Source organism: Colius striatus, chromosome Z (assembly GCF_028858725.1).
Source record: "Colius striatus isolate bColStr4 chromosome Z, bColStr4.1.hap1, whole genome shotgun sequence".
In the NCBI taxonomy this organism is placed as follows: domain Eukaryota; kingdom Metazoa; phylum Chordata; class Aves; order Coliiformes; family Coliidae; genus Colius; species Colius striatus.
In genome coordinates this window covers 11,382,395-11,526,573 of record NC_084790.1, presented here as the reverse complement: position 1 = coordinate 11,526,573, position 144,179 = coordinate 11,382,395, and the positions used below count along the sequence as shown (strand labels likewise).

The window sequence follows — 144,179 nt, the reverse complement described above, 5'->3', positions numbered from 1 at the left end:
GGTAGCAGGATGCTGGCTTACTTGGCTATGCTGGGAAAGTCATCTAGGATCTCCTCTTCCCATGCTCACATCAATCCCAATGTCTTAAATAAACCAGAAGGAAAAGTAGAACACGACTGAAGACCAGGTACTATCCAGCTTCTCTGGATAAGTAACATTGCAACTTATGAGCCAGGTGTTTAGTATAATTATTCCTAAGTACCCTTAGCAATATAGTGAGATAACTCTTGGATATAGCTTAGTCTTAATGTTCTTTTAAACTACTACACTTTAGTGTCACAGTGAGGTCATTTGTGAATATACACATCAATGTCTATTATTAGAATTGCATCTAAGTTAGCAAAAATATCCTGTTCTCAAAGTACAAGATGTTGCTTTCTCAAGAAATATGTTTATTTATTACTGATTTATTTAGGTTACGCCTTGAAGTGGTTTATTTGTTTTATTAAAATGTATGCAGAAAAGAAATATTTTAAGCAAAGTCGTATGCCTTGTCTCAAAGTAGGGCATCTCAGATAACCATAACAATAAATGTTGTTTTTTAACTCAATGATATAAGCATGTTACACTTGCACATCATAAAACAAATCAGTATGTAAAGTTTTAAAATATACTATAAAATCTTAACAGTTTGCTGACATAACTATTTACATTTTTGTGCTGTACTTAATTTCTAGAGAAACCAAACACATATGTAAAGAACATTAGACACTGACAAGCTTTTGAAGATGCTGTAAAATTTGGTCATGCCTCTGTGGTCACACTAGGATGAATAATTCTGTGGAAACCAATCAAAATATGTCAGTTTAATTCCATTTGAAGTGAGAGCAGAATGATGTTTCAAACAGCTCTAGCTCAACTTCTTCAAGGACAGGACAGAGAATATGTGAAATAAGTAACTCGCCCCCTAAAACGAAAATTACGTGCACTACATGACGAGAACAGTATTTTGGGGATTTCTACAGCAAATCACGTCAATTCTTCTTCAATCGAGAGCTTCTATTCCTATTTCATCAGGGTATAAACACGGAAAACCCAGATATAATTGAATGCTGAGAATTAAATCACATCAGCTCTACTTAGATGATGGGCCTCTAGCTTCATATCATCAGGATATAAACAAGGAAATCCTACATATAGCTGAATGCTGAGAAATCATGGACAAGTGGCCTATTGTCCTCATGCAGCTGCTCTAATGGGTCTGTCACTTAGAGGAGGCTCAGGGCTTTTGCTCTGTTAGTTCTGCTCCAAATATAGAAATACTGCAGAAGTTCCCTGAGGATAGTACTAAAAACTGTCTAGCCTAATTTGCTGTGTTTGAAAAACAAATACACTTACTTCTGGGCACAGGTGGTGAGTTCTTCAGGCTGATGTTCACATCTTAATAAAGATCATGCAGTACGTTACATTCTTTAATACAAAGTCTGCATCAGAGCTTATGATCATAAAGTATGAAGATTGAAAGAATGACTACTGCAGCAAAAAATGTTAATATTTTACTTAAAATGTCCCAGTTGCTAATTTAAATACATTTCTGTTACAAGTAACTGAGTCTCAATGTGTCTTTCTAGATAATCAGCAAACAGGCACCCAAAGACTTCCATTACATAGTATTACGAGTCTTCCATCATTTTTTAGCTAAAATAAGGCAAGGGAAAATGAGAAGGGAAAGGTATGAGATAAACATATTGATAGCAAATTTGTTAACATCTGTAGGCTGACATTTAAAACAGATTTTATTTAAAAACACTGTTCTTGGATGTAACAGCTGATGAAATCTTTGCAGGAAAAAAAGAATTCAAAAACTCAGGGTTACAGTTTACAAGCATGTTGGTCTGATTTTCATCCGATATGCTTCATGTGTTACTCATGACCTTGAGAAAAGGCATTGGAGAGAAAAAATAAGCCAGAAATCTTCACCTTGCAATTTACCTTTCCACGTCTCTATATGAGCATTCTCAGTGACGCTGAGATCTAAGCAGTAAAAAATCCAGGGAAGAAAACTTGCCTTATTAAAAAGAGAGATAATCTGGAACTTATAGGTTTTATCAGTTCCATCCTCTTTGAAGTTGCCTGCAAAAAGACATACAAATGTGGTTAAGCTTTTAAATATTTTTTTTGCTGAGCCACAGAAAATTGAAAAATTTGCTACAGACTATCTGCAGATAAAGCACATATTTTCCATTAGGTTGGGAAATGGAGACAGAGATTGAATCAAGAAGTAAAGAAATTAACAGTACTTTCCAACGTTTGTTCATTTCTTTTCAACACTTAACAAGTGGCATTTCAACAAAGCCATTAATAAATATTCTCTCTTCTCCAGTGTTTCATTCTTATCTACCCATTCCCAGCAAAAGATCATGGTAATCAAGATCTCTTGAAGCTCTTCTGGCAGTGTATGGAGGATAATCTAGGATAATCTTACAAACTCTAGTATCTAGTAACCTAGAGTTTGTAAGGATTTTGTGCTTTGCTGTGAGGTGTAAGAGAACAGCAAATGAGCTTATTACTGCATCCCAGAAGCAGCATAGTCACAGAAATTTGGAATGTTACCCAGACTAATTAGAAGAGCTAAAGCTATGGCTTGATTATGGCTCAGTTTTGATCTAGTACTAAATGAGCAACTACAAAACAGAAATATTAATGCTGGTAAATGCAATGAACAGATACACTTATTTCAGCAGGTTTAGAATTCTGCCCTTTTATCCTGCATGATAGCTTGGTCATCTGGGGAATTAGATGCTCACATACCATTATAATACTGAGTGCAATTTATAACATAAAGGGTTCAGACTTTCTAAACTTTCATATCCAGAGGTAAGTAGCTCAACTTCTAGTCAAAACAGTAATCAGTAGTCTGATTTGATTCAAAATACTCAGCATTTGTAAAGTTAATGTAAACACTCATATTTTTCAAAAGTACAGAGATAAATACACACATTTACTATTTGCAGTGTGGTGTCATGGTTTGACGTGACAGACTTTTCTGGTAAGAGGGAAGGGGCTGTAAAGATGACTTCTCTAAGAAGTTGCTTGCAACTCTCCCCAGCTCTGAGCCAGACCCACTTCTGGGGCTGAGCCCATTAGATACCTCCATGATCACTTTTTAAGAAGAAGCCAGAAGAAGAGGCTACTTCCTGTTTCTTCTTCCTTCTGTCCCTTCTTCTTCTCCAGCTGGTGGTGGTGCAAGGAGAGGGAAGCGTGAGGGAAACAACCATGTGGACTCAATAAGGGAAGAGACGAGGAGGTGTGCTGGAGCAGAGACTTCCCTGCATTCTACAGAGAGAAATGGTGAAGCAGAAATTTGTTTGCATTTTGTTAAAGACACCACCTCAGCAGTAGAAACTTATTTTTATAATGACACCATATTAGGGGCAGAGACTCATTTTGCTAAGAACCTTGAATCAGGGGTTCGGTAACTATGGTCCAAAACATGACATGTGGGAAAAATTGAGTTTAGAAAACTTTTGTGAAAGCTACATGTAAATACAGCTCACAACATCGCTACATAGCTGGCAGCAAGCTTCAGCTTTGTCCCTACTCCTAAACCACATTACTTTTAACTTTTTAATTTAAAAAAAAAAAAGGTGTATATTAACTCTGGTAAACATTCTTTTCAAGCTGTTATGTTTACGTGACTTTTTCCCACTATAGCTGCTTCCTTTTATTCTTTTTATTTTTAACTTCCTGCTGAGCTACATGATAACAGTCATGAAGAGCATGGAGGAGAATTTAAATGAGCCTGCTAGATATAATGCATTAAAGAGAAACTTTCTGTACCATGCGTATGAGACTGTTTAATAATTGCATGCTGTGTGCTGTCTTTTTCTTCTTTTATTATACTGTTCTGGTTTACAAGTATTGACCTATTGACTGGAAAAATGGAGGTAAGCATATAAAGACAGAACAGAGAAAGAAAAAGCTCTTATTACAGTAACACTGAGAAATCCTTTCAAATAGAATAAGATTAAAAGACACATTTCTATCTGTTTTTTACAGAAAAGGATTCAAGAGACCTTGAAGGAAGGGGCTTTTATAGATCATCTAGTTCAACTCCCCTGCAGAAGTAGGTTCACCTAGATCAGGTGGCACAGGAACAGGCAGGTCTTGAAGACCTCCAAGGAAGGAGACTCCACAACCCCTCTGGGCAGCCTGCTCCACTGCTCCGTCACCCTCATAGTGAAGTAGTTTTTTCTTATACTTAAGTGGAACTTTTTGCGTTCCAGCTTCATTCCATTACCCCTTGTCCTGTTGCTAGCTACTGCAGGTTGTGCTTGGAATAGCTCTTTCTAAGTTTCAGCAGTGACAGTGATTTAGTAACTTGGTTAATCAGTGGTTCTGACCTACAAAGCCATCATGAATGGGAAAGCCATTCATGGCTATGTGGTACATCTCAGCTAAAACCATGGATACCATTCTATGTCCCAGTCTCCCTGGATCTTTGGCAACATTACTTCAGCAATGCTTTCTGAGCAGGAATTCAGTCCTGATAGAGAAGAATCCAGTAATGATGACTTAAAAAATGTAACCTGAACTCTGTTCAGTTTCTGAAATAAATTCTCCTAGGCTAGATGGATGACTCTTTTCCATCCTTCCTTACTTCTTTTCACTCTGTCTTTTCTCACGGATAATGAGATTATGTGTATATTTTCACTAAGTCCCCTTCACAAAGAGAATATTACAGTTGGATACAGTCCTTCCGCACCACATGCCTTGTGTGACAAGAAGTGCAGAAGGACTACTGTGAGCAGAAAGGGAAAATTGTATCTTGCCTACTATCCAGAACAGTATTCAAAGACACGGTGCAGCAGTGCACTTATGTTGATGAAAACATCAACCCATAGGGCATGCAGATGGTTTCAGATGTGTGAAACTGCTTCTATTGAGACATAAGGGAGGGTGAAAGGCTGCATGGTAACACAAGATCTGAAAAAATAAACTAGACTCTCTTTAATTAAGACTTTTACATAGCCTAAAAAAACCCCTATGATAGGTTATGAGCAACCAGCTTCAGCCAGAGCACTCTGTGCCTGTGAGGATCTCACGTATCATTTGCTGGTATTGCTCCATGAAAGGTTAACACACTTGTACAGGAGCTGTATACAAATGTAGAAATAAAACATATGCACATTTTCCAAAGAAAAAGAAACAGTACAGAGATCACACAGATGCATACACACAGGGGAGAAAGCAAAGATGGACTACACTAGGAAAGACAGGAGAATATCAGCCTGGAGACACATTTTTAGCTAACTATTGGGCAAGAACAGCTTGGGACCATGAGCAAGGGGATTAGTTGCTGTCATTTTTCCTAATTCAGAGAAAGAAGATTCAGTATATTCCTTGTCAATAAACATCACTGAATCACAGATGCCTCACTCCACCGTCTATTTATGAGAAGACTTCAAGATCTGGAAACAAGACAATGAATTCAATATTTGACTGCAACCTCTCTGGGGTTTTGTGTTTAATTCTGACTTCTTTTTTATTTGTTTTGATATTCCTTGCCCTCCTGCAGTTCATTGGGCTTGGAAGAGTAGGAAGTTCAGATCAATGGGCAGTTTTCTCAGATATCTTTCCAGGATTGAGAGCCAGCACAGCATCTTGTTTTGTACTTTATTTGCCTGTGATAGAGCATAAAGTGAGGGAGGCTAGTAGGATTTTAGAAATGGGTTGAGAAATGTTGATAAAAGGTTTTTTAAAATCTTATTGGTCTCAATCTGTTGCAAGGAAACCAGATTTTCAGAAGGGCTTGAGACTCATTTAGACACTAAAATGCAGCTGTTTTCAGAAACAGTTTCAACAAGGTTCAACAAGGTTCAAAAAGGTTCAACAAGGGAACAACCCCATGTACCAGTACAGGCTGGGGACTGACCTGCTGGAGAGCAGCTCTGCAGAGAGAGACCTGGGAGTCCTGGTTGATAATAAACTAAATATGAGCCAGCACTGTGACCTCGTGGCCAAGAAGGTCAATGATATCCTGGGATGCATCAAGACAAGTGTGGGCAACAGGTCGAGAGAGGTTCTCCTCCCCCTCTACTCTGCCCTGGTGAGGCCTCATCTGGAGTCCTGTGTCCAGTTCTCGGCCCCTCAGCTCAAGAGGAACAGGAAGTCCAGTGCAGGGCCATCAAGATGATCAGGGGACTGGAACATCTTCTTTATGAGGAAACGCTACAGGAGCTGGGGCTGTTTAGTCTAGAAAAGAGGAGACTGTGGAAGGATCTCATTATTATTTACAAGTATATAAATGGCAGATGTCAGAAGGTTGAGGCATCATATTTTTGTGTTGTACCCAGGACAGGACAAGGGGTAATGGAAAGAAGCTGGAACACAAAGAGTTCCATTTAAACACAAGGAAAAACTATTTCACCATGAGGGTAACGGAAACCTGGCACAGGCTGCCAAGGGAGGATGTGGAGTCTCCTTCTCTGTAGGTTTTCAGAACCCACCTGGACATGTTCCTGTGTGACCTGATCTAGGTGGACCTGCTTTATCAGGGGGGTTGGACTAGATGATCTTTAGAGATTTCTTCCAATGTCTACCATTCTGTGATTCTGCGACTGTGAAAGTGTAATGGGTCTGTGTGCTCAGCAGATCTCTGCAATTTACAAAGCTAACACAGTGATCCTCTGTGCAAAATGTCTCAAAAAATTGTACTATTGCTCTCAGATTTTCTAAAGATGAAGAAGGGTAGGTAAAAAACACATTGAAAAACTAATCTTGATTGGAAGCCTACAGCAAACAGGTATTACGACTGAATTCTGGAACAGAAAAAAGTGATATTTTTAAGCCATTTCATTCTTTCGAAGGAGGAAATTTATCAGCCTCCCTGCAAGCTCAAGCAGTGGTTTTCAACATCTTTTCATCACCATCCTCTAGTGACAGATGTGAGGTGTAATGGTTTCAGTTTGACCAGGTCAGGCAGTTCTCAGAAGTGCTATTTCACTGCAACATTACTGTGAATTAAGGTTTCTTTTAAGGTTATAGACTTTACTGGACTAAGTTGAACCTGACCAGTCAGAATAGTAACAGTGGCTACAAACTGCAATCATTAATACAGAGAAGCTGTGACCCATTCAAATGACAAAAAAGCTATGACAAAACTACTGGGAAATAATGTGGATATTATGGATAACTCAATGCAAAGGCAGGTGAAGTGTAATACAGAAAATCAGACAAGTAGTTTAAGGAGTACACAAGTAAGTGTTGTTAATGAAAAAGGTTTTGATTTCTAAAATGAAATCCATTCAAACAATAAAGAAATCAGAAAAAAACTAGTGAGAAATTTCATCTTACCTTCTGTACCAAGGTTAAAGGGTTTTTACTTGGAGGAGAAACGTGACCACATTCATTGTGATGGCAAAGAGTGATTTTTGCTTTCAAGGCTTTCAAATCTTGACTCATTTGGCTATTGCAACCTCATTTGAGAATGGAGGCTCATTCTGTGTGCATCGGTGTAGATTTTCTGAATCAGAATTTCTGGGAGATTTATTATCAAAGAAGTGATAGTTTCCTTTGTCCTTTCAGACTCTTTAGTATTTGGTACTTAAGAGAATCTATGGACCTAGTTCTCAATGGACAAAAATCAACTAATTTACTTAAAATCCCTTTTTCCATAATGTTACTATTGTTATGCTACTCTCTACACATAATTTCTTTTGCCAGAATTGCACAGATTCTGACCCAGTCCAAACCGACCAGTATGTGCTGTGGAGACACAATTAAATACATTTCTTTAGAAGGTAATCAAGAAAAAGATGCTGTCAGAGCTCATTTCTGTCTAAACAAAGTAACACACCATTGGCAACTTTATACAAAACCTATTGACTAGTTGAATTATTTTCCTGATAAAAGATAAAAGAATGATAAAATAAAAGAAATACTAACATGGTAAAACGGGCTCTTTTCCTAAATCTAGAAGCAGAATCAAAGGAACTGCAACTGAAGAGAGTTCCAATTACTGTACTACGCTACTATAAATTTTAGTTCTCAGATACAAGTTGCAATATTTCAGCCTGTCCCTCAGGTAATCTACAGACTTCCTGAAGTAACAAGATGTGTAGGAAAGCTGAAGTTTAGGAATCGTTGTCAGGGTTTCAGCCACAGTGACTGAGACACAATCACAGAAAGATAAGGGATTTCATGGAGGAATATTAAAAATTAACAGAACAAGTGTCATCCACTTCTGAGATCAGTGAGATCCAGACTTAATTAACTTTGGAGGTCTCCTGCTACTTCCTTTTGACCCTATGACCACAGCTGTTTGCAAGCACAATGAGAACAATAGGACAATTTGTTACAAATTTTCAGCAAAATTGCACAAATTAAGAACTACTACAGTTAATTTTAAAAAGAAGATTAAAATGTTGATCAGAAACTAAAACAGTCTCAAATGTTTGGTTTTCCTTCTTGCCCCAGAAAAGCTACCAGTCTAAGGGTTTTATTCTGTCAATTGTCAATGGTTTGGAGAAAGATGTTAGCTCTGTTCGGTTAGGAAATAGGAATGATAATCACTTTCCCTCCCTTTAATGAAAATCGTTCTTAGGGAAAATTATAATTACAGATAAAAAACCACAGGATTTCTGATGATGTTTTTGTATGAAAGAGTTTTTTTGATAATGAGGAAAGGACAGATTGAAGCTCACTGGCTCCAAGTCGGATTTGGCCAAGGCCAAATCAATCAGGAACCTCTGCAATTATGTGTTTAAGAAGGAAAAATCTGCAGTGAAAAAGGGAAGTAATGAGATGAAGTCATGAAGAGCAACTGGAATAAAAGGAAAATATCTGTGAGATTGCATGTGTGAGACAGGCGCTAGGCAGTGAGAGCCAAGAAGAAACACACATAGAAGAAGGGAGCAGATTCAGGATACTTTTTTTTAAATTCATAGTGATGATCCAACATCTCCAAACGTCTTGCTGTAATGAGAAAATGTTAGATATTTGTGGGATGAATTGCTGGACTGCCAACTTTTCATTTCCCTCCCTAACACTTGTAATTACTCCTTTGCCTACACTTTCACCAAAAAAGCACTAGTTGAAGTTATACCATATTAGTTTTAATCCCATGACTTTATAGTTTGTGGTACATATCTGGTCATTTTCTTTAACACAATCAAATTTTGTTTTCCTTTGTCTCCCTACATAGGAACTTTTTTCATTGCCAAAAGTTGAAAGATTATACCATCTTCTCCATAACAAAAGATGACAGACATCTCTGATACTTTCAGGTAAATACGACCTTAAATGGACAAGCATCTTAATCCACTGAGTTAAGGACCTTTAGAAACTGCTCTCAACCATCTAATGCTGAACCTATCAGTGAATACTACAAGTCTGCTTCAGAAGGAATTCTTTCTTGCATCCCTCAAGAACAATGGTGTCCAACTGCCACTCAGATTTTGTTTCCCTCAAGTCTGGATTTATTTGAACAGTTTATCTAGGCAAAAGAAAGACAAACTGTCCTGAATGAGAAGTGTACATTATCCAATATACCACTACTTCATATGCAGTAAGACAGATTTTTTTTTTATATCTATTTTCTCAAGTAAAAATCATGTAGGACTGAGAAAAATGAGATAGGAGCATTACCTGAAATAAAATACACCAGAAAAGACAGGCAGTTTTCTTCATGCATTTGCATGTAGCATATTTGAAACAAAGGCAACATCACTGCTGTTACAATCAAAAAGTAGAGTGAGGATATGGGTGACCTTCAAAGTCAAAAGTGAAAAATTGTTAGCTTTAAATTTGTTTAATTCTTGCATGCAGCAAAAGACAAATACTGTCATACAGAGGGAAAAAAAATAAAAAAGGGGAGAGAAATAGAAGATTTCACTGTCTTGATTGCTGTAGGCAGTAAAACACCACCAGTTACAAGATTTGTCCCTATATGAAAGAGGTAGTAAGGCATGAAATGCCAAGGGAGTTACTGAAGAGCTTTTTAAATCTGGTTCTCTGCTGTGCAATTATACAGCCAATGTGACCCTCAGGAATGTCCTAAAGGTCAACTAATAAATGTCACAATATTATAGAAATAAAGATGAGGAAAAGAAAAAAATAGGCACAAACCAATCATGAATATATGAATAACAAGAAAAAAACAAATTTTAGTGTCCTGCAGTCTTATGGAATTAAGTAACAATGTGATCAAAAAAATATCATTGTCATGGTACTGTAGTTCCTCATAGTACATATTATTAGAAAATGTCCTACTAATAAGAATTTGGGCAACTGAACCCACAGGAGCAGTCTGGAATCCCCCTCACACCTGATGACTACGAAGTTCTTTCTGACTTCCAATTTTATGCCCTTTAAGCTTAGTTATACCCACATGTTCTTGCAACAGCAGTTTCATATGGTTTAAATAGACTTGCTTTCTTCTATGGTGTTGATCACCCAAAAATATTTATAGACAGAAAAATATATCCTATTACCTTTCATTCTGCCAGGCCAAACAAACAAAGCTGGTTTTATCCTCTCTGGCATGCTGGCAATGTGTCAAGGCAGTAGTGACTTTTCTTGTTGAGCAAGACCAAGATCTTTTTCCAAACATCCCAAAACAGATACTCATCTGTTTTAAGGGGTTCTGGGCAGCCTGTTCCAATTCATCAAACCATTTTGGTGAAAAAAAAAAAATCCTAATATCCAGCCTAATTCTCCTCTGATGTAACTTGAGGCCATTTCTTCTTATCTTACATTTTACTTGCAAAAAGATGTTGACTCCACCTCGCTGCAAAGTCACTTCAGGTAGTTGTAGAGAGTGATCATGTCTCCTCTGACCCTTCTGTTGTCCAAGCTGAACATCCCCAGATCCTTCAACCACTCATCCTTAGACTTGTGCTCTATACACTTCCTGAGTTCCACTGTCCATCTCTGAACACGCTCCAGCACCTCAAGGTCCCTCTTGTAGTGAGAAGCCCAACACTGAACACAACACTTAAGATGCGGCCTCACCAACACTGAGTACAAGCAGATGATGACTGCCCTGGTCCTACTAGCCACACTAGTACAAGTCAGGATGCCACTAATGACCTGGGCACACTGCAGTCTCATGTTCAGGTAGCCATCAAACAATACCCCCAGTTCTCATGGGGCAGCTTTCCAGTCAGTCAAAACCATCAAAGTCCAAACCTTTATTCAAAAAAAAGGAGACCAAAGACAGGAATCAAACTCTTCATATGGTCAAATAAATGGAAAAAGAGAGAGCATGTTTGATTTAGGCATTCCTACCTATTCTTGCTCAATTGCTCAATGTATAACAGTTCTTGTAATACGTTGAAGATCTTGGATATCTTTGCATCTGCTTAGCTGAATAAACTTCTGAAGATTCATTTGTTAAGTACTATTTTATATAGTTGTAAAATGCACAACAAAATGCAGGTATTATAAAGAATATACTTCACAAAGCTTCTTAATTTTTCTATTATATGGAAAAGAAAATTGAGAGATCAGAAACTCCTTAACAAAGCTTAGCTTTCTGTGTTGATGCATTCATACCACACAGAACAAAAAGTACATTATCATACTGACTTCATAGTATCCTGCTTGTAGACATGAAGCCCTCTACTACCTAAACCAATATGGTAAAATGGGAATTCTTAAATACTCTTAGGAAAATACACACTTATGCAACTTCAGGAACTATGGATTTCAAAACATGAGTGTATTTTCTATCATTTTTTTTTATATGAAAGCACACAAAGAGTCAAAGGCTCACTGGATATTGTTATACAATACTTTGACAAAAGCAGGAGTAGGAAATATTCTGAGTTTACAAAGCTGTCAGAATCAAATTGCTTTAAGATTCAAGTAAAAAAATTTATTATCTGTTGAATGCTGTTCATTTACTATAATGGTACTTTGTTTTGTCATTTGAGGAAGTAACCTTTTAGAGCATGGAATTCCCTTTCTTAGTAGCTGGTAACTTTTAAAATTATTCTCATAAGCAAAAAATTCACAAGATTCTCCAAATGCTCTGCAGAGAAGATACAAAAGTTTATGCATCTCGGTTTAAAAATACTATATAGCCATAAAGGTAAAACCTTGTGTTTTAGTTCATGCCAAGAGGTATTCTAAAATTACTTGACTGGGTTCTACATAAATTTCAAAGCTGAACTGCTAAATCTTAGGTGATTTATTAATGAGTTAGAGAAATATATTTTTTTAGGGCTATAAACAGTTTCAGAGATAACTGTTCAGGAAATTTTATTAGCATAGTTCTTAAGATCTTAGGCTTTTTATGCTACTTAAACACCAGCATGAACTACATCAGAGTGACTAACATTTAGTCAAGTATAGTCATGTAGTCCTATGAGTTTTCTGTTATTTTAAACAGTTATTGTTAGGCCTAATAAAACACAAAAATTCATCATGTATGTGTTGCTATCAACTATATAGTGAACCAAGAGAAAAAGCCGTATACTTATACAGCATTCAGTCCATTTCTTAGAATAAGCACTCAGTGAGGAATAGCATCCTGTCATTTATCATGGCTTTTAAAAAATAGTATAATTATAACTGTTAATAATTCTCATGACATAAGTAAGATTGAACTAAATTCTGGAACAGCAAGCTGCTTGCAGCTTTAATATTTTCAATACAAGAAAAAAAAAAAAATGAGAACAATTTGCCTTTGATATAGAAGTCCTTTAGCTTTTTTTTAATTTTCTTTTTAAATTGTCTAAGGTGGTAAGGAAGGACCATAATTTATTGTTGTTTTGGATGTGATTATGCAATGAGAGTGCTTTGCTGTCAGGTAATACATATCTTTTCTTAGAAAACGTATAAAGTTAAGTTGTTTTGAAACTCAGAATGTCAATTATAGCACTTACCACAGTGATCATAGTCGTGGTGCACATATGAAAATGATGTAAACAGAATTAATAATGTATGAGCAGTGGAATAAGGAATCTTGAAAGTATTCTTGAGCTAGTTTCAGTCTGGTATTAATGTATGAAGTAGCTAGCACTGGAAAACTGCACATTTATAAGACTTTTCCAAAATATTGCTCATCTTCTGTCAAGTCAAAGTGACTGGAAGCGTGAAAGGACTATTAAGATTCTAGAGAAGGCGTCATCATCCCACTATTTCTTTTATAGTCTCTCCTCCTTAACTAGTCAGAATCTATCACCTCTGTCTAATCCAGTAGTCAATACTCTGGTTGTTCAAGAAGCTTTTTAAGGTCCAAGCTTCATGGGATTTGACTGTTTTGCCAAGGTCAATGGGAAAGACACAGACATGAACAAAGATTAGTTTTATTTTACTGTCTGCTTAAAATGTTACAGAAAATGAGATATACATTCAATTACAACAGTAAGCCTATTACACTCTAAGCAGCTAAGAGCATGAGAAAGGTAATGCCCCTAAACATTACTACACAAGGATAGCAATAGTGATTAACAAAGATATATCACCAAGTACCCCAATACATTATCATCACCCAGATCCACAGTCATTGAGGATCCCTTGTTGCAGCGAGGATGGGGAGAACCTGCCCTGGCTACTAGGAGGTCCTACGTATTGCGTTCACTCATAGGTGAGGTCTCCAAAGTAGGGTCCAGCTTTTATAGAGTTGAATGAACCTATTTTGATGTTTCAAATGTGGAAACATCTGGATTCAATTTCCATTTTATAATCCGTTGTCCAAAGAACCGTTATCGTGAACATTGACATTTTACCTTGATGTGAAGCTAGATAACATTAGTGATTGCAACAACAAAATTGTGGCAAGCAGCCTACAAAAAGAAGTTAGCATTTGAACTTTCATCCTGGTGCCATGAAGGCATATGGATATTACTAGATCAGAAGCAATGAGAAACCAGTAAACCATTTCACCTAAACAAATAAACAAAAAAAGACAGAAGAAGGTAGAATGCCGCGAAGTTTTCAGCTCTTGGGCTGAAAAACCAGACTCGAAGTCTGCAACCCAGACTCTAAGTCTGAAAAACCCAGGCTCGAAGCCTGAAACCAGGCTCAAAGCCTGAAACCAGGCTCGAAGCCTGAAACCAGACTCTAAGTCTGAAACCAGACTCTTAAGTCTGAAACACCCAGGCTCAAAGCCTGAAAAACCCAGGCTCGAAGCCTGAACAACCAGCTCCAAGCCTTCTTCAAGCGGCGATCAACCCAGGGTCCGATTCTCAGCTGGGTGGGAAGAAATCAGTCCTACTCAATGTGAGTGATAGCAGAAATCTTCGCTTTATTGAGAGCAGGCTCTAACTTATATCCAGCAGCTTCAAAGCTAGCTCAGCAACAGCAGCTAATAGATTACATTCTTGTGTTCATCCTACTTGCGGTTTCTGTGATAAGCAAGCTCCCTCACATTTTCCCATCTTGTTTCTCTCCAAAGTTATTTTCCACCTTGAGCTGTTAGCTGTTAGCTGAAAACAGCCCGACCTTGAAGGAGCAGAAAGCGGCCTGCTGTCTGCACTGACTACGTGACAGCAACTGTTTTAACCATGGCTCTGACTCTGGTCTTGATTGTGCATTAAATTCATATAACTAGAACTCAGATTGCCTTGCCCCATCAGGCCTAACATTATACCCTGGGGTCCATGTCCATTCTCCCTTAACCACTCCTCAACAGTAGAAGAGTACTTGTGACTATGTGTTATCTTCTTAATACCATCTGTAACCTTGTTAATGCAACAGCAGTGACCACAGAAGCTAAAAGGAGGCCATTGAATTGCTTCAGATAGGATGCAGCCAAACAAGTCCTATTTGTTTTTCTTGTCTAGTAATAAGTGAATTTAATCCTGGCATTCATTAGAAAATAATACCATTTTTGATTGTAGACAGATCTATACAGATCCATGTGTTGGTGGGCAAACCTTGGCTGAGTGATAGATACCCACCAAGGCACTCTCATCCTTCTCAATATGATGGGGGAGAAAAGAGGAAGAAAAAACTCCTGGGCTGTCATAAGAATACGGAAATTGCTTAGCAATTACTATCACAGACGAAACAGAGACTACTTGGGGATGATTAATTTAATTTCTTGCCAATTAATAATAGTGTAGGATCAGGAGAAAAAGAGACAAAATAAAAATTAATTTCTCCCTCTCTCAGCTTCTTTCCAGTCTCAACATCACTCCTCATTTATCTATCTCATTCTCCCGAAGAGAGGATAGGGAATGAGTGTTGCCATTAGTTTATAACACTTCATCTCTCCCCCTCCTTTCTTCTCAAACTCTTCTGCTGCTCCAGCAGGAGGTCTCACCAAAGGAGACAGTCCATCAGCCTCTCCAACATGAATCCTTCCCACAAGCCAGAGTTCTTCACAAATTACTCAAGTGTAGGTCCTTTCCATGGAGTCACAGCTCATGCCAGGAGCCTGCAGGAATGTTTCTTTCACATTTTTCTCATCCCTCTCTCTCACAGCTGCTGAGCAACGTCCTTACCCTGGGGACAGTCCTTGGTCTCTTCTTGCAGAAACCACCACTACAGCCTTCCTCCACTACTAGAACCTTGCCACATAAATCCAAAACACATGTACATCTTTCTATGTATTTTGGTTAAATATTCAGACATTAAAAGTGCAGGTGTTGAATTTAACACTGTCGTTCAAGTACAAAAAAAATAACAGAGTGTGAAATCACTGTAATTTCATTTAAAATATAGACAAAAATAGTTTTCAACACCTCTACAAAGCCCAAAGCAGCAAGTCAGCCAACACATATCCTGGTCTTCTTAGGGAGTGTCAGTCTCCAAATCAACATCCTTTTGCCTGTGCATGGTCATAAAGTCATTATTTTCTTCATATTTTGGAGCAGTTGCTTAAATATCAGACTGCATAATCACTTTGCACAGTAACTTAAGCATCTGTTAAAAGGAAAGACATTTATTTGCAGACCTGGAGAGGGTTCAGACACAGAGTTTCATTATGAAACTACAGTTTCTGTCAGAAAACAGCATTGTTATGTCTTAGTGGTTTCCTGCCACCTCATCTGGAAGGCTGTCTTCCTGGATTCAAGCCCCAACATCTGCATTACTTCAGGTCAAAAATCTTGGACCTCTCACGTGACCTTTTCTAGTTCCATGAGCCCAAAGGCCTTAGAAGGCCTAGTTCTTGATGTTCCAATTGCTGTGGTCTTCATCAGAGCTCTGAGGCAGATCCTTCCTGATCCTGATGCTTCTAACCTGATGCTTCTGACTAACCAAGGAGATTTTGAGGTCATTCTCAAGCATCAGGACAGCAAGAGAAATGACTGGGGACTAGGACAGAAAATCCAACAGGTTTTGGTCCCATTCCTTTCTAACATTACCTTTAAAATTTGTTCTGAAGCTCTGAAGTAAAAGTCATAAGCTAGGAACAAAAAAGTGTTATGACGAACTTGTCTCAGATGTTGGCCATTAAGGAGAACACTCCCTGAATGCCTTCCCTATTTTTTCTGTAGCTTATTATTCTTTTGAATGTATATTTAGCATTGTAAGGAAATCTCTATAAGGAAAGATAAGGTTGGCCTATCAGATTTGCATGTAAAATACTAATATCCTTGCAATTCAGTGGAGAACAGTGCAGTGATCCTCAGGTAGATCTGGTATGGTTGCATGGACAGTGCCACTGTGCAAAGGTACTGGCTGGTATTTCTGACAGTTATATAAACTCCCAGTTCCAAAGACAACACAAGCATCTTGGCTCAAACGTCTCTTTCTTGTTCTCCTTCAGTAGTCTGGTATGCCATCAGATGATGACATTCCTAAGGAAGACCTAGCTCTAATTGAGCTAGTTCCCGTATTTGTGTCCTAAAAGAGAAGAAATTCAGAATCTTTTCAAGACTTGTTCTCCTCCCTTGAGCACTTGTAGATCATGTAATTTTATCTTTGCTGCTATGAAGGTTACCTAAACCAGTTGGAATAATGTTAGATCAGGTATAATCTACTATAATCAGTTGTCCTGACTGATGTGTGACTGCAGCATCCAATTTATACAAGAACATCTAGGTAGAAGAGGCAAAGCCAGTCTTTCAAATAGTGTGTTGAAATAGCACTATCTACCAATTCATTTTCACATTTGGCTTGTAGTAATGAAAATATGTTATTTTCATTAATCAATAAAAATTTACAATTTCTTAGCCCATGAACTTGCATGTAATAACCAATGTTTTCAGTATCCTTTAATACAGAAAATCTCCATTGATTTCCAGAGAAATTTGGGATGCAAAAGAAATAGAGAATGTGGGTAATACAGATTTCACAGAAAGATATCTTGAAGCAGTTTTATGATTACCTTCTGTCATTTACGCTTTGCATTGCATATTAAAATATTTATAAGGATTGGGAATTAATTTTATTGCAAATTATGAAGTCTTGTATCTGAAAAGTGTCATTGTGTACTCATTTTTTGTAATCTCTGGTTACTTGTGTTCTCAACAGAAAATGGCTAACATGTGTTGAAGAAAACGTTTTAGTTATGCCCTCACACTCAGGAGGGGCAGACCTACCTCTACATATCACAACATGATTCTCTGCATGGGATGTCATTGACTCACTGCAATAGGAACAGTTTTTGTTTACTTATCTCAGTAATTCACATCAAATGGTCTGAATTATCACTTCCCTTGAAAACCTCTGAAATCCAGTATACCATAAAGACTGCATCTTTCAGTTAAACTTGTCTTTCAAATTCATTTTGATTGCAGGCTTTCTCACAAATAAGCATCAATGTGTCACAGGGTTAAGGAAAAGCCTCATTCTTTCCTTTTTAGAAATAAAACTATTTTTAATCATATCCTACCTTCCAACGTTACTTTAGAAGTCAGATTACAGTAAAATAGAGAGGAGTCATTCTTAAAATAATAAAATAGCCCTGGGAAAGCTTTCCTTTGCCTGGTATGTCCTGGCAAGAAGATGCTGGCTGCACCACTGTGCTGTGCTCTACAGACATCTAAAGTACCGTTGGAAAACGTATCTTTTCTGACCTTCCTCCCAGCATATCTCTCCACTGACACATTGACTAGGCTGTGATTCAGGAACTCCCATGGGCCCCTGTTATCGAGTTTGAATATCTCACCTTGCCCTCAAGATTAATGAATAAAAGGTGATGTGTGAGTTCAAGACCTCAGATTTAGCACTACAAATTTAGAATCAAGCCTTTCATCCCGACATGCAAAAAGCCCAGACAGGCAGCACACAGTGTCTAAGAACGAAACTCCCTTCCTTTATCCTCACAGACAAATATCGATAAGTCTTTCTCAGGCTCTTTTAAAATCAGACGAGTTCAAGTATATTCAACATATACAAAGATCTTGAAGGTGTACTGCAAGCCCATTTTAGTTACAAGCACTTCCACCGTTATTCTTTGACAAACAGCAAGACAGACTTTGCTTTTGAGTTCTTCCATGGGAAAACAACACAGTCAGGGGATATTCGCACCTGGAACTCAAAGTCCTGACTGCTTTCTCCTCCCTCATATGATGATGCTTAGTTGCCAGCACTTGAGTGTTTCGTGTGTTGACTCATAACTTCTTTAGCTCAAGCACTGACACAAGTTTTAACAAAACCATTAGTGGACATAAAATAGTTCAAGGCACTCTGAGGCCTTGGAGAGTGTGTGAAATTACCCTTTACCTGTAGCAGATCTAGGACTGTGAGGTTGGTATAGCTCTTAGAAACAGAAGACATGGCAGATCTTAAGAGAGAAATACAAAAATGTTTCTTCTTCAGTGATTTACTAAACACAGGAAAAAAAGGCTCATGGTAAGGAAAAAAGGCTTGAATAGCTACGAATTCATTCCTGAGTAGGAAGTGTTTTTCTAAAACTCAAAGATCCACATCAAAAGACTGTAGTAAAATATTGCCAATATTTGCATTAGTATTACCCTTGCATCTCTGTTTGCTAAACGGGTAATAGAAATAATGCAAAAGATGAATAAATAAGGCGGGTTTTTAGGGCAAGAAAACCACCAAAAATTCCATCTCTGCACAAAAAAAGGTGAAAGTACTAATGATCAGTTTAATGCTTGCAGTGTTAGTGAATCTTTTTCTTCTCAAAAGAGCAAAAGAATATAAATGAAATTAAAGGTTCATTAACATGACTAATTAATTCTGTCTCTTATTCTACATTTCACAATTGTAACCTATCAACATTCATAATTAGGTTGAGGGTGCTTCACTTTTTAATGGAATGGAAAAATATGAGGAAGAACTCATTCTGATTAGACATAGTCATTATTTTTAATATGCCATGTATCAGCTTTTCAACTAATTATACTATGGGAATTATCATGCTTCTTGCTATTGAAATTAAGAAATAATTTGATAACTCCTCTTTCCACAGCTTATTGAGGTTTCAGGACATTTGTTTCTCTTAATTAGGCTATTTAAGTCTTGGATAAGATTTGCTAGGTGAATACAGAAATTTTTTTGTCTCTAAAAGAATTAATGGTACTTTAACCAATATTTTAACTTTTCTAAAGTTTTAAGGTCCAAAGACATAACAATTATGTGCCAATTATTCCCTTCATCTGAGTTGCCTTCAATATTGCCTTAAGGAGATTTTATTCCAAAAAATTATCTCCTCAAATCTTATTAGCATGGCTATAATTCTGCCCTAATTAACAGTGGTGTTTCAGTGGATTGACTTTTATCCATCAAGTCAGTTTATGGTGTTGCATTGTCAATTGCTAGGTTACTCTTCTGTTACTCTTCTCTTCTGTGAAACCAGAACTGAACAGTGAAGTCACAACATAGCAGTTCCTGCAGATAACATGAACAGAAATTTTTAATCTGAGCTCAGTTTAAGTAAAGGAGCTTTCTAAATTCAGCTGGATGATGGTAACTGGCCACTTTTGAGCACAAATGTGCTGATGGCAGCTGCTGGATTCCTTCATAGCAAGATGAATTATAACCAACCATTATCACCAACCATTATCACCAACTAACAGTCATTGTAAAACATTTTATTATACCAAAATGAAAGTATGTGTTACAAGTACACATGTACTATACATAGCTCTCTGTTTATGCAAATGTCTATTAATATTTTGAAACTGTTGGTGCATTTTTATGCAGAGTTTGACTCTTTTGTGACATAAGCTGACATAAGTTGGTATAGTTTTTCCAGTTTCAGTCCCAGAAGTCCCAGAAGTAACAGAGCAGCATCATGCAGGAAAACGGAGATAAGCTGAGGGAGACTATCAACAGAAAGTACACTGATAAAAACAAGAAAGGACAAAGCTGGAAGTTACCATAAATGGAGAAGAAAATAACAGCAAACTTGTTTCCTTCCTTTCTCATGTTTTCCTGTGATAATTTATGGGCAATAAGAAGATCTTGTTGTGTTTCTCTTGGATCTTTTGCTGCCTTGCACTTTCTTTTCAAAGATACCTTATTCTTTCTTCAGTATATATGTGTAGTTTTCACAATAGCTGCAGACTTCAGTAGCCCTCACCTACATCTGCTCTACACAAAATTATGAGATGTTTTTCCTGTTTCAGTCAACACTATAATTTTGGCCTGGTAGCAGGAAAGGAAAATGTACATTTTAATAAACAGTTCCATTTATAAAAACATGTTTATCTGTGAGCTTAACTGGATTAGCAGTTCCAAGCTGTACCTCATACTAAGCACAAGCTTGTCAGGAAAATCTTGTGACTCCTGAGTATTAAATAATTCTGCCCATTCTAGGAGACTGAGCTGAAACACAGAGAGCTTTCAGAGTATGATTATTTAAGATGCATGTTTGGCTTTAATGTTCTTACATGCATCCTGTGTTGGCTTGCTCCTGAAACCAGACTGAAATAATTTCACATGCTACAATTTACCAAAATGGTACTGAGTGCTCACTCTTCATGGTCTCTTTGTCTTCACAATGTTCTCCTCTCACTTATGTTCTCCAGCGTTTGCATGAGCATCAGCATTCAGTGCTGCTGAATGGGCCAATGCCTGCAGAGCCTCCGTGTGACAGGCACTGTCAGGACACTGTAAGGTTATTTCAAGCACTAAGATTTCCAATTTTCTGTTGCCTCACAATGATTCCTTCTGAAAAATGCTCTCTGCTGTGAGAAAAACCCTTCCTGTGAGTCAGACTGATGTTTGGAAATATGGCATTTGCTGTGTTCATAGAAAAATGGATCTTTGTCTTGTTACTGAGAAATGATTTGCGTGTGCATACATTTGTCTTTTTTTTTTTAGTGAGTAGTCTGATAATTATCTCTACCTGCAAAAAACAAACAAACAAACAAACAACCCAACCTCATTCTCATAAGCATCTAAAATGATATCAATCTGTTAACACAGTGGGGGAAAAAAAATTTACACAAGGGTAAACGGCTACTCCATCTTTAAAGTCCCGTCGGTTTCTTCGGAGCGAGTGGTCATGGAGCCGGTGGGCGCTGCGAGGCCCGAGCTACCGGCTCCTTATTCCTTGTCGCACAGCGGCACCGAGTGGCGAGCGGCAGCAAGCATCGGCAGCGAGTGCCGGGATAGGGGACAGCATCCCCCTCTTCGACCAAGGTCCCCTAACTGCACCTGGTCTAGAAAAACAAGGTTCAATCTCCCTGCTGTTTATCCTGAGAACACATTGACTTGGTGCCTCACTTCGGCTCTTTATTAAAAATTCATCCAGGATTGGAAAAATAGAGAGAATAAAGAAATGTTAATTATTGTATGATCATTTTTTCTTGCTGTTATTTTTTACTGCTGTTGGTTAATCTTACTCTTGGTAGTGGTTTTGCCGGTTCTGTTGTTATAATTTTTTCTTGTTGTTATGATTTTTGTTGTTATAACTTTTTTCTTTTTGATACGATTTTTGCTGTTATTGTCATCATCGTTGTTATCATTACCATTATTCATGGATTTGTATTCAGTAGTTTTAATTAACTATTACCACAGATAAGTACTACAGCTAAACTTACAAATAGATGTAAAATAGTTACCTTTCTTGATAAATTTTACTGTTAATAACCACAGTTTTACTATGACAGATCACTCCCATTCAGCAATTCACCTTTGACAAAAAAGGTTATTTAAAAAAGGTCTCAGAGTACAAAATAAAGTGAACCCACAGTGAACTTTTTTGCAACATTCCCTTCCAACAATTAACAGGTCATGAACTTCCTGAGCTTGTGTTGTGTGGAGCAAGAGGGATTTATCCAGCACACAATTTCCAATCGCTTTTTCAACCAAAGGATTGTAATACTCATAGATATTTCAGCATATTCATATCGTATTGCAATATATTACAGCTTATGTTCACCATGTGAAATAAAGTCTCCTTTGTCTCCATTTCTGTGAAATAGCATATAAATATACATGTATATACATCCATGTATGTATGCATAATCAAATTACCAACTTCACGTTGAACATAAATCTTGCTTGCTTATTCACTTATCTCTCTGGAACTTGCCACTTTATTTGACACTTACTTAGACTGCAAAGTTTGGCTTTATGTTTTGGTGAGGGAAAACCTTTTCCTGCATTTCTTTGCTTCTATTGTCTCATTTGAAATTTAATGCATGTGTACAAATTGTACATGATAGCATTTAATTGCTCTCATTTTCTTCCCTTATTTTTCTGCTACCTTCAATGATACTTAAATGTACTCTGGCAGGAAAATTACTTCTGTCTCACTTTCTTGAGATCCTAAGTAATATTCCCATGATGGACATAATTGCTCTGTCCAATGACTGCACTTCTAAGATACCTGCAACAAATAATTCTTGAATTAACTTGATAACAAGTATCAGAGTATCAAAAATATTATGATCATCTAAATCTGGAAATATATAGGAATATTATGAAGCATGAAACTGTACTATCACAGTCAAGAGAACATTGAAAGTGACTAATACTCCTAAAACAAACACACAAAGCTAAACCTAAATGGTGAATAGAGAGTCTCTCATAAAAGAGCAGTACTTGTCTTAAATAAATAAATGCATGAGCTCCTAAACAAATGAAAAATAATTTATTCTGAGGTACAGGGAAACAATACTACATAAAAAATGCAACTAAGGACTGTGTTTCAAGCTATCTAGTTCCTAATATTTCTAAGCAGACATTTTCAGACACGATCTTTATTTCCCTTTGATTCAGATACCCTTTGAAACCAGATGAGTATGCCAGGTGTAAATTCTTGATCCAATGTGACTTCAGATTTCTTTTTTCTCCAAGTAAATTAGCAATTCTTTCTTTTAGTCAGAAGTAAATTTTTCTCTCGGGCAGAAATCATCCTTCAAGTGAACTCTGCCTGTGATAGCCTTGATGAAATAGTTAAAAACAAAATTAAGTTAATTTTACTTTCTATCTTCAGTCCCTTTGTGACCTTAGAAAGTAACAATCTCTAGAAGGCTTTGTTTGAGGAAAGATTGTGGTTGATACAAGTCTGCAGCCACAAACCTGTTCACAAAAGTAAAGAAAGAAAATGAAGTTCAACCTCTGAGAAAAAGAATATCTTTCAATCCATATCTAACTTTACACCAAGCTCACAGGTGCATGGATGACAAGGGCAGGATCTGAAGGAAAAACACTTTCAGTCTGAGAGTAAGCCAATGATTTTTTTTATGTTTTCACTTGGATTTTTGTCCAGTGAACATCTACACTTTTGGAGCGATTTGACTAGTATGAACAGCAATCTTGACAAAGATGAAACACCATAGAAGCATATCTGATCAGAATTTTTGAGGGAGAAAATTATTGGTGTAGAAAATGCAGAAGACTGAGTGCATAAGAACTGTAGGCAAATGTTTGGGCCTTTCTGGAGTGTGAAATCATTTTAAAACTACATTTCTGATAATATCATAAAAGTCAATCTCAGAACACATCCATTTTTCTTTTAAATAAAACAAACCCACTTAATCCTTGCTTCTTTCCTACTATTATTCAAAGTCAATTTGTGTATATCTGCTTCTCTCTCTTTCATATTCAAGCTGGATAGGCTTGGAGCCTTTCCATACTTTTTTATGAGTCCTGATTGGTTTCAGGAACATTTCCCTTCTCCTTATGCATGCAAATATATGTGTACATACATATGTAATCACATTATAGCTCTGTGTTGAACATAACACTTGTCTGCTTTCTCTGTCATGTTCTTACAGTTTTGGACATGAATACATGGTCACAATCATGGCATAAATCACATTCTGGCATCTGCTGCTCACACAATACCTGATTTTACATGCTACGGATTAAAAAAATGTCTCCATAGAAGAACTACTGTAACTGGGTGACAGTTCTAGAGGAGCAGATCCTTCAAGAGTTATCCAGATAAGCAACCTGAACATTTTAATAGAAAAGAAACCTCACCCAGAATTGAAATTGAAAAGAACTATCAGATAACTTTCTGGAGGGGAAAAAAAAAAGAAATTAAAAAAAAAAAAATCAACTGAATAAATAAATACGTAAATAAATAAGAGAAAAGAAAGGGGAAAAAAATCCCAACATTCTCAGAGATTTTTGTTCCCTAGGAAAAGTCAGTGGGAACAGAAAATGGGAAGGCAGACAATCTGACGTTCCTAACAATATTTTGAACAATATTCTAAAACACTGATTAAAAAACAAAACAAAAAAACCCAAACAACAATAACAAAAATAGGCAGGGAAATATACATGTTTTATTTACATATTTCTTTTCTTTCTCAACTACTCTTTGCTTGTTCTTGCTCCCCTCACTCTTCAGCTGTCACCACCTCCTCTGCTCCTTCTCAGAGGACATCCTGCATTTCACTCGCTCTGAAGATTTTGGGTAGCTGTGGCACCAGGAGTGGTCTCCAGATTTTGCAATACATCAAGAATCTTTCTCTCTGCTACCTCAAAGGCAGAAGAGCTTTAGCAGAAATAAGGCTCTGACTGACTTTGCAGTTAATGGAAGTCATCTACTGTGGGAAGGCTAAACTGGAGAAATAAGCTTAGCAGGTCATTTTGATTGACATGACAAGAGTCATCATTCTAACTACTTCTACACAGATCTGCACACGTCCAGTTTTCTGCCCCTTGCCATATATTGATATCTTTTTTCCAGGCTGCCTCTGACATACAACAGTAGGACTAGAAATAAAGTTGTTAAAACTTGAGTGTTGTACTGGTTTTGCCTGGGCCAGTTTTTTTTGGTAGCATGGGGGCTACAGGGATGGCTTCTTTAAACAAAAACAGTTGCCAGAAGCTTCCCTTGCAGTTCACAAAGTTAGAGCCAGTCAATTCTAAGTTGGACCTTGCACCTAACTCAAGCCTGGCCGATTAGTGATGGAGGTAACACCTCTGTGATTAACATATTTGAGAAGAAGTTGTTGCACACTTGCAGCAGCAACATCTCTGCAGACACCAAGGTCACTGGAGGAGGGAGAGGAGGGTGCTTAGGACCTGGAAGAAAAGATTCCCCTGTGATGTGTGGAGAGGACCATGGTGAAGCAGGTTATCCCTCTGCAGTCCATGGAGGACGACTAGGGAGCAGAGACCAACTCACAGCCTGTGCAGGACCCGACACCAGAGCGGGTGGATGCCTGAAGGAGGCCATGTCTCCATAAGAAGTTAATCCTGGAGCAAGTTCCTGCCAAGACCTGGGAGTTTGTGGGGGAGGTTGCCATGTCAGAGCAGGTTTGATGTCAGGACTTGTGGTCCTGTGAGAGACCCAGGCTGGAGCAGTCAGCACCTAAAGGATTGTTCTCCCAGTGGATGACCCACTTTGGGGCAGGGTGTGAGGAGCTGCCCCAGTGGGAGGCCTCATGCCAGAGCAGTTCATGAGGACCTGCAGAGTATGGGGAAAACTCATGCTGGAGAAGTTCATGAGGGACTGTCTCCCATGTAGCAGTGGGAAGTGTGAGGAGGCTTCACCCTGAGAAGAGGCAGTGGCAAAGTCCATCTGTAAGGAACTGATCACAACCCCCATCCACATCCCCTGCGCCACTGACAGGGAAGGAAAGTGAGTCCCAGAAAGAAAGAGAGGTGGGGGGAGATGTTTGTAAGATGGTTTTATTTCTCATCTCCCTGCTCTTATTGTTTCTTTAATAAATCAAACCTTTTTCTCCCTGAGTCTGTTTTGTCCATGAGGCCAATTGCCAAGTGATGTCTCCATCCCTATCTCAATTCATAAGCCACTTGTTATATTTCTCTCTATCCTGCGCAGTTTAAGAGAGGGAGTGATTTTATGACTTGGTGGACATCAGGCTAAACCACCACAAGTGTGAAGACAAGTTTGAGACTTCTGATGCAAGATATTTTCTCTTGTCATTAAAAAAACAGAAACAAAAACACAACAGCACGCTGATAGCCTTATTTTCCATTCTTCTCCAGGACTTAAGTTTTTATATCGTTTAACCCCCTGTAACTGACAAAATAAGTAGAGTAGCACAATGTAAAAAAATTAAACCATTTGTCTTCCCATTAGAAGTAAAAAAGAGAATAAGTATCCCTGTTGTTATAGTTTCTAAGATGCTTTTTTCTCTCACTCTTCCCATCACTACTTTAATATCCAGTAGATGTGATGAAAAAAAAAATCATCTGGTTAATAAAATAAGTAGAACTTTCATTCTACAAAATGAAAGAGTTTGGATAATTTTCAAATAAATCTCAATGACTGAGTTTCAACCTGTAACAAAAGCTTTATTTTCATAGTTAAACCCTACTTGTCATTTCTGGCCTTTGATGAAATTAACATGAATAATTGACTCAGATACAAGCTGAATTTCTTGTGGGAGTTTACTGTTTTATCTATAAATAGCATATGTAATCTGTACTCCACTGATACTTTTATTCTAAGTAACTGACAAATCTTTTTGGGTGTGTTTTTTTTAGCTTCTTTTCTTGCTTCTTGAAAATGAGAATTTCTGTGGTGTAAAATCTCATTTGAGGGTTCACAGCAGTTACTAATTTATAAAAGAAAACAAAAATGGGGAAGTTTCCTTATGGATATGTCTGATTTAAATTTTAGAAAGCCTTCAATTTAATTCCTTCCAATTCACTCTTACTTTGGCCTTTTAATGTGGTAAAATAAAAGTAAAAACAATGAATAGGTTACTTTCTAACTTTTACAGTGGGTTCAGCTCCTGAGGTTATGACATAAAATTCAGGACAGAGACGAATGGATGTCACTTGGCATCTGAAGCCCAGCAAGCAGAAGAAAGAACCTATTGACTAAGGAATTACATCCAAACAATGAGGTTCATTTTTTGCTCTGCAGATATAAAATAGTCCCACTTGCAAACATATGCAGACATTTCTCTATGATAGTTTGTTGCACCTTTTTATTTTTGAAAGTGTGTTTTTTCTTCATGATGGAATATTTTAATTCTGTTTCAATTTTTCATCTTCTTTATTCCTTTTTCTTTTCAATGATCTAGAAAAAAATCTTATTAAAAAAATAAGACATGAGGAAGTCTAATAATTAAATAATTTATTCTCTGACAATGCTTAATTGCAAGTGCAATTTAAGTAGGTGTTAAATTATATTGCTTTGAAGTGTCTAAGTCCAAGAAATTGACTAATAAAAAGCTCCTATTTAGTTGTATCTCCTTGTGGTTTTGTTTTTTAGTCTTTAAAAATTAATTCCATATATATACACTCCTATTCTTTCAACTTTCTTAGAGTAATGAAGACTAGAATCTTTAAGCATATCAGGTCTAAAAAATTCCATTGTTTTCCTTACATATTAAGTCAAAATTATGGTGCTATGACTGATCCTGTTTGCATGGAATTCCAGTATGAAACCTTCTTATTTCCAATGAAAAAAAGCACAGCTGAATATAGAGTTGTATTCCCTGAAGTTTCGTTGTAAATAAGGTCTTTTACTGAATTCATTTTTCAGTTTCTGCTTTAAGTCAAGCTTGTTGTTGATTAGAAAGTAAAATTAGACTTTATTTCTCCCACAACTCTATCTCACTTTGTCAATAACTATTTTTAGGATCTTACCATGTATTGAACCACAATCCAGTCATCTGACTGATATTCTAGCAGATCTGGAAGAAACTATCAACATTCTTCCAAAAATTTGTTCTCTGTTACTCAAAACATATTATGGAACATACCTGTTTTAGCAAATAAATAGGGATGTTTTATCCTGTCATTTGAATGGTAGAACATCGGTTTCTATTCAGCTAAAGGCCACGATTTTAAAAATTTGAAGTCTGTGTTGTTATCTTCTGCTTCTTCTCACTTCAGTAGGATTAACTTCCTTTTTCTCCTGCAAATGCAATCTTTGGAGGTGGGGGTAAAACCCATACCTGATCATTAATTAAATATCCTGAAAACAGTAGCTCTGTCCTCATATTTATTTTAAGTGATTTACTAACTATTAGCGAACAAAATATCACTAAAATCAAATCATCATATTGGAGTTGAACCAAAGAAATTGCAGTGGAATGATCCATGATGCTTTTCAAAATAATATAAATTGCACATTAGAGACAAAAACTACCTTTGGTATTTTATTTTTTAAATTACAGTTTCCTTTGGGTCTCCTTTTCTGAGGAAGCTATAGTAAATACTGTGTGCATAAGTTTGAAACAGCTCAAAGAGATTTGCATTTTGGAAAATTTATACTTTGGAACTGTGAAAGCAAAATGCCACACTGTTCTAGAGGCTTTGTTTTATCTGCTGCTTCCCATCTTTGCCATCTGAGGTTCTCCTGATTTGGTTCTATTTCTCTGAAGTTACGTTTTTGACTTGTACTTTTTTAGCATTCCTCTCTTGAAGATTTATGAAATATCTTAAAGATATTCTTGTAACTCAGTCTATAACACGTATTTCTGAAACTCCTGTTTTTTCTGAAGAGAGGTAAACTGTGAGAAATGTAGACTGCTGGGATTTAACCACATAACTGATGCTGTTCTGACATACTTTAAAGACAGATCAAACAGATAAATTAAGAATCAATGGTCTTTATTACTTGACACAAGTTACCTGAACAGAAGGAGTAGGGTCAGTGTTTATTTATGAGATGCTTTGATGCTGTTTGCAAGACATTATGCTATTAGCGGAAGTTATAGGGATTAAGCAGTGTAAGAAAAGCATTTGTAGTGGGTTTGTTCTTTCTGCTGTTGCAGCTGCTGGTGTTGGCACTAAACACTTTTCCAGTTCAGCTGTTTTCTAGCTACCCACGAATATAGTTAAAAACAAAGAAATATTTTAAAGGGTTGCCATGCAGATACAGATGGAAGATTAGTCGTCCCAAGCTAAAAGAAGGAATTTAGTTGGATATTGCATTCCAGTCTCAGAAAGGAATGAGTTGTAGAACTAAAATAAAACTGGAAAAGAGTTCTGAGAGAGAGTTTTTAAAAAATTTGAGCAGGAATCAGCCTGATATATGGCCACAGAGGAATGACATTCCTCAGTACAGCATATGGCACTGCCTTAATGCTGAGGTAAAGTTAGGTAATCCTAAAGCTTTTTTTTTATTTCTAACATTTGGCCCTGTTTATCTTCCTCCTCAACAGACTTCTTTCACTCAGATTCATCAATGAGTTTTTAATATCCTTTCTGACATGAAATTCTATAAAAATGATAAATCTACATTTCTGAAGAGAATAAGGTATTTCTAGCATTAATTAGCCATTACCACATTGCCCACATCAGGAACACTGGAAACAAAAATGAAAAGTAGTTGGAAGGTAGCTGTCAGCCACAGTTAGAACAAGAACCAGCATCCAGACAGACAATATATTGTAAACCTCAACTTGTTCCTGCTGCCCTAGAAAATAAGAGAAAACTACAAACAGAAATAAATTTCCTGGAATCTCTTGCTCTTACTGGGTAATTTCACATTAAGTACAAAGTCAGCATCTGTCTCACTTATTTGGAGCTGATGGTGGAATGAAGGGATTTGTTTACAATTATTTCTAAATAAAAGCCTGTTGAAACTGTCAGCTGTTCATTTTCATTTTCTTCCTGTGTAAAATTTTCCTCTCAATGAACACAAGATCCAACCTAGGTTGGAAAGCATGACTTGCTTTGTTTTTTTCCATAAACACATGTGCTTTGGTTTTTTTCCATGAACACATGTGCAGGCAAAGGCATTGGCCAGCTCTAGAGGCATGTATCATCACATAGTTCATCTCCTTACAACTGAGAAGTTCTCTCTCCTCAAAAGTTGGCGGACATTCTCAGGTCCATTCCAGCCTCAGAGTGGTTCAGAGCATTGGCTGGCAGAATGATAGCTTCTGTCTCAGCTCACAGGTCAGGACATGGAGTGGTGGGATCTAGAGTCAGGCAGAGCCGTGGCTGTGACAGCAGGTCAGAGAAGTACCACTGTGGGCACAGTGGGATTTAGGATAAGGACTGGTAGTCCCATTTAGGAAATACAAAGCAGAAATCTTCAGAGCAAATGGACTCAAATCTTTAAGCTTGAAAGAAAGGCCTTTCAAATGAGCTGAAAAGAGTCATAGAAGATGAAGCCACATATGTGGATAATGGATAATATATATTGGATGTGTTCATCAGGAACTGGATGAGTGAAACAGTAAGCCTACAGATAGTAAACTCACCATCTCTCAGGTTCTGTTAGATCTGTTAGCTAGACAATCAAGGCAGAAAGTTTTTCTGACTAGTGTTCAGAGCTTTACATACTAGGATTTGCATCTTTCCTTTTCTGTATCTAAAAGTCAGGCTTTCTTTCTGAGTTTCATTCAATAGCCTTAAACATCTACGCAAAAGACCAGGTCCTTAATTTGAACTGATTCCATCCTTATTTTTTTCCATATTAGCTATCAGCATTTAGCTATTTCTAACTTGAAATAGCTAAATGCTATTTCAAGGAAATGAAGTGGAAGTCCTCCATTTTATTGTTTATTTCTAACATTGAGCAGAAGGAAGGAGGAAGATTTTTTTCCAAAAATACATCTTTTCACCACAGACATTACCACTAAATATTCTGTAATTTACTAGTTAGACATAATAACAAAAAAAAGAGTTCAGGAAAACTTTTGAATGTGATGATGTGCATGTAATCCCACTAGGCAAACCTGTAGTTTACATCTATGTCAACTCATTAAACATTAATTTTGCAGTAAATTCTGCCCATATTACAGCAATTACCATTCTATGAATGCTGAACCATGTATTTTGAAGCCTTCTCTTCAGTGCCTGTGAAGTGCCAATTGGTTGTGGTGTGGTTGTAAGTATTAGGAATTATGATTTTGTCCTGATTTCAGCAGGGGTAGAGTTAATTATCTTCCTAGCAGCTGCTATAGGGCTGTTTTGGTCTAGTGTGAGAATAATGTTGATAATACACTGATGAATTAGTCATTGCTAAGCATTGCTTACCCTATGTGAAGGACTTTATTTTTCCATACTCTGTCAGAAAGGAGAAGAAGCAGCACAAGAAGCTGGGAGGAAGCATGAACAGGTCAGCTGTTCAGCTAATAGACAAGGTCAGCACAAAAGACACAAGTCACCAAGTCAAAAGGAAACAGGCTGATTTTTACCTATGGCCAAAGCACTAAGATAACAGGTCAAATAATACAGTACATTTAGCAAAGCAGCAGGGAGAATAAGGCAACAGACCTAACTGTTACTGCATAAAGTGAGGTGAAGTCTCCCAGGTTGCTGCAAGACGATCTAGTTTTTATGTTATTGAATAAACAAGTTACATATCTTCCAACATGGAACATCTGGTTTCTCAGTCCATTGAGATACCACCCGGAGCTTGGCCAGAGCTCAAGGAGGAATCAAGGGAGTTTCTTTATCTATTCAGCTTTGATCGTTTTTCACGCAAGGTCAGACACCTGGTTTCATGGCCTTGCCAGCATGCCTCTGAACAAGCAAAGGAATACATTCTCACAGCATCTATCCTCACTAATAATTATAGTCTGTCTAAGCTACATCTTTCACTAATAATCATACATATTTCACTAATAATCAGACACTAATTTTATATAATGTTGGGTTGGGAGGTTCATCTAGAGGTCAGCTTTAGTTTGAGGCCTGTTGCACAGGCCTCAGCACTTCAACAGCTGACCCAAACTAGACACAGGGCTTTTCCATAGCATAGAACATGATGCCCAGCATAAACTGGAGGTAGTTGGTCAGGAGGGGCAGATCTCTGCATAGGCATCTGTCAGCAGCTAGTCAGCAATTGCATTGGGCATCACTTGTCTTTTCTTGGGTTTCATTTTTCTCTTTTTATTATATTCCTTTTGATTGTAGTTATTATAATTGCATTTTTAATTCTTTTTACTGTTACCTTATAGAATTTGAGGTATTTTTCCCAGTTGTCAAAGGAAGGAGTGAGAGACCAGTTGAGTGCTGCTTAGTTGTTGGCTGGGGTTAAACTACAGCAGACCGAAAATAAATAATTATGTCTCTGAAAACTCAGGTCTTTTTTTATTCCTATTAGTTGAATTCATGATTCTCAGCTTCACTTCCTCCCAGGTTCCTCACTCTCTTGTATTTCAGACTCTTCTTAAAATGCAGTATTTTTGGTTTTATTAGTTGAAACCACCAGTACTTCTTTTGAGGTATCTATTCCCTCTAAGTTCCTTTGTGGTATTTCTATTTTTAAAAAGCTCACAAGTCCTTCTGGCTTAGAAAAATCTGCACATTTCCTCTATATGCTGCTTGTTCCCCTTTCTGGAAGACAAATGAAGTCAACAAAAAAGACTATATCATTTGCCAATGACTGATCTCCCGCAGCTTGTCTATCTGCAGAAGTTAGTGTGCTGGAAACATAGGAGTGAATTAACTTCATGATTATTGTTTTATAGCTTCCCTAGACGGATGCTCTTAATGCACAATATGGATGTGTTATGCTGATTTCAAAATCAGGGCTTGAGTGTAACTCTGAACAGCTATCCTTCTCAAGATACATCATAGCTTGTAGCTAACTAAAATGTCTGCAGATTGCTTTTTTATAAGATGTTTTCAGAAGAAACAACAGAGAAGTGTAGGATTGCTTTAACATCTTGGGCTTTATGCCTACAGTTTCTAACAAACATAAGACATAATGGAGAAAAGATGAGGTATCCCAGAAGAAGTGGAGTTACTCTTCTGCTTAATATTCTCTGCTGTTTATGGGTCAGGCTGAACTGTTGGAGAGAGGCAACATTAAAGGTAAGTTATTACTGGTAGTTTTCAAGCCTAATTTCTCAGAAAAAAAAAAAAAAAAATCTAAATATGAGGTAGTTCATTCTAATTTCAAATTTACAAGTAGTAAAATTTACCAAGTAGTGAGATGAGTAAGCAAAGTTAAAATGGATGAAGACGAAGAGAAATTAGAGAAAATGGATAGGTAAAAAACCCAATATGGAATACCAAGATTTGTGTGATCTGTAAAAGTTTTAGGATTTGCAGGATTTGAGAGATTCATCAGATTTCCTTTCCACCAGCTAACATTAAGGTTTCAGCTTGCATTTGCTATTTGGACCCTAACAGAAAACAGCATGAAAAGACACAGGAGAGGCAATAAGAGAAGAAAGGAAAAAGCAGTTTTCCCAAGGCAAGGGATGAAGGATAATGTTTAGGACTGAATTGTGCAAAATCATTCTCCTACTGTTAAGAGAAGCTTCACTGAGCAGCTTCACTGTTTTCTGTTAAAATGAAGTCAAATGATAAAGACAGGAGGCATACACAAGAGAACAAACAGGGAAGTTGCTAAAGGACAGGCACCAATTGCTCCTGCTCACTAGTTATGGAAAATGGAAGAACGTTCCCCTGGTTTTATGGTTAACTGGACAAGATAATTAGTCAAAAAAATCAAGATTGATTGATTGTTACTTGTATTGAGAGCACATCATACATTTAAAATTGGGGGGGGGGGGGGGAAGTTCTTTTCTGCTCTCCACTGCATTGCATCACAGTGAGTCACATAGTGTCTTTCTTTCCCTGCTAATGCCAAGACATGCTGCAGCAAATCAGACGTGGTATGACAAATACAATGAATCAAAATGGTTCTCATTGCTTTTTTAACCAACAAATCCCTCACACAATTTTTAAGCCACAGGATGGACTGCTTTGTCAGCACCAATTAAAACACGGCCCTACATTTTACATGTCTTGAAGTAATGTCTCTAAGGGGCAGATCTTGCAGCCCACAAAGTTTTCACAACCGCTGGTTGTATGCCCAAAAAACACAGCCATGCTTAATGAACAGAGCTAGACAACTTTGAAACCTGAGCTCGGTACCTTGGCAACTCTGTAAAATGAAAGCAAGAGGCCTGGCAATGGAGGTCCCTGCTCAGTGATCTTCGGTTGATTGGTTCTCTTCGATGAGTCTAAAAACAACAGACACTGAACTTCTGTCATGCTTTGCCTGATGCACTGACTCACCTGAAGGTCCTATTAAGGGACCTCCCTGACTCTTCAGCTTACCACAGACTTTTATGAAGACTCTGTCCTCTATTCCAGGTCTACAGCAACCTATGAAAAGGACTATCAAGAAGTTAAGCTAATGTGAATCACAGTGGTCACAGTTGGAGCTTCATCAACAGTGATTCACTTTGATGTGGTAATTAACTGTTCTTGAAAATAATCTCCTGTTGTGACATTTTTTTCCAATCACCAGCAGCTTCTTCACTGTCAGTAGTCTCCCAAGTAAACATATGTGTACAAATATGAACTTTTGGCAAGTGCAAGTTTTTGTTTTGGTAAAGTGGTTTTATCCAGAATCAAGATAGAGTAAGATCAGGATCTGCTGATCTGTGAGGACAGGCTGATCTGACCTGAGGGCCTCAACAGGGTCTCTGAACTCATGTTTTAGAATTAGACATCTCACTCTCCTTCAAATTCTTCTGCCTATCCTGTTAGACATATCAATAAGCAGCATCTAGGTGATCAACCTATCATATGCCCAGGTCAATGGAGAGGATTAAAGACAAGCGGTCTAGAGGAACAGCAGCCTGCAAATAAAAGTAACAAGGACACAACAGAGCAGAGCCCTCATCTACATTACTTTAAAAAAAAAAAAAAAAAAAGGTATCTCTGGGAGAAGAACTATTTTTGTGGAGTCAAAGAAACATGTGAAACATGCTTCCAGGGACAATATGCTCCACATGAATAGCCCCACTCACCAAGCAGAGTGAAGAAAGAGCTCTGGAGTGAGACAATCAGGTAAGAAAAGATATGGGGTTGGCTCTAGATATGGAATTTAAGACTAATTGTAGCCATAAACAAAATAAAACAAAACTGTACATTTATTTAACATCTTTCACTAGACAGAGGTAGGTCATTTTACTCCATGGGCTCACATTCAAATTGGAAAAAACACATTAGTATTTAATAATCAGAAAATGAATTGCCAAGGGTTGAGTTACTTCCCAGTTAATTGGGCTTAGTGTCATGTGTAGATAGGATGGATAGATAAGATTAGGATAGGCAGTGCCCCTGGGGAACTAGCAAGAGTTGTGTCAACTAAAATTCAGGTTCAAGGTAGCAAGTTTCAGTAAGTCAGCAGACTACCTTGGGCTGACAAAAGTAACAAGGCAAATTTTAAGGCCATGATTGGTTTTGAAATTCCGAGGTAGTCAGTGAGCTAGAAGCAGCTTTTGTGTCAGGTGTTTTATGATATGTTTAGGATGGGTGTTGCCAGGGATCACACAGCATGGGTAACAATATCTTAGAAATACATTGAATCATCAGCTCAAAAGAACTGCTATGATTTTTTTTTTTACTTATTTGCCATATCTCCAATCTTTAGGCTTCAAATGAGACATATTCCCTATCATATGACTAAAGGTAGAAGCATTAACACCCAAGCAAGGTATATAAAAAACTCTGGAGTTCAGTAAATAGAAAGATTTGTATAAAGATGATGAAGAAAGACATTTTTTACATTCTAGATTGGAACTTTTCCAGTCTATCTAAACATATTTTGTACTTCAACTCATGAAAAAGGTAAAAACATGACTTGTTAAAAGAAGTTGGACAGCGTGAGTAGACCTGTGAACATGAGGTCACAGCAGAAAACATACTAGGTGTGCTATCTTGCCCATTCATCTTGCAGGCTAGGTAAATTCTGAGTCCTTTGTAAATTCTGAGTCCTAGCCAGTGTGAACAGGCTTTATTAAGAAATGAGAAATATTCTGCTATTAGAGCTGAACTTCAAACGACAATGCGTGGCAACAATCCTTACTCAGTTAACACTTGTTGAAAACAGTGGAAAGGTTGCTCAGTTGTAGCTGCGGAGGATCAGGTTATTTGGTAACCTGAGGTCAGAACCTTTTGCAGTGTTTTGCAGTGGAGGCTTTGTTTCACCACAGAATTTTCATAGAATAGAATGGAATGGTAGGGGTTGGAAGGGACCTTTAGAGATCATCTATTCCAACCCCCCTGCAGAAGCAGGGTCACCTAGATCAGATCGCATAGGAACATGTCCAGGAGGCTCTTGAAGATCTCCAAGGAAGGAGACTCCACAGCCCCTCTGGGCAGCCTTTTCCACTGCTTCGTCACCCTCACAGTGAAATAGTTTTTTCTTATGTTTATCTGACCTCAGCGCTGCTCTTTGTACAATTTGTCTGCTTCCAGGATGAGATCTTCCAGAAAGGTGAAACTGGGAGAAACAGACCATTGAAATAAGCCTCAGTCTGTGGGAGAAGGTTGCCATAAGACTCTTCCCAACTGACAGTTTTTTACTCATTCTGTTGTTACACACTTTAAGGTATTTATTTTATTTCCGTAGTCGTAAAAAAACATTTAAATAATTGAGTTGTTCATTTGTTAGACATTAAAAAGTATGTCACTTTTTGGGAAATCCCAGCTCAGAGGAACTGTTCACAGCAAGCGTGGGATTTTGAGTGGGGCTTCAAAACCAGAACTGTCTCATCGTACAGGAAAGCAGCTCTTTTAACTACTCCAATGAGACTCATTGATTTCAACACATTTTAGTCTCTGAGTTTCTCATTCAACTTGTGACTAGTATTGAATCATTCTGTGGTCTATGGTTTGGGGGAATTTTGAGCAAAGGAAATGTGCACTGTGACCAAAGCTATTCAGCAAATTTGATCCAAACTCATGAATATTTTCCATCAACCTGAAGCAGCAAACAGCACTGAGCACTGAAAGAGACACAGCGAGAAATAAAAAATTACTAATACAGCTCTCTCATCAAGTAACAGCTCTTCTGAACAAAGATGACAGGCATACCAAGCTGTTACATGGCAGTATGATTTTTCCAACATATTGGGCTCAGAGGAACCAAGGTCTGAGAGTAGGTTGCTATCTCAAGTTAAATTAAAAATTCAGCAATGAAAGCCCTTGGAGATTATATACTGGGAAGGGTCATAACACAATATGATGTACACTTCCACAGTGCAGCAACATAGACTCTTTCACTTAGAAATATGGTTCAACAGAAAACACAGAGGAGCTTTTACTGGGTTTTGTACAAAAATATCATGGCAGTAACCTGCAGCATATCAAATCATTGCCTATATTACTTTCTTTTAAATGAAAATCCCATTAAATCTAATGCATAATTGTGATACTGATCTTTTGGGATCCTGAAGATTTCTTTTACACTTGAAAATGAGGTAAAACATTAGCAGTAATTGCTGAGGCAACCACAGCAAGTTTGTATAAAAGTATTTTGAAAACCAAACATGAAATCTTCTGTGCAGATGGTTCACCTCTTCCTTTGGCTGCCATGCAGGAGATAATTTAGCAGAGAAGATTACAACAAGAGCCAAGTGCAGAATAACTAGAAATCACCCTGGATCAGGATTTCTTGACATTGTGTACTGGAGAATGACAGTTAGTTGTTTGTGATGCATATTTAAGATGCCCTTCATTTGTTATTGTTAATTGTGGATTATTTATTTCTTTGCAGTATAATTTTGGTTTTAAAATGTGCAGTGATAATGTAGATTCCACTTAAGACTTGTACAAATTTCAGCAAAAACATCATGTTTTAATAGAAAATTCCCTATGAGAAAACCCTCTAAATCTTAATTTTATCTGCAAGAGACATATTTACAGGGATTATTTCTCCAAAAGACCTTTGTATTTGCATCACACCCAAACAAAACATAAGAACTTAGAATATTAAACATTAGTGTCTTCAGTATCCTTCTCATTCTTTTCATATTACTGAACTCCCTCTTCAGGGTTGAAGAATAATTGAGGACCACAGATGAAGAGTCATTCAAATGATATTTCTTTTTAGGCAAAAAGCAAAACATAACGTTTATCTTGAATGCACACTATGGTGGCTGTAGAGTTTTCAATCCAGACACCCAACCAAAATGCAAATTGTCTGGTTCTCTTAAAAGGATACAGTCAAATCCTACCCAAAGCCATTTGGAGAACAAAAATGAATCTGGCTCTTGAGATATGGAAGACTGGGAAATCAGTGTGCTAATGTAGGAGTCCAAATCCCTTTAAACTGAGAAACCAAAACCTCCAGCTCAGCAAACAGCTTGTGCTCCATTGTTTCTCCGACTCCACTGGAGATAAAGTGGAGCTAAAATGAGATAAAATTTAAATTAAAAAAAAAAGAATGTTCCCTGCATCTGGAGAAAAAAAATTACTTGCTGCTTCCTTTAGGTCACAGTACTGCTATAAAGTTACAGGATGACAGAGTTTGAACTAATGATTAACTTGCTCTAATTCAGTGATGTGTGCTCCATAAAGGTAAGTGGCAGAAGACAGTACTGTCCAACACTAGATCTGAGTGACAGGGAAAGGAGTTGTGGTGGGTGAATCAATGATTGTCATTAACTTGACATGACTTGATCATGCAGCAGCTCAAATCTGTCATTGTACCATTATATCATGCAAATGGTTGAGGCTACTGTGTTAAATCAAACGAAGGGAAGCCATGGGGAAGAAATGGGAAGCTATTTTCAAGCCAGTTTATCCCAAAGACATGTTGAAAGGTCACTTGTAATGGTAGAAGCCTTGGAGACAAAAGCCCTGAAAAGAAAGGGCAGCCTGTTGCCATTATGTCTATAGAGAATATTTTAAGTAAAGGAAATTTGGAAACCAATAGGCGCGAAGCTGTGAGAACTGCTTCTGAGAGATTTGAGTCAGAATCTAAGTGAGAACATTACTTAGTATAATTCTCAGCACACACTTAGAAGTGATATCTTCAAAAGCTTGAAAACAATTTCCCATATAGGAAGTTTAAGAGAGACCTTTTTCTGAAATTTTTTATGTAACAAGGAAGATGGATACAAAACTTTAGTTGGTAATGTATGCAATCCTTCAGTTCCACGTATCATTGATGTAAAATTGCTGCCCGCTTAAATTATTTTTAATTTAAATATTATAATTTATCATTCTGTAACCTTCTGTTGCCTTCATGTGTGCTCAAATCTAATTTAGGCATACATTCTTGGGGGTAAAAATGAGGAAAAAAAAAAGAAGGTATTATTTCAGGCACATTTCCAAAAACCACAGTCTGCAGACAAGTTTTTAAAGGCACTCCAGGCCTTCACCACAGTTCTCCTAATAAATTATATGCCCACGTAAAATGGCAAGCTGTGAATCAAAAGCACACTAAGTTTAACAGGTTTTGAATCTTTATGCAAGGGTGGTGGTGATAACTCCTTATGTAAGCCCAGGACCATCTGTCTCCTCAAACGAAAGTCTGCGAATTGCCATCTAATATCTGTGTACTAGATGTCCTTCTCTTTGAATATCGTGTGTATAGCAAGTGCATTACAGTCAATGGTGGAATGCACCGTGCCTGGCACATCATGTTTGTATTCTTCTAAAATCTGAACACTGTGAACACTTAAATTCCCAAAGCAGCCTCCAACAATCTGTTCTGAAACATTAGCAACACAGCTATAAATATTGCAATGTCCCACCAGAGATTATGTGATATTTAATAGAATTAAAAAGAGAACAACATTGATTTTACCATCAAGGCCACATAAGATACCATTCTATAATCATTTCTACCTGTAAATAAGGTCACTGGAAAGAAGGAAGATAGCTATGAGCTAGCTTTAACACTGCTCCACTCTACATGATATAAAGGATCACAGAAATCACAGAACATTCTGGGCTGGAGGAGACCTCAAATGATCACGTGGTCCAGCCTTTCATGGGAAAGGCAGTCTTGACAAGATTATCTAGCATCCTGTCCAATTGTGTCTTGAAAACCTCCTGCAAAGGTGGTTTTCCAAAATTTCCAAAATTCCTCTTTCCTCACAGGACAAGTTCTACAGGCCTTGGATTCTCTATAGCTCAGCTTGTATGCAGTTCTATTAGCAACACAGATGTCATCACTGGATACTAATCTGGGCATTAAGGTGACTGTCATCATAGATCATTAGTCTATCAACTGAGATATAAATCTTTCAAAACTAAATGTCAGTGCCATCTTTCATTGCCTGTGAAATTATTGAGACAAGCTGTATGTATAACTTTAAAGTTTATGTTTTTCCCCTCAAAAAAAGTGTTTCTGGAGACCTTACTACAAGGCTCTGGGGATTACATTCAGTGTAGAGATGTTAGCAGGCTGCAAATCTGCAGTGCTAATGTATGGAGCAGTAACTTTTACAACGTAGACGCATCCTGCCTTCCAACTGCTAGAAGTTTCAGAATAAGACAAGGGAAAATGAAGGAATGTATTTCAAAGCTGTGTGCTTTGAAATAAAACATGCATATTCATTAAAAAAAAAAAAAAAAGGATATATTTGTGCATCCCTTGCAGGTTACTTTGTTAATCTAGCTCTTATCACATGGGTGGATTTAATATTCACAGTAGCATTGCTGCATTCACACAACTGAAACAACGTCATATTGCACTGTTGAATTGTAACACTCACTCTGCCATCAGAAACCACATTATTTCCACTTCTTACATAAACACCTGTACAGAACAAACCTTTTGTTTCATCCTGTGAGTGAATTTAAAGTCAAATGTTTCAAAAAAGACTCTGAGTTGTCTACACTGAATTAATATTTTAATTCTTCATCTCTCTTGAAGAGACAGCTTTATAAACTGGGAAAAGATAAGATCCTTCTGCATATATATTTAAAAATCCCATGTATTTCTTCCTCAAAAGTTGCAATTTATCATAACAGCAAGAAATTAGGTTATGAATGTTTACATATACCTATGAATAGATATAATGTGAAATTTTTATTTTATTTGCAATTTATTACCAGAGCAAAAAGCCATGCTCTTACTGGCTTAACAAATAGATAAGGAAAACAGTGTAATAATCTTCCACAGATGATAGCATTGTGATTTCTCAGAGTAAATAAAAAGCAGTTATAACTTACTTTCTCATAAAGGCCATTTTGACTTCATCCTCAGTTTCAAAAAAATTAGGATCATAAAATAAGAAGACAGAAAAAACTCTTTTTTTTTCCCCTGAGGTTTACACAGAGCTCTAGATAGGGGGAAAAAAAAAAAAAAAAAAAAAAAAAGGTAAACACTTCAAATTTAGACTGTCCAGCTCCTTCAAGTGAAGAAGTAATGAAAACTATAGGTTCTGATTTTAAAATCATGATTTTGAAATCATAGTAATTAACAGCTTCTCTGAGCAGCACTGTTCTGTGGTAATTTTTTCACCTTATTCCACATTAGTATTTCATTTCATTGTCTTGAAAGTATATTCAACATCAATTCCTGCATTTGTTTCATTCTTGTCTTTCCCATTAGTATTCCATCTGCTTATTTTTCCTCCAATATTCATGCCAATACAAAAAACAAATCAATTTTAGAAACCAGATATTTTCAGTATTATGAGATTCATTTATATTAAACTAGTGTCAATGTGTTGAATGCTACATTGTACATAGGGGAGTTGAAGTGGCTTTCAGATTTTAAACTTAACATTTTTCTTTATTTTCCTATCACCTTGAAGCCAGTACTTCAAATTTTTTACATTCGGCACTCAAAGTGCTTACACTTCTACAGAGAAGCCACAGTACCACTAGTTGGAAAAAGCTTCAGTATATGTAATATTAGTAAAGCCAAATTGTATGGGTTTTAACAAAAGCTTAAATCATCCCTAGATCAGGAATTAGGATGTTGTTACAGCATCCTCCAACTCTGATTTCAGCTGACCTTTCACAAAGTTTAAATTTAAATCATAAAGCTATGATTTAAAGTTATACTGAATAAAATAGACCTTAACCTAAATTTTTCCCCTCTATGCTATTTGTAGAGTGCTTGGGATACATTTTCATTTAGAGCTTTTTTTTTTTAAAGAATACATTTCTTCTAGCTCACCTTGAATCTAAGACATGTAATTTTGCAACTATCCTCTTGCAAAATTAATGAATTTGCTCTGCAGTTTACTTCCAAAGAGTATTAGGAAAATTACTTCACATTTGAAGAAACAGATTTGCTGAAAACATCTTCCACAAAAAATATACCGCTCAGATGCCCAATACAAAGTGTTTTGGTTATTAAAAAAAAAATATAAGAACATTCCTAAATTGCACATTGCTTAAAAAGGCATTTTATGGATTTACATAGGCATTCATCTTCTCCTGTCATCAAAAGTGATTTTTCAGTTATCACTAACTGGATTCGGTCTGTTTTCACAGCAGCTCATAAAGTGCTGTATTTGGGATTCGCAGCTAAAAAGGTGTTGAGAGCAGACTAGTGTTTTAAGCAATGCTTGAACAGCACGCCAGTTTTCTCTGTTTCCCGCTGTGCCCCCAAGGCAAGCAGGCTGGGAAGGCACATAGCCAGGACAGCTGACCCAAACTAACCAAAGGGATATCCTGTGCAGTGGAAGTCATGACACCATTAAAAACTGAGCAAAAGGGGAGTTTAGAGAGAGAGTCTTTGCCTGGACAGTGTCTGGGCATCACTCTGCTCATAGGAGTCAATGAGCAATTGCCTTTGCACCACCTGTTTTGTCAGACCTCTTTCATCTTCTTTCCTTCACTTATTAAACTATATGAACTCATGAATGTTCTCACTTATTTTCACTCCGTCCCACAGTGATCAAGCAGTTTTGTGGTGCTTAGCTGCTGGCCCATCACATTGATTTAACACACAAGTGGTTTTATTACTTGACATGAACTATTCTCATTGGAAAAAAAGGACAAATCTATTTTCTGGTATCCTAAGAGTAGACAGTAGGCCTTGAATACTGCATCGGGCGCTCACATTTTTAGTTCAGTTCTGAGTAGGAGACAATGAAATGTGTGGGTGGGATGAACTATTCCAACTGAAAGTTTCAAACCACTATGTGTCATAACAGCAGATTCCTCTAATGGGTGTCTCTGGGTACTTTCCAACTAAGCAGTGGCAACATAATGGTTGTAGTGCAATAAATGATATTCGCATTTGTCTTAGACAAAGGTTTCTGTTGGTTTTGATAATTCATTTCTTTTTCATCTTCACAACAAAATTCTGTCTGTGGTTACTAGAAAAGATGCTGTAAAACAAAGGTCAGTAGATTTTACTTGGGAAAGAATACATTATAAGATGCATCTCTGAAAAGACTAATGACTGATACTGACATTCAGTCCTACTGAATTCCTTGAAGCAAACACTTTGTAGAAGAGAAAGCAGAGGGTTAACAGACCTGTGGATCTACCAATTCATTATTTCATTTATTTGTTTTTGCTTAAATTTTCATGGCTATATTGTAAGGAAGAAATATAAAAGGAAGAAAAATCAGAAAGACAGAGCTGTTATACTGAAAAGTGTTAAGATTTAGGGGATAACACATTATAAGTCTCCTATTAAGAAGAATAACACCCTGATAGCTGCAAGAATTCATTCTTAGCTGGTGGCTGTTTGACAGCCTCAGGAATGTGTTCACTGGCATCTCTAGAGGCCAAGTGTCTTATCAGAGAAATCACTATCAGAGCTAGACATTACCCGAGGTTAATAAATAAACAGCTATAATATCGAGGAGAGTAAAGAATGCCTAAAGAAAGAATACTTAATCTCAGTAACTGCTAAATAACACTTAACAGTGAATGCCCAAAGCGTCAGCTGCCATCTGATGAGCTTGTGGAATTTTTTTTCCTAGTTGATCATAGCAGACAATTCCAGAGATACTTGTCTTTGAAAGCAAAAAATAAGATATGATAAATCTGTGCCTTGTTTTGGCACAGCTGCACTCAGAGAATTTAAATGCCAAGATTTTACTTGCTGCGAGTCTTTGGAAACCAACGGTACTGTAAATCAATGTCAGGATCTTGCCTCAACTCTCTGTCTCTTCCTCTTACTGCTTGATTGAACAAAGTGAAAAAATGAAGACTTGCAGCACAGTTGACAAAACCTAAACAATTCACAGCCACATGAATGTGGATTACACTCCAATTCAAGGCTTCATATGTTGTTCTGAAGACAGAATCCAAACAAAAGAAATGTGAGAAGCTGTGAGACCTGTGACTTCCTGCTAACTCCTGAAGCACTGCTGTAATAAGACCAATGAATAACCTTTGTCAAAGAAACAGCTGACCAACTGCACAAAAAAAAGGTCAGGATCTAAAACAGCTAGCCAACAGTCTTCATCACAGTAAATCTCTTACGAATTGACAAATAGGTGGTAAACAATTTATAAAACAATTTACAAGAATAGCATCACAGAGAAGAGAGATGTTTTGGGGATTTTTTGTCAAAAGTCTTCTAACAGAGCTAGTCTAGAAAATCTTCATAATACTTGCACAGAAAAAAACCCCAACCTATATTTAATGGATTTGTATATAACTATGAATCAGAAAAGTTACAAATAATACATATATTAAGCTAAGATCTGGTTCACTAAAGCTGAAGAAGCAAAGGGATAAACGAGTTAAAGACAATGTGTATATGTTAGAAATATGCAAGGAAACAAATTCAAACTCAGACTTCGGTATATATGATTAGAAAAAAGGGCAGATCAGAATTCTACATTGTAGAAGGCAATGAATAAGAGAGATGGAAACTAACAGTACTACTAAAAGGTAACAAAGGCTCCATATCATTCTTAAAGCAAACAAAATCTTTCATTTTTAGAAGAAGGTGAAAAAAATCTGAAGAAAATGGGCTTCATTCCTATGGGAATGTTAGCTTCTGCTTTTTAGCTTTGGTTCTCTTTAAAAGTATTTCTACTATCTTTACAAAACAAATGGGGGAAGGATGACCCTCTTTACATTTATTACTGATTTCATTTCTAAATGCAAAGAGCTGACTGCACTGCACCCAGACAGCTCCTCAGTGACTAACACAAACACATGAGTTGACTCACCCTCACCCACAGGAATATTTTCTCATTTGCCAGAGCATGGCATTCTAATGTTCAAGCAGGCTCACAATCTCCAAAACAAAAAGTCTCAAAGATAAATGATCTTATGTAACAAAGCTTTCTGTGATCTTGTATAGAGAGTGCCAGTACTTGGCTCCAGTATATAAATCTAACTAGGTGGTAAGCTGTCTTTTGCTAAAATCTGAAGACAAGATACAAAGCCTACTGAAGAAAACGGACAGCTTTTCAGTAATGTCAACAAAATCCACATCAGGCTCTGGGAGGCTGCAGCTGATGTGTGGAGATATCTATACAGGTTCAATCAACATTATTTGCAAATCATGTCAAAATCAGAAGATTTAAATTCAGCGGTTCAGCTTGGATTACTGCAGAAAACCTGCACCTTGAAACAAAATCTGAAACCTAGATCCTTAATAGAAAGATGAATGTAATATCGATGCCGCTTTCTCTGCAGACTAACCACTTTGTTGTTTAGCTTTCACTAATGCTTATATTGCTCAGTGTCCTGCATTTTGTTGCAGTTATAAATTCCTAATAGAGTTGCCTTCTCTCTTTTCCTGTCATCAAAACATCATGTCAATAGGCAGTTCATTGCCTCTGGAAGAAAACAACTAAAGTTCATATTAGATCAAACAACACATTTTATTTTTAACATTACTTGCATATGGTCCTCAAGGAATCAGATAAAACTTTGTCACTACATCAGTGAAAGGACTTATTATTATCTCTGATCAGCTGAAAATGTGATTCCTACTAACATGTTGAGTCTGAATGTGTCAAAAATAACTACAAACTCTCCTATGAGACTTTGTTAAGCTGGTGCAAATGACACATCAATTTTAATGTCTCACAATTAGGTACATGCTCAAAACACTATCACTGAAATTTATCACAATCTGGGGGAAAATAGGCATTTTTTTAAAGTTACTAAGAAATACTTAGCATCTCTTAACTAAAGACCTATACTGTGTCACTCAACTGAAGCTCGCTCCCAAGTTTTAGATGCATTTCTTTCCCCATTTATCTAGATTTTGTTTCTTTACCATGAACTCTGCCTCCACCAGTAATATCCAGGAGAGCGATTCAAATACAGCAAGCACTGCAACCATAGACAGGTATCAGGCAACTTCTTCCTTCTAATACAGAACAGCCCACCTCAACCCTCATGTGAACATAGGCAAACACTCAGGCATGCCTCCACAGGCTTTCAGCAAAAGCCAAACACAGCTTCCTCTATTTGCCACAGATTGCTGGTTTGTTACCACATCTCTGTGTGGGTGGCAAACAAGGCTACCAGCTGTCACCCTCCTGACCTGACAGCCAGCTTTTACTGCTGTAGGCAGTGGAGCAGCAGCTGCAGCTGGGAGCTGCCATCTTCAGCCTTCAGCAGTCAAACTTGCTGGTCATGACACATAAATGAAATTTTTGCTATAAAATGAAAACTGTGCTGTGATTCCTGGATGTTTAAAGAAGGTAATATAAACAGGAATGGTTATAGTAACGTTGTATTTGTTGCTGGTGATGCCAACACAACGTGTGCTATGAAAACAGTAAAAGAATTCAAACTGGTCTTTAATCCACTTTTATCTAAGTGAGACTTTCACCATAGCCTGTTAATCTAAACCAAAATTTGATAGGCGATAGGTCTTCTACATAGCACACAATGGCATAACTCATTCCATGTCTGGAAATTGAAGGCAGAACCACAGGGAAAAAAAACCAAACGTAATTTTTTTTTTTAACAGTGAGGACAGCCTAGCTAGAATTGTGGGACACAATAGGTGAGACTCACTTTACCTTGGTTTTGCTGGCCAGAGGTTGAATGTTTAGTTTAAAGTAGGCTGGGTGCACTATATGGTCAACAGATAACCTCCAAAGGGTGACTAACCTCCTCTTTAACATCTCTCTCATGACATGCTGGAGGTCTATATGTGTCTCCATTGATTACAGAGAGTTGTTATGTATAATTAATATATACAATACATATAAGTACTGTTACCTTCTATTCTTCTTCTTATTATTATTAGTTTTAGTTCATTCAGTTGTAGTGGACAGGATACCTATGATCAGCAGTTACAGTTACAATCAAATCCCATTCTACATGTGTGTGAATACACATTATATACACAAACATAATAATATGCGTGTATATATCCACTTATATGTACATATATCATGATATCATTGAGACCAACTATATCTAAGAGATTTCAAAGGAAAGTCCTTATGTTTGAATCTAGGAATCTATTTTAGTAGCTTTCAGTCATGCAGTTCTTCCTCTGACAGAGCTCACATTTCAGTTTCCTGCAGACAATGCATATCCCACCCAGCTTCTGATTTCCCTTAGATTTGTGTCATTTTCAGCAAAAAGACTGCATTTTTTTTTGCTTCTTTCTATTTATTATGGCATTAGTGCTCACAGAGATTTCTGTGAACAGTAGCCACCAGTGATAAGCATGAACATATATTCATCTGAAATGAACTTGTTATGAACCACTCCTCTGTCACCTATAAATTAAGAATCATCTTTTCTGAGTAAATCAGGTGGTATCACACCAATGCAAGAAAATATGATCCAATTATTTTGTGAATAAAATATCTGAAAACAAGGCATATGTGCATGTTGTCACTTCCCTTTATCATGAGAATGAGGTAAGATTTCTAGAGCATTCAAGATTTCTTCTATTCTGTACTGGGACCATCCTCTATTAGTTTCCAGCTGAATAAACTTTAGTGAGAAGATGTCACATACAGCAACAATATGTGACTTTTAAGTCATTGTTTAATTTATGATTCTGTTATTACTCTCATCTACCTGTGTTTGTTCAAAGCAATCCATTTCATTAACAACAGAAAAACCTGTGTCATTAGTATACCTTCATTTTTATGCAGTAAAGTTCTCCTGGTTGACGTTTCTCTGATGTCCTTTATGCATCTATTTCTATTTACATATGTGAAGTCACCAAAGCCCAAATATACACCGTACGCTGAAAGATTTTAAAGTATATCATCAATTTTAAACTTGCAGGAAGATATGTAGAAATGTTTGCTTTACAGTGGCTACAGTAACGTTGTCATAAAAAGTATTGTCATAAAGTACTTGTGGGCAGCTTCCAGGTTCTTTTCATTCCATATGCTGCATCAGATACCCATCTTTAATGCGTATCTTCATTTTAGAATTTTTGCATGGAAATGCACTCTCTGAAGCAAAGATCAATTATTATCATCACATATATTCAGAAAATGCATGACTACAGATACTAACATAATTGGAAGACAGATAAGAAAAGACTGTTACAAAGTAGAAAAGGATCAACAAAGAGAAACTGCTTGATTGTGGTTGTCATACTCATGCCAAACAAAGAAGGATGCTTGCATAGCAAACAATTCTCCAAAAGGATGAATCACCTTCAAATGACAGAGAAAGCATCACTCTTTATTTTGTATAGCGACAATCTGAGGTTGATCTACACTGTGTGAGACAGTGCATAAAGTCAGCCCCCTTCAGTAGAAATTCAGTCAAAATAAACATAGAATCAGAGAATCAGAGAATGGTAGGGGTTGGAAGGGACCTTTAGAGACCATCTAACCAGAAGTGCGAGGAGCATAAGAACTTTGAAGAGTTCAAAGAGACACGGAAGATGAAGGTGCTGAATGAAGGTCAAAAAGCAGATAAACCAGAACACAAGTCTCTTTCCCATCTACAGGGTTAAGGCCTTTTTGTTGAGCACATGACTTCATTCAACCTCAAATAGCAGTGCTGTACCCCTTTTGCATTGTTTTCTACAGAAAAGACATCAAGAGGGAAAGAAGACATCAGAGGAGTACACCTTTTGGTACAATGCAATGCGGATACCATAAGGGTTGTGAAAAAGTAAGCAATCAAACAAAATACACTGCAGCATGGAGGCATTCAAAATCCACCTGGATGAGTTCATGTGTGACCTACTCTAGGCAGCCTGCTCTGGCAGGGGGGTTGGACTAGATATCTTTTGAGGTCCCTTCCAGTCCTTAAGATTCTGTGAATTATATTTATTTCTGTGGTAAATTTAGTCTCTTTAATAGAGCAGCTTTGTTAGGTAGCCTAAATATGGATGCTGTAACTTACATTGATATAAAATCTCAGACTTCAATTGCACTAATCACTAATTCTGTATTTACTAAACTGTAAAAAATAAAGTCCCTTTGGTAAAAAAAAAAAAAAAGTACCCTATTAATTTTGGGGGGTTACTGCAGAAATTAATTTTACCTAACATAGTTAAATTTTATGCAAGCTTTTTTTTCCTCCCTCTGAATGTCATGCACAGAGATTCAAAAGCACTCTCATTGTGCAGCAGCTGTTAGCAGCTCTTTGTGCTTTCTTGCCTTCATTTCGTCTCCTGTTTCTGCATTTGAGGCTTGTAAGTAAAAGCATAAATGAAGAAGTACAATGTTTGTAAGTGAGTCTTACAATGAAAGCAGCTGCACTCTTTTAGATTGTCTGTGGAGTATGTTTTGGGAGACACACACCTCTGCTTCTAACTTGCTTCCACGGTTTTTCAGCAGATGGATCATGTTGTTGGTAAGTGGTTTAACAATCCCTTCAGTGATCTAAATAGTCTGCAATTGCAAAAATATATAGCAGCGAGATTAACAGTGGAATAAATAGCATACCAAAAGAGAAATTAAAAAAGGAAAAAAGGCTACTAAGAAATACCCAGTCCTTCCCTTTCATAAGTCTGGAGATTTTTATTAACTCCTTGTGTTAAGGGATACAGTACTATCTGTGGAGAAAGTGTGATGAGAAGTAGTAAACACATGTTCATTTATTTATGGGGCTTTCCTCTGAATGGAGACCTAATACTTCAGGTTAAATTATAATTTCACTGTTTAATGCAGCGTGCCACAGGGTCCACTGCCTTCAGAGTCTTTTAAAAGACACTTACTTCAGAAACTGAATTCTGCCTCCACTTGCTCCCTCTTTTCAATTCCATTATCAAGGACCAGATCCATGGTCATATAGAACATTGTTTTCAGTCTGCCAGAAAAATCTTTTTTATATATAAAATAAAAGTTAAAAGATTACAGTATTTGTAAGGAAGAAAATCCCAGAAACCTGGGAAATTATTTTCATTAAAATACAGTTAAAAAAACACAGAAAAAACTCCAGTTTCTAAAAAACCGTGTCACTCCACCTTCCAGATTTTGATTCGAGATTCTAATGTAGTTACAGAATATATGTCTCCTATTTGCAAGTTGAGTGTGTGCTTATGGGATATGTATCTGAACAACAGCTGAGTCTCTACTCACACGTTATATCCATGGGTTATAACATTTAAAATAATACTAGAACTACCTGCCTTTTCATGTCTTAAAAAATCTCCTTTTGTAGTTTTATCTTGCACAGAAACTATGGCAATATAATTATATTTACACAAACTCTTAAATAACAAAGAGAAAGGAAAAAAATTTAGTGCTTCTTGACTTGAAGATGAGTAAATGTTTAAGTAAAAGAGAAGATAAAGATCAGATGTTAAGCAGTTGAAGTAGGTAAGAAACCGTAAAACACCTTCCTAGAAGAGGAAATTATATATCTAAATGGAAGCCCTGGCAGGAAGTTATACAGAGAGAGGATTCAAAGACTGAACTACCTGTTTGTTTAATTGTATCAGGTCTTTGATATAAAAAAGATAACTAAGACACTGAAAATATTACAAGAGGAGGGAAAGAGGGACACTGGAGGAAATGAAGTTTGTTACTATCACTCCTGTGAGGGTTTTTACTACTATTAATATTATTATAATTAATAGCATCAGTACTAGAAGTGTGCCTAGGAGTGCTAGTTAAATCTATGTAACCTGATATTATCTTACCAAATGTACTCAACAGGTTTTCAGTCTTATTTAAGATTATTTTTACCACTGGTATAGGCAACAGCTTCCCCCTGTCAAACCATTTGACATTAAGTGCTAATTTCATCACTGTCATAGCTCCATTAAGTCAGATACAACGGGTGGGGGTGGGGGGGCGCTGGAAAGGGAGAGGAAAGAGAAAAAATCTACAGTGTTTAATGAAATACCACATTTTGCTTCATTTTTTTTTCCCCTAGAGACAGCAAGAGTGTGAATTTGAAATACAAACACAAAAAAAAAAAGAGCCGGGGTAGATAACTCACGTGGTAAGCAAACCACAAAAACGGCATGATGGAAATCACATTCTGAGACAGACACTTAATGAGTCAGATATTCTGAATTACTTTTCAAAAGGAAGTGGTTCTATCTGTATGAGGGGAAAGGATATCAGCTGTCCCATGACGTTTCACTATATTTGCACTCAGAGCTTTACCAAAGTCATCTATTGCAAAAAAAAACTCACAAGGTACTTACCAAATTTCTTAAAATTGCCATTGTGGGAGTGGGAGAGCAGACCGTATACCTATGTCAAGAAAGGCTGAGAGCTGGGACAGTTTAAGCTGGGGGGTAGGTCTTACCAATGTATATAAATACCTGTAGAGATGGTGCACAGTGGACAGAGATAGGCTTTTTTCAGTGGCACCCAGTGACAGGATCAGACTCAACAGACACAAACTGAAACACACGAAGCTCCAAATGGGCATCAGGAAACACTTTTTTACTGTGAGGGTGGCAGAGCACTGGTACAGGTTGCCCGGAGAGGTTTGAAAGTCTTCATCATCACAGATATTCAAAAGCCATCTGTACATGGTCTTGGGCAACTGAATTCAGGTAGCCGTGCTTGAGCAGGCTGAACAAGATGACCTCCAGATGTCCCTTTCTACCTCAGCCATTCTGTGATTCTGTGTATGCACCTGATAAAGGACTCTAACACTCTGGATATGCTAATGAAGAATTATGTATGGGATATTTGCATACTGATGCAGTTGAAAAAACACAAAAATTAATGACTACTATTCATCTGTTCATATCACATATGAAACATAAAGCAAGAGAACAGTAATGTTGTTGAAATAAGCACTGAAGACTCATAAAATGGCAAAATTAAGATTAATGGCCCAAACTCCTTCCCTGTATGTGTGCACATATATGCACTATGGGCCTGGTTATTAAATACATCATACAATTTTTTTCCCCACTCCTTCTGGGACTTTACATATGAAAGTTACATTGGAGTATTTTGCTCTAACATCTAAGATTTCATGGTAAAACTTGGAACAAGGAAACAGAATATATATAGCTTCCTTAAATGTTATAGCACTTGTTCATTTTTTGTTCCCTAACCAGCTTCTTTCCTTTCAGCTTCAGCTCCCAAAATAGCTAGAGAAGAGGGTTCTCTCTGTTTTCCACTAGAAGCATTAGGTCTTCCCTTGCATTCTTAAAAGCTAGGTCTATTTCCCTCTCCAAATGGCTAGATGTGCTCTTCTGTACAGGAACTGATATTTTGATCTGATATTGTAAAATAAAGTCCAAGGTCAAAATACATACTTGGAAAATAAATGTTATCCACATAGCAAATTACTGAGAGGGAAAAAAGGACTTTTTTCCCCCTTCCTTTTTGATTTCCCTTTTAAAAGCAACAAGACAGACCAAACCAACCTCATAAAATACAGAATGGAAAAAGTCTACAGAATAACATTATCTTGTTTGATTAGTAATCAAACAGTTATTTTAAGAAAGATGTGTCTGAACAAACCTCTCTCTTTTCTACAGTACTAGATTTTATTGGACAAATAGAACAATAAATGGTGACAATAATCTGGTAGTGTAATAAATGTGAAATACAAACAAAGAGCAAAAACAACAGCCTTTCACCTGTAAAACCTTTACAATTACCTTTAAAATCATGTGAATAACACCACATGCTTCATCTCCAGTCAGAGAGAAAACTTCTAGCATACCCTGAAGACCAAGAACGGCAATTCTTTCATCACTGAGGCACAGTGGCATTCTCCTGGAAGATAAGCATAATAAAAAAATAAATTAGCGAGCTTTTCAATAAAAACTAATGCTTTTGTTCAGTGGCATAACAGCTGATAAATGAAGGCTATGTATAACATACTGGAGGCTTTGAGTTTTACTGAGAAATACAAGGATGCCTTAAGAGCATTCCCAAATAAAGAAAGGAGATAATACAGTACCTTCAGTGACAGCTTCCTCTAAAACTGTAGATGGACAGTGTGAGATAAGGTTCTGTCAGACAAATGTCATATCAGCAGAAAAAACCCCCAACCTTAAGACAAATATCTTTACCATCAGTCAATCCATCTAAACAAGAAACTGTCTGATTCAGTCCCCCTCCTCAGTAAGGTCACACATTGGACAGAGGTAGGATCAAACTAAGCAGATACCAGGATTTATTTCAGCTTGTATTTTCAGATAATACTGAGCTGTACCACAGAAGCAGAAGTAGATTGCTTAGAACTAATTCAAGTTTCTCGATGTGACATCTCTACTTTGTATGGGAGCTAGTTTCCTCAGCAGAGTTTCACTGCAGCAAAAATACAAATACTCTTCAGCCAATGAGGCACCTATACTGAAATCTTTCCATAGTATAGTCAAGATCTAAAGAGAAATAGATGCAGAACATTCCTCTCCCTTTGGCAGAGTGTGATTTTCCCTGAGTGAGTAAGCTTAGAAATTATTTCAGGGGTCTGTTACAACACATATTAAATAATTTCAGCAACATTTATTAATTTAAAAATTAATTTCCACTTTTGATGTTGATTAAACACAAAATATTATTTCTTTTATAACATCAGAATAAGTTTTAACTGTCAAAATCAGAAAATTATTTTGACATTAATCAGCCAAGATCAATAATTCCTTTTTTTTTGAGCTATTTTTTTGCAGTTCAGGTATACCAAAGTGACTCCAGATTTTAAGGTTTTTGCACTCAAAATATTCCATTTTTAACTCGAATAACTCAAAATAATTAACACAAATAATTCAGATTTTAGAAACCCAAAATAATTTCATTTTAGTTTTGAGTCTTTTAATTTTTAACTTTAGTTTTTCAGTTTTTAATAACTCAAAATATTCAGGTTTTAACACATAATTCAGGAAAGACTGTGATATGGTAGTTAAATGGAGCATTTGTGCACTTCATCTTTCATACAGTATTCTCTCTTGTTTCAATCCCTGCTCTCATAACATTCCTTTCTATTGTTTCTATGTAAATGTCAGCCAATTTGACATGTGTGGAAAAAAAATTAACATATTACCAAGCAGTTTGTATTTGAAAGAGTGACACACTGACCTCCATTGAAAAAAAGAAAAATGCAGCATAATTATATATTCAAAGGGCATAAGTAATTGTGTTACACACATTTTCTGTAACTATAAAACAAATTCTATGTGGTTTTCACTACAGCAGACAGAAAAGTGTGTTGTAGATCAGACCCTATTTTAACACACAATGTTGAAACCAGCTTATGTAAGTCTGGGGCTATAATACCTTTTTCATTTATGTTGAGTGGAAATCTACAGAAGTAGGAAACATCTTCTAAAATACATAGAGGCTTTGATATTTTGATTCACTTTGAGTCAGAATGAAAATCTGTCTTTTTCCAGTTCTCTGAGAAAGAAAATTGAAGGAGAACAAGCTTGGGACTGATCAAACCTTTTTGTTCTGACAACATATTGTATTTGCTACGTAATACAAAAACCAAAACAGAACCAAACTATTTCAAATGAATACAAACATTTCTTTCTGAAATCAACAGAATCTCAAGTAATTATATACACAGCAAGTCAGTATCTATCCTTGGTTACAGAACATAAAGACTGATATGACTCTCTTGAACAGGTCTGTACTGTTAGCAGGCTTTGCTTCTTACCTTATGTACATAGGTGTTAATAAAATGACACATTCCACCTGCATCTCTTCCATTGGTCACCCTTCATCTTCCATATCTATGAGTGGAATGAAATATACAGTTCTGGAAAGAGATTCTGAAAAAGATTGCTTAGAATAGGTCAAAACATTATGTCTTGAAAATGCCGAGACAGTCTAGAAACTTGTTGAAGTGGAAATATCTACGGTTTAATCCCACATGAAGTATATGATTGAGTGAGCTGTTTTCTCATAGCTCATTTGGCATTATCCCATTTGAGTTTATTATATTATCATACCATGTCTGGTGACATTTAAAACTGACAGAACTGGGTAAGACAATACTTATACTCTTTACTGGTTTGGGGGTGTGTATGCAAATAAAGTAGTGGTTAGTAGAAAAATAGACAGGTTTTGAAAATTAGGGCTTGAAAAGTGCAAGTAGCTTTTTAAAAGGATTATAATGCGTATATTATATTTTATTTGTTCATGTTTAAAGTTCATATATTACAGTTTGCCAATTGAGAAATATTATATAAAGCATTTTAATAATTATCTTTTGATCATTAAGTAATTCATACAGTAAATTCTAAATTAGAGGAATCAAAAAGAATTGCACTTTAGTTCTTTGGCAATGGTAGCTTTTCCTTTTGTGGTAGGAGTTATATGAAATTACATATGACGTGAGAAGATAGCTGAAGATTGTTTTTGTACATGTTTCCATACTTCTGAGAACTTGGGGAAACAGTTGAGGCTAGTGGTCTGTGTATTATTCGAATCGGTTCCTTTGCACATTGAAAGAGCTTTATTGAATGCATTGTGTGTAAAACTGAAGCACTGCACTGATTTTTAAGCAGCTGTGTGAATTCTGTCACACATTCAGCGTTATACCAGATAATGTACACAGAAATAATCTTATTACTCCATCCAACTTCATCATAGACTGAGTGAAATTACTCTATTTTTCAACCTGATAATTGGAGAGAGACTATAGATATAAATCAGGTTTGTCATTTAGTCAATTATAGTATTAACTTAAGCAAAACTTTTTACAGTATTTCTATGCAGTAAAATCTTCCTTTTTTTTTTTTTTTTTTCCATTCTTTCTCACCATTATTTCTTCCGCTGATAGTCTTACTATACTTGGAGGAGTACTTAAAAATGTGACTATTAATGACAGTATTTAATCCAGCCCTAGAAAACAGCTGCTAAGGTCATTGCTATGACATATAGGGCTCTTCTTCTAAATACACATACGTGTCATGAGTGGATAACTCATGATCATTGCTTCTACTGCATGTGTGGGATCATTTAGCACAATCTAGACAGAAACCTATTTATTACATAACTGCCTGTCAAATACTAAAATCATTATTAAAACCACATTCCTGAAGACCTGCATAAATTTTAGACCAGATAAGAAGCCAACGTGAGTAATATTTTGATTCAAAACTATTAACATCTTGATTAGTCCCTGGTCACTGCTGCTTCTCAACAGGTACTAATGAATTTGACAAGAACAATTACATTCCTGTGACTGTTGCAGCAGAGTACAGTCCAGCCACTAAAGAGGTAGTTTTCTGTTGCAATATTTTTAACAACTTCTAGCTGTCAAAGATAAGTTGCAAATATATAGTCCTTAATTCATATTAATGCAATTAACTGAATCCACACTCTACTTATAACCTATCCAAATTGTCATATGTACTACAGTGTATTTATATAGAGTTCATATATATTAGGAGTTCCTTTAGGAGTTTATATAGGAGCTCATATATACTAAGGTGCCTTTCATCAATGCGTTCTAAAGTCTGATTGCTGAGTGCCATTAGCATTATTGCAGGTTAACCTAAAAAGCCTTTCATTGTAATGAAAAAAAGACTAGTTTGTTAGAGAAAGTTGTGCTTTGGAAATCAATGGTGTTTGGCATCCCTCTGCTGTTCCAGAAGACGCTGCCTGTCCTTTAGCAGTATGGCTGATGAAACCTTTCATCAGATAAGAAAACAATTAACTGTAACAAAAGGGGATGCAGGATGAGAGAGGGGTCTGCTCTTAGGAAACTGATGGGTAAACAGTAGTGTAATCAGGAGTCTTGAGGCAGCAAGCAGCATCTGACTTGAATTACAAATCTGTGTATGCTCAGTCCCACATGACATCGGGGAAGCAAAGGAGAAAAATTTCCAGAAGATGCTTTATGTGGCAGTTCTCTCTTGGTCTGACAGGGGTATGTCTGTGTACCTGCTTTGAAAAATAAGCATGCTGTCTGACAAATTTTCAGAGTTACACTCTGGTGGGCATTTATGTTCTATGAATTTTTTCCGTAACAGTTAGCATGCCTAAGAGGCTGTGGTACTGAAGCAGGATTCCTGACAGGAAAATGCTTGAAAATGATCATACAGATCATAAGCACCAACATTAGTATTTAACATAATTTGATGATGTAAGCTGCCATTTTCAATGATCAAGCAGGTAACATGTTTCTTCCCTCCTCCTCATCATCAGACCTTAAACGTTCTGTGCACCAAGTAGACAAATCAAAGAGTTTCTTCTTTTCCTCTCCTTGCCATACTCAAGATTCTCATGTACTGATCTCCCCAGAACCTCTTCTGGGTTTCTTGGTTTTGATATTTGTTTGTTTGTTCATTTTTTTAAAAATACTAGATGCACATCCTTTTCTACCTCTCTTTCTATATTCTTTAAAAGCATGCTGTGGAACCACCTATCTCAGAGGGACTGCCATTAGCAGGATAAGGCCTGTCTGCAATATAGGATGTGTTTGATTGCAGATGTGCAGATTATTCATCATTTCAAATAAGGAAAACACAAAAATGGAGCAAGTCTTGAGGACTGTCTTTGAATTAAAAGATAATCATAGTGTGGCACAGAGTTAATGGTTGTTCTTCTTTTGAGACTAGCTTAATTTCTCATTGTACATGATTCTTAATGTTGAAAGATATTCTGCTAATCCACACAAAACGGTAAAGGAAACAAGTAACTTTTCATGAAGGCTAAGATAGACATGACAAAAAGTACAAAGACACAAAAATAAAACTAAGATGACCATGGTTCCCACTTCCTCTCTTCACCCTCTGTTGGCACTGATCAACGTGCTATTGGGTTTTGTAACACAGCTGTGCAACCTTTCTTCCAGGCATTGGTCTATCTTGGCGCTTCGTACAAATTGGTATTACCCAACAGAACTAAATGTTCTGGGTTGCCAGAAGCATACTCATATATTTAGGAAAGGAGATGGAAATAGGCAGTTCCAACAGTTGTAACAGTGGCATTTTTTTTCCATATGAAATATTATTTCCTGTACTTGGTGGCTGGCTTAAAGTTTATGCTAATCTGATTTCTGCTTTTCAAAGAGTTTCAGTAATTTAGAAGCTTAAGCAGCCAGTAGCTTATAAAATACTTCAAGTAACACAACATCAATATGAGGTTTTCATATCACTACAATAGATTTTTAGTAAGCTGAAGAAGTAGATGGGAGTTTCTGTTCATTAAAATAACCTACATCTGTTAAAAACAGGCAAATTACTAAGATTTTACCGATTGATTTTTTTTAATGTTACAGCAATTAATTGAAGCATTCCTTCCACGACTAAAAACGTTAATGTACCACATAAGCCAATAATAGTATCTATAGCATTTGACAAGCATCATTTGTAAGTCAATCTTGTTTAGCCTTGCTTTCTAAGAATTTGTGATTTATTTGCTCAGAGTGTGAGCAAAAACATCTGACTCCTCCAATGACCTTTGAACTTAATGGCCCAATATTGTTTCTGGTCTTTACTGGGACTCAGAGGCAATTACTTTTCCACGTTTTAGGTAAGGTAAGTTGAAAAGGCTCCCCAAAGCCCTCTCTCCTTCCCCCTCCACCAAAAGAAATGGTGCAAGTCTGTATGTAGCTTTCAATCATATAGACAAGAAGTTCAGAACCAGCTACATCTTAAGCTTTCTGCTCCTCAGTATTTAGAGATGGCAACAGTGTGTGGCAATGATGTGGTGTGAGTCACAGATGCACAGAAATGTATAGCATAGATTTGCAAGAAATTGCTGCTTATGGAATTGCATGGTTGTTTTTAACTTTCTTGCCGGCACCCCATTTCAGTGTAGCACTGCACAACATTTAATTTGGGACCTTGCTTCTCCACTGTCACAATAGTATCCTCAAATATGCTGTATTTTCTGTACTTGATGGGTAGGATTTGCTTTAACTTCTTCCCAGGCTCTGTCATGATCCACAAACTTGGCTTAAGTCAATGGGTATGGTAAAGGTCTATTTAAAATAGTGTATTATCTAGTTATGCTGATATCAAAACTCTGGGATAGAAAAAGTAGAATATGGTTAAACCCCATCACTCAGAGAAGGAGGTCACATCAGACATTCATGTTGTACAGGTGTTTTATTCCCTGGGAAACAAATGTGATGCTATTTGGTGAATTGGCTGGTTAGGACAGTGACGTGGCTGGAAGGGTAAGAAAGCAGAGCAGGAAAGCAAATGCAGAATTGCTAGAAAGTTTGGAATAGATGTAATTAAACAAATTAATGTCAAGGCACATTACTTTTCATTCTCACAAAAATGAATTCTCCAGAGGAAACTCAAGTTACAGAAATGTGAGTTGTATACTGAAAGAGTATCATATGCACTGCTGTAAATCTCTCACATACACAAGCCCATGACTTTTTCAGTTAGCATCTGCTTTAACTTGAGTCATGGAATTGCCAGACATTTAAAGGTGAGTCAATTAAAGATAGGAAGTAAGTGTAGGAGGTGACCTGTAAGCCAACTGTTCTCCTAATTACACACAAACATTCAGAAGCACAAATGTTATGAGGCATGCTTTGTCAGTGAGAGGGACATACTGTTTTCTTGTGCAGACATAGCATAAGATAACCTGTTCCTAAAGAGAGACATCTCTTCCTACAGGGAGAAACAGATTTTAAATGATGGAGCAGTAGGCTTAAAATCCTACATAGATATGCATTGATGAAGAACCACACCCCCTGACAGCTTTAATTCCACTAGAAAGTGAACTTTAGCCTTGTCTGAAATCTGCCAGTCTAACATTCTCTTGTCAGTTGTTGACCATCATCTTGCCTGAACTTAGCCAGAAGTGAAAGCCATTTGTACCTTTGAGAGAAAACAGCTTATGATCTACTGCAGCTCTGTTGAAAATAGGCTGGAACTTACCTCACAAGCCCCAGAGGAAAACCACCCATCCCTCATGCATCCTATCAGACAGTGAGTTCACGCTGCAAGCTTTACTGACCCTCTGCTAACCACCAAATGCAGAGGTGCCTTTAGCTCACTGTGCTCTTTTGGTTGCAAATTGCTTTTCTCAGAAAGCAAAGCCTCTCAGAAAAACAACCAGACGATATCAAGATCATCTGCTTCCTCTTCTTTTTCAGGTACTATTAAACTGCTTGCTTTCTTAGTCTTGTTGACAGTGGAACATTCCACTGGTCGTACTCATTCTCTCTGTATGCCAAGGCAGCTCCTTACTTCACAAACTCCTCCCAACCATGCACACTGCAATTTCTCACTAGTTAGAACACAATACTTGTATTTAGCCTTCCCTAATTTCCTATTTATCGTGCCAGCCTCTATTCCTGTTATAAACTTGATGTACACACTGCTGCTTATATAGTAAATTTTTCAGAATATAGCCTAAGCTTTGTGCATTTTGACTACATACTCCATGATTTACATAATTCTCTAAACAGTTGCATTTTTCTACATATACACATATAGAAAAACCGATGTGTCATTGCTAATTATGAGGAAATGTAAATTGCAAATTGCTCTTTATCAATGAAAGTTGCAAAGATATTCATATTCATGCTGCAAAAGCAGCAAATGAACTAACAATATAGCAGCACATCTTGGGAAATCTTAGGTTAAACATAAACAGTGTGCGTAAATTAACATCTAAATGTCCAGCATAACTAATATGATTTATAACTGACTGGTAACTGCTGTTAAAATAATTGCCCTCATGTAGCAGACACCATATAGCAGAAGCAGCATTTGAACCTTCCACCTTTCTAATCATGAAGAATGTCATGCTGAAGCATGTCAGACTTCTACCCCTTTTAAAGTAATTGATTCAGCAGTGATTTCACTATTAAGATTAGATTCTGACATACCTTTGACTTAAAATTAAACAGAATAGGGGCAAGACAGTGATTTTTTGTTTAATACCTATTAGCATTTGATCCACAATTAGTTAAAAACAAGTAATCACTGTGTGATAATGTTTGGCTCACTCTGGAATGAGTTATACCACACCTTAAATTTATGGGCCACTATTCTTATTCCCAATACTTTGCTACTGTGGAATTGATTTCAAAGTTAACAACAGAAATACAACTAGCTGAAACCTCTAAGCCTCTCTCTATGATTTTTGAACAATCATGGAGGACAGGTGAAGTGCCTGAGGACTGGAGAAAAGCCAATATCATGCCGGTCTTCAAAAAGGGCAAGAAGACTACAGGCCGGTCAGCCTCACCTCCATCCCTGGAAAAGTGATGAACAACTCATCCTGAATGTTATCACTGAACATATGAAGGAAAAAATGGTTATCAGGGGAATCAACATGGCTTCACCAAGGGGAAATCCTGTTTGACTAACCTGATATCCTTCTATGAGTGCATAACCGGCTGATTTGATGAGGGGAGAGCAGCGGATGTCATCTACCTTGACTTCGGCAAGGCTTTTGACACTGACTCTCATAACATCCTCATCAGAAAGCTCAGGCAGTGTGGCTTGGATGAGTGGACAGTGAGGTGGATCAAGAGCTGGCTGAATGACAGAGCCCAGAGGGTGGTGATCAATGGGACAGAATCGAGTTGGAGGCCTGTGGCCAGTGGAGTTCCACAGGGATCGATTCTGGGGCCAGTCTTGTTCAATATCTTCATCAACAACATGGATGAGGGGAAAGAGTGTACTCTCAGCAAGTTCACTGGTGACACCAAACTGGGAGGACTGGTTGATTCCCCAGAGGCTGTGCTGCCATTCAGCAGGATCTTGACCAGCTTGAGAGTAGGGCAGAGAGGAACCTCCTGAGGTTCAACAAGGACAAGTGCAGAGTCCTGCATCTGGGAAGGAACAACCCCATGCACCAGTACAGGCTGGGGGTCGAACTGCTGAAGAGCAGCTCTGCAGAAAGAGACATGGGAGTCCTGATTGATAATACATTAACCATGAGCCAGCAATGTGCCCTCATGGCCAAGAAGGCCAATGGCATCCTGGGATGCATCAAGAAGAGTGTAGCCAGAAGGTCAAGGCAGGTTCTGCTCCCCCTCTACCCTGCCCTGGTGAGGCCTCATCTGGAGTCCTGTGTCCAGTTCTGGGCTCCTCAGCTCAAGAGAGACAGGGAAGTGCTGGAGAGAGTCCAGCACAGGGCCACCAAGATGATCAAGGGTATGGAACATCTTTCCTATGAGGAAAGGCTGCGGGAACTGGGGCTGTTTAGTCTGGAGGAGACTGAGAGGTGATCTTATTAACATTTATAAATATCTAAAGGGTGGGTGTCAAGAGGCTGGGACATCTCTTTTTTTAGTAGTAGATAGTAACAGGATCAGGGGTAATGGGATGAAGCTGGAACACAAAAAGTTCCACTTAAACATAAGAAAAAACTATTTCACTGTGAGGGTGACGGACCAGTGGAACAGGCTGCCCAGAGGGGTTCTGGAGTGTCCTTCCTTGGAGGTCTTAAAGACCCGCCTGGACATGTTCCTATGCGACCTGATCTAGGTGAACCTGCTTCTGCAGGGGGATTGGACTAGATGATCTCTAAAGGTCCCTTCCAACCCCCACCATTCTATGATTCTATGGTTCAATGAAACAAAATGCTTTCATACACGTGAACACCGTCGTAAGTAAGAAATAGAATATAAGTGGACTCCTTGAAAAGCACACATTTAGATTAACATGTCATAAGGTCAAAAAGTTTAGGAGTCTGGGCAAGTACGTAATATAAACCAAAGCATTTAATCTATTAATTTTTGCAATTAGATTAATAAACTGTGTCTTAATAAAACCCTTGTATCCTGTAACAAAAATAGTTCAGTATTGGTTTTAACATATTGGATCTTCATATTTTGTTTCTTCGTTCTAATTGAGAAATATTTCTTAACCAAAAAATTCATCCTAGGACAAAGGACATTATAAGAACTAACCTCTAAGTAGGAGAACAGGACACCTAAACTATACTCATACTTGAAGAAACTTGTTCCACAGGAGTATATAGATAAGGAAATAGGAATCTTCATATACAGAATAGATGCTTTAAATGTGTAAATATGACCTCAGACACAATTACCAATTTTGCAAATATATTTTATGTTTCAAGTACAAATACTGGCTTCTGTAGAGCCAGTGGGTGTACACACAAAATTTGTTGGTGCTGTGTAAGCAGCCATTTAAAAAAAAATTACTGGCTTTATGTAGATCTGATGTCCATGAAATCAGACCTGTCTGCATTTCAGTTAAACTCACATCTGTTACATTAAATAGTAATTGCTTTTCCAATTTTTCATTTTTTTTCAGTGACAACATTCATGAAGATGTCAATTTAAAAAGATAGGTTAAAAAGTGTTGATTATCATTCTCTGGTAACTGGAAACTTAAATAAAATTTTAAAATTCAAATGTAAATAATTTTCATTGTTAATATCCTATAGGCTCCCTTATACAAATATTCCTTGCAAAGACCAATATGTAGCTACTTGTTACCAATGCCACATCTAGAAATATTCTACTTAAATTTTATTCTTGAATTGTTCCATTCAGGCAAGATTATATTATGACCCTGCTGAGTAATGTATGCATGTTGTTGATTTGTATAGGTTCTGCATATAATTTAATTTACAGGAATGCCTGTTAGCTATGTCTGACAGAAATATCCTCTATTTAAACACATGATATAGGCAGACAGCTTATATTAAATCATTGTAACCAATAACCATAAATGGAGAAATTTTTTTTTACTGAAACTAAGGAGGACAATATACGCCTCAATAGCATGATGAACTGTTTGTTCAGAGTAAGGAGCATGAAAAATTGCCTGAGCTTGAAATGGAAGACAGTCTTCTATACAATGGCTGGGATTATCCTGCACAGACCCATGTTACATCATGGGTATCAGAGGAAATCTGTAGGTATTATGAGTGTAATCACAGTTTCCTGTTTGTTCATTCCTATCAGACTTTTTGCCTTTCCCTAGCTCCTGTAAAAGCACCTATACAAACATCCAAAGGATACCTAAACAGCTGCAAAAATACAGAGATTCTTGTCAACGTGTAAATTTTTGTCCATCAACAGTCAGAGATATGCTGAATGAACCTGAGGTCACTCATGACTGAGAACTCTTATAGAAGTTAGCTGTAACTAAGCACAGAAAATTATTACACACAAAATATTTTCAAAGTGGTAAAAAAATCTTGTTAATCCTTTTAAACTCAGTTTTTCATCTCTTCTTTTGGAAAAAAAAAGAAAAAATTAATAACTAAAACCAAGGATACTTTTAGCATTGCTTAAAAACAACATAATTGTACAGTATATTTATAAATGGAGTTATTTACAGGCTTTATGCACAAATTATAAATATGGGTAAGTATATATCGACAAGTTTATCTTGCATTGAAATACAGACAATAATATGGAATCTAAAGGACCATAGTTTCAGTAAGATTGACAGAGAATTCACATAGCTCTTGTTCCTATGCTACCAAAGTTAAAAGGTTTTGCCATGGTCTTTCAGAAACATGTCAGCTCTCAGAAAAGAAATGCAATGCTGGTGCTGCTTAATAAACCAATATATACTAAACAAAGATACCAAACTGTCAGAGAGATAACTGATATGGACAAAGACATATATGAAAAATCACATATGGAAAAATCACTTGCGGTTTTTCAAAGTAAATAAAGTACATATTCTCAGGTGTGTACTTTTTCTTCCCCCATTTTCTTTCCCCAGCTTGTTATTATGACTTGACTCTTGCAACATTTCCTTTGGAAAAATATACCATTTGCATGGCTGGTCTGTTTTCTGGGCCCCACACCCACTTATGTCTTTGCAGTTGCTGCTGTATTTCAGTCAGCACACACATTGTGTCAGTATTATATGAAAAGTATGCTCCCTTTTGCCTCATCTGTGCTAAGATAATTAGGTACCATCTCTGTGACTGAAACTTACCTCTTTATGTTCTTTTTCAGCTATAACACACTTTTTTCACCTATAACACACTACAATTATCTTAACAATAGTCTTCCTCTGGAAAGGTAGGCTTGCAGTTTGCGTTCCACTTACTAATCAATTTCATCCAGTCTCTACATTAGTTCTTGAATTTTCAGGTTTCTGTGTAAATTAAAGCACAACATGGATAATTCTATGTTAGTACTGACCCAGAACTATGTAAGCCCACACAGCACAGCACAGCACAGCACAGCACAGCACAGCACAGCACAGCACAAGCCAGCACAGTAGCACCTGATTTCAATGTGCTACCCCTGAAAGAACAAGTCTGATGTCTTAAACATAATACTTAGTCAATATATTTTTTCCATATACTAGCTGTTATTGAGAAGTAACAGTTACAACTAGAAAATCTAAATGAACCACTAAAATTTTCATTATCCATGTCTATTTTTAAAACATTCACTGCAGGAGGTTTATGTGAAGTGTGAGGACATCAGTCTAAACTTAGAAAGTAAAATGGATCCAAAGGTCAAAATCGTAGCGGCTTTTCTAAAGAACAAAATCCTGCAACATCGTAAAAAGCTGTAGCAAGGGGCATTGGTGAATATGCATTTCCTCAGGCACACAGAGAAATGATAGAAAAGTACTTGCCCACAGGAAAATACAGTTAAATAGAACAATTTGAGTATTCCCATGCATGACTTACTGGTCTTGCTCTACACAATTTCATATTTTTGCACTCTTATGTGTACTTTTAATGGCACTAGCCTTTCAAGGCACATTTTCATAGCAATTGGTTGGAATTCATGGGGAAAAAAAAAAAAGCCTGCTTCATTGCTGTAAGTCTGAAAGAAAAAAACTGGGGCACCGATTTATTAGGCAAAGGTCACCAGCAAACAAAGCTTCTGACTATCTCTTAGTATAGGCCAAGGTGTGAACAGGAGGCTGTGCAATGACTCCAAACAGACTGCTGCTACCAGATGCCAATATTCTTATTTAAAATGCTGTTTCTAAGTAATTCACTTGTGGATATACTGTATGACTTAAGATGAATATTTATTCAGATTAACAGAAGATGCTTCAATTGGTATGTGGCAAAACATTGTGCTACATTTCAGAAAGTCAGCAAATGGTCTATAACTACAAATGTATCAAACAAAAATACACTACAAAATATGCAGTATTTTGAAAATTCATTGGTAACATGGTAATAATTACACTATACTGACATCAGTGTACTACACCCAAAAAAAGAAACATTTTCCTGAAGTCAATAGTAAAACAGTCATTCTTCACTTAAACTAGTGAGCTCTGCACACCTAAATGGTATGGCATGGAAATAGTATGCTTCCCAATTCTCAAGAACACAACAACATGACAGGTTCTGAGTGAATCTGCCAGGATGCACAAATAATAAAGACAGGAAAAGTATTTCCATCAGTGTTTGTGACTGGAACAACTGGATTGAAGTATGGCTAGATTCACCTCAGTAAGAAACCAGATTGGCCAGGAAGGAAAGATTGAGCCTTTTTGTTCTAACATAACGTTTCAGTCTTGTGTTGAGGGTGAGTATCAAAGTATACCATCAATTTGTTTCTGAAAGGAGGATTTGCTGTTCGCATTGAGGGCTCATGAAATATCACATGTGCATTATCAAATCCATTAAATATGCAAAATTAGAAGGGGAAAATAATAATAAAAAATTACTTGTTTCCAATGCAGATTGAAGGGAGGCAAATGAAAACCTAAGCCTCTATGCAATTATGTTGTTCTAAAACCAAAGAGAAAGTGAACAACCACAGGCAACTATAAAAAAAAAAAAAAAGCTTTTTAAGCCATTTTTAAAGGCAGAAAAAAAGAAACAAAAACGAGTATCATATACAAACAAAAATTATTACTTCAGGTTAGTTGTTCCTATATATCTTTGCACTTGTTTACAAGGACAAAAATAAAGGTATTGATCCAGCAGCAAATTCTTAATGAATGTAATGTTGTATATGGACTTACTCTTAAGATAGGATACTATTTCTTTTAGTATGAGGATTAAAGTCCTTCACTTGGGCTTAATTTGTCTCCATCTTAAACATTTATTTGAAAGAATATCAAACTAAAGAAAAGCAAAATGAGTAGGGACAAAAGGTTATTGAAGAGTTTGGATTCTGAGAGAGATCATTTCTCATGTGACAAGAATGTTCTTGAAAATCAATAATAATCTGGAAGTCGTTAAACAAAAATAACATTTGAAAACTGTTGATCTTTTAAAATTAAGGGAAAGATTTTTAAAACATCTTATCATTAATAATCTATTCTGAGATTCAATAAGTACAAAATATTCCATGCAAACAAAATATAGTTTGTACCATGAACACGGGATAATTGACAGCACAGACGCAAAGTGAAATACACAGTGGTCACCACTGTTTAACAATTACCTTGTGATGATCAGTCTGGGAACACAGTCATATTTACTCAATAAAATATATACACAATGGAAGTGAAGAATTTAAGTTTCAGGAAATAAAAATATAAGCAGTCAACCTCTTGCACAGCCTCTGCCCATCTCTCCATATTAACAGCATTAGATGTGGCCCCCCACAGGGTTGTAATTGCTATGTAGGTAGAAGTAGCAGCCCTCAGTCTGTTACTGTTCAGGTATACAGCTGTGGTAGTATAATGGGAAGAAGTAGAATGGCTAGAGCAATCTAGGTTCTTCATTACAGGAAGGTTGCTTTCTTATAATCCCATCCTGCAACAGAAAGACTGAAAAATTCTTTGTTATTTCTTTCTTAGATAGAATAATATCTCTGGAAAAGCAGAAATACACTGCACTTTGGTAAAGAAGCAGGTAAAATAAAACCAGGACTGAAACTGAAGGTTACATGATGTTCTTATCCATGATCCAAGCTATACTTTCTCTAAAAAGAAATGAAATACTGGGTCATTCGTGTTATATGTCTTTCCATCTTAAACCCAGCCCAAAACCTCTAATTTAAAAATTAATTTTAAGTTCTTCATTGTGTATTCCCAGCTGCCTGTTATATCATACCATGGTCACCATTCTTACAGTATATACTATTTGTATGAGTTACAACTGTGTACTAGTGGCATGCTACAAGTGTTCTATAAAAACCAAGGTCTCTGATTTAGTCACACAGTTCAAAGACCCCAATGTCACTGAAATTCACTGGAAGATGTAGTCTCAGATCTCAGTCTTTGCAGTATAAACTAGATCTATGAAGGTCACCTATCATTATTTACAAAATAACACCAACCATGGCTGCACCTACTCCATCCTAGTGAATTAAGCTTGCCAAGAAACATGCATGGGGTCCCAAGCCAGATGGAACAGGCTGGTATGTGACTCTGTGAAAGTTCTCTTGGTCTCCACAGCTGGGTGCTTGCTGTACCTCTGCTGTCAAGCAGCATCACACTGGTGGTATGCTTGGAGGCACGCAAGAAAAGGTCGCTAAGCCCTGAGCTCTGCAGACAATCGTATTCAAGAGCCTGGGAACACTCAGCTTCACTTACAAGCACAGGCACAGACTCTGTTAGTCTTCCACAGACAGTGCTAAGAATTTTATCATACACCAATAAAAGAACGGGTAGTTTTAATGGAAATATTAACAAAGGTGCAACAAGGTACTTTCATATGTGAGACTTTGTTTTGGCATTTCTATAGATTGGTTTTTAAGTTAGGCCATAAAAACTATAATCTACCTGTGCCTTGACATTTCAATACTGGACCAAGAGTAAAGGACAGCAGACTCAAGAAATTACATCTATACCCAGATTCACCATCCTGCAAACTGACTCTAGGAAACATGCAAATGGACTTTCAGAGAATCTCAGCTGATGCCATCCACACAGCAGGGTTGAAGGACTAATTGTCCTTAGCATAATTTACACCAGGAATTTCAGAAAAGGATGTATTTGCAAATGAAGTTATCAAGAAAAATACTGTTACACTTTGTCCTTCATCCAAACACATGTAAATAAATAAGCCATGTAAATAAAGCCCCATGAAGGCTTGTGTAACAGAAGGCAACTTGCAAGTGTTGAGAGACAAAATACAGAGCCACATGCATTACCTGCAGTGCCAAGTGACCTGGGACAGGTAATTTTGCCTACAAAGTGAGGAGAAGTGGTGTGTGAGCGGCAGTGATGCAACAGCTCAGCTGACCTTACTGTTTTCTTTTTGGGGAATCCTTGTAAAATTTAAAACTGATCTCCTCAAAAAAAAAGCTGAAGGGGGGCAGCAGCCACATTACCCTCCCCTGCAGGGAATTCTTAGCACAGCTGTCCTAGTCCCCACACACATGCTGCAGTTTGAGAAAGCACTTAGAAAAGCCTGCCTCATAAAGGCATTCTTATAAATATTTACACTGCATTTCTGTGTTTAAGCATATCACTATTGTAACAGTAAGAAGGCTGTGTTAAAACTATTTATTTAGAAATCTGTGAGGGAAAGCAAACAGCAGTAAATAGAAACCCACAGAGACAGCAGGCTACGTTATTTGAAATTACATTTCTAACACTTAAACATGGCAATGCAAAATCACAGTTTTAAGAGATGGTCTTTGAAACTGCAATTCCTTAAACAGAAAAATGGTGGGGAATGAATGTGTTATCACACTGTAAACCTACAGCTAAAGCCAGCTTCTCCTTTCACCGACACTGGACTGGGAACAAACCCAGCATAATTCCAAAGATCTTAGTCTTGTAGCTGGAAGCAAATTTTGCCTTTAGAAAGCAAGATATGAAACTTTTTTTTAGCAGATAAAAAAGATGTTGGCTGGAGAGCTGTGAAAGTGGGAGTAATAGTTTGTTTTAGTGGCCTCAGGAAAAATTCACTTAATACTTTTGGGTAACGCAAAACTTTGAAAACCTGAATGTTTAGATGCCTTCTGAGAACTCTTGAAAGACATGCAAGTGTCAACGTGCTGCTACTTTTCAGCTGTTTTAACAGTGGGGATGGGAGGGGGGCGATGGGGAGGAGGCTGCAGAAAATAAAAGGTATCTACACGTTATATTGCCTGGTAATGTTTGTCACAAAAGGTTTTATTGATCATAGAGTTAATTAAGTATGAGGTGAAGCTTATGTGCCAAGTAATTCGACTTAAGTTAGCAAAGTAATTAATGAAAAGATATGCTTGGGAGTGTGAGAGAATGCATGCTTGAGTAGAGACAAATGAAGAAAAATACACAATTTCAGGCAAGTGCTGAGTAAATGACTGCTTAGTAGAAACAGTCACAACTTTTACACGATAAACTGTATATTTTAGAGTTCAACATGCATCTTTAAATCCTTCTTGCTGAATACCATGTCTTTGTAATAATATGCAAAGGAAAAGATTTTTTTTAAAGATGGTTTCTCTGAGAACACCAACTCCCATGAGCAGCTTGGCCAGCTGGTATGAGGGTAGCCAGGCCCAAAGGCAAGTGAGCTCATGGCAGACCTTCCCACACACAGATTTCAGCCTCAGGACCCAGGCAGCCGGGCCTCAGAACGAACTCGGATATCTTCACCGCGCCGACGCCGCCAGGCTCGAGGGGCAAGAGCTCAGCCCACAGCTCCCCGTGACCGAATCCCTCCAGCTCGACACCACAAAGCCTAGCCCCGAACGCCTCCCTGGCAGAAGAGCCCACCTGAGGCCCGGGGCGCATGGCCGCCGGCACGGCCTGAAATACCCCCTCCGCCCCCACTCCCGCAGCCTGACTTCACGGCCAGGCAGGGCCCAGGCGAGCACCTGCCTGCCGCCCGCACCATTTGTCTCTTTTTTTTTTCCCTGCCGCGATGCTGGCAGCCGTGGTGTTGGGGAGTGTCCCACGCTTTACTCCCCCTTCTCCTCAGGACCCCTCACGCCCTCCGCGGGACAGCCCCCGCCCCCTCCCAGCCGCTCACCCGCGCACGCGTGAGGGTGGGGTGGGAGCACGGTGCGCAGGCGCGGTGCGGCGCGGCGCGGCACGTCTCGCTCCCGCGCGCTGGCGGGCCGGTAGGAGGGAGGCGGGGTGAACGCGCGGGGCGGCGGGAGCCGCTCCCCTGGCGGCCGCCGGGGGCCGAGGCAGCCGCGCCGAGGCCCTGTGGAGCTGCCCTGCGCGCGTAGCCCCCGCCCAGCCGGGTATTGTTCCCAGCCCATCTCCGCCGGGGAAGTTTTGCCTTCGTCCCGGCTCCGCTCCCCGGCGGGGCGGGGTTGGGGGGGGGGGGGGCAGAGCCGGGGCCCCTTTGTCGCCACCTCCCCGGCGTGCGGCGGCTGGCGCGGCGGGGGGGGTGGGGGGGCGCGAGGCTCAACATGATGGCGGCCGAAGCCGGGGGTGAGGAGGGCGGCTCGGTTACCTCAGCCGGGACGGCGGGATCCGGCGCGGAGCCGGGGCACTACCCCGCCGTGTGCCGGGGCAAGGGACTGGGGCTGCAGGGCCCCTTCCCGGCCGGCTCCGGCGGGGGCAGCCCAGGCGCCGGCCCCCCAGGTGGCCCGGCTTTGTGCTCGATGTTGGGGCTCCTGGAGCTGGGCGCGGGGCCTGCCCCTCCAGCGGCCGGTGGCGCCGCCGCAGCAGCGGCCGACCCGGGGCAGGGACCGGAGGCGTTCCGGGCGATCGATCCCGGTACTGCTGCTTTTCCCCCGCTGCCGCCGCCGCCCCCTCCTTTAGCCCTGGGGCTCGGGACTGTGGACGAAGGTGACTCGCTGGACGGGCCGGAGTACGAAGAGGAGGAGGTGGCCATCCCGCTCAACGCGCCCCCCACCAACCAGTGAGTAGCCGCCGCCACGCCCGGCCGCTCCCCCCACCCACGTTCCCTCAGTCAGTCTCCAAGGAGTGGGTCCCGCAGCGCTGGGCCCACACCTTTGCCCGGTGGAAAGTGTACGTCAAACTCCCGTGGAAGTCCCGCAGAAGTTTTGCCCTCCCCCCCACTTCCCTGCCCGGTTCCGCTGCAGCAGGAAGGCTGCTCCGCCGGGAGAGTGTGCCCGGCGATCGGATTCCCTCTGCGAGCTGAGCCGGGGGCGGAGGGGACAGCCCTGCTCCGCTGGCCCGCCTCGCAGACCGGGCTTATGTGGTGGATGAGGAAAGACAGGCAGGGAGGTGAAGCTGCCCTTCGTTTGAAGGTTGTACTCCGGTAATAACTGGGGTCAACTCTTGGCAAAAAAAGGCCCTCTTATCGACACGGGTTAGGTTTTTTTGCAAGTTTTCGTAGCGATATTGCAGCCTGTTAGGAAGCGTATGCTGTTTCGATTCTGGTTTAACTACCTGTTGGAGACACTTTTCCAATCTCCAGTAGCACTGTAGCCTTTCTCAGAAGAGACATAATTTTTTAAAATGAAAACTAACAAAAAAGGTGTTCATGGCATAAAATAATTATTAGACTATGTCATCATGTTGTGTTGCATTGGTTTCTACTACAAAGTAAGCTTTTCAATTTCGTGCACAGATATAGCCAAAATAGTGTGCACGTTTGGTCTTTTTAAAAATTTAGATAATTTTGAAATGTAGATTTAAAATTAATTTAATTCTGCATTTTAAAGTGTTTAAAGCAGAGAGGCCATTTTTACAAATTACATCCAACTGCTTTGTTGCTCAACCAATTTAAAGTAAATGGGTTTTTTTAATGAGGTTACATTTGGAAAGAGAAGGTAGTTGAAACAAAGAAACTCTACAGTTAGGTTTTATTGTACTTACCTATTAGGTTAATCAGGATTCCTGCAGTGCTGGTAGTAGAAAGAGTCTTGCACTAAAGGCAGCCCAGTTCTGTGTTTATATTATGTGGAATATAAGAAGAGATCATGTTTTATAGAGTACACAACCTTTGGATTTAGCTGTAGAAAGTCTGCAAGTTTACACAAAGTGCTTGTAAGCCTTGTTTTGGGGTAGAAAATAGCACTTGAGCGGGTACTATATTCTTCCCAAAATGCAGTTGTTTCAGAGGCTTAAATTGCTTTCATCAGTATCTAGAAATGTGTTGTTCCTGAAGTTAGAGTGGGCATAGTTCATAATTTAGGGGTTTGAGGTACAGGGTGACAGACCTATTCAAGATAGCGATCTGAAACCCCATCTGAATTGGAGTGCTTTTTTGTATTTTCTCAAAACTCCACTGTCAGTGAGTTAACTTCTGCACAATTTATGTATTTTAGAGATTTCAGAAGCCGTTACAATTGTAAAGAGGACATAAAACATAACAGTATAGGATTTCTTTTGAATTAATCTCTCTAACGTTGATAGGCTTCCTAGTGAGAGTGTTTGAATAGTCTCAAACTTGTGGATTTCCTAACAATATAGAAACGGGATTAAGCAGATTTGATAAAGGATAAGGAGGGAATTAGCCACACATAAAAGCAAAGTTTCTTCTTTAGTATTGTATGCTGGTGAGATACAGAATTCTGCTCATCTGGTTTTCTCTCTCCAAGATCAGACTGCTTCATCTGTTGGACGCAACTGAGTTCCTTAGAAAACTGAGAAAAAAAGCTAAAGGGCGAACTTTTTTGGAAGTATTTTTGGAAGACAGGGTAATTATTTATGAATAATCACCCATTTGATAAAATAATTGTCACCACATCTACAGTTCTTACTGACTTTTGCAGTCAGAATATTGTCTTTTTGGTCATGTGCAAGCACAATGATTAACTTTAATGAAAGAGAATCTTATATTTCTGTAAAGGACTGCATTCTAGGGGAAAACTGCAGAGGTCTTGGTTTGGTTTTAGTGGACAAAGCTACTTACCTTACTCGACAAAGTGGACATTTTAAGTTCTTGCAGGATGAGGACATAGCTCTACGGTTAAATGTTCTCGTGAAGATTCTTTAATACAGAAATATTCAAGAAATATGTTTAAAAATCAATTCAGAACTTGATACCTCCATATACTTAACCATTTCCTTTGTAATTTTGTCCTTGGTGTATGACCTTTCCATAAAAAATACAAGTTGGATGACTGAAATAATTAAAAACCTTTTTCACTTTTGTTCATTTCTTATTCATTTTATACAACATCAGTTTTTACCATTCTCAAGTTATTTAAATTGACCATATGTCGATAGTAGACTGTATTCTTTCAGTCCTGCTGTTTTATTTTGGAAGTGCCCTTTCTTTGTCATGATACCATCTGCTTCAGTGGAGCTGAACTCACATTACCAGAAAGGAGATCAATGTTATCTAACATACTATATAAGGAGAAGTCCAGTATAAGTCTTTAAGAGCAGTGATTGATCTTGTAATTTAAACTGGGATGGAATCTTTTCAGTTGAATGTGATCACAAAACTCCTGTTCTATTTGTTGAAATACAACTGCCAACTCCCCCCTTTCTTTCTTCCTTCTAATTCATTCAGTTTTTATAGAAGGCATGCAGGATTGACTTGTGGATAATTCTGCCTGTCAAAAAGTTGTGTTTATTTGTGTTAACTGGTTACAATATATTATGTGTAGTAGATCAGGAAACTGAGAATGCTCTTCACTCCTGGCCTTGCTTTGTGTAATAGAAAATTACCATTCTCCTGTGTCAGAATGAAAAGGCATTATTTATTTCACAACAGTAACAACTCACTAGGCTTCTTTGCCTTCCTATGTGCATGCATTGCATTTCAGGATTTACTGAATGGTTTGTTACTAACTCAAAACAATAATACCTGGTAAAAGTTGCTGGTGATGTTCCAAATTTCTTACTCCAGTCTTAAATTGATTTTTAAACTGAAACTTTCTGCAAAAATGTAGGCACCACTTTTTCCATTTACTAGTTGGTTTTGCAAATTGGAAAAAAAAATCTCCAAAAAGCCACCTCCAAAACAAAGTAAAATCTGAATTCCCGGTGTACAAGAGGGTGATGGAGCAGTGGAACAGGCTGCCCAGAGGGATTGTGGAGTCTCCTTCCTTGGAGGTCTTCAAGACCCACCTGGACATATTCCTATGCAACTTGATCTAGGTGAACCTGCTTCTGCAGCGAAATTGGACTAGATGATCTCTAAAGGTCCCTTCCAACCCTACCATTCTATGATTCTGTCTTTCACAGTAACTAACTTACTTGAAGAGATGGGAAGTGAAGCCGGTGAACGTTCTGTACTTCCGTCAGGTGCTCTAAGTACTGTTTTTTCAGGGTAGCCAGGATATGTTCATCTTTGCTAGCAAGCACCTAGTATACCTAATTTCCTCTTCTCTTTTCCACCTAAGGAAAAGAGGAATATGTCTTACGGTAGTGGGAGGAGATGGCTAGTGTGTAACAGCTTCTTTGTATTCACAAACTCAAAATCCCCAAGTAGGGTTGATTTTATTGTCTTTGATCCAGAAGAATACTGACTTCTGTTCAGTATGTGTGTGGGTTTTCATTTTTTTCTGGAGCATAGCAGTAGTCTGTTTATATAGTAACTTAATGCAAGGTGGGAAGCATGGGATGCAGGGGAAAAAAGCGGCCAACTCTGGGCTTCTTTTGGTCTTTTTTTCTGTGCTTTCTACCCCATTGCAAAGCCTGATGATGAAAACTGAAATATTATAAGGAAATGCATTCATGCTTATAAATTAATAATATTTAATTTGATTGTAAACCAGCATTATGTGGAAGAGTTCAATTATTTATGTATTTGATCAAAATTATTAGCTGACGAAATTATTTTAGATCCTGGTCTTGCATTAGGGTGACAGAAGCAGTTCCAGTACAGTCCAGCAAAACTAACATTTTTCAAACTGTGTGTTTTGAGCAGTGATTATCTGTTTGAAATGGAAATCAGTTTAAATTGAAAGCTATCAACCATACAAAATGAAATAGGCTCTCTAAGTACTATCTGGTTAAAACAAATCTTATGCCAAACAAACATATTCTTATTTTCATTCTCGGTGCTTGTTGAGGGAAAATAGTAATTGAGAAAGAGAACTGAAGTTATATGGATAGAGAAATATTAAATAAGCAGGGATTGCAAAAAAGTGGAACATTTTTTTCTACTCAAAAGCAGTGTGAAGTTCAAGTTTCTTCATATGACTTTTGAAGGTGACAAGTCCAGTTCAACATTTGTTTATTTCAGTAATTTACAGAAATGAGGGGGTTTTTTTGTCTTCTTTGTAGCTGAAGGCCCTTTTCTGTACTAATGAATGAGTCTGTTGCACCAAAAACTGAGGGGAAATACAGTTAGGCACTGTAAAAACAAAAAAATGAAACACTATACAACTTGATATTAGTGTTTCAGGTTTCTTTTCTGTTTAGCAGTTACTATGTCCAGCAGTTAAACTTTTGGGTTTTTTAGATAATAAATTTATTAATTCTTTTTGGAAGGGAAACTGATTCTATTTCTAAAGCTGATGAGTAGTGTACTGATTTGGCCACTTAGAAAATTGACCTAACTATAGATCTAGTTTTAGTTCTGGATGAATATGTGGAGTTGGAAGTGCTGTCTTAAATAAACAGTTAAAAGCAGCAGAACAAAGTGGTACCTAGTCATTTATAGGAAATGAAGCAGTAAGTAAACTGTCTTGAAGACCCGCCTGGCCGTGTTCCTGTGTGACCTGATCTAGGTGAACCTGCTTCTGCAGGGGGGTTGGACTAGATGATCTGTAAAGGTCCCTTCCAACCCCTACCATTCTATGATTCTGTGTTAGGTACATACATAAATGAAGGATTCATATGAGGAAAACCAGAAGTAGAACAGCATTTGATGCTGGAAAAATTTTGAGGAGGATTTTTCAGTAGTTCAATCAGTAATTCCCCTTAACAGCAGATGATGTCCAGTCGGTATTTCTCGTTAACAATATATGATGTCATTTTGTTTAAACAGTGAGTAGAGTCTCTTGACCTACACTTTATCTTTTTCTAACATTGTGCTGCATAGAAGTATCATAGTGAAGCAATGATGTGTCCCTCTGTGTCCCTCTGTGTCCCTCTGTGGTACCAACAAAATGTTAACAGTGCTTGAGAAGTTTTATATACTTGTCCTGTTCTGTATACTTTTATATACCATATGAAGACTACACGGAATCTTTAGTATTTTTTATTTTTATATGAAATACCTGCTCCATCAGTGGAGCAGATAAGTTTTTCTCTTCTTACATAGATTATCTTTTGTGTCAAAAGTAGTGAGAAGTAGTCAGCATGGATTTATGAGGGGGAAATCATGCTTAACTAGCCTAACAGCCTCCTACAATGAGGTCATTTGCTTCAGCAGAGACTTCACACAAACTTTAGTAAGGCTTTTTGACACTGTCTCGCAAAGCCTCCTCACAGATAAACTAACAGCCTGCAGGTTAAAGAAATGGACAGTGAGGTAGACTGCAGCTTGGCTGAGTAGCTGAGCCCACTGGATGGTGATCAAAGTCCTGGTAGAGACAAGTCACCAGTGGTGTTCCCCATGGTGCACCCTGTGGCCAGTACTGTTTGACATATTGATTAATGACCTGGATACGGGACCAGAATGCACCCTTAGCAAGTTCAGAAACAGTGCAAAACTGAGAGGAGTGGCTGAAACACCAGGTGGATGTTTTGCCATTCAGAGTGACCTGGTCATGCTGGGGAATTGGGCTTCAAGGGGTCTCGCGAAGTTGAACAAAGGAAATGCAAAGCTTTAGCACTGGGGAAGAATAACCCCAACTGTATGCTGGGGGCTGACCAGATGGAAAGCAGCTCTGAAGAGAAGGATATGGACCTACCAATGGACAGAGCCAGCAATGCTAGGCAATCCTGGGCTGTACTGGGAGAATCATTGCCAGCAGGTTGAGGAATATGGTCCTTTGTCACTACTGAGTACTAGTGAGACACACTAGTGGGTGTTGTGTCCAGTGCTCTAGTTGCTAGTGCAAGAGAGACATGGATATACTGAAGCGGGCCCAGTGCAGGGACAGCAGGATCATGAAGGGACTGGTTCATTTGTCAAACAAGGAGAGGCTGAGAGCTGGGACTGTTCAGCCTGGAAAAGTGGAATCTTGAGTGGGTATTATGTGTTTAAATAGCTGGTGGGAAGGAATGAAGATGAAGAAGCCAGACCATCCTCAGTGGAGCCCAACAACAGGGCAAGAGGCAATGGAAATATTTAAAAACTTGAAATTCCATCTAAATAGAAAAAAGGGGCGTATTTTTATGGGAGGGGCTGTGTGTGGTTCAACAGTAACAGATGTTGCCTGGAGAGGTTGTGGAGTCTCCATAACTGGACATATTTGTTACCAAATTGACCATGGTTCTCAGCAACCAGCTGTAGCTGACCCTGCTTAAGTGGGCTGAGGACAGTTATCATCCCCGATGGTCACTTCCAGCTGAAGTGATTTTATAAGTGTATAAACAAACTTTTTGTACTTGAGAATCAGTGCTGAAAATTGTTACTTCAAATAGACAGGAATAACATAAGAAGCTGTAACTAATAAGGAAGACTTAATAGGACGTACCAGAAATCCTTAGGTGGTAAACAGCATATTTCATCATTTTCTATGTAGACAGTTATTATAATTTCTGCCATAATAGTTAAAGATTTTGCCTCTAAAGAAAAATAAGTCTTTCTAAGGTAGCTTACAGTGTTGCCTAAATATTTCATAAATCTGCTTGGAATATCTGCTTTTTCTGATTGTTTAACTGCAATTACTACTGTGAACAAATCAATGTATACAAACCAGTGTTGCTAAATTAACTTGAAGGCTCCAGATGTATTTCAGGAATGGAATATGAAGGTCTCTAGGACACTCAGTGTACCTAGTAAGTGTTCTGGTAAGTTAGCAGTCTGATTTTTGTAATGATGAGGCCCTAAAAAAGTAATTTCCATTTTCAGGTTTTGGTATTTGCAGCTACTTCTCAGGCTGAGTTCATACCAAACCAATTTTTTTTGTTACGGTTTCATTTTTTGTTACAATGAACTTTTTGTTAAAATGGTAATAGTTGTTCATCGTCAAGTGCTGTAGTTTTTTTCTAAGAATACAATTTCATCTGCACTGGAATACACAGAATCATAGAACCATAAAATAGCCCAGATTGGGAGGGATCTTGAAAGATCATCTGTCCCAACCTTTTGTGGGAAGAGGAGCATAACTGACATTATCTAGAACACTGTCCAGTCTCATCTTGAAAACCTTAACGGAGGTTTTCCTTCCTCCCTGTGGAGGTTGTTGCAATGAATCACTATTCTCACTGCAAAAAAAATTCGACTACTGTAAGATGGCTCACTCTGCTGACGTGTCCACTGAACAGTTTGGTGTCATCAGCAGACTCAGTGAGGATGCTTTCAATCCCATCACTGAGCTTGTGACAGGCTTTCGGAGCACAAACCACTGGTGACCCTGAGACAATTTTTTTTTTCCTCTCTAGGTTATATTCCACCATTGTTGTTGCTGATGCATGTGGGAAGCACTGAGCATCTTTTAATTCAGGCATTGTACCTAGTGTATGACAGTCCGAGTTCTCTTCTTAGAGAGGCAGTTATGCCTCTAGAGAGGCATTCCTGCTTTCAAGAAGAGGTGAGAGTAGAACACACAAAAAGAATCCTGTACTTGCAAGATGCAAGGAGGAGGAGGAAGGTGAAGGAGCCTCTGGTACGTTTACTGAAGTGAATGGCAGACAAGATGATCAACGTTTTTCCTGTGAGGGCAATGAGACACTGGGATAGGTTGCCCAGAGAAGTTGTGGCTGACCTATCCTTGGAAGTGTTGAAAACTAGACTGCATGGGGCTTTGAACAGCCTGATCTAGTGGAACATACCCCTGCACATAGCAGGGATGATGGAACTAGATAGTCTTTAAGATCTCTTCCAACTCAAACCATCCTAGGATTCTGTGGTCTTAGAAACTCCTTAATTATTACCGAAGAGCATCTGCTGACTTTTGTCACAATATTAACATGATTTCTGTAGTAATTGCTCTTAATTCAAGAAGGAAAAGGCATATTTTTGACCTGAGGGCACAAGCAGAAAACATGTAAAAATGAGAAGTTTCTTGCTAAAAAATTTAATTCCATAATTCACTTCCTAAGTTGACCCTTCAGTTTGAAAATGGAAAATGTTTCAAGAGCTGATGTATTTCACCTCCTTATTGGTGACTCTTGCAAAAATGAGATAGGCAATCAGTCTTCTTTTTAGTAAATACATATGTTGGGTAGGATTGAAAGAAATCTTTTGGTGATGTTGGATTATATGCTACTGTCACTTTCTCTTTGAAAGTTTATAGCATTGTTACAGCAATTAAAAGTTTTAGAACCTTGCTTTCCTTAGTGAAATTATTTAAATTAAATTTTTACTGTGTTCATATCTTGCTTTTTCATCTTTGCAGTCTTTTTATTAAGATGTACTGAGGTTTTTGGTTGATACATTTAATACTAGTCCAGAACTTACGTAAATTCTTCTGAGAGTGTTTTAACAGCTTCTTTTGGAGGTGTGTGCAAGTCTCACAGTTAACAGGTTGGCACAGCTGATAGGAGTGCCTATGGTAGTGACTTTCTGTGTTAGTTGTCTGGTTCCTAGTCTTAAAGTACAGCATGGTTCAATTTTCCATATTCTGTTTTTAAGGGATTTTGGAATGCTGGAATGAGAAAAGCAGATTCATACTTAGATATACATGGGTATGCTTACATGTATGTACTGCCTCTTAGAAAAATGCATAGGGATGCAAAAGGGTAAAAACTTCTCCTTCCCTTTTCTCCCAGAGTGTATATCACTCAATTTCATGCATACTTGACAAAGAACACTTACTTGGCTTCAAGTTAGTTTCAATATTTGTTTCATTGTCTTAAAGGTGCATGAGGTGTAGATGTTGGTACATATTTGCAGATTTTTTGCCGGGAAGGAAATTCTTTGTGATGTGGAGTACTCCAAAGACTTGATCAAAAATTGTTAACGGCTGCATACTAACTAAAAAGGCAGAAGAAGGACGTGAATTTAATAAATTCTGAGTGGAACCTACCTTCATTTAATGTCTACAAATAATCTGCATAAAGGAAGTAATGCAGTCTTACAGCTCTGATGGAAAGGGGAGATGTGAGTGTTGAAAGGCAAAATCTGAAAAATAATGGTAAAACTAAGAATGCATTTTAAGTTGAGAGAAACTGTAAGACTGAAATGAAAACAATGACAATGAATAGCTGAATTAGATCTTGAGATGGAAAGCTTCACAGAGAATGGTTGATGTTTACAGGATAAGAAACAAATAAGAATACAGGATATTTTATTGTGTTTTTATGGGGCTTTTTCTCCTCCACCTTCATTAAACTACTTAGGCTTTTGTCGTGGTTTGGCCCAGCTAGCACAGCAGCACCATGACAGTCTCTCTCTCGGTGTACCCATTCACCCCCACCCTCATTAGGATGGCGGAGGCTCCAGTGAAATGGGAGTAAAAAGATAAGCAAAGTTGTTGTGGATTAAGACAAGGGTAGGGAGGGCTGGCTGACAGTTAGAATTCCAGGCAAAACAGACTCCAGTACTCAGAGAGGAAAGTAGGAAAGTTTATTCTACAAGAAACAGAATGGAATAAAAGCAGAAAGGGAGTAGGATGATGAGAAAATTACAACTAGCACTTTAAGATCTCCCTCCCCCATCCCTCCTTTCTTCCCGAGCCCAGCTCACTGCTCTCGATATCTCTACCTCCTCCTCCCTCAATGGCTTAGGGGGGCAGGAAATAAGGGATGTGGTCAGTCTCTCACAGATGGGCTCTGCCACTTCTCTCTCCTTAGATGAGGTCGACTCCTGGCATTCTTTCCCTGCTCCAACATGGGGTTCCTCCCCTGGGGTACAGTCCTTAACAAACTTCTCTGGTGTGGGTTGCTCCCAACAGCTACAGCTTCTGCTGATACAGGGTCCCTCACATGGGACACAGTCCTTGGTGAATATCTCTTAGTGTGGATTCTTCGCCACGATTGCAGTTTCTGGAGTTATAAGGTCTTTCTCTCGGGACAAGACCTCTTCTAGGCATAAGTTTAATGGGCTGCTTTGTCGTGGATTCCTTTCCACAGTTAACAGCTGTGGATATTGGGTCCCTTCCTTGGGACCCAAGGGCCTGCTCTGGCCATAGTGATAAAGGGTCCCTCCTTTGGGACACGGCCTCTTCTGGCCATAGTTTTAAAGAAGAAAATCACTGCCCCTGTCTTGGGGTCTGCAGTGAAGTGATTGGGTTCCTCTCATGGTACACGGCCTCCTCCGGCCATAATCACTGTCCCTGGCTTGGGGCCTTTAATGAAGTGAATCGCTGCCCCTGGTCTGGGGCCAGCTTTAGCAACATGAGTCTCTGCCCCGATATGGACTCATTATCAAAATGACTCTGTACCGCTGAATTGGGATCTTTAAAGAAATGAAAATAAATCTCAGCTTCACCAGTTCTCTCCATAGAATGCAGGGGAGTCTCTGCTCCAGCACACCTCCTCCTCTCTTTCATCACTGACCTTGGAGTCCACATGGTTGTTTCTTTCACTGTTCCTACTCCTTGCACCACCACCAGCCAGAAGAAGAAGAAGAAGGGGCAGAAGAAGAAAGAAAAAGGAAGAAGATGGAGGAAGAAGCCTCCTCTTCCAGGTTCTTAAAAAGTGATCGTGAAAGCGTCTAATTGGCTCAGCCCCAGAAGTTGGTCTGGCTCAGAGCTGGGGAGAGTTGCAAGCAACTACTTACAGGAGCCATCTTTACAGCCCCTTCCCCCTTACCACAAATGGCCGTCATGTCAAACCATGACAGCTTTCTATGTGCCTTTTGAAACTGAGGGTTTTCCCAGTTCCAGGTAATCATCTTTGCTCTCTTATGTCTCTGATGGAAAGTGAGCTCACATGTAATGTGTGAAAGGTAGGTACTAATGCAGTGATTGAATTGATAGGAAGGGAGCTCTGACTAGAGCTCCTAGAAATTCTCTGTTCTTTATGAGTTTTGTTGAAGCAGTAAGACATGGCCAAGAGCTCTGAGTTAAGTGGATATAGCATTTGATGACTGTTTTTCCTGTGCACCGTAACTTTTTATGGGCAGAAATAGAGAGGTCTGCAGCTATTGTGAACATCTGCATTTGTACTAAGTGGCTGAAACCACTTTTACTCCCTTTCAGCACTTCCTGCTGCATTCTGTCCTGCCTAACCTACTTTGCACCTAAGTAAAAATTTCACTGTACTGTAATAACAGTCCTTTAGTGGAACAACAAAGCTTTGTAATACTTGCTTTTCCCACATGTGAAAGGATTTGGTTGAACAATGTGACATGCTTTCATACACAGTAACAACTGCCTCCTTCCAGATGGTAATTCACCATCTACTACCTCTTTGTGAAGAGCCTGTGCCTCACATGGATCTTGTGTCCATGTTGGGGATCAAATGTCCTGTTACTGTGCTGTGAGCTTGCTATGAGGATGCAGAGTAGTTTCATGCCTACTCACAGTAGGCACTGATGGCTAGGCCTGATGAGTCTAGCATAACTGGGTGCCTAGTACCCAGCATCTTCTGTGGAGCAGGGGAAAATTAAGGAGATCTTATTTGCAGGGCAGAGATAACAGCTCTAACTGCATTGTAACTCATTTCATGAGGTTCATGACTTGTCTTATGGGCACCAGCCACACAGTGTAGTGTAGGGACTATTCTCCTGGCAGCTTTGTTACTTGTCTGGATATATAGGCTGTGATGTTGTTGTGTCTGCATTCTGTGTGTTTGGTGTAATTAAGGTCATGATGCATAGGGTTGGATTTTTGAACATATTGCTTTTGATTAAAACTGACAGATGGGAGTAGTTTCTTGTACAACTTCTGACTGGGTGTGAAATATGGAAGCCTATTATTGGTATTTTCTTAGAAGCAAAATAAAGGTTGCAATGTAGGTAGTGGTTTTGGAAGTTTGTTATAGTGGTGAAACAGGTGGTTGTGGAAACAACCACAAAATTGTGATCTGTAGTTCGTAAGACATTTTATAGTTAAATAATTCCAGAACATTCTGTGTCAAGGCTACTTGCTTTTCTCTTTTAATGCATTTCATAATATGCTTAATTATATTTGTGCGAAATACTGGGAAAATAGTGGATTGCCAGTATCTAAAAATGTGCAAAGTTAATATAGACATACAAAAATGTTCCTAAATGAGACCAGGCGAGCAAGTAGAGGTGACTGACGAGAAATTATGAGAAGCTTGTCTTTGTCAGTGATGGAGGCTATACATGTAAGTGTTGGTGACTTGCGCTTCTGAAGGCACACATTGGTAAATCACAGCCACAGGAGCAACTTTATATTTATGAACAGCTAGGCAGATTTTTTATTTGACAACTTCCTATCCAAACATTAACTCCTTTCATGAGATTTCTAGTGCAATGTAGGTAAGACATCTATTACATCTGTTCAGAAGCTGTATTTGATGTAAATCAAGAGGTCTGGGCGTGTGTTGTTTCTGACTAAACTTCAAACTACTGAAAAATGTCGAAGTTGTTGGTCTTGATCCGTAAAACTAAAAATGCTACAGAGCCTCCGAACAGGAAGAAGTAGCTTCTTGTGATGTATTTATCAGAAATACTGAACTCGATCTCATTGAGATACCTGAGGATTAAAGTCAGAGGATATGGAATTTATTTTATTTCATTTATAATAGCCTGGCCCTGTCCTTCAGAGTGTTCTTTACTCTTCATTCTCTGATGAAGTGATGAGTAAGACAGATTCTTCGGTCATTTCTGTTGTACTTTCTTTGGATAGTATTGAATATTGGATGGATATTTCTTTATAACTGATAATACAGTGCAAGTGCTCATAACATTTTTTTGTTAGTATGAATTTGTGTATATTTGTATGTTAGCCAATATTCACAGAAAAATTGATCTATGAATGTATTTCAAAGGTAAAAGAACCCACAACCTTTTAACAGAAGTATTACAAGATAATGCCACTCCTTAGTTGAGCTCTTTATATCCTTAAATCTGAGTACTGCAATTTTGTAAAATAGTCTTTACTATTTGGTATCAAACTACTTGAAGATAATGGTGCAAATTTGCAGAGTGTACTTTCATATGGTATTGAAAACAGAAGATACCTGGATGAAATGTAAGGTGTGCACTTCTTGAAGTCTTTCAACAACTCTTACAGTGTGTATTACTTGAATAAATTCTATCTGTCTAATGATGAAACTGCTCTCTGGAAAAAAGCACTTATTTCTCATCAAGTATTTTGCATACTGTAGTGCTATCTTCAAAGCTTGTATTTGCGTGTATCCTGTTTTTTAAAGAAATGTGCTATCTTCAGAGGCTTTCTGAACATATCTCTTAAGCTGTTTTCTACTACTGTGGCTCAATATTTACCACTTTACTGCAGTTTGTATCTTCCTGTCAGTTTGTAGTTAAATTCGGTGTTAATAGTTTATTCTGTAGCTAGTGGTATAGCATAGTTTGTACATTACAACTAATGCACAGCAAGCTGTAAAATAATGCATTTTCTGTCAGCTGTGAATGTATCAAATATGTGCTCAATGGCACTGAATTTAACTGCACTCAGAAGTTCACTATGTATTTTTATTTCAGAAAACAAACCATTTCTGCAATGGAGAGCAAATAGTTTTTAAGCCTGCTTCTGCTTTACCAGATATACCAACGTACATGTTGCTGTCACTAGTAAAGAGGATGTTTTCTGTGTTCCAAGCTTTGGTCTTAAAATTGGGGCACCCATGCATGTGCTTTTGTTGTAAGAAATCCCAGTTCTTTACAGAAAAGCAGAATGTTTTGTTTGCACGTAATCCTACATTTTGGCTTTCCTAGGATATTTTTATTAGTAATTTGCATTCTTAAACTTGCACCTTCCCTGTTTTGAAAACATGCTTTTAAGTTGGGCATTGGAACACAATGTGTCTCTTTAGAGTTAAGATTATTTTTCTCAAATGGGTGGTAAATAGGAACAAAAAAAGCTTAGTGAATGTATTGTTAGTTTAAAATAGGTTTCATGGAATGTTGATTTCAAAGAATTTCTTGTCCTAGAAGGTTTGTTCTCTCTTCAGGGAGTTTCTTCATGAAAATCAGTCTATCCAGAGTAGCAAAGCTCAGTTGCTCTGACGTGTTGGGAATGAACAAACTCATGTTTCAGCCATGCTGTGCACACTAACAAGCAGAAAATTCCATCCTAGGTATCTCAAAATAGACGGTCCTGATGTTGTTTAATTTCCTGAAGGACCCTCCTGGTAGGGGTAGCATGACTCACTTTATTACAGGCCATCTTTAAGGGACAGATTTCTGTCTGAGACTGCGTTACTCTGGAGTGAAATAGAATCTTGCAAACATAACTTAGCCTACAGCAGTCTCAGGTGCTATGTGTTGGATAGACACACCAGTGCCTTTTCTGGTTTAACTTGTTTTTTTTCAGGATGAGGAAGAGAAGCAGAGAGATGTACTAGCAAGCACACAGCTTTGCCAGCATTACAGTGTATGTACTGGTGCTGCTTCTGCTGGTGTACACAATGTTTTATCAACGTTGTCTATCAGGTTTTCATTCTCATGGAAGATCTCAAAGCCTGTGCTTTCATTTTCTAGAACAGAAATGCTTATTTTCTAATTTCATCAGCTATAAATTTTACCAGCTGTTAATTTCTTTTGGATTTGTAATCTCTGCATTTTTTTGTATTTTTGCATATATTACTTCAAAAGATCACTTATGTATCTCTTTGAGAATGCATTTTTATGACTCTTAAAAGATATGTGTGAACTGTTAGTATTAGAAGGCAAATGGTCAGAAGTGGTGAAGGATTTAAAAAGTGTAAAATAGTTGTGATGTGGAAGCTGATATTTTCTGGAATGTAGAAATTAAAGGTTGAATTAAGCATCGTTAGTGGATGGAAGCAGAACTAATAAATTACTAGAGTAGGTAGCTCCACAACATGCTGTGGCTTTGTGAATGTGTTCTTGGCTTTATATTTGAACATCTCTCTCCATTGCTGCATTTTTTGTTACTGTAATACTTGATCATTTTGAGTGGAAGGAGTGTTCTGAGAAAAGCTGTGCAAATAAACTGATGTACAGAGAATGAATGCTCTAATGGTAACAGTCCAACCTTTCCTTTGGACTGAAGTGTTCCTTTGTTCTATTTTGCAGTCCCAGATTTTCCACTGATCTGCCCTTTCTTGTAATTGATAGGGTTACACACTGGGATTAGGGAAGATTTTGGGGGCTCAGTGGTCATCTGATTGCTGTCATTCCAATCCAATGGAGGCTTTGCTACAGCAGTATCTGTGTCAGCTGAGACATTTTTTTACAATTCACTTCCTAATTTATACTTTTGGAAAACTCAGCCCAAACTGAAGCCTGTATATGCTTAAAATACAAGAGTCTTCCAAGTTGACTCAATCACCTCTGATTCTGTGTATTTAAAATAAATGAATTAGGGAGAAGAGATGATGGTCTACATAGACCCTCCATTCCTTGGGGTGGTTTGTTTGGAGAAGCAGGTTATTTGGAAAATTATGCTGTCTTAAAAGTATTGTTTATTCAAAATAAGTAAGCTGGGAGTTTGCACATGTAAAAATGTCATAACTTTGAAACAAACATTTGGAGTTACATCAGTTTAGAGTGAAAGATTTTGTTAGTTTCATAGGCCTGTTCTGTGAGAATAAACACAAACATAAGTTCTAAGGACACCCATTATTGTTCTTTTCTTCAGGTGGTATCATGGAAAACTTGACAGAACAATTGCAGAAGAACGTCTTCGACAAGCAGGAAAACCTGGAAGTTACCTTATTCGAGAGAGTGATCGGAGACCAGGTTCATTTGTGCTTTCATTCCTTAGTAAAACAAATGTCAATCATTTTAGGTGAGAATTAAATGTTTTTAAAAATACTTTCATCTGTTTATTTTTTGTTTTAGCACATAAACAGAAAACAATCACTATTATAATTATTTTTTACATGTGTTTAATTGTTTTAAAATATACTGCTTAAAACTTACTTCATAGGCTAAAGAACAAAAATGTGAGGAAACCAGCAACATTGTGATAGAGAAGCCCATCTGAAATGGTTGTAAACAGACTTTAAGCAACATGCAACATTCGTCAAGGAGATAGTTCTGTTCTCTACTAGCCATTTGGACATAATTAAAGTGGTAGCACATCTGATTCCATCCTTAAATTTGAAGGACCCTCCCTCCCCCAAACAAGCAAACACAAACAAACAAAAAGCCAAAAAAGAAACAAGGATATTATGTATTTGCTAATCTGCAGTTTTGCTGGAAAGAGCTTTCAGTATGTATTAGTATTAGTTGTTCTGAATACAAGTAGCTCTTTAGCTAAAGTTGTAATTAGGATTATTTTACCACTGGCAAACTGTGCACATGATTAAGTTCATTTATTCTTTAGTGCAAGTGAGATACATTCTGAGAAGAGCTTGAAGATTAGTGTGCAAGTGGAGTGCTCCAGCATAATGTTCACTCTGTATAAACTGGAAAGCAAATATATTTTTCATCAGTAAAAGAATTCTTGTTAGTTGTTGTGATAACAACAAACAAGTTCAAAGCAAATTCCTTAACTTCTGAAAGTTACTAACATATGCATGGTTTGCAAATATAGGGAGTGTTTGGTTGCATCCACTGTATGAGGAAGTGTGGTTCAGAGGTCCTGATCTACCATTGATGAGAAGGCATAATTCTTTTGGGTGCAGACAGTACAGCACATAAAAAATATCTTATGTTTGCATCTTGCCATCTGAGGTACTGGTTTCAGCTTCTCACCTATACTGATACTTGTTTAGGAACCAGGGACTGCATAGCAGTACCAAAAAGTAAACTGTGCTATACTTGCTTTCTAGTGCTGTTTTAGAGTCCTGGATTATTTTTAATAACTTCTTTTGAAGACAGTGTCAGGCAATTAACTATTGGTTCATGCCCACCCTTAAAAGTTTTTCTAATATCTTGGGTAGAAAATAGTCTAATGATTTCCAGCTCTCTAAGGATAAGATCTTACTATATTTTCAAACTTGAAAGAATTTTTCAGTCTTAGATTTGTAAAACACGTGGACATATATATATCCAAAGGGAATTAATTCGTATAAGTTCATACTGTTCCTTAGAGATTGGACATGTTTTCAGTTTGATTAGTTGACTGACATTCATTCCTTGACTATTTTTGTTATTAGATAGGTAAGTGTTGCACTTAGGCAGTGTCAACCTCAAAATGGTAGTCTTAATGTAAAGCCAAGCAAATAGAGGGATGGATTTTCTATGTTCCACAGAGTGGGAACTGCTGTTTCCACCAAGGCTTGATCTTTGTCAATTTTAGCCTACCAGGAATGCATGAAACTTCCATTGCTAAAAGTTACCTGCCATATTTTATTTCCTAAAACTGTTATTTTTCTCATTAAACTTTTCTTAGATTTCCATGCAACTGAAAGCACATTTTACATGAAAGTTTCTTAAACTTGTGTAGTTCTTTTATTGTTGCATGATTGATTTATAGTGTATGAATTTGTTAAAACTAAATCTTTTTTTCACTGAAGTGTTACCTCTTTTTGTGAGTCAGAGTGATATGAAATACTTTGAAGAAAAATATTCAGCTTTTAATCTTGTCCTTCAGAATTTTCTGATTACAGAGGTCTTTATGTATGAGCTAGCTGAGTGTTCTGAAGATTAATCTTAAACACTGAATTTCATTTAGAGACTTCTGTAATCTCTATTGCATAATTTACCAGTCAATCTTACAGAAATTATGCCAAAATATCTTGCCTGTGTCCTTAAAGTTACATTATTATGCTTAAAAACTTTTTAAAACTTTACATTTCATATCTGAAGATTAATCTTTTTATATATGTTACATCACTGTTTGGGAGAAAAAATTTACTTCAAAGAGCTGATTGAGAAGGATGATTATTGAGCAGGAATGTATCAGAATCGAGTTGGAGATGTGTGACCAGTGGAGTTCAGCAGTGATGGTTCTGGGGCCAGTCTTGTTCAACATCATCAACAACCTGAATGAGGGGACAGTGTACCCTCAGCAGGTTTGCTGATGACACCAAACTGGGAGCACTGGCTGTTTCACCGGAAGGCTGTGCGGCCATTCAGCGGGATCTTGACTGGCTTGAGAGTTGGGCAGGGAGGAACCTCATGAGGGTCAGCAGGGACAAGTGCAGAGTCCTGCACCTGGGCAGGAACAACCCCATGCACCACTACAGGCTGGGGATTGACCTGCTGGAGAGCAGCTCTGCAGACCTAAGAGTCCTGGTTGACGATAAACTAACCATGAGCCATCAATGTGCCCTCGTGGCCAAGTAGGCCAATGGCATCCTGGGATGCATCAAGAAGAGTGTGGCCAGCAGGTCAAGGGAGGTTCTTCTCCCTCTCTTCTCTGCCCTGGTGAGGCCTCATCTGGAGTAATGTGTCCAGTACTGGGCTCCTCAGATCAAGAGGGACAGGGAACCGCTGGAGAGAGTCCAGCACAGGGCCACCAAGATGATCAGGGGTATGAAGCATCTTTCATACGAGGAAAGGCTGCGGAAACTGGGGCTGTTTAGTCTAGAGAGGAGAAGACTGAAGGGAGATCTTATTACTATTTACAAATATATAAAGGATGGGTGTCAGGAGGTTGGGACATCCCTTTTTTCTATAGTAGCTATCAACAGGACAAGGGGTAATGGAACACAAAAAATTCCATTTAAATATAAGAAAAAACTATTTCACTGTGAGAGTGACAGAGCCCTGGCACAGGCTGCCCAGCGAGATTGTGGAGTCTCCTTCCTTGGGGATCTTCAAAACCCACTTGGACATGCATTCATTTGCAACCTGATCTAGGTGGACCTGCTTCTACAAGGGATTTGGATGAGATAATCTCTAAAAGTCCCTTTCAACCCCTGCCATTCTATGATTTTTTCTGGGAATATTGACCTGCTAATGAAAAGTAAAAATGGAAGAAACAAATAAATATTGTACTTACTTGAGATGAAGGATAAGTTTCTTGGCAGTCTAATGTTATGGGAAGGGAGGTTTTTTCCCCTCCTTTTTTTTTTTTTTGGAGTTGTTAAGAGGCTTTGTGAAGAGCTCAGAGATGAACTAGAACATTAAGAAGATTCAAATATTTTTGGTATGGTAATTTATTTAGAAGTATGCTTAAAATTTATTTTGAAGTATGCTCTTATGAGGAAAGGCTGCAGGAACTGGAGCTTTTTAGTCGAGATAAGAGGAGACTGTGGCAAGATCTCATTAATATTGTCAAATATCTAAATGGTGGATGTCAGGAGGTTGGGGCATCACTTTTTTCTGTTATATCCAGTGACAGGACAAGGGGTAATGGAAAGAAGCTGGAAAATAAAAGTTCCATTTATACATAAGGAAAAACTATTTCACTGTGAGGGTGAGGAGCCCTGGCACAGAGTGCCCAGGGAGGGTGTGGAGTCTCCTTCTCTATAGGTTTCCAAAACCCACTTGGACATGTTCCTGTGTGACCTGATCTAGGTGGACCTGCTTCTGCAGGGGGATTGGACTAGATAATCTCTAAAAGTCTCTTCCAGCCCTACCATTCTGTGAAATAATTTCTTTCTCCTCTGGAAAGTTGAGAGACAATTCACATGAGCTTTTAGATTTTATTTTTTTAACAGCAAAGTGTGCTTAACTTGGTAATAATTTGTTTTTGGATTTCTTGCATTTTTGTAAGAACGCAAGTGAGCAGGACTCATCTCGATTTGTATGTTGCTAGAATCATTAAGATCTCCCTGATGCCACCCATTTACATGGTGTGATTGTTTCTTTGGATTGTCTGGTCAAAACTGCTAAAGATGTTTCTGATTAAGTACTTTTTCATTTAAGCAGATGACTCTTGAATATGATAGGAATGTTTTGAATACTGTCAGCACTTGTATCTAAATAATTTCTGACTGCTTTTAGAATTTGTATTGAGAAACACTGTGAACAGATAAGGTACTTCACATTTTTCATATGACAATGCATTAACAAATCTCTGTATTTTAAGAACAATACAACCCTTAAACAATAAAGTGAACAATTCTGTAAGAATTCTTTGTTGTCTTAAACTACTGAAATGTTTTGTAAGCTTTTTCCCCATTAGTTAGGAAATCTTTAAACTCAGTGCAAGAAGCTACTTTGATTATTCTGAAGTAATTTCTTAACTTTATCTATGGATGCTAAAGAAAAATAATTTTTGCAGGTATTTGTCTTCTGCATTGTATAAATCGGTGCATTTATTTCTTGTTAAAATATTGCAATACTTTGTTCAATTTCAAACTGTCATAAAACGACTATGTTTTGTGTGATACAAGCATGAATGCTATTGTGTGTATTATTTCAGTTTTCCGGGACATGCACAATTACATTTTTCTGTTTAATTTCATTTGGTTCTGGGAAATGTACTGGCTTTTTGTGTGAATTAGTACTTCCTTTAGAGTCTTAAAATACTGATGTGTCCTGCAATATATATCTGCAATTTTTGATGGAATATTCATTAGCTGAGATACACATGCATGTTTCTGGAGAGCTTATAATACTGCTGTATATAGACACTGCTTTACAAATGAACCATTATCCTAGTTTCCTTTTTCTTAAAGATTGATAGTAAAACTTATGTCAAGCTTCTTTTTACTTTTCATTAACAGGATTATTGCCATGTGTGGAGACTATTACATTGGTGGACGTCGTTTTGCTTCACTCTCAGACCTAATCGGTTATTACAGTCATGTGTCCTGTTTGCTGAAAGGGGAAAAGCTCTTATTTCCAGTAGCACCTCCAGAGGCAAGTAGTACAGTTCTCACAGTCAAATTCTAAAATGTCATTTACTTCAGTGTTAGTAACTTTAATCACCATTTAGAGTTTTCTTTGGAAAAAGCATTGTAGAAAGTTTCCTGTAGTTCTACATATACTCAAAAAATATTTCATTTAAATATATGAAAAAACTATTTCACTGTGAGGGTGACGGAGCAGTGGCACAGGCTGCCCAGAGGGGTTGTGGAGTCTCCTTTGGAGATCATGAAAACCCACCTGGACATGTTCCTATGCAACCTGATCTAGGTTGACCTGCTTCTGCAGGGGGATTGGACTAGATGATCTCTAAAGGTCCCTCCCAACCCCTACCATTCTATGAATATAAAAATGCATTCTTACTGGTACAAAATAATGCTTTGTTTTGTTTTAAAAAGTGCTCTTTAATAAATACGTGTAATGAGAAAGCTAGAGTTTAGGTGTTGTAGTTACCTCCAAAAGTAGTAATAGCATTGCAGGCAGAAATAAATGAGAAAATGTGAAGTTCTTTGCTAGTCAAGAGCACCATTGTAGTATAACCTCTAGCGTTTTACAATTTTGTGTGTATCTAACAATGATTTCAAAATATCTGGAAATAAGCAAGGTTTCTGAAGAGAGGACTTCTTTCTTGTGCTTATCCTCAGAACAATACAAGTAATTTAAATGAAATAAACCACTGCATAGGTCCCTCTGCCCTCCCCAGCCAAAATCTCAAAACCTAGAGAGAGATGTTTCTGAGTGTTAAACTTCTCAAAATTTCCAGTTTGAAAGTATATTTTTATGGGAATTGTCTTACTAATTTTAAGTCAATAAATGTACTGTCCTACTAGAAAACAAAATGAGAACTCTTACAGCTAACTATGAACTATGCTCTTCTAGCTCTCAATGATTTTGAGCTTTGAAAATTTAGAACTTCAGGGGAGATATAAGTAATTTTTCCTCAGAGGAGCGTAATGCTGGACACAGGGATCCTACAGTTAAAAATATGCAAAAGTATTATCTTTGCTCTCTTCTCTTAAATTGTAGCCTGTGGAGGATAGAAGAAGAGTTCGAGCAATTCTGCCTTACACCAAAGTGCCAGAAACTGATGAAATAAGGTATATTTGAATAATACTAGCAGTTGTGAAATTCTTGAGTATTTTTAAATTTTAGTGATTTAAGAGTGTGTTCGTATGCAAACACTGTCCAGTTACATTTCAAACTTAACAAAGTTAGATTAAAAGATGGTGCCTCTCTGTTTTTGTGTTGGAAAGCAGTAAGCAGTAAGACTTTATCCTTGGTGTATTTGTTTGTGTTAATTACAAGGGAAGTTACATTAGATTTATAGAAGTAAAATTAGTAATGTTATAATTCTGCCTTTTTTCTGGGGGGGGGAAGATTTATGCACCACGTAAGATTGTGAAATAAATGAACTAGACTTTTTATTTCCTGAACTGCTACATCACTGGCTAATAGCAGAGAAACAGTTCACATCAAACCAGTTCTGCAAATTGTGTCCAGTTCTGAGCCTCTCAGTTCAAGGACAGGGAGCTGCTGGACGGAGTTCAGCGCAGGGCCACAAAGGGAGTGGAGCATCTCTCTTACGATGAAAGGCTAAGGGAGCTGGGCCTCTTTTAACTTGGAGAAGAGGAGACTGAGAGGTGATATCATTAATGTTTAAAAATACATGAAGAGTTGGTGTCAGGAGGATGGAGCCAGACTGTTCTCAGTGATGTCCAATGATAGGAGAAAGGGCAACGGTACAAGCTGGAACATAAGATGTTGCAAAGAAACACAAGTTGAAACTTCTTCACTGTGAGGGTGAGGGAGCATTAGAACAGGCTGCCCACATGGGTTGTGAAGTCTCCTTCTCTGGAGATATTCAAAGCCCACATGCATGAGTTCCTGTGTGACCTACTCTAGGTGGCCTGCTCTGGCACGGGGAGTTGGACTACAAGATCTTTTGAGGTCCTTTCCAGCCCTTGAGATTCTGTGATCTTGTAATTCTGACCACTGGAAAGAAATGGAAGAATACAATATTTAGTTCACTCTTTGAAATAACAAAAAAGGAATAATGTTAAAAAAGCTTTGCCTTTAATGTTCTAGTATTTTCTTACCTGTGCTTAGAAACTTGGTGACTACTTTATCAAGAAAATTGAGTAAGGATGACTTTCCCTTCCCTTCTCACCCCTCACTCCTTTTGGAAAAAATCTATCTTGACCAAATGATACTTTTTAATTGTGTAGTCTCTTTTAATTTTAGGATTTTTTAAAATTAGAGAATTGTGAACCTGTCTGTCTTATTTTCATACTTTTCCAGTAACTGCTACTTCCTTTCTGACATTCGTACCTCAGTTTGTCAGGGATTGTCAGTGTAGACAATACTCAGCTGTCTTGGGTTTTCATGAGGTGTTATGCATAAATGCAAGAAAAACAACAGTTCTCTACCCAATATAAGAGCATGTGCTAGTTGATATTGCTATCTTGAGATGTCAGAAATATTTTTTTTCAGATGAAAAAGCAGGAGGATTTGAAAGAGATTTGTAGTAATTTCTAATCTCCCTAATAAGACAGTCTTGGTTTCATAAGGTGATTTAATGCACCAGTTGAATTGGGACTTGGCTTGGTTTTTGGGAGTATTATCCTAAGATACAGAGAAAGTTATGTTGAGAGCTTTGTATCATCATTAGGATGGAAATTTATCCCAAAGTTCACAGTCTAGTCCTGTCTGAACTCTTCAAAGAATTCTGTCGGGATACTTATCTTTGAAATTATGTTTTTCTAAGCAGATGGGAAGAAGCTGATAAAATAGCTAAGGAACTCTCTAGTTGTATGTTGCAAGTAAGGCTTCCTAATTATGTGTAGGAATAAAAAGATAGATTGAGTGCCTTAGTGCACCTACCAACTTAAAGGGGAAAAAGCATCATCAAACTTGATCGAGAAATCTTGCTGTGCTACAGTGAAAGTCTTCATATGACCTGAGTTTAGGATAACACTTAAAGAGTAACTTGCAGTAACCTTCCAGAAATAAAACTCTTAGACATGTTAATGCTTCTTATTTATTCTTTTCTTGTAGCTAATTACAGCTTTTCTGGTTCTGCGCTCTCTTTGTAGCACTTGTCTTCATCTGTGAGAATATAAAGAATAGTTATTTCACAAGCTTTTATTATGCAAGATTAGTTTTTGATGAAATCAGTATTATTGTCTTAATAGGCTAGTAAGAGTATCTCTGGTTATTTTACTTGTGTTTAGAATTTGGTTCGTCTTGATAAAAGAACAATATTACTATCTTTTAATATCATTGTTGTATTATTTCTGTTTTATATATCCTTAGTACACTGTGAAGTTGACACACCTGAAGTGTGTATTAGATACTAAATGTAAATCAAAAGTAGAAATATCATACCTAGTAGCCACTTAACTATCAGGAAAAGTACATGCTGCTTGGGATGTTAGTTTGTGCGTTTCCCACGAACCTGATTTCTCAAACATTGTGCTAAAATTATAATCAAGAGTTCATTGTTTTCATTAAACTTTGTATTTTTATATCTCTGATTTAAATCTTGCTGTAACCCTCTTCAGTTTCCTTAAAGGAGACATGTTTATTGTCCACAATGAATTGGAAGATGGCTGGATGTGGGTTACAAACCTACGGACAGATGAGCAAGGTCTTATTGTAGAAGATCTGGTAGAAGAAGTGGTAAGTATTTTATATTCAAATTTCTTAAATGGATGGTAAAATAATAACAAAATGAACCCAAACTAGTTACATTTAACTGCTTGTTTTCTAGTTATGTGGTTTTTTAAACATAGTAATTAGACCTATTCATTTTAAAATCGCGTAACAAATCTTTAAGCCTAATTCAGTATCAAGAAAGTACTTATTCATGTGTTCAAAGAGGAGATAGAAATTAATGATACTGTAAATTTACTAGGTAGTTTCCTAAACTCGGCTGTCCAGGTGAAGAATTTGCTACTCTTTTAATTGCATTTGTTTTGCCATGAAACACAAACGATGTGGAATTTAGTTTTTCATTGTGATAGTTCTTTTCCTTTTCTTAAGGATGACGTGTGGGTTAAAAATGTATTGATGAAGTTATTTATACGTAGAAGGTCTTGTGTGGGTTCAGGAAGCTAACCAGGTGACCTGTAGATAATTCAATTGGTCTAGAGGAATAGATGTTTTAATAAACTTCAGGGCTTTTTTTTTTTTTATTGTGTTTTTTAACAAGCTTAGCATTGCTTTGGAATGAGATATTATCAAAAATGTTTGATAATATTTTCCTGCGCAGTATGTGTGTTTTGCTAATAGCAGTATTATCTGAAGATACTTCTCACAGATCTGTGTCAGGATGTGAATACCGAAATTGGAAGTGAAGTACTAGGCTATTGGTCTGTAGGCTCATAGATCGGTGTTTAAGTTAACATTAGGAAAGCTGAGATTTTAAAAAATTGTCAGCTCTAAAGAAAGACTTGAAACATGGCACAAGCAGTCCTCTGAAATAACATATTTTGGCTGAATTTCCACTTAGTCAATGAAGAGGAAAACTTCTTTTCATAGAACTGCAATAAGCCCTTTAGTTCACAAATGTCTCAGAAATCTTAATGGTTTTTTTGGTACAGAAGGTCTTAACCTGTGAAGTTGCTTTTTATTTTAAAATTAGCTGTACTGTTGTCATTCACTTAATATGTTAATTTTCTCATTAGGGAAGAGAAGAAGATCCACATGAAGGCAAAATGTAAGAATTTTTTTGTTGTTGTTATTAAAAGCAATCATAACTATAAACCTCAGTGGAGAGATATCCCAGCTTTTGGGAGGGCGAATCCCAGAGATTTATTTTTTCTTCTCAAGACTTTTTTCTGTACTAGCTGCTGAAGATGCCTGAATAGTTAACATAAAAGAGTACTGTAATAGGTATGCCTTTTGCTAATGGGTTTTGCAGTGTTAAAATCTTTGAGTCCCTGAGATAACTTTCAGCCAAAATATGCACGATGGAGTATTTCTTGAATATAGTGTTTGCTTTTGAGGTAACCTTTTTTCACATCTCTGTAACTTGAAATGCTGGAGAGGGAGCAAAGTACCATTAGAAAAATGAGAGTTACTGTTTGTCGCTGTTAGCTCCATGTAATAATAATGAAACTTTAAAAACAGCAAGACTTGTTCTATTTTCTTAAATACTTAAATATTTTAAAATACTTAATACCATTTTGAATCAGAAATGTATTCATACGTCAACTGGTTAATAGATTGTTTCCAGTAGTAAAGATGATTGGCAAAAGAAAGTTAAAAAAACCTAGTGGCTTGATTGTTTCATCTGTCTTCCATTTGCCTGTCACATTTGCACCTGCTGCTTTATCTCTATCGCGCAGTTTGCAGTCTCCAAGAGGTTGATAGCTGAAGGAGGCATTTCCTCTTACTTTAATAGAAAAAGAAAATCACTGGTGTATTAGTTGTTTATTTTCTGTTTGTGAGTGTTCTGCTAGTCAATTTGTCAGTAGGGATGCCTTCAAATATAGGATTTTTAGTAGTTTGTTGTAGATGCTTGGAGCTTTGAGACTGTCTGTCCACAGCTATTTGTGCCACTCAGGAATCCTGGGGAGACAATGGTTCTTTGAACATTTCAGTAGCCAGAAAATACCATTGAAAGGTAGTATAGAAAGAAAGTTCGAACTCCGTCTCTTTTCTAATATGTTAAAGAGGTCATATTTTTGGCTTTCATTTAAAGGACAGAGTAGGTTACTAGTCCTGTATAGTCCTAAGTATCAGACTGAGAGTGAACAGAGGCTGACGAACTCTGTTCTGATGCAGGACTCTGGTAAGGTACAGAGTATGAAATCAAAGCAGTTTGTGTTCAGTAGCCTAACAAAGCTGGATTTTATTTCTACAGCTGCTTCTTCTGAATTTTTCTGTACAGTGCTTAACCTCATTGTTTGAGCTTTGGATTTAATGATTCAAGTACATTACTGTATGAGACCGACTTCGAACAATGCTATCAAATTATCTGAAATTTGGACAATTCATTGTCATATTTAAACACAGCTGGATTTGAATGTCAGCTCCAGGTGTTGGGCATTTTAATTGAATTTTTTAATGTATCTGCTTGTTAGATTTTTCATGCTGTTGTTAGAACCAGAATCATTAATTAGCATAATTGTTGATTACCTCATCTATATGTATTAGGTTGTTTTCAATAAAAATCAGTTCATAGGTGCCCAAGCCTTGGATGTCACTACAGACAAAAAAAGAGAGAGCTGGTAGTTTTGCTTTCTAATGTTTTTTTTTTTTATCTTTGTTAAGATGGTTCCATGGGAAGATCTCCAAACAAGAGGCTTACAATTTGCTGATGACAGGTACTTGTATTTCTGATTGAAATACAGTGGCAGTGAAACGGCACAAAGTAATTCCATTTGTGTTAAACTGTGACAAAACTTCCTTTTATGTGTGAACATACAGGAGAGCCTTAATCTGACCAGCCCTTCTGGTTGTTACCTCAATAAAATACTACATACGAAAAAACTGTTGCAGCTATGAGTATTTAGTATGTTCTCAAATACAGTTGACAAGATTTATTTTATTTTATTAAAAATAATTTTTTTTACTTGCTGCTCTGTTAATCAAAATGTTGTGAAGAATATGCTTTTCTATACCTAAAGAAACATATATTTCAAACTTTTTAGCCTTTCACACAGCTAATATTTCTGTACATGAAAATATCAGTATTTCTGGGCCACATTATTAAATAATGTACTTTAAATATTAGAACAGATTTGTTAATTTTTGAAAGCATTTTGTCAGGCTTTTCTTTGTACAGCTTTGTAAGGAGATAGCAAATGTGGCTAGAATGCCAGCTGTGGTGAAACTATTTTGCAGTTCAGTACTAGTTCATCTAGTTCATCACTTTTGGAACTGAACTTACTGACTTTGTATTTCCTTAAGTGTGAAATTCCTGATAATTATTTGGAAATCTATTTGGTAAGGTATTGTGTAACAGTAAGTAACACTTTTATGATATCTTTTCAGTTGGTCAGGTGTGCGGTTTTCTTGTGAGGCCTTCAGATAATACACCTGGTGATTATTCACTTTATTTTCGGACCAGTGAAAATATTCAGCGTTTTAAAATATGTCCAACATCAAACAATCAGTTTATGATGGGAGGCAGATATTATAATAGGTAAGTTTCAGCAGTTAGAAAAATGTGGAAAGAATTATTGTAACTTCCTCCTGATAATTATTTTCTGCTATGATTTGATGACTATAGTTTCTTACTAGTATACATTTTGCCTCACTTGCTTGGTAGATACTTAAAACTGAGCAAGTTCTTAGGCTTCTGCAAGCTTTGTGTAGCACGTTTCTTGTGAAGTATTTGTCCTTCTTCTGTGAATCAGTTTCTTCACCTTATAAATTATGGATTGTATGGATCATATCCATCTGTAATTAACAGAATGCCATGTTGTCTCGGAAGCAATTGTAGTCCTGAAAAGGGAAAATAAAAATGTAAATTTTATCTGAAGTGTTCAGTAGGCTTTTCACATAATAAAAATTACTATTTAGAAGAAAAGGGAAAAATACCTTCTTTGTTGAGAAAAATCCTTGCATTGCATTATAATAGGTGTACGATACTTGAGTCAGAAGTACAGATAATTTTATTTAGAGTTCGCAAACTTGGGATGCATTTGATTTGCCATTGCCTAAAATCTTGTTATTTGTACAAAATAAGAAATAACAAGAGATAAGTCCCCTCTTTTGTTGAAGAAGCTATCAAGAGAGCTACATCTTTGATAGTCTTGTTTTTAGAGTTGTGGATGCAAGACTTCTCAGTAGCGAAAATTCACCTTCTAATGGAGATGTTATCTGCCTCACAAAATACCCACTTTTCCAGACTTGCTTACCTAGAACCAGGGCACTCTTCACTCCTGGTTGAACAATTTCTCTCACTGCTAGCTTGGCTTCTGAGTGGATAGAGAGCCATCAACTGATGTGTCTGAGAATGTCAAGGTCTCCTAACTACGAAGTTCAGTGTACTTTATCATACAACTTTGAATAGGCAACGGTGTGAGGTTAAACAACTGGAACCTTATGAACCTATGCATACCTACGCTCAGGCTGCTTGAATGCATTCTAAGTTAATTAGTCTAATTAATTAGGCCTCCAGATGTTCTCATGGAATGAGGATGATACATTAGGAGCCTCCACTGTAGGTGATGTGAAACTCTTGCTAGTGTTATTTTTTTTCAGCATTAAGTAGTATAACTTCAGAAAGTTAAAACATTTAAGTTTTTACTTTAGAATACAGTCCTGGATCTGCTTAAGATGTGTATGTAAATTATGTTTTTCTGAGGAAGATGCTTTCCATTGTGTTGAGCAGAAAAAAAAATTGTAAAGTTAAGCAGCAGTAAGTTATGGTAGAATGGATTTTTATAATTTTTAAAATATTTTAGTACCTAGTTTGTACTTCTTCATTGTGAAAGAAGATTAATAGGCTTGATTTCTTCTGCATGTTGTGAAGAGTTACTACTGTACTGCAAGTTCTGAAAGTTCAAACATCTAATGAAGTACACAATGCAAGATAATAAAGCTGCAAAATGAAGATGGTAACCACACAAATTCTGTAATGTAAGATCTGCAGAGGGCAATAAAGAAGGAGCAGGAAAGAGGAAAAAACTTTGGGGGGTTTTTAATTCTTGGTATTAGCACAATTAAATGGGGACAGAGTGAGAAAGAAATCTTTAAATATGTGAAGATAAATGATGTTTTTTGAATGGAATAGTTGAAAGTGACTGAAAAACAACAAAGAGGGCCTTAGGGCATTGAATCCAGAAGACATATACAAAACATTAACTTAGGCAAGATATTTATAAGCATTTCTTTGTGCAGAGAGTGCTGCCTTTGTGGCTTATCTACAAATGTAGATTGTGTCTTCAAGGTGGAAATTTCAAGTTCAAGAAGTGCTGCTTCTTGTTTAAATTGACAGTTTCCTTCAGCTGTAAGCTTTTTAACATTAAAGCATTCCAACAAGTGTTCCCAAAGTACCTCCTTCAAAATCTGATACTAGTATTAGACTAGATCTGTACAAAATTGTTCTTGGTAGTAGAGGGTTTTTCATATTCTCCTACAGGTTTTGTGATTTGTAATTGCAGAAAAAGATAAAACGAAAACAATCTGCTCTTGATCTGTAGCATATTGATTACAATTAAAGTCTCAAGAAGTTATAGACCAAGATTTTCCATACAAAAGTAAGAAGATAAAGAAGAGTAATGAAACATGAAGTGAAAGGTTTGGTTGCTTTCTTGGATATTTTGAATACCCAGGCATGGCACTGGGTAACCTATATAGGCAATAGTAGGTCTGTTTGTATTCCAGAAAGTTACTCCAGGTAGTCATACACAAAGGGGTCTCAGGAATCTTGTAGTCTGAACTGCACAGGAGTCCATTTGAAGCATTTTTAATATAAATATCTATAAAAATATATAAAAATAAATATAAATATATTGCATACATATTGCAGCAGTTACATTGACTGTATAATGAAGGAGTATTTTCCCATGGACTGTATTGAAGCATTTAGTTTTTGTGGATCTTTCTGTTTTTTCTGTAGATGACAAATTGCACCTTAAGTCATCTTTCTACATTTTCATGGAGAAATTGACAAAGACAATTCTTGATATTTGTTCTGAATCTGACTGGAGTGGAGTTAATTTTCTTTACAGCAGCAAGTATAGTTCCATGGTTCAGATTTGTGAGTAAAACAGTGTTTATAACACATTGGTGTTTTGACTCTTGCTGAGCAGTCCTTGCACAATGTTGAGGCTTCCTCTGTTTTCCAGAGACCAAAATTGGCTAAAGATAGATGTTCAGCAATAAAAAACAGAGTGAATGTTTCGTCTTCCAAAGTTTGTGTCAGCCTGTCTGCGCATCAGTCTGTTTGTGAGAGGTAGCGAGTGATATCTTTTGCATCACAAGTATCCTCCCTCTACCCTTCACTTACTAAACTGTCTTTATCTTGACCTGTGTGTTTTGTCGCATTTACCTGTTTTCTCTGTTCTGAGGGCAGGGAGAGCGCAAGCAGTGCAGGATGTTCAGCTGCTTTCTGAAGTTACTCTTGCACAGGCCTTTTAATGTTGGCTGGGAGTCTCCACTGTCCTGTTTGGCCTCCTTTTCTTGACCTGTTGTTGCTATGCATAATGTTATATGTCAAGGAATATCCCTTTGCCCACACCTGTCCTGCTTGCAGAGTGTGCACAGGAAAGCAGAGTAGGGAAAGAAGAAAGCCTCAACACTGCAAATATGGCTCAGCAGTAGTCAAAACACTGATTTGCTATCAATACAGCTTTTCAGTCACACATCTAAAATGCAGCACAGCATGGGCTGCTATATAGATTATCAGAGGCAGACTGTGTACAGTTGTGATTTTAGTAACTGTGTCATGATATCTCAGTCTAAAGACAGGCAGTTACTGATGCCTGGCTTTTACTCTGAGGGTAATCAAATGCTGGAACAAGTTACCACAGAGTCTCCATCTGTGGAAGTGCTTGGGATGTAACTGAACAAGAGCCAGAGCAACGGACTATCATTGACCCTGTTTTGAGTGGAGGACTTGGGCTAAGTGGTCTCTACAGGTACTTCTGTGCTCAGCTGTTCTGTGAAGAGTTTCTGTGTCTATTTCAGTGTTTTTGTACAAGATAGCCTTTAATGTTTCAATTCTGCTTTTATAACATGCAGTAAGAAAAGCATACCAGGTGATTTGTTTGTCCTTTTCTTCTCTCTTCCTGCCTTCTTTCTAAGATTCAACCTATGTAACAGAGAATTCAAAAAGACCCTGTAAAGTGAGGGGTTCTTTGGTGATGTGGCAAAGGAGGCAATAAGCAACATTGGCCTCATAATTTATAGAATGAAGAGGCTTTCAAGATACCTTGAATTTGGGACAGCAAAATTTGAAAATTGAATAGATGACTGAAAGCTAATTTTATTTCAACTGATAGAATAATATGTATCATGATAGGCTGAATAAGTTTGGTTTAACATTAGCTCTTTGCCTTTATAACTTAACAAGGTATAGAATGGTGTTTCTTAGTTCTGCTTCCTGGATTCTTAATTGGAATAACTCTCAGTTCACTCTTTTAGTATTGAAAAAATGCTACTGCTCATGATGGTGAAAGACATAAATCATACAAGTAGCTGAGACCTGGGGAACCTAACAGGCTCTGTGCTAAACATTTAAAAATTATTAAAGTAACTGTAATATAGTATTGGGATACATCTTTATTTCTGTATATCAAACCAAATTAAGGGGTTTTTTTTTTCAACTCCATGTGTATTTATATCTTTCTTGATGCATGTTATTTAAGTATGATTTTTCTTGCTATCAGACATTGAGGAAAATTGTGATTTGTTTTCCTGTCCTTTAGATAAGTTTTGTGTTCACTTTGTTTTCATGCTTGAAGTATTGTATGTTAGAGAACTCTGATCACTTGCAGATTCACATTCTGTAGTGTACTTGTCTGGAGATAACTGGTATCTTTGTGTTTGCAGTTTTCAGTTCAGGCATTTGAGCTATCATAGGGGTAGGCAAAATGTATAAGTGACCATCTGAGTTGACTTCACTTGGGGGAGGAGAGGACTACAGAGCCAAGACCTTAGTTGCTCGATTTGAAGTACAACAGTTTGGTTTTCAGACGATTATACAAAATTAGAAGAAATTAGGCATTTGCTCCTTACACTGAAGAATACTGCTGACATTTTTAACCAAGAAGTGAGAGGATGCATTGACAGTCGAAAGGTATTCTTGATGAATGAGAAAAATTACATATGCTTTTTTAATTATGACAAGATTTTGGGAGTAGGTGTTTGACATGTAAAATATGCCTGAGTCATTATTTTCTGTAGTGTGGCAAAATTTGTATTTTAATGTAGAAAAAGGCATATACAGATTGCATTTCAGTAAGTGAAATAAAGTGTTTTCTATTATACCAGAAAAGAAATCAATGTCATTCTGCATACCTGAAAAAATATTTTTAAGAAGATTAGTGATTTTATTAAGCATGCATTAGTTTCAGAATGAGAGAAAAGTCAATAAAAATGTTTTGCGTATAGCTTTATTTAAATGTTTTTGAGATTATTTTTACATTTTCAAATGTCCTAAGTTGGACACAACTGTATTCAGTTGTAATAGGTCAAAGATTTCATTGCTGGATGCCTTGTTGATTATCTTTGCACACACAGCTAAGTGTGGTTGAAGGGAGATGACAAGCATGTTTTTATTTTCTACTTCATTATTTAGTTCTTTTTTTAGGTTGATATTTTGCATATGAATGATGAATTTCTTTTCATGTTCATGTTGCTAGTCTTCATTGTAATGTAAATTTCAGTAACTGCAAAAGAAGTTAAGAGAGCAACTCAAATTACTTGAATTTCAGCTTGTATCTGTCACTACTTTTCTCCTGAGCCTTGCAAATGCAATTGCAGTGTGAATCTGGTGAATGAATGCTTCCCTGTAGAGGTCTGCTGCCAGTTGAGTATTTAATTTAACAGGGTAACTCAGTGATTTCCAAATATAATCTGTATAAGCTCTGCTACAAAACTGTTCTGTTTTTTTTTTATTTCTGTCCTCTTAGAAATAAATTGCTCTGCACTTGCAGTATCTCCTATTTCCCTTCCCAATTTACTCCAGGACTTCGGAAATTATCGTCAATGAAACAGCAATTTTCAACCTGGTTGGAGAGCTTCCATGAATATGGAAGAAGCAGTGCCCTCATGGACAATTTCAAACAACTAATTAAAACATTTTGCAGAGTTTAAAACTAACACACTCTGAATACAATTTTGTGAACTTTCTTCACTTGAGTATATTAGTAATTTTTCATTGCTGTTCTGAGAGCTTTTAAATGTTGAGACTATGGTGTTTAACACTTGATTTTATGAAAACTTTCTCACAGAATTTTCTGTGGTTGTGTGGAAAAGCAAATTCTCAAGCAGAGGAAAAACCAACCTGTTTAATATTTGAATCTTTCTTTTCTTTTTGGAACAGTATTGCTGACATCATTGAGCACTACAGAAAAGAACAGATTGTTGAAGGATATTACCTTAAAGATCCTGTTCCAATGCAGGTAAGATTTCACCTCTGAGCATTTCTTATTGAAGACACAGATCTAATCCCCATCAAATCAGTTTATGAATATTGTAGATACCAATGATAGCTAAACAGCATAATTCCAATTTTTATGTTTTCAGCTTGTTTGCTTCTTTTATTCTCAAATGCATTCACTTACCTAAAGTTGGCTTGTAGTCAACAAAATATGGTAAGCTGTCTCATCTGAGGTGTTCATCCTCTCCTTTGTGCTCCTAACTCTGGTCACTGTCTCAACTATGCTGTGCCTTAGTCCCGTGTTAGACCGAACCAGGCTGCCCTCCTGTCTTCTTTGTTTGGGGTTTTTCTTCTGCCAGAGGAAACCTGTACTCCCAGAAAAGCTTCAGGGATGATGGCAGGGCTTGTTCTGAAACACTCTTACCCATAGCAGAAGTTCATTTCAGGAGACTACCAGTAATAAGTACACCATATCATCTAACTTTTCATAAGCTTATAGCTAGTTATAAAGTATACTTCGTGTATACTTGTTCCCAAACTTTCCTTTTTCTGCAGTTAGAAATTTGCTTTTAATTTCCTCCCTAAATAGAATTACAGTCAATTCATACCCCTTTGGGACATCTGACCTATTAATATGTGAACATTTCTTTTATTGTTCCTTAGCTCACTCAGCTAAGCATAGCTAAGCTGATCCTGTCCCTTCGTACTGTTCTCATAGTTGGTCTGCTGCCACTAATTGTGGTGCAAGCTCACCTTCCTTAAATGTAATGGACCTGAACAGTTAAGAGTACCATGTCATGGGCAAGTCTCTTTCTCTGTGGAAAATACTTAACAGAAATACCATAGAATAGGTATTAGAATATATATATACCATAGAATAGATGGTGGGTTGACCTTGGTGACCACCTAAGGACCCACACCTTTGTTTGCTCAGTCTTCTCTCCTGTGGGATGGGGGCTAAACCAGAAAACCTCCTGAGTTGGAAGAAATACAGTTTAATCAACAAAGGAAGGGGTAATGCCAAGGCAATCACTCACCACTTGCCATGAGCAGACTGATGGCCAGCTGGTCTCTAAGCAGTGGTCACTCAGGAATATACCACCACTACGACCCAGTTTTATTGCTGATCATGAGATTATGTGGCAGGGAATACCCCTTCGAACATCCCAGCTGTCCTGCCTCTGTCCCCTCTCAGAATCTTGCCCACCCACGCCACCTTGCTGAGGAGAGGCAGAAGGTCTTAAGGCTGTGCAAGCACTGATCAGTAAGAACCAAAACAATGGTGTGTTATCAACAGTGTTGAGGTCACAAAACCAAAGCAATTTACCACAGGAGCTGCTGTTCCAAACATTAACTCCATCCCTGCCAGGCCCAGTACATTGTCATAGCCATACTTTATCATAGCTCCATCTTCCTATGAAGTCAACTGTTCAAATTTCTAATTCTCTGTTTTCTACCAGTGTCAACAGGTATAACTTTTAGGTTGTACTACTAGACTTATACCTTGTTATTCTGTCTTTACTACTAATTGTATTGTCATCAGTGCTTCCTAGTTACTTGCTGCTGTTCACTTGCACTTGGTGATATGTTTGGGATAAAAAGAACATATGAATCCTGAGACTGCTTCTTAAAATATTTCTCTAGTGACTTTCCTCATGCTCAATGATTCCGTTTCAATCATGGCAGTAATTGTCTTTATTTTATTTTTCCATGTGCAGCTACAATTCCTGTATTAATCTTATCTGCATTAATTAAATTTCCATGTGAGACTATTTCAGTGTCTTTTGATGTATTCATATATATTTATGACTGTTTAAAAATCTGGTGCTCAATGGTGCAATTTTATGTTCAGTTTTGTGTTATCTCCCTTCCACATAATACCATGCTCTATGTTTTTTGAGGGGAAAAAAATCCAAAACTCTTCCATACTGTCAGGGTCAGTCTGATTTGACTTCCAGTGTCTAAAACGAAGTTTACTTCAAAATATTTGTCACTACATCTGTTGTTTTGTGCATGACTCCTTATGTGGTTATGTTGCAGAGATTATCTTAAGCTCATAAACATCTGGATGTTGCTTCCATTGTAGATCCTGTTATTCCTGTTAATTACCAAAGTATTTTTCTTCTTTTTTTTGTCATGTTGCTCAGAATCATAAATTCTTGTAGATAAATAGGTAGGAAAACAAGTAAAATATTTATTATGAGCCAGCTCCTGTGTTGCTTTTCATCTCAATACTGTTTCTACTGGTTGACAGTCTCGCTTTTCGTGTTTTCTTACGACTAAAGAACTTGTTCTGATCAGCTTAACTGATCAGGTCAAACTTGGCTTGACTATCAGCCATTCTATTCTGTTACTTACATTTCCAGATACTGCAGATTTCTGTTTGAATTTATCCCTTTTCTATTTTCTGTTTCTGCTTTCTTCTCTTTTCTTGAGTTCTACTCAATGAGAACATGTGACTTCTAATCCCTTCTAATGAGGGACTGTGCAACTTTTGAGTTGGTTTTAGTTGTGATCTGCCCTATTCTTACTGCTTCAGAATTTATCTGTGACTACTCATTCTCAGAAGCTTTGGTAGAAGACAGAGATAAAAATCTTTAAAGTCTTGCACAGATTTAACATAAAAGATGATGGAAGATGCTGCTTTGTATTTAATATGGAAAAGACAAAATGTTACTTTGTAGGAGTTGGTCTATATTGAAAATTGTTTATAATAATTCTGGAAATATGGAAATAATTTCATTTCTAGCAAGGGTATTGTGTGAAAAATTAGTTTATTAAAATGCATGAGAGAATAATAATAGTGAGTTGGCAGCATTCAGTGAGATGATCCTGGTTGAAGCTTCACAGTATGCAGTTTTTTAATGGTGATTTCTGAGCTTGAAGTATGTTTTTTCTTACATGTTTACCAGCATCAAGAGCAAGTGCTTAACGATACAGTGGATGGAAAAGAAATCTACAACACAATTCGTCGGAAAACAAAGGATGCTTTTTATAAAAACATTGTCAAAAAAGGTTATCTTCTGAAAAAAAGTGAGTTATGTTTACTTCTGTAAAATACTTTTTTGAAAAATGCAAGTATGTATCATACAGTTATAGCATATCTCAAGTTGGAAAGGCCTGAAAAGGATCATCGAGTCCTGCTCCTCACAGAACTACCTAACACTAAACTGAATGACTAAGTGTCATTCAGGTGCCCCTTGAACTCTTTAACTGGCTTTTTGCCACAACAACTTCTCTAGGGAACCTGTTCCAGTGACTAACCACTGGAACCCCTTCCTAATGTCCAACCTAAACTTCCCCTGATGTAGCTTCATTCCATTTCCTAGTGTCCTGTCTGGTCACCAGAGAGAGAAGGTGCCCTGCCCACCTTATGGAAGTGGTGGACTGCAATGAGGTCACCCCCCAGCAAGCTTTCTCTTCTCCAAATTGAACAGACATCCTTAGTGAATTTAGTTTAGTAGTGGTACTAGAAAGGAAAAATTTGAAGTGGCGAAAGTTTCTAGAAAGCATGTGAAGAGTATGAAAGAATTCTTTAAATAGTACATGCACAAGAAAACGTGCTATGCAAGATTACATGCAGTGTGAAAATACTGATTGGCAATTGATTGACAACACAAAAACATGCTTTTCAAAAGTAGCATTCAGACTGATTAAAGAAAGTATAATTTTATAAAAAGTGTTTGTATTTAACATGGAACTCATTAAATTCTAGCTAATAGGGTAGATTAGAGAAAGGTAGAATATTCTAAATTTGTATGCCCTTTGGAGAACAGAAATGGTGGAATTTTGTTATTCCAAGTTAGATCATATGCTATAAATCTTACATTTAAAATGTATATTCTGCTGTACAAGATATATAACAACTGTTACAGATAGTAGTAGCTTAGTGGTTGGACTTAGTCACCTTAAACATCTTTTCCAACCAAATGATTCTATGATTTTATGTTTTAGGATTCTAACACTGCCACAGTCAGCATGGCACGCAGTAAATACGTTAAAAGCTGACTGCTTGACTCATGTCAGCGTAACCCTGAAGAGTTGCCATTGAGCAAATCTTTGAAGTTGTGGAATCTAGTCCCTTACCAAGTGGTGTGTTTCTGTTTGAAAAATCGATGTTAATGGAAGCAGAAAAACTATCAGTAATAAAATTTCAGCAAATGACAGAGACCATAACTAGAATGATAAGTTGCAGATCATAATCTGGATTACAAACAAAATTGAGAAAGAGGGTATGATTTTGCATATAGCCAAATATAGAAGAGACATCAGAAAAACCTCAAATGTTCTAAACTGTAGACCTGTGAACTGAATAAGTAAAGCGTATCTGCTATTGAGAGGGCATATTCTGAGAGATGTCATAGAGTGAGGAATCAAGTAAGAATTAGTTGAAAACCTTTTGTTAAAAGAGGTAATGAGACTCTTCAAATGTGCAACCTGAGATACTGAGTAGGTGTTAAAATGCACACAGCTGCATAGGGGACAAATTCAGTAAAATCACTCCTCCATCTAGGATACAGGGTGCAAGTAGATGTTTGACCTATCTTTTCAAGAGAGCACTAGTACTTGTTTATTGAGGCCCATTGTGGGTTTATGATGATCAAAGTAAAACATTATGCCTGAAAATTTTTTTCTAAGTGGTACAGTGACTTACACATTAATTAGTTGCAGAATGTTCCTAGTCTATCGTAGTTCAGAGAATGTTTTCTCTGAAGCCAGATTCTTAGGTAGAGTTGTGTTCGAGGCATGGTTCTGACTTAAGTTTGCATATAACATCTTACCACTTTTGTTCTTCAGCCACACTGGTTTAAGATACTAAAATGCATTCTGTTAAACATTGGTCAGAGTTTACCAGTAACTTTCTCATGGCAAGAGTCTATTTCTTAATTGTAGTAAATAGGATTCACAGTATCATTATTTGCCAACTGTGTAGATATAGCCTTAACACTGTCCAGACAGAAACTCACTGTCCAGGCAGCTCATATATACTTTCTTAATCCTGTTGAAATTGGAGAAAATGTTTATAGACTCTTTTGCAACTCTATCTACATTTACAAAATGGATTCAGCTTTAGCTATAAGCTGCATGAATTTGAGTATATGTACTGATATTACAACTTAAGCTGTTGTTCTGTTTGTCATTTGACAAAAAACTTAACTGTTCATTTATGAAAGCTACACTGTGTTTTAAACATTATTGTAACATTTTGCTTGACTCTTCCACAGGTAAAGGAAAGAGGTGGAAAAACTTGTACTTTATATTAGAGGGAAATGATGCGCAACTTATTTATTTTGAAAGTGAAAAAAGAGCCACAAAACCCAAAGGACTAATAGACCTTAGCGTATGTTCAGTCTACGGAGTACATGACAGTTTGTTTGGCAGGTAGGACAATGGATTTTAATTCTTGTTATGCAGCAGGGAAGTTGACTGCTAGTTTGAGGCACATACAAGACATAGGCAACACGTTGCTAGTGAACCAGTAGCTGTGGCTTACACTGAGGCTCTTGGTTCATACCAAGCGTTTGTAGTTGATGTGGATTGTATGAGCATATAGAAACAGGTTTAGCTAATGAATAGTAACTTTTTTAGCCATGGCAACTTGATTGCTAACAATTCTACAAAACTTTTAGTTAGGAATTTTAGAATTCAATATTAAAGCTTTACTGTGAAATAAGAAGATGATGATTTGAGGTTTTTTTGCATTACCATTTTTGAATATTGAGTGCATTAATTGTTCCTTGTTTCATTTTACAGATGTTAGAAACTATGAACTGAGGGTTTAATATTTTTGAACAAAAGACATTGACAAGAAAAAGGATTTAGTCAGTTCCAAAAGAGCTGCATTCTTTTAATAGATATTTGAAAGCTAACTTAGTTAGACAGTCTGTAAGTACTTTTCTATTTAAGAACAAGTACTTTTGTTACATAAGACCAACTTAGTAGTAAACTAGTTCATGTAAGTCAACATCCACATAAAATGTTTTTTGCACTATTACTATATTAATTTTCATATAAAATCTAATTTACTGTAAAATTTTGGTATTCAAAATCTGCCAACTGCAAGGGATGTTACCATCAGCAAGTAAGTTGAGAATCAGAAGTCCTTTGGATACCATTGGTAATTACAGGAAAATCATACTTGTTCATCTGTACTTAGAAGAAAACATCCACCATCCTATATTACAATGTAACATAGAATAAGAAGTATACTTACTCCTACAAGTGTTAGACGGTGTTATACTGTGAATCTTAAATATTTAATTAAAAAACTGTGTGTAAGCAATTTCTGGTTATTTTTGTGAAAAACCTTCAAGAGAAATTTTTAAAGTTAGTGGCATTTCTTAAGCTGCAGACTGGTGCTTTTGTTTGATCTGTAGTTTTTTTATAATCTTTTTAAGTAAAAGATCCATGAAACTAATAAAATTAGGGAGCATAGATGCAGAGTACCAGAACAGTAATAAAAAAATTACTGAAATGTTACCTGTGTAAGTCGGCAATTGAGCAGGTGTTTATTATAAACAAGGAACAGTTTGATTAACAGTGACTGTCCATTGAACAGCTTTTAAGAAATAATTCACTATAGCTTGAAATGTAGTGGGGCAGTGGTTTTTTCTAAATGTGGACAGGAAGAGATGCATGGTTTCAATAGTTTAGGAAGCTGTTTGTGAGGAACTGCAGCTAAGGCAAAGTTCCTCCTGCATTTTAAGTAGCTGGTGAAAACTGCTTTTGCCCTTCTCTCAGAAGTACTGTGAACTCTCTAGCTTTGCGTGGTTATTTGATGACAATGATTTAATTAGCCCTAGACCTGGCTACTTCCCACTCTCCTCCACTCTTCCGTGGCATGGCCACAGACTCCTGTGCCAGTGTTTCTCCAGGCAGTGAAATGGATGGGAGAACTGAAGACTAAAACTACTTTATAAAAGTAGTATCCTTCATGTAATGCTGGTTTTGAGAGAGAGAAATTTCCTTGAGCACAGTATGGAAGGTCATCAGTGAAACGTGGTTTTAAATACCTTGTAATTTTACAAAACAAAATATTTTTTAGTGACTTTTCAGTAAATAAATGGAGGTATACAAAATGGCAAGGACACTATAATCGCATGTAAGATTGTAGAGGTTTCAGCCATATACGTTTAGTGATTAGTAGGTGATGCAGTACACTTTATTGGTCATGAGAACCATGGAACATGTTCATTAATATAACATCATATTAATGTTGTTTCCAGAACTGAAATAACAGATCTTTAATGTATGATTAATTGTTTGGAAACTGAATCCGATGCTCTGCTGCTCTTAAAGTCTAGGAATAGTCCTTGTTGACAAGTCCTTTCTGTTACCAGATGGCAATTTTTTTTGCTTTGACTGTCAAGTCAGCATAAGTGCCTATTGAGTATAGACCATTCGAAAAGCTTTGCAATATTTGGAAACAAACTGGCAGTACTGAAGTGTAGTTTTCTTGAAATGACATAATACATTTAAACCAAAATTAAATTTTGAAGGACCCATGAAATTTTCTAGCTGGACCTCTTCCTCATTTCCATGTGTGATGATGCTACATGTATAGAAACAAAAATTGATTAAATACTCCGTGCTGCTTCTAGACAGCAGAAATGTATGAACGCTGTGTAAACTGTCTTGACACAGATCAATAAGTGAAGGTGTCCATTAGTATTTCAAAGATTAATAAAAATTTTTTGTTTTGTTTTGTTTATTTTTAAGGCCAAACTGTTTTCAGATAGTAGTTCAGCACTTTAGTGAAGAGCATTACATCTTTTACTTTGCAGGCGAAACTCCAGAACAAGCACAGGTGAGAGCTTTTATTGGTAAATATAATTTAAGAAGTAATTTTTTTTGTCTTTTGGTATTCAATGATACTACCCTTGTGAAGCAGGAAGCAAGTGTATAATAAATAGTGGCTATGTCTATTTTATCAGGGGTTATAACAGAGTAGTAGTGGGTCTGTGAGGGTAATGGTTGGTGCTGAGAATCTAGCACCTACATTATTTGCTCATGAGAGATTTTAATTTGGACAAATTCCAGTGGGTCCCATGGACTCAACTTCCATTATTTTCCATTGTATGTTTCTGGAGAACTTTTTTTTTTTTTTTACATAGTTCAATTCAGAAGAATAGTTTACTCTCCAGGACTTTTCCATGTAATAAACTAGAAAATGGTTAAGTGGTAAGAGTTTTTCTTCAAAGGCACACTCTTGAAACAAACTGAAATACTAATGCATGTGTATGTGCCCAGTGACCAAAGTGAATTGAACAGCTGCAGTTAATTTTCTTGTCCATAAATTGGTGGTTGTTCATTGCCTTGAGCCCTGATAGTACACTGAAAGTAGATTTTCTGGGTTTAGTTGGTACCCTTTAATTACTAGTGCTCTAGCAGTTACTGTTACTGATGGAGAATTGCAGGATAAGAGCCTAATTCTATGAAGTTCATTCACAAGCAGGAGAGCATATCTAAGATGAGAGAGTCCTTATTTATTAAGCTTACATCTTGGAATGTCCACAGCTCCGAACTGCACCTGTTATATGAGAAGTAAGGTTTGCATTTGGTTGTATTTGAATGGGCTTAAAGATGTTTAGTGTACTCGTAAAAGACTGCTATTTAACAGAGCATAAAGGCTGTTTAAGTTTAGTTTTTTCCTCTGCTGTATGTAAAGGAAAGCACAAATTTTAAATTGGTACAAATTTATGGAAGTCAGCAAGATGACATGAGAATGATGTAGTGGCATTTGTCTTACAACTCTTAAAGCACTGTCTTTGAGAAGCAGCATACTGTATAGTAATTAAGAATATATACAGTAATTTTCACACTCACTACATTCATTTTTGTCATATCTGCGATGTCGTTTCTAGTCTATAAATAAAAGAATTAGGTATGTATATAAGACAGAATATTCTGTCCTGTTCCCTGAACATACTAGGTATAATCTACTTTTGATTTTGGTCTGTTTTACAGGCTGTTCACTGCATTTGTTCAGAATACAGTGTTGGAGGTTCTTTTTAATAATATAACTTTAGGGCAGGAAAGTTTAAAGATTTCTTTTCTGAGGTAGAACTTCCTTACTCTTTAACACTTCACAGAATAATACTTTCATTTGTATTTTAGGGTTCTCTTTTAGTTTGGCAAAAAAAAAATCAAAGTGGTACCATCCTACAGACTGCATGTTGTTTTATGATTTATACAAAAGAGAAGTGAATAAAAAATATGGCCTTGTGTGCTAGTGTCACTGTGCTTACTGTGGCACATTATTCATTCTCACTGCTTTAAGCTTTGGCATTTAAGCGGAAAGGTTTTCCTGTTGTGAGTTGACCATAGAGGCAAATTATGTATCCAGGAAATATTTCTGTTAGAGTATTTAGGAGGCATTTGTTTCTTCGATAGCGATTCCTTCTGAGAGTAAGAAACAAGCTACTGAAACTGTGTGATGCATAGCTGAAACCTTTTCCTTCTGTGGGAGGTTTTTGAAAACAGAAACCTAACTTACCAAGTGGTCTAGCTGAGAGTAGCTGCACTACATGTTCCTGTATTTTTAAAATGTGGTAGATATTGTGAAGGGTAAAATGGAAACAGTGCTATATGTTTTTTAATGATGGTGTGAAAGTGTGGTTTTAGAACAGATGGAGGATCATTGGGATACAGACTGATAAAGGCTGTTGGTCAAAACCTAAGTTTTGCACTTTGCAAGAACTGTACAGAACTCAGTGGCTGGTAAACAAAAACTAGAGAATGAGGCTATATCTTCCACCTTCCAAAGGCCCCTTGAAAAGCTGCTCTGTTAGCAGCTTTCTCATGCTACAGTGACTTTTTCAAAGATGGCTTGGTGAGTCTGCAGTGACTTCTTAGCAGCTTATTTGTTTAAAAAAAGTGCACACCAAGGTTCTACAGGCATTTTGGTGTTAGGCAACCTGTTTATTTCATTGATCAAAATGGAATACATCTGTCCACTCTTCTTTTTATTTGTGAACAAGGTGGGAAATGTTGGTTATATGCTTTTATGTTTCTCCTTTAATACTGGGTTAGTTATTGTTTGGCATATACAGAGTATTTTGACTGACATACAGAAGTACTGGATAGAATAATCACAGCAGTTTGAAATGTTAACTGTAATTTTCTCAGAAGGAAGCAGGTTTTACTTCATTCTGCATACCGTTTATAATTTTGTTTAATATTATTAGGCTGGAAAATTGGTAAAGGTTACACTGTACATCCATCAGTAACGCTTGGTATTTTTAAAAAGGAAAATGATTTGCAAATCCTTTATTAAGTTTTTGCACAGTAAAGGTAATAATTTGGCTTTAATATTTGAACTTGCATGCTGGGAAGTCAGAGAAAACTTAGGTTTTGCCAAGCTAGAGAAAACTTCAAAAACTCTTTAGATGTCTGCTCCACTGTAAGAAGCTCTATCTGACTGTGTTATTACACTATTCTGTGTCCTTCTCTCTTAGGACTGGATGAAAGCTCTGCAGATGTTTTGCAATTTAAGAAAAACCAGTCCAGGAACATCAAATAAACGTCTGCGTCAGGTGAAGCTGATACTGTGGGGTTGGGGGTGCATGTGGAGGAATATTTTCTCTCCTTGCAAAACAATACTTAAAAATGCTAAAATTTTTCTTTCAAAATTAGTAAGTACTGCTTGTACTTACTTTACTTTTTGAAGTTAACATGATGCCGTTGTGGAACCAAGCTAATTGAGCTACTTCTTTTTTTTTATAATACTTCTATACAGAAAACCTAGAATGGCTCTGGGCTGTCAGCACATGATTTTGTGTATGTTAATTCCTGATCATATTAGAATAAAAGTGTAAAGATGATTTGTATTGCCTTTAAGAAAGATTTGTATAATTTTAAGATTCACCACAGATGGGAAGCCTTAAAAACTTGTCAGACTTTGCAGTGGGGTTGGACTAGATGATCTCTATGTCCCTTCCAATCCCTACTATTCTATGATTCTGTGGTGCATAAACAAAATGCTTATTTAACACCTGTTACTCATTTTCAGTAACAAATACATGCTGAACCATGTGGCTTAGCTTCTCTTGGCCTCTTGGAAGTGCTGTATTTGCCAGAATTCAGAAGTAGAGGACAGATAGTCGTAAATAGCTAAGTATTCAGAGTATAGCAGGAAAATACTTCAAGAATCTCTTATGTTTTTGAATGTTAGGAATATTGAATGTAGTTGTTTTAATAGACAGTGGAGAAAGTAATAAAGTAAAACATTTTTCCGGATGCATAATTACCCCATCGGTAATAGTAAAGATGTTTGAATACTTCTGAATAAATGAGCTAAATTAGGTGAATTCACAGATAAATTGGCAGGTTAAACTGGGGGCTCCAAACTGCAAAAGCAAAGCTGCAAAAGTGAGGGACAATATGAAATCTTCAAGAAGTGAAGAAAATCCCCATCTACATACAGGAATACAGTTTAATATATAACACAAGAAAATTGTACATAATCTTAGGAAAGCACAAAATAAAGCCATTATTTGTCATTGTCCCTGGGTCTTACTGATGTTGCCAGTCTTTGATTTCAGTACAATTATCTGTGCATACAGAAGTTAGTATTTGCAAATCCTAATATCTCAGAGAATTTTAAAAAAAGAAAACAAGATGCCTTAAAAACATGAGGCTGGAGGTTTTTTGTAAGTAATTACATGAATTACTATTATTTTGTCACTAGTGCCTCTTATAATGTTTTCTATTGCTTCTCCTCTTCTAATTAGGAAATTTTAGTTTGTGTTCAGTGTTCATATAGTCACATTAAGCCTCTCCATAGAGGATACAAAATAATTTATTCATGTGTTTTGTATTTCTGCTTTGGCAGCAAAAAATAAATTTTGTTTGTGTGTTTGGGTTTTCTTTAGGTTAGCAGTCTCATTCTGCACGTAGAAGAAGCTCATACTCTCCCAGTGAAGCATTTTACAAATCCTTATTGTAACATCTACCTGAACAGTGTCCAGGTAGCAAAAACACACATCAGGGAAGGGCAGAACCCTGTTTGGTCAGAAGAATTTGTGTTTGAGTAAGTCTTAATCTTCTTGAATTACCAAATTTCACTTATAAGTTGCATTACATTTGTGATTCTTTACAGACTGTTTTGCATATGCTTTTAAAAAACATTGTATGTGTGTTTATGCAGCAGCAACCTTTCAGCCAAATTCTGCATGGGCAAAATTTTCTGTAAGCATGTAAATATCTTTGTGAATGTCTTTGGCTGATAATGAGAACTCACGATTGAAATGGGTTTCAAATAAGCTTAAATACCAGCCAAATACAGTATTAATTGAGGCTTTCTGTCTTTTCTCCTAGTGATCTTTCATCTGATATTAATAGATTTGAGATAAGTCTTAGTAACAAAACAAAGAAAAGTAAAGATCCAGATATATGTAAGTATTTTTTTGTAAAAGATGCATGTATATTGCAGCAATGGATACTTTTTGTGGTTTTCATCACTGTCATCACAACACTGTCACAATTAAGTATCTTTTCCTGCTCACCATACTGCAGTGCTTATGTTTTTGCTGTCTGGTACTGGCTTTCTATCAAAGTTTTTACAATAAGAACCTACCTGTTCTTTAGGAATAAAATGCAGTGATAAAATCCATTCTTGTGTATCTGACAGGTTTCCTAGTTCTGTGTTAGAGTAGCCATTGTGTTACACAGCTGTGCATAACAAAAAGCAAGAGGAGAAAGTCTGCTAAGTTCCAAGGAGTTTTAAGTCTGAATGCATGGAGTTCCTTTTCAGAGGTTTTTTTTTGTTGTTGTTGCTTTTGGTGAGAAAGGGAGGAAAAGTGTAGCATTTTCATTATTATTAAAAAAAAAAAATCTTGGAGGACTCTGAACAAAATGTGCTCTTTTCTTTGTGTTTTACCTCATCTGTCTATTTTTCTTGTACGATTCTTTGGCTTAAACCTGAAGTTACTTCAGCGTCTCTGAGTGGGAACAGATCCAGATTTTTGCTGCCTTTTACAGAAGTTCCCAAGAATTAGTTTTCCTCATGTTACTTAGGCAGCTGTTTCTTCAACTGTACTTTTGTTTCTGTTCCAACAAATTAACACCAATCTGGTAAGATCTAGAAAAGAAGGGAGCTGAAGAGCATGGGTTCTGAACTCTTACACTTTTTTTTTCTTTTAGTTCTTTTCCTACACAATATGTTTCTAGATTATTTTTTTTTCTTGTTTAACTCAGACAGAAAAATGTTCCCCACTATACTTGTTCTGGAGCAACTTCAGTCCCCTGTCTTCTCTGGCAGGATGCCCTTCCCGGTCTGCTTCAAATGAATTCCAAGATGTTTTCTTTTCCGTTTTGTTCAGAGCTATCTGTTCCAAAGCCTATCAGAGTATTTATAATCTATTGCAATTGTTTTCAGTTTGCATATATTGTATTACTGTCCTGTTACGTATGCCTCAATGCTAATTCCTTGATTTTCTTTTTTATATATATTTGTAGCAAAACTTTGAATTAAGTGGAATAATTACTACTCATTTTGAATGCTCTTACAAAACCTAATTCAATTTCAGACCTCTTTTTCCTTCCTCTAACTAGAAAATTTTCTACATAGCATGAGAGAAAAAGAGAACATGCCTTCTGACAGACAAAAGGGTTCTAACTGCAGTTTTGACCATATTTTTGCACCGTTGTTTTGTCCATTTGAGCTGGAAAGCTCATTTATCTACATCAAACTTTAGGTTTGAGGGTTTTTTTTTTTTTAGGGAGTATTTCAAGTAGTCAGAAATTACACCAAACAGTTTAGTACGAATTCTATTTAAATTTTCCTTTGTTTCTCTAACTGTCATGATTTAATAAAAAAATACAGCTTGAAAAAAAAAAATAGGCCTTCAATGTATTAGTAGCCATCACCTATGCTACTGCACACTGGGATGATCAAGTATGCTTAGACAGTTGCATTAGTAAATCTCTGAGAAGAGTACCAGACTCTTTTAAACTGGAATGGAAGTTTTGGTTTGGTTTTGTGTCATGATAGTTATTTTCAAATTAGTTCATGTTGAAAAAGAAACATTTTTTACATAGAGGCAAGTCATCTCATGCAGGCAAGTCCACAAAGCAAAGTGTTAGCCAGTGTCTTTCCTTTCAGGCACAACTATTTTTTGCCAAAGCTTGTGTTTGAAACTGATAGCTTGGATCATAGGAAAAGGAGCTGTGGTAATATGTCAGTGATTCGTGGCTGCAAAAATCAAGATTTATTATGTCCTTGCATTGAGCAATTTCATTTTCCTCAAGATTTCAAATGGCATTTATTCTGAATCAATGGGTAGAATATTTTTAGAGTTTTTTGATCACTGTGTTTAGTTCTGGGAGGCTTAGACGAAGGCTTCATAGTAAATTCAAATGCATTTGCAACATGAGGGTTGGACCAAACTTGAGTTTGGACTACTTTTCACTTTGAGCTCAGGTTATAATAACAGTCCAGGACACAGTCCTGTTAGTAAATATTACACCTGAAATTTCACCAGAGATTAAACAATTAAGAAACTTCAGTCTTACATTTCTTGTGCTAGTGTTCATCATGTAAAATACTGTGATTGTTTTTAGATCAAGGTGGTTGGCAAGAGAATTCTTACCTATGTCTGGAGAGAAGATACAAACTGTTGTTTCTTTTCATAATTTTCAGTATATGTTGTAAATGGGCTAGGCTGCAAAGTGTAAATATCCAGAATTTTTCAGCAGTCTCTTACTGAAGGTAGCCTGTTCATTCAGTGTAGGCTGCTAAGTGGGGAAAAGTCACATCCATTTAAGTTTATTGAATATAAATTACAATAGTAGCTGTTCTGCAGTCCTTGTACAGGTATTTCTGTTATGACCTTTTAAAAAAAAAAAAAAATCAAAGCAAGATCATAGTATTTATATTATAGTCACGATGTGGTACTGTAGCACTTCCACAAGGAAAATTAAATCATCAGTTTATTCTATATCCTGTATTTCATCCACTGTCTGTCTCACAGATATATATGTGCCTTACAGTTGCAAGCAAAATTACAAGAAAAACACACTGCTTAGTTGCACATACAGGAGCTTTGACACTGGTGAGAAATAGTCTAGGAAAGTCAATTGATTATCTGGTCTGAAGACATGCTTCCATGCACACTGGTGATAAATAGCAGGCAATTATGATTTTTTTGGTCATTTCTGGCTGATACATTAGCTTATATCAGCTCCAGAGATTTCAAAATGGGCAATTAGAATGTCCTGAAGTGAGCATTATAAATGTAATGTTTTCCTGGTCCAGTATTAAATGATATCCTGGTATGTGTTGCAACACTGAGGTAATCAAAGTTCTGCTGGAACTGTTGAGTTTTCTACAAGGCAGTGGGGGATATGGGCTTTGCAGGAAAGTGAATAAAGCAAAACTCTTGGTTTAAATGTGACACATCAGCTCTGGCCCTTCTTGTAGCATGGTGGGTGTTTGACAGGCATGATGTTCCCTCTGCAAATGCATGAGCCTTTTCTGTGCAAAATAAGTTTGTTGTGGAGTGTACGTGGCTGCCCTGGATAACCCTGTGTTCCTGCTGCTGCAGTTTGCTAGCCAGCTGCTGGGCCAGGCTTCAGCTGCAATACAGGTCATTGCTTGGCAGTTTCAAAGTACCAGCACCACCAAAAGGTGAATTAATGATTTGTCCATTCTTGACTTCCAACATTATCTAGGCAGGAAGTTGCTTGGGATTGCTTTTTTTACATAATTTGCATCAACTGTTACAGCCTTAACATAGGAGTTAAAGTGTAAATAAATACATGTGGCACTGCTTGGGAAAGTCATTGCAACATTATAATAATAAATAGAAGTGACAGAAATGGTCAAGGAGCAGACCTGATGGTGATACCAGTCCAAGGCTGGAAAGAGTGCATTCTGTCTTTTATCTGGTTTTATCTATTTTAGGGTCTTTTACACTGGATTTGCAGGGTAGCAGTTCTTTACGCATGATTTGGGTGTTACAAAGGAAACCGTGTCAGTATCCCTGTAGCATTTTTGAACATAGTATACATTCTTTACAGAATGCTTCATATTTCCTTAACTTTATAGGAGTCTGTTAAACCAGTGAAGAGACAATCTGTCAATATATTGATGTGAAAAGTCTTGATTACTCTATATTAATACTTTTCTTCTGAAATGATGTGACATGTACTAAAATAAACTGTGTTTTACTCAATAGTAGCACTGTTTGGCTGGAGATAATTTATTTGAACAATGCTTTTTTTCCTGAAGTGTTTATGCGTTGTCAATTAAGCCGATTACAAAAAGGACATGCAACAGATGAGTGGTTTCAACTCAGCTCCCATGTACCATTAAAGGGTATTGAGCCCGGATCTTTGCGTGTTCGAGCACGATACTCTATGGAGAAGATCATGCCAGAAGAGGAGTACAATGAGTTTAAAGAGGTATGAAGTTGCTTAACTTTACTTGGTTTTTCTGTCAAAACTCATTTTGTTGATTGGTTGAGATATAGATGTCAATAACACTGGTTGACATAGTATTTTACAGTGACATCTATATATCACTACATATGTATGATACCAGTTTTTCCAAAGGTGTTTTGTTTTAGGAGAATCTTCTGAATATTTTCTAATTATATTTTTGTTTCAGCTTATACTCCAGAAAGAGCTTCATGTAGTCTATGCCTTATCACATGTTTGTGGACAGGATAGAACGCTGTTGGCTGGCATTTTACTGAAGATTTTTCTTCATGAAAAGCTTGAGTCCTTGTTGTTACGAACACTAAATGACAGGGAGATAAGCATGGAAGGTACTGTACTAAATTACACTAATTTACCGGAACTGTGGGCAGTTGGGGAGGGAAGAGTTTTGGCACCTCTCTTTTTTCAGCTCTTTTAGTTACAGCATGTATCAAACTGTAAACACAAGTTTTTCCCCTGCTTTTTGTTGTTCAACTTTCCAATTTGCTGTGGGTTTGTTCTTTTTTTAGATGAAGCAACTACCTTGTTTCGTGCCACCACTTTAGCAAGTACCCTTATGGAGCAATATATGAAAGCCACAGCAACAAGTTTTGTTCACCACGCGCTGAAAGACTCCATCTTAAAGATAATGGAGAGCAAGCAGTCCTGTGAGGTGATACCTTGAACTATGTTTTTAAACACTTTGATTTGCTGACACAATTATCTACCAGTTATGTTTTATGTTTGCATTAAGTATTAGCTTTGGAGATATTTATTAATCTCTCAGAACTAAAATTCATTTGCATGAGAAATACAGGAAGTGAATTAAGAGATTTTTGTCTTTGAACAGTATTGATGGTAGAACTTTTTAAAGTTCTTCAAATTATCTACTTATTTTTAGCAATTGTAAGCTGTTCTGTAGCATCTACTGAATGTTCTAACCTAACTAGAAGACTCAAGATACCGCAAAAGTAAATGTTTGAACTTTAGATTTAATTTAAAACTTCCTGGTATTGAATTATTGTTATTGATCCTGGAACTGTTTTTAAAATGACTCCAAACTTCTGTGTTCCATTTTAACTTAATTGTGGGAAGAGAGGGAATCCTCAGAAGTTTGGATTGAGGGATACAAAAATGTCATCAGATGGATAGTGGGGAATATCTGAGCTGTTAAAAGCCTAGTATGTCAGGACTTAAAACCATTGCTTTTCACATTTCCTGGCTAGCCATTGAAACAGATTTGTGAGTTCTGTAAGAAATCGTATTCAGTGTGTAGTATTATGGAACTGTATCTGCAGTTCCAGTTTGGAAGAGAAATGTCATATTTTTTTGTTTTGTTTTGTTTTAGTTAAATCCCTCAAAGTTAGAAAAAAATGAAGATGTAAACACTAATTTGGCACATCTACTCAGTATACTTTCAGAATTGGTGGAGAAAATATTCATGGCTGCAGAGATACTGCCTCCGTAAGTTTGCACTTTTCAGATTTGTATCTCAAAATTCCTGTTTGTGTGAATTACATTGCACAGTGGAATACAGATGGGTGAAAAAAATAACACTTTCATGGATTAATGGTGCTTTTTGTAAAAGCCTCTGGCGAGCACACATGCTTTCCTATGAAGGAGAAGCTACTAGATCCAAGAGGTCAGGAAAAGAAAAATAATCAGTGTCATATTTCCTTAAAAACGTAGAAGACAGTGGTACATAGCAGACAATTACTTACCTTTAAACTGATTACAAACTATTTCTGGTTCTCTTATGGAAAGAAGGTGGAATTACTAACAGCATTTTAAAAACAGAAGAAGGTAGTATTCAAGTGCTATGATTGCTTCTGTTTGCTAGGGAAATACAGAGGTTTGTGGGCTTTTTTCTTTTTATAATTGCTAAAATAACTTATAGTTCAGAGTTAAACCATCTATAAAACATGCACAGTACTAACAGTTTTCTTTCACTGTGTAATTAGTTTTTGAAATATATGAAATCTTCAATTCTGAGATGGCAGAGTAGCACAGAACTATTTATTTTGTGTTAGTGCTGGCAAGGTTAGCACTGAAAGCTGCACTCCTTTTTAAGTGTGTGATGCAGTTCTTGATGTTCTCTGAAATATACCACAATGTGCCTTTTTTTTTTAGGGAGAGGACTATTGCACTGGTTGCTTGACTTTTAAACACCTAACCCTCATTCATGGAAAGAATAGTTGTTTAGTTAGAAGAGAAAAAAAAGAAAAAAGAAATTCCAAGCATCAAAACTGTCCTTTTTTTGAAAGGAAATACTATCTAAACAGCTGTCAGTTACAAAAATTTAATGCACATCTGAATAATCACTAAATTGTATTAAGAATTGTGTATTAATGTTTGTCCTTGCTGTTTATAAATTTTGTTTTTAATATAAATTTAGAAAGTAATTTCTTATAAATGTATTAACTTAAAAATTAATTCTCAGTTAATTTAAAGCCTGTGTCTTAAGTTACAAATGTAGAATTGGTAGTAGTTGTACATCAAGTAGGAGGTTGGTCTGGATCTTTCTGACTAGCTTCTTTGACTCTGAAACTTCAATGGAATGAGTAATTAGCTATTACTTTTGCAGGACATTGAGGTACATTTATGGGTGCCTACAGAAGTCTGTTCAAAACAAGTGGCCGGCTAATACCACCATGAGAACCAGAGTTGTTAGGTAAGTTACTTGTCCCTTGATTCTGAAAATAATCGTTTCAAGTCTTGTTGAAGACACACCTCAGAGTGCTTACCTATATTTCCTTCTGTGGCAAAACTGTGCACAATTTACATAGGTTACAGCAGCATTTTAAATATTTAAGTGCTGAGGCATGATATCCCAATTAAGGATTATGAGCTTGCTAGATTCTTAATCATGATTGTAGAGCCTTGATGGAACAAGATGGTGTAGTATAGAGGGTTTAACTTTATACAAACTAATCTAAAATAGCAATTCCCTTTTTTATGCTGAGACAGAAAAGTTTCTCACAAAGCAATAGTTAATCTTTGTGATACATCTGGGGAGCAATGTCCTCTGGAGATTATGTTCCTTTCATTTGCCAACTGAGAGTGTGCCTTACCCAAGGACTTTTAGGTAATGTGTTTTAATTGCTGGAGACATCTTACGTACCCATGGCCTTTAAAATGCAGGATTCCTTATCATACTGGATCTGCACCTAAAGACAGTTTGTTGGTAGGTTTTGCTGAGATACTGTGTGCACTGGCATATATACATTGGGATAGTTTTCTGCATCAGAGAAGGTTTCTGATCGCTGGTTCTAATCACTCTGAAGCAACGCTCTGTGTTGGTTCCTGAAAACACCTAATTCTGTGCTGTCCAAATTCTGTTTAATTTCTCTGAGCCAAGTGTGTTCAAACATTCTAGAGCTCCTGTAAAACTGTTGCAGGAGATTACTGAACCTATTTTGTCTGAACTTGCAGCACCCGCAAAAGCTCCCCACTTTCATAAATCAGTGCAATATACAAGCTCTTCCGCTAATACTGCCCGTTACCAGTGCAGGTTAAACAAAAGTCTTTGAGAAAGATGTGGTCTTTACACTGTTTTTCTAAATGCTAATGTTTAGGAGTATCAGAGCCACATTTTCCCTTTTTTTCCAGTGTCTGGCAGTCATATGATTTGCTGAGGTTAATCTCCCTTGGGGAGGGTCGTTCAGAGGATTTCTTCTTGGCTTGGTGTTGGTCATTTCAATACCAGAAGCCTTACATCATCCAGGGTACCACGCTTTCAAATGGAGGCTGCTCTTACTGTGAAAGCCTCTCTTCCTTTGAGGACTTAAGCTACTGGAAGGCCATAGAGCTCAGCAGTGAATACATTATTGCTTTCTCTTCATCCTCAGCTCTGGACAGAACCATGTGGCTTTCCTTAGTGAGCACATCTCACATTCAGGGTTTTCCAGAGGTCCCCACGGGATGCTATAAATCCTGGATTACTCGCTCTTGCGATGTTATTCTTCACAAGTGGATACCTGGGGTTTCTCTCTGGAGTACAGAGTTTCACAGCCTTCATGATGATTAGTATCTTTTACTGCACTATTTTTGGTCCAAGAATGATTAAATATTCAGAGGCAGGGCAGTTTTTAGATGCCTGGGTATCTTCCCTCCTGTGTCGGTCAGAAAGTGCTGCCATTTCTCTCTGGTTGTAAAACCCCCATGTAGACATGTGCTCATTAGGCAAGTTGACCAGATATGCTGTATCAGCAAGGCCTGTGCTAACCTCACTGGCCTTCAACTTTGGGCACTTAAAAAGATAAATTGGTGTATAAGCCATGACATCAAAATTAATTACTTTCTCCTAGCTTGAAATTCACACCATAGAAAATATTTTGGCTTCACTTACTGTTGTCTTGCCAGCCCATAATTTATGCTGCTTGGAGAAGTAAGAAACATCTATAATTTTCTGTTAGATGTCTTGGACATATGGAAGGTGCATTAATAACCTCACTACTGTGTGTCATTGTGAAATAGCACTGCCATCATTGTGTGCTCACTGGTAGCCAAGGCAGTGTAAGGTCCCCCTCCTTCCTATATGAGTGGTCAGGCTTTGGTATTGCTGTCGTGAAAAACAATGTGCTGGTAGTGTCCAATCACTGAACAAAACTAAAGATGATTTGGACTACTTCAGTTAGTCCATATGTCACTTCATTGTGTAGCAATTAGCCAGCAATGGAGGTTAACTGGAAGTGGATGTTTTTTGCTTCTGTGGTTAACAGAAAGTTAGATTTTTCTCATGCTACTTAGAGCTGTTGGGGGTTTCTGTTGGGGGTTTCTGTTGGATGAGTTCCCAGTTCCGCAGTCAAAACAGAGCACTTTTTCCCAGCTTTGTAGATGGCTGCAGTTACTTTGTGGGAGAAAGGAGCAGATCCTTTACTATTTTTCTACTGTAGCATACTGTCATCAGGGTATAGAGTGGCTTAAGCTGACCTACGGCTGTGCTGCTGCCAAAAAAGAGGCTATCTTTGCCCACCTCCACCTCGCACTCCCCTGATGTTGGCCTGGGAGAGCGAGTGGCTGTGGGGTGGATGCCTCGGGACAGCAGACAATGGGAAACCTTTGGCAGGTCAGCGACCAGGGGTGGCTCCTTTTTGAAGCCATCGTGGTCAGAGATTGGCTTCAGTACGGCTTTACAATTAAGTTCATCCCATATGGTTTCAACAGTTCACCTTAACTGGGAAATCAGTGTGCCTGTTCTTCTAGCTTCTGTTGTAGTTTGAAGCTGTAGCATGATGTTCTTGATTTGTTGAAATATTCTCAGAGTGCAGGCTGGTTGTTCGGTGTCTGTCTCAAAAAAGGTTCCACCTAACTCAAATCTGTAAAGACTACACAATTTTACATTCTCTAATTTTATTGAACAAAATACAATTTTCTTCCCATTTCAGTGGCTTTGTTTTTCTTCGACTGATTTGTCCTGCTATCCTGAACCCAAGGATGTTTAATATCATCTCAGGTGACTATATGCTTCAGATTGAATTAATACTTTATACAATGCCAGGCATGAATTTTCTGTAGTGTCTAATGGAGCAAAATACAAAGGTTGTTTGAGGCTGTGTCCAAGGTCATGTTTTCCATGTCACTTGCCTGACTTCTCCATAAGGGCTTTTTACCTTTGAAGGTTAGACTGTGGTTAACCCCAGTGCCATTTTAAAGTCCACTAAAAACATGCATTGTAGTATTTAATACAAGTTTGAGTTCAAGTCTAGCAATGTGGAATGTATTCTAGCAGTGCAAAAAATGTGTTTGATGTTCAGATGTCACTTTGAGTGCTATCCCAAAATTAGTGGCTGAAGTTCAATGATATCTCTTAAATGAAAAGAGTTTCTGAAGTTGAAAATGTGTCTGCACAGCTTGGAATACATTTGTGCACCTTGAAAATTATGCTTGAATAACTTGTTTTAACATCCTTCTTAGTTTCCAGCCATTGGAGAAGTCTTGACTTTGACTCATTAAGTACAGTCCATCTTAGAGAATCAAGAGAGAGAGAAAGTGGTAAACATTTAGAAAAGACGGGTTGTGCAGCCTCAACATGGCAGTCCTGATTGACTTAAAGGCCTTATATAGGAGGGAGAGTTTGCATAGTCTTGCAAAAATGAATGTTCCTGCCACGGGAAGTCTTACTCAGTGTTTTGGTAGAGTGCATCTATTGTAGTTAATTAAAACAGCAAGGGGAAACATCCCTGTTGGCAAGACCAGGACTGCGGAGCTGTTGTACAGGTCCGTGGCACAGTGCTGGCTGGTATCCTCCTCACAAACAGCCTGTAGAGGTGAGGGGATGATGGCACAGGTCAGAGACCACAACTGACATGCTGTTGGCCTGGGGCTTTCCCCAGTGAAGGTTTAATGGTCAGGGATTGAACTAGCCCACAGCAGCTGCCTTAAGCACATAAAATCACAGAATCTTAAGGGTTGGAAGGGACCTCAAAAGATCATCTAGTCCAAATGTTTGTGGGTGTTTCCAACTCCTGTGAGAGGAAAAAAGGAAAGGTGTAAACTACTGAAAACTTTGTTGCTAAAAAATATTTGGACATCTGAGCTGCTTAGTTTTGAAAGTCTGCATATGTTATACTTGATCTGTTTTCTGGTGTTTTTTTTCCTTGGCAAAGATGACTGCCAGCTAGAAGGCATGCAGTTTGCACTAGCCAGTGCTCTTCCTCCTCTCACCAGCAGCTTGGTGATTTTTAATTTTTTTTTACTAGTAAGATGCTGATTTGGAAATAGGAGGAAATTAGAAATCTGATTCAGAAAGGCTTTTTTTCTTTATTCAGAGATAGTTTTTAAGACAGAGTAGCATATTTTCTGTTTTGTCTCTAAGCTATACTAAATGAGAGGGCTGTAACAAACAAAAGTTCTCTCACCCAGTAATGATTTCCATATGTATTTGAAGAAAGCATTTGAGAAACATGGCCTGGTCCTTTCTTTAAGATTTTACTGTCTTCAGGTAATTTGCAAGTTAAGTACCTCCTAACTTGGGCTGCACTGTGTCTGCAGGTGTAAAAAGTCACCTATAAATTTGAGGAGTCTCTGTTAAGCTTGTCTGTTAGTGGTTAAAGTCCTACTCTTGACTGTTGCTAAGGTAAACTTATGGGTTCCATGTAGGGACCCTTAGAGATGTTCAGGAAAGGGGTGTACCCTTCCTTCTTTTGGAGCAAAGCTTCCAACATAGCTTCTTCCCATAATAGGGAAAAAAGCATTCTGAAGGCTGTGGGTGTGCAGGTGTGGCTCAGGATCAGCAGCAATCCTATCACTTCAGCCACTCTGAAAAAAGGAATATACCTGTTTCAAAGTTAAATCCTTTGTTCCAGATTCCAAGGGTAGTCATGTTTTCCAGCACTTCTGCTTCAGAGGCTTGCACTGTCTCAAGCACAAGATACAAGGAACAGCTGGCGTTAGTTACATAGCTCCAGCTACGCGTGAAAACCTAGAACTTGCTATTTTTGATTGATTTCTTGATTGATTTTGGAGGAGGAGGGAAAGAAGGAGCAACAAAAGATGCAGGTAGACACTGAAGAGCATACAACTTTCTTAGGAAGAATTACAAAATTCAGAGCTTGATCTAATAACCATGTCAATTTTTGAGCACTTCAAACCTGGCTTTAACAAGGCCACTTAGAGTAATTGCAAGGAAAAACAATTTTGTAAGATACTACTGCAGTAATATCACTTGCTGGAATTTTGAACTGAGTGGTTAATGTGAAGTGTAATGTTTAGTACAGGAAGTGACTATTATTTTGTGGTTATACAGGCCAGGATTGCATGTAATGTTTACTCTGCTTTCCTGATACCAGTAACTTAATTTGTGTAACATGTCAGAGCCCACTTATGTGGGTATACACAAGTAAGGAAAAAGGTAAATTTACTTTTAATTCTAAAGGAGTTTTTTTTTATTCTAACAACAAATAATTCTCCTTTCAACAGAACTGTGTCATGTTTGTGAAAATGGTTTTTACTTCACCTGCTTCCTAATGGTTCTTACTAACACCACTTTATTTTGCATGCTTGTTCTGTGTGTGACTTACAGAAAACTAGTTGTTCAGATGAATATACTTTCATGGACGCTATTAAAGCAACACACATTTTATTTCACCCTGTGCCAGTCTTCCACATGCAGTTCTGATACAATATTTTAAAGTATTTTATTCCATGAAAAAAATAGGCATTGGAGAAGAGCTTTACTTTCATGTGACTGCTGCTGGAATGGCCAGTAACTCTCTCCTTTGTATTCCTGCCAGATTCTCCTTCCCCCACTGCTGCAAGAACACTGACGCTGGTCGCCAAGTCTGTGCAGAATTTAGCAAATCTGGTTGAATTCGGAGCAAAGGTGATTATCACTTTAGACACAGAGAACAGCCTAGAGCTACACTGCCAGTACATTTTGATGTTCTTACGTAACACATGTAAAAATCTGTTGATGCTTTCTTGTGCACAGCCCAACACGTGACCTGTTTGTCCTCATTGTCCAGGAGGACACTCATTACTGCCATTTCTTCTGCCGCCTTCATTTAGAGCTAAACAGGGTTTTGCTCTGAACTAAAGCAGTAGCATAAAGTCTGGTCAAATTGGGAAGAAGAGCTATAATAAGAACACAGGAAGCAACCTAGAAACCCACATTAATGTCTTGGTAGGACCCATGAACAGTTTTGAATCAGGTAGCAGGAACACCAGCAATGATCTGTCAGAGTAAATGGAATGACCATTCCAGTACATATTAGAGAGTGATGTACCATGTATGGATGCCGTCGGAACACAGATAAACTCAGCAGGCATTTGTCCCCAAGACAACAGTAGATAACATGAGGAGCATTTTTTTTTTCTGTGTGCAAGAGAAAAGGCAGCAGTTATACTCAGGATTTCCTGCACTGGAGGGATGAAGTGGGAGAGGAGAGGCCCACAGCCATCCTACCACAACTAGTGTCCATGATGGTAAAATGGGCAGGCTTCCTTTTGGAATATCCATATCAAAAAGACAGCTGAGAATTGCTTGAGCAGGAATCTGTGACCATAGTCAGAAGCATAAATATTCTATCTTAAACAGATGATGGGAGCTTTACTTGCATTTCCATTGATTATTTGATGTCAAAGGGGACGCATCTTTCAGTAATATTGGCATGCTTCTGTACACCACCTTGAAATGCTTCCAGACGCATGTTTTGTGTATATATAGAAATTAAATTTCAGATTGAGACTAGTCAGGCCTCAATTCTCAGCTTGGTACCAGTCATCCAGTTCTGAAACAAATAAACTGCCAATCCCTGACTCCCCCCCTCCTCCACTTTTACCTTGCATTCACTTACTCCTTAGAAGGATGGTTCCTGTGATAGAGCACTTCAAAGCACCCCTGCTAATTGTACTCACTTTCATATTGATAGACATAATTAAATGTTGTCGGTCAAGTGTATTTATTGCACTAAAACCACCCAGCTTTCTATTATAACAGTAAGAGAATGCCAGCAACAACTGGTCTGCCTCAGTGCCTAGGCCAAATGATGGAAAAGTGAATCTGTTTACTTAGGCATAATGAAGGTGATTTTAGGCTGGCATTACACATAAGCAGGAGTGTACACATTAATGAAACAGAGGGCGCTTTTTCTCATCATTCCTTTGAAAGGAGAGCAGTTTTAATTTGCAGGCAGGTACCAAGACTTTCATTCATCTTAATGCAGATTCATGTCAGCAGGCCAGTGTAAGAAGACTTCGAATCAGAGATTTCAAATATGAATATAAGAAAATCTCAAATTCTGTGGTCTGTGGACTGGCTGCACACCAAACATGAGAAATTCCCTTGGAAAAATAATGTTTGTTTTGCAATGTCATTTGTCTGACTGCACCATGTTTGCTTCAGGTATGACAATTACCTTGGCATTGATTTGTTCTAATGAATACTTTTGCACATTACTAGGAGCCATATATGGAAGGGGTAAATCCGTTCATCAAGAGCAACAAGCATCGCATGATCATGTTCTTGGATGAACTTGGGGTAAGTGGTTAAGGAAAAAAATCTTTATTGGAAGTTATATAGCAACATTGCAGGTGAAAATTCTTTTCTTATTGAGCTCAAAATGCATCAGCTCCCACACAATTTTAGTTTGCAACCAAATCAGTTTTTCCTGTGCATGTTTAGAAACTGCAGGTCAATGGCCTGTCATACAGAATTAAAACCATCAAATGTCGTCATGGACTTTATTCATTTAGTGCCTCTGTAGATGTGAGCAGCTTAAACAGATTTTATAGCTATGAGGATTAGAAATTTTGGCCAGAAATACCAATCTTTAAAAATATGTTTAAACTAAAAATTCTTCTGTGTAACTGTCATATCGTTTTGGCCAGCAATTCAGATTACTCTTTTGCTTTAAACAGTACCAGGTGTGAACTTCAGTACACGTTGCTGAACATGTCACTGCATGAATCCCAGGTACTGCAGTTTGAACTGCAGTACTGTATCCCTTTATACTGTGACTGACTGTGTAGGACTGCAGCAGCAGGAGTTAGGCCTTCATGCTGTACAGCTGTGTCTTTAAACCAATAATTCATTTTTAGAATCAGGATTAAAAAAAGGTGACAGCTTTCCTGAATGGATCCCTTGAAAGTGACCTGGAAGACATGTCAGAGTATTTAGCTAGGCTCTAAGAATGTGTGCCTGAGTGCCATCTAGTGAGGGTGCAACTTCTGCATATGCCAATATGTCAGTTTTCCTTAACCGACAGATTTTGCGTTAGGTCTTGGAAAACTGTTAGTTTGAAAGTAACTGTTGGATTAATTCATCGTTTTAATTACATTATTGGTTTATGGCTGAGTTTAATGCGTTACTTGATAGTTAAAAGTTTTGCAGAATTTTTGCTACTACTGTTGTCTCATTTAGATTGAAGTAAAGCACCAAAATGAATGGATTTTCCCCTCATTTGGGGGAAGTTTACAAGTCTCTATTTGCAATAGCTTTTCGGCCAACTCAGTAGTAGTGTAGCAGTATCAGAGAGACTTGGCTCTAGAGAGCGACGTGGTGGTGCTTTTGGTGTCAAACTGTCAACACAGCTATGGAGCTGTCATCTGTCTGCCCAGGCACTCTGCATCCTAAACCTGCTCTCATCTTTTCTGTCAAAGAACGTTCCTGAGCTACCAGATGCTACAGAGCACTCGAGGACTGACTTGTCTCGCGACCTGGCAGCCTTGCACGAGATCTGTGTGGCACACTCGGATGAGCTCCGGACGCTCAGTAACGAGCGAGGTGTAATGCAGGTAAGTGACAGGTACAGACAGGGCACCTCCAGTTACTCTGTCCCATCAGGATTCATCTGTAGTATTTTTGGTTGGTGGTGTGACGGGTAAACATTAAATGTCTGCATTTCACCAGGAGGTTATTAGATGTGAATATAAGTGCTTAGTGCATGCTTCTGTTTCTTCATTCTACAAAAACAGAGTTTCCAGGGGAAGTTTTAGTTTCTAGAGGAAGCTTAAATACACAGCATTACTGTCTCCTGACAGGCACCACTGGTTGTTACTTTCAGGATCTTGGGTTTTCTTCAGCTGAGAACTAAGTTTACTTCTGTTAGCTTTCTATTGATACTTCATTTCTGCTTCCTAATTTGCCATAGTGTGACAAACTTTTTTAGAAAGCCACAACAGTGTGTTGGCAGGAGGGTGCCTTGGCAGGACGCTTTCTTAGCCTCCCTGTTACACTACAGGGCACCAGCAAGATCCATGGGTGGAGGGGCAAAGTTCCTAACACTGTTTTAGACTTCCCTTTTGAAGGTAATGCCTTACTGACTAAGGAATCAGTTTTCTTTATTGTTTGTTTTTATTTATTTTAAACTACCAAGTAGCAGGTCTGATAGACTAACGCTGGAAATGCTTCTCAAGCATTTGCGAAGCTCTGTTTCCAGGAGCTAACATACGGTTTTACTGACTATTTCCACAGCATGTTCTCAAGAAGCTTTTGGCTATTACTGAACTGCTTCAACAAAAACAAAATCAGTATTCAGTCTCTAATAGCATCAGGTAGCAGCCCTCTACCTGAATTCTGCATGGATCCAGCATGCCCAACATGGCGACTCACACCAGTATCACTTTCTTCTTGCTCTTGCCAAAAATAGCACACCCTGTCACGTTCCCAGTGATGTGTGAACTATGCAAAAAGAAAACAAAGATTCTGTTGGTGAACGATTGTACCAGCAACTTTTTAAGCTATCTGTGCAGGACATTTGCACTTTTTTTTCCACTTGGAAACAGTTTTCACAACCTCTGAGCCTTGGTGTACAGTTCACCTTCCACAAAGAAAATGCTGTGACGGTGTCTTGAACTTTTGAACATTATTTTCAGCACCTCCAATTGCCAAAGTTTTGCTGTCCCATGGAAAAGCATCATCAACTGACATGAAAAAGAAACATCTTGTTCTGACAGCCACATATAACTGGATAACATTTCTTACTGTAATTTCTGACTGGTTACAATAATTATGACTTTTGACTGTTTCAACCACTTTAACTTGTATTTAGTTTCCAGGATTTGATGTTATGGTAGGAACAATCTTTACTGTACACTTCTTACACCATGCTGTTTCTCTTGCTGGAATCGTGTCGAAAGAGAATATGCAGAATGGGTCTTGTCAGCTTTATTTTTTGATGTGCCACTGATTCAGTCTGAATAGTTCTTCCATCAAGGACTGTATATCCAGATAAATCACAATGCTTTTGTAAAATGTTTACAACAGTAAATAATTTGAATTCAGTAAATTTATTGATCATTGTATCAGACATGCATGCATTCATTAAACCATTTTATAAAATATGTATTGGTTGGTCTCTTGTGTACTGTAAGTCTAGCATAAATATTATTTTTATAAGTGAGAAAATAATGTTTTTAAAATAAATCAAGCTGCAGATCAACTCTATGGAAACTGGCTAACTTTGGCTGCTGTGGAAATTTCTTACAGCGTCTGCACACACAATGTACTTGCAAATGTCCGTGTGGTGTCACTTCTTCAGTGTGACTCCTCAGAGCTGCATCAACTCATCCATATGCCTTAATTTGTGTGTTATCTCTCGTGGGATGAGAAGGTAAATGTTAAAAACCATTGAAACACACTGAAAGTAATAAAGGGAGCTGGGACAGAGGGTACTTGAGAGTCACCATTTCTAGCTTCTCTAGGCAGTGATCTAATAAGGGATACCAGGATACCAAGATACACTGAGGAGATCATCACATAAATCTGTGCCACAAAGGTTAACAGCATTGGAACAAGCTCCTCCAGCTCCTGCTTGTTCCATTCACTGTCACACTGCATGCTGTAGACTTTACTTTTGGGTCTGTGCTGTCTGCAGCAGGTGGTGGCTCTCTTGCCTGGCTTGTTCCAGGTGGGGTGGGCAACCTCCTGAGATGTGAGTGCCCAGAGCTGTAGCCAAGAGCTCTTACATCACAGAATTACAGAATCACAGAATGGTGGAGGTTGGAAGGGACCTCTGATGATCATCCACTCCAACGTCCCTGCTAAAGCAGGACCACCTACATCAGGTCGCATAGGAATGCTTCCAGGCAGCTCTGGAAAACTCCAGAGGAGGAGACTCCACACCCTCCCTGGAAAGCCTGTGCCATGGCTGTCACCCTCACAAGAAAGAAGCTTCTCCTCAAGTGGAACTTCCTGTGTTTGAGCATGTTTCAGCTTGTGCCTGTTACCCCTTGTCCTGTCACTAGGCTCTATGGAAAAAAGATTAACCCCACCCTCTTGACACCCATCCTTTAGTTAGTTATAAGCATTGATGAGATCCTTCCTCTCTCCTCCACAATAAAGAGCCCCAAGTCTCTCAGCCTTTCCTCGTACGAAAGATGTCCCAGTACCCTCATCATCGTGGTAGCCCTCCAAGGAATCTCTCCAGAAGTTCCTTGTCGCTCTTGAGCTGGGGAGCCCAGAAGTGTACACAGGACTCCAGATGAGGCCTCACCAGGGCAGAGTAGAGGGGGAGAAGAACCTCCCTTGACCTGCTGGCCACACTCTTCTTGATGCATCCCAGGATGCCATTGGCCTTCTTGGCCATGAAGGCATGTTGCTGGCTCATGTTCAGTTTATTATCAATCAAGACTCCCAGGTCTCTCTCTGCAGAGCTGCTCTTCAGCAGTTTGACCCCCAGCCTGTACTGGTGCATGGGGTTGTTCCTTCCCAGATGCAGGACTCTGCACTTGTCCTTGTTGAACCTCGTGAGGTTCCTCTCTGCCCAACTCTCCAGTCGGTTGAGATCCTGCTGAATGGCAGCACAGCCTTCTGGGGAATCAGCCAGTCCTCCCACTTTGGTGTCATCACAAGTAGTACAGGTAGTAAATGGCGGTGATGCTTTTAATACAAACCAGTGAAGACTGTTTGCAAGACTGGTAGTGCTGCCTATTTTGGATCAACCCATGAAATAATCTCTTCACCTGTCTCTGCCCAGCTTTTCTGAAACCACATCACCAAGGGAAAGGTAATTAACCATCCTTTTTTCTGCCCCATCTTGTTCTCTTGCTGTGTGCCATGAGGTTGTAGTCCCAACCTTGTATCATCTTTTGTGTGCTTAACTGGTGAATGCTCTGCTCAGTCTCCAGCAGTTCAGCACTCACGGGACACAAACTGTGTCATGTTGCAGTTCTGATGCTCAATGGTTAGAGAGAGTGAGTGTGAATGGTGGCAGTCCTTCCTCGACCAGCCAACCCATGGGCCTGGTACAGACGGGGTTGTCAAAAACCACGTGGTGAAGAGAGTGTAAGTTTGGTTGGCTGGATGGAGGTAGTGTAACACAGCCATACCAGCTTTAGAGAATGATGCAGCTGGCTGTTCTACCTGTTACATCAAAAGGCAGTGATGCAAATGAAACTAGGGTAGTACCACAGTTGCAGTGAAGTGTATGTACAGTAGAACTGTTTATGTTCTAAAACAGCATATGAAAAGGAAATAGATTGCTCTGTATGTGGAAAACATCTAATGTGATGGTTAAACGAGGAAGGTTTTAAAAATACAGTTCTCAGTTGCAGCACCCTGATGCAAGATGACAGCTGCAGAGCAACTCACAAAGGTGTGATCAGTACTTCCTGTTGTAAAATGCTTCTATAGCCTCTCAGTGAAGGGTTTGTGAGCAGAGCTTCCCCACTGTGCCCAGTGCTGTGGGCATAGCTGTATTTTTAGCTGCTTGCTTCATAAGCGTGGGAATAGGGGAGCAGATCCTGCTCTAAAGTAGGTTTGGGTCTGTTACCGGGTCAGCTTCCGGCATGTACCCACTTCACATGCCCTGCCAAGCTGCAGTCCTACACTTGGGTCACATCTCAGACTGTTCCTGAACCACAGCTCTTTCCCAAGGGACATATTTCTCAAAGATTTCTTACAGATGTTTGATTTTTAGTGGACGAAGGTTTAATGGAACTACAAGTGATTTAGCAACATCAAATTGTTTATTGAAAAGACATGTAAAACTGATAAAGTAAATACCTTGTGACACAGTAGAAACCTGTGGCAGACAAGTGTCAGCCTTGACACCAAGCAGTAGTTTCTACAGCAGGATTCCATCTTCCTTCAAGGTTACACCTACTCCACAAGATCATCATCAGTCCACTCCTCCTAATGGAAGGAAAAGCGATGTCTTGAGCAAAATGGCCTGGCTCTAAGTCAGCAGGCACACAGTCCTGCACATGCTGCCACAGCACTGTCTACTGCCTATACCAGTTAAAGAGAACTGGTTCACAGAGAGAACTTTACACCTGTCTGAACTGCATGTGATGCCAGTAGCAGACTTGAAGATAAAGTTTAAACCAATTCTAAACACAGTGCCTCCCCCTGTTCCTTGACAGATAAGCGGTTGTCAGGACACCTGACCATACATCTCCTGCTGCTCTGACAGCCAGGCAGCAAGAGGCATTTCTCCTCACCTCACAGAGCTCACTTGAAGCAGGAGTTCACACAAGGCCTAGATAAAAGTTACTTGACAAAACGCACATCTGTCTAGTTCCTCAACAGGTTCTCATGGCTAAGAACCGATGAGCAGCAGAAAGGAAAATTCCCTCTCCTTGGAGTCCCCAGGACCTGGATCTGTGTTCAGCCTTGTTCCCACTGCTCCATGTGAGCAGGGTCACACGAGTTTCTTTTTGAATGCTTGGGGCTGTGCCCCAGTGAGACTCCAGTGGAACTGTGATTCCTGGGTTCATGCCCCTGCCAAGCAACATTACCCAGTCTGCTCAGGAAGTAAAGCAGAAATAACTTAAGCAAATATATCACAAAGAAGACTTTAGGCTTATTTTAGCTACTAGTAGCTAATCTCAGAAGAGAGGACTGAAAGCCTCATGGGACTAGACCCTACTTCTTGCTTGTGCAACTATGTCACACTGCTTCTCAAAACCCTCCCCAAAGAAAGTACTCTTTATGACCTGGATTTAATACTAAACAGAAGCATTTTATGAACAACAGAAAGAGTTAAAAAAAAAAAAAAAATTAACTAGTGGTGACTCAGCCCTTTAACCTTACATTTTCCTACCCATGCCTACTCTGGAAGTCATGGAGAATAGTCATTTTAGCAGCAGTTGTTTGAGGTTTAGCTCACGCTGCTTCCCTATGGACAGTGCCGCGAAGTTTTCGGCTCTTGGCCTGAAAAACCAGACTCGAAGTCTGCAACCCAGACTCTAAGTCTGAAAAACCCAGGCTGGAAGCCTGAAACCCAGGCCTGAAGCCTGAAACCCAGGCCTGAAGCCTGAAACCAGGCCTGAAGCCTGAAACCAGACTCTAAGTCTGAAACCAGACTCTAAGTCTGAAACACCCAGGCTCAAAGCCTGAAAAACCCAGGCTCAAAGCCTGAACAACCAGCTCCAAGCCTACTTCATGCGGCGATCAACCCAGGGTCCGATTCTCAGCTGGGTGGGAAGAAATCAGTCCTACTCAATGTGAGTGATAGCAGAAATCTTCGCTTTATTGAGAGCAGGCTTTAACTTATATCCAGCAGCTTCAAAGCTAGCTCAGCAACAGCAGCTAATAGATTACATTCTTATGTTCATCCTACTTGCGGTTTCTGCGATAAGCAAGCTCCCTCACATTTTCCCATCTTGTTTCTCTCCAAAGTTGTTTTCCACCTTGAGCTGTTAGCTGTTAGCTGAAAACAGCCCGACCTTGAGCGGTTAGCTCGTTGGCTGAAAACAGCCCGACCTTGAAGGAGCAGAAAGCGGCCTGCTGTCTGCACTGACTACGTGACAGCAACTGTTTTAACCATGGCTCTGACTCTGGTCTTGATTGTGCATTAAATTCATATAACTAGAACTCAAGATTGCCTTGCCCCGTCGGGCCTAACATTATACCCCGGGATCCATGTCCATTCTCCCTTAACCACTCCTCGACAGGACAGCTATGTCAAGATTTCCACAAGAGACCCTATTGCAAACTTTCACTCCTATCTTGGGCGTTTTACAGCCTTGTCACTTTGACAGCCTTCTCATCAGTGCTCAACCAGTATCTCACGTGTTTCTTCTACCATTGCAATTCAATGACCTCTCCATCACAGCCACAGAGCTGCTATTAACTTCAGCTATAAACTATTAAGAAATAAAATCTTACAAATAGATTGGAAGTGCTTGTGCTTGTATTTACTACAGATGTAGTAATTACTAGAAATGAACCTATACAAGTACAAACCTTGGCAGTTCAGATAAGATCAATATTTAAAACTCCATAGTTTCAGAAGCTGTTAAAACTCTGCAAGGGCTGTCAGCTATGTAAATCGACCCAATAATTTTATTCCTTTGGAAAAAGAACTGTGAATATAAATTGGTAAGAAATTAAAAAAAAAAAAATCAAAACTGCCTCAAACCATAGGGGCATAACCAAAGTAAGAGCCCCTTCAGCTGAAGGCTCCAGAGCTTCACTGGAGCTGGTCTCCAAGTCATTTTGTGAAAATTTGGAAAGTTAGGGAAGTGCTAGTGCTACAGAGTAGCTGGTTCAATTTACTCAAGACTGGCATTTAGAATAAACACCAGTCAAAGTCTTTGCAACATTAAATAGGTATAAAATATGCTTGAGGTTCTACTTTTTGTCAAAATGTATTTTCAATGCTGATTTTATTATTATCTTGAAAAAATAATTTTTACATACTAGTTTGATATTATAGCATCAACCTACTATGAGTATCTATAATAGCAAGAATTATAAAAAAACCCACACATCCTGGATTTCATATTCAGAGTTTCACAGATGATCCTCCAGGCATCTTAGACTAGGATGTTCATTGTTTTCGGTACTAAGAGAAGTCCACTTAAAAGGGATTCTTCACAAACCCACTCCTCCACCAGAATATATTCTCTACAGCTTCCAGTCAATGTTACAGACAAAAGCTTTGGAAGACATTCACATTACATCTAGAGGATTATTTTAATTCTGTTTTCATGTGTTCTCACCCTCCTCAGTCTATTTCCACCTTAGTTTTACTTGGTGGAAATTTACTTGGAGGGTTGCAAGAGGGTTGGCTACCCATCTGTAATTTATGCAAGGCTTGCTAGCAAACTGGCATCTGACTTCTCTTTTGCATAAGAAGCCAAACAAAGCAAATGAAAAGAGTTTCAGAAACTCAGGTCAGCAGACAAAGCACCACATGAAACTTCCATTAACAAAGCCTGCTTGAGTATATTTCAGCATATAGCCTCAGTGCTTGGATTTCTCCTCATGTGTTTGGTTCCTGGCTTTCCAAAACCTCCTTTCACAATGCTCCAAATCATTTTCACAGCTGCTCTCCCTCACTCGCATCAAGGAGACTAATGTTATTCTATGGTTGTTGTATCATTAGTCAAACGTTTCAAAGCACAGGAAGCCCCAGAGGATGGCCTGCCTGTTCTTCCCCTCCAACCCACAAAAGTACACTTCCAGGCACAGGATAGTATGACCTCTGCACACTTGTTAAGAAAAGGTTGCAACGGATTCTTTCTGAGCAATATGTAAAATATTAACAGATACAGAAGTATGTCTCAGTGGCTGTGTCACTTTTGTTTTGGCAGTTAAGAGTGGAAAAACAACTGCAATAGGTTTACTGACCTCATCCGGTTTAGATTTCTTTGCGACATATTCATCATCTTCATAACCTTTCCTCTTCTTCCTAACCCCCATCCAAAACAAAAAAAAAGTGTTCAGGTATTTTTATAAGTCAGTCTCCTTGTCTGGGCACAAGATTAGATTATGGACATATCTCCTGAATTAAAAAACTACCAAACTGCTACTACTAGCAGCTGTTTACATGACACTGATGAGGGAACAGAGGGCACTGTCAGCAAGTTTGCTGATGATACTAAACTCAGGGAGTGGCTGACACATGAGAAGGCTGTGCTGCCATTCAATGGGACCTGAACAGGCTGGAGAGCTGGATGAGGAGAAATCTAATGAAATTCAACAAGGGCAAGTGTAGAGTTTTGCATCTGGGAATGAATCATCCCATGAACATCTCCAGGCTGGAGAATGAATTCTTAGAGAGTAGTACAAGGCAAAGGGACCTGGGGGTCCTGATGGGCAGCAGGATGAGCATGACATAGCAATGTGCCTTCATGGCCAAGAAGGACAGTGACATCCTGGGGTGTATTAGAAGGGCTGTGGGCAGTAGGTCGAGAGAAGTTCTCCTCCCCCTCTACTCTGCTCTTGTGAGACCACATCTGGAATATTGTGTCCAGTTCTAGGCCCTTCAGTTCAAGAAGGACAGGGAGCTGCTGGAGAGATGTCAGCACAGGACCACCAAGATGGAGTGGAGCATCTCCCTTCTGATGAAAGGCTGAGGGAGCTGAGGCCCTTTAGCTTGCAGGAGACTGAGAGGTGATCTCATTAATGTTTACAAATATGTAAAGGGTGGGTGTCAGGAGGATGGAGCCAGGCTGTTCTCAATGATGCCCAATGATAGGACAAGGGGCAATGGGTACAAGCTGGAACATAACAGGTTCCAAAGAAATATAAGGAAAAACTTCTTCACTATGAGGGTGGCAGAGCAGTGGAACAGGCTGCCCAGATGGGTTGTGGAGTCTCCTTCTCTGGAGACATTCAGAACCCACCTGGACAAGTTCCTGTGTGACCTGCTCTAGGTGGTCCCGCTCTGGCAGGGGGTTGGACTAGATGATCTTTCGAGGACCCTTCCAACCCTTAAGATTCTGTGATTCACAGTGCATACTAGAGTGAAAAAGGCAGGAAAGAGAAACCATGAAGTCTTATAAAAACATTAACCCTTTACACAATTCTTATTTTAATCATGTGATTTTTTTAAGTCCTTGATTCTCAGGACATGTGATGTAAGTAGCCAGACCTTAGAAGCCACAAGGGATCCCAGGCGTGTGTTACAAAATAACCAGTATTAGTGCTGGCAGTGCAAACCAACACAAAAGCGGGTGTTTACCTATTACTGAAAGCTCCACTTTGAGTCTTGGTTCTCGGCTTCCAGTAAACATAAAGTAAGCATGTCAACAGACACCCTTCTGTGTACATTTAGATGTTTTCAACCACTCACACAGACGGGAGAAAATGAATGTTTCTAAAGAAATTAAAAGGCAGAAGTTAAACATATGAAAAGAGTAAATATCTACTTACGTGTTTGTATTAAGGGACATCTCTAAGCTGTGACACTTCTCCAGTTTCTGTTTCAGAGCAGCAACCTCTTCAGGCCTTGGCAGTTCATATTTCTTTATCAGATTTTTCATGCCTACAGTGGTAACAACATAACTTTAAGCACAATGAATAATTTCTGCTCTGCTTTTTTGTATTGGGTTTGTGTGGCAAGGTTTTGGTAGTGGGGAGGCTGCAAGAGTGACTCCTGAGAGGCTGCTGGAAGCTTCCCTCATGTCCATAGAGCCAATACCAGAAAGCTCCAAGACAAACTCACTGTTGGCCAAGGCTGAGCCAATCAGTGACGGAGGGGAAAGAAGGGGGAGAAAAATCTACTGCAGAACAGCAACCAGAGAGAGGAGCAGTTATCTCAGAGCACTATCTTTGTGACCCCCCAGGTCAGTGCAGAAGGAGGGGAAGAGATGCTCCAATCCCAGACCAGATTGCCCTGCAGCCTGTGATACAGCCCAAGGTGAGGTTCTGCCCCTGCAGCCATGAAGGCCATGGAGGAGCAGAGATCCACCTGTACCTGGGGAGGACCCCACACCACAGTGAGTGGATGCCTGAAGGAGGCTGTGACCCTGTGGGAAACCCACGTTAGAGTTAAGTTTCTGGCAGGACCTGTTAAGTTTCTGGCAGGTCTCCCATGGGAGGGACACCACACTGTAGTAGAAGAAATGTGAGAAGTCCTCTCCCTGAGAGGAAGGAGCAGCAGAGACCATCTGTGATGAACTGACCTCAACCCCCATTTTTCATCCCTCTGTGCTGCTGGTGGGGAGGAGGAGATAGAAGGAACTGGAAGTGGAGCCCACAAAGAACACAGAGGTGAGGAGAATGTGCTTTTAAGATTTGTTTCTGTTTCTCTCTAACCTACTCTGATTGAATTGCTAATCAATTAAATTAATTTCTCCAAGCCAAATCTGTTTTATCCATTATGGTAATTGCAGTCCTTATCTCAGCCCCTGAGCTTTTCATTCTATTTTGTCTCCCTTGTGCATCTGAGTGGAGTGATAGAGCAGCCCTGGTGGGCACCTAGCATCCAGCCTGACTCTACATAAGTTTACTAATCAGTAGTATGGCTACTGTTATTGCTTATCACTCATAGCTAAGCTTGAGTCAAGAATTTACCCCCCACTTCTCTCATTGCAACAGGAGCCGAGCTTCTAGTAGGAAAACACACCTAAAAAAAAAAATCAGAATAGTACACACAGAAAAAAACAATACGTAAGAAGTTTTGAAGTCTACATCTCTTTAACACTTTGAAATCATCGTATCTAGTTTTTAAACATACTAAAGATAGCAAAAGGCAACATATTGCCATCAGCTGAGACATAGAGCTTACCGAGGGAAAATCCTTGCACTTTGCAAACCAAAGCATTAATTGTTCCAGAACTACTCACTTACAAAACTTCCCATCTCACACAACACTCAAACTTTAAAGGATCAAAGATTACTTATGTAAGACTTCATTATCATCTTACATCTGAGGATTAATTCTAGGTAGTAGCAAGGTACTGCAGAAGCTGCAATGAAAGAATTA

At 37.9% G+C, this 144,179-nt stretch overlaps 2 protein-coding genes across 3 annotated transcripts in view; one reads left to right on the top strand and one right to left on the bottom strand.

Moving 5' to 3' along the window:
* Positions 1 to 71,316: 71,316 nt before the first annotated feature.
* RASA1 (RAS p21 protein activator 1) lies at positions 71,317 to 134,831 on the top strand. 2 transcript variants are annotated; one of them, XM_062017610.1, is made up of 25 exons: positions 71,317 to 71,771; positions 87,532 to 87,681; positions 92,459 to 92,594; positions 93,627 to 93,697; positions 96,161 to 96,278; positions 97,286 to 97,317; positions 98,877 to 98,929; positions 99,600 to 99,750; positions 105,604 to 105,682; positions 108,573 to 108,693; positions 110,886 to 111,042; positions 113,380 to 113,467; positions 116,118 to 116,195; positions 117,534 to 117,691; positions 117,979 to 118,055; positions 121,892 to 122,064; positions 122,270 to 122,429; positions 122,610 to 122,752; positions 123,428 to 123,543; positions 124,664 to 124,750; positions 127,467 to 127,534; positions 130,314 to 130,402; positions 131,981 to 132,058; positions 133,180 to 133,314; positions 133,994 to 134,831. In XM_062017610.1, exons 1-25 carry the CDS (start codon positions 71,317 to 71,319, stop codon positions 134,075 to 134,077), a joined length of 3,057 nt encoding a protein of 1,018 aa, XP_061873594.1. In that variant the 3' UTR covers positions 134,078 to 134,831. The 2 variants fall into 2 exon arrangements, with proteins under 2 accessions (XP_061873594.1, XP_061873595.1); XM_062017611.1 differs by lacking the exons at positions 127,467 to 127,534; positions 133,180 to 133,314; positions 133,994 to 134,831.
* A 2,637-nt stretch (positions 134,832 to 137,468) lies between these two features.
* The window catches only part of CCNH (cyclin H), a 13,659-nt gene continuing 6,948 nt past the window's right edge, over positions 137,469 to 144,179 (bottom strand). The window contains exons 7-9 of the mRNA XM_062017845.1: positions 142,625 to 142,736; positions 141,098 to 141,158; positions 137,469 to 137,653 (exon numbers count right to left, since the gene is read on the bottom strand). Coding sequence (XP_061873829.1) covers positions 137,621 to 137,653; positions 141,098 to 141,158; positions 142,625 to 142,736 — 206 coding nt within the window. The 3' untranslated portion in view covers positions 137,469 to 137,620. The remainder of the gene's footprint in view (positions 137,654 to 141,097; positions 141,159 to 142,624; positions 142,737 to 144,179) is intronic.

Excerpts from the sequence above, each read along its gene's own strand:
- RASA1 (XM_062017610.1), top strand. The coding sequence starts at position 71,317 with ATGATGGCGGCCGAAGCCGGGGGTGAGGAGGGCGGCTCGGTTACCTCA. Across the intron at positions 92,595-93,626 it reads TTCCAGTAGCACCTCCAGAG|CCTGTGGAGGATAGAAGAAG; the intron begins GCAAGTAGTACA and ends CTTAAATTGTAG. Across the intron at positions 116,196-117,533 it reads CAAATAAACGTCTGCGTCAG|GTTAGCAGTCTCATTCTGCA; the intron begins GTGAAGCTGATA and ends GGTTTTCTTTAG.